Source organism: Sciurus carolinensis, chromosome 15 (assembly GCF_902686445.1).
Source record: "Sciurus carolinensis chromosome 15, mSciCar1.2, whole genome shotgun sequence".
Lineage (NCBI taxonomy): Eukaryota > Metazoa > Chordata > Mammalia > Rodentia > Sciuridae > Sciurus > Sciurus carolinensis.
The window spans coordinates 55,520,144-55,642,039 of NC_062227.1; the positions used below are offsets into that span (position 1 = coordinate 55,520,144).

At 37.6% G+C, this 121,896-nt stretch overlaps 1 protein-coding gene across 6 annotated transcripts; it reads right to left on the reverse strand.

Moving 5' to 3' along the window:
• Window positions 1-19,543: 19,543 nt before the first annotated feature.
• Smad2 (SMAD family member 2) lies at window positions 19,544-107,022 on the reverse strand. Of its 6 annotated transcripts, none has more exons than XM_047526264.1 (12): window positions 106,702-107,020; window positions 106,314-106,399; window positions 78,815-79,101; window positions 51,987-52,076; window positions 50,767-50,960; window positions 49,976-50,110; window positions 47,400-47,474; window positions 36,286-36,339; window positions 34,980-35,192; window positions 32,703-32,840; window positions 32,374-32,518; window positions 19,544-30,155 (listed from the first exon to the last, which is right to left on the reverse strand). In XM_047526264.1, the coding sequence occupies exons 3-12, from the start codon at window positions 79,048-79,050 to the stop codon at window positions 30,032-30,034; spliced, it is 1,404 nt and encodes a 467-aa protein (XP_047382220.1). In that variant the 5' UTR covers window positions 79,051-79,101; window positions 106,314-106,399; window positions 106,702-107,020; the 3' UTR covers window positions 19,544-30,031. The 6 variants fall into 6 exon arrangements, with proteins under 6 accessions (XP_047382220.1, XP_047382219.1, XP_047382224.1 ...); XM_047526263.1 differs by having other exon boundaries at window positions 106,652-107,020; XM_047526268.1 differs by lacking the exon at window positions 51,987-52,076 and having other exon boundaries at window positions 106,652-107,022.
• Window positions 107,023-121,896: the final 14,874 nt, after the last annotated feature.

Here is a 121,896-nt window from a genome sequence, read left to right on the forward strand (position 1 = left end):
ACTGAACTCAGGAACACATTCTCCTCAGGGCCATGAGCAAGGAAATGCATGTTCTTGATTATCTCTGGCAGCCATCTTATAACCATTAGGCAATGGAAACTCAGGATGAAGCTAGTGTTTCCTTCTTCTCTTCTTCCCCAGTTCAGGCTTCAGTAAATACACCTCAATTTCCTTTTGCCCCTTCTCCCTCTGTCCTGTACCTCAAAACCCCAGTGCCGGTTAAATCCAGAGTCCATCCTCAGGGCCGGGGTTGTGGCTCAGCGGTAGAGTGCTTGCCTAGCACATGTGAGGCACCGGGCTTGATCCTCAGCACCACATAAAAACAAATAAATAAAATAAATTATTGTGTTCATCTACAACTAAAATATATATATATTTATATACTTATATTTATATTTTATATATATACATATATATATATATATATATATATTTTTTTTTTTTTTTTTTTTTTTTTTAAGAGTCCACCCTCTCTGCTCCTGCACGCAGGCAGGGGCAGACAGCTGGAAGAAAGTGCACAGCTCACTGGCCTCAGTCGGCATGGGCTGTGCTGCCAGACCAGGTGCCCCCGGTCTCAGGGCTGGCCAGGCCAAAGGACGGTTTTCCCAGCAGACCATGTCAGTACAGCTTGTCTATGGCTCTGCACCCCATTATCTTCACTGCAGCACCCACGCTGATGGAGCAGCCTCCTCTGGGACGCGGCCAGTCTTGGGCAGAGGGGAAAGAACGTGGCAGGCACACCTTTTCTCCTAAAACTTCTGCTTAGAGGCGACGCCCCCCACTTCCCTTCGTATTTCACTGACCCACCCCAGCCCGGTGTCCTCAGGGTGGGAAGTAACTGTTTCCCCCAGAGAAGCCTGAATGTGTTCACAGAATTACAAGAGTTGACCCAACAGGCTTCCTGTCCCCTTCGAGGCATGGCACTGCCACCGGAGGGACTGGGGAGGCCTACAGCAACTTTCTCCATTTGCCTCGTCCACTCGATTCCCCAACTCCTGGGTGACTGTGCTGTGTCCCCTCCACTCTTCTCAAACTTCCAGCACCTCCTCCCCCATCTTCACTCTAGCCAAGTAATGACTGCCCTTCTGTCACTGAGGAAAATGGAGGCCACCCCAGGAGAATGGACACAGGCCGTCACCACCAAGTCTCCCAACCCAGCCACTAACCAGAGCAGGATGGCTGCCTTCCCTCCTCTCACAGTCCATGCCTCCAGCCCAAGACTGTACACTGGATCCATCTTCCCCTGCCCACTCCGGGTCTTCACTCCTGTCTCCTTGGCCTCCACTTTCCCTTCTCTGCTGGGTCTTCCTTAGAACCAAACCTACTGCCGCATGTCTCATCTTTAAAAACCCTCTTTGCCCACACCTTCCTCTCTAGCTGCACCTCATTTCTTTACCCCTGTAATGCCAAAACTCCTCCCAAACTCTGTGCTGTCTCAAATTCCTCTCAACTTCCACTATTTCTTGGTTTAAATCATTTGGGAATCGTGTCCTTCACCCACAGAACCTACCTCGAGGGCTGGGGAGATAGCTCAGCTGGTAGAGTGCTTGCCTTGCATGCACAAGGCCCTGGGTTTGATCCCCAGCACCAAACTACCTTGTGAGTCACCGATGAGCTCCATATTGTCAACCTGATGGTCCATCAGTTCTCATCTTTCCTACCCATGAGTAGCACCTGACAATCATTCTGTCCTTCCTGAAACCTGGTTTCAGGGACATCTGTCTCCCTTTGTTCTCCCATGTTTCGCTGGTCATTTCCACTCAACCTTCTTTCTAGTTTCAATTCATCTTTCTGACCCTATCTTTGGAGACTCCAAGGTTTAAAGTTTATGCCTCCTTCTATCCAAACTCACTCCCTACTGGTGCCTCACTCACAGCCCTGAGCATCACTTGCCTGTTGAGTCCAAACTTCCGTGTCCAGCCCCATCCGCTCCCCTCTACTTCCCATTTGTATGTCCAGGTGCTGAATCGACAGCTCCACTCCACACATTCAAAACCAAACTTGATTTTAACCCCAAACTACGCTCCATCCTCTGTCCCCCACCTGCTGTCCCCTGACTCAGTTATTGGCAGCTCCATAGTTCAGCTCATTCAAAACACTTGCCTTTCTGATTCGCCTCATGCGTGAGCCAGCCCCGCTTGCTCATCTGCACAGTGTGTCCCCAGTCCAACAGCTTCTCACCACTTCTCCTGCCGCCACCCTGGTGCAAAACCCCCGTTATTCTTTACCTTCCACTATCATCAACCTTCTAGTATTGCAAGGGTCCTTCTGCTGAGCTCCCTGCTTCTGTCCTTGCCCTCTCAAGGATGGAGTGATTCCTTAAAATTAATTTTAAATCAATGTTCTCCTCTTCTCCAATGTCCTCCAGAGGCTTGCCATTGCATGGTAAGAGCGTACTATGGCCTACACGTCTATGTGACCTGGCCTACCAATGTGACCTCTATGCAGTCTCCCATCATGCCTCATCTGTGGCACTCAGTCAGCCCAACATCCCACACTGAGGAAATCCCTCCCCAGGCCATGGCTCTCGCTCTTCCCTCAGTCTGGAATGTTCTCTTAGATAGATATCCACATGGCTGCTTCCACAGCCCCTACTCAAATGTCTGTTTATCAGAGAGATCTTCCTTAACTATTCTTTACAAAATAGACTCCTTACAATTTCTCTCACATTTTGTCTAAGTTGATATATTTTCATATTATGTATCACTGTGCATATACTTTTTGGTAAAGCCAAGAGGAACAATTTCTTATGGTTCATGGATATTGCTCCAGCCCCTACAGGAGCCCCTAACATGAATTAGTCCCCCAGTAAATATTTATTGAATGAAGAATGGAGATAGCAAAGCATGAAGATAGAAAGTGAGACACTCCTTTGGAACAGAGGGCCTGGGCTAACTTGGGACTTCCATTTTGTGAGACATTAGGCTTCCTATGTTAAATTGGGTTCCTGTCCTCTTTAGCCAAGGACATCTTAACAGGATTGTTACCATTTGGCCAATGGTCGGTGACAAAGACCATACAGGTACCAAGCAGGAGCTTCCTGTTAGGAAGTCCGCCCATGGATCATGGGGCTGAGGACCTGGTCTCTCCCCTGAGTTCCCATCTATCATGGTGGGGCACTGCCTCAGAGTTCACCGCTATGCTAACAGTGTACCACAAAACTCTGTGGTCACCCAGAGCTCTGGGCCCAAGGTAAGGAGCTTGGAAGGAAAGCAAAGGCCACACCAGACTCCTAAGAGCAGCACCCTGATCCCTGGCTCATTCTATTCCAGGGACCAGGTCAGTGACAGCCTCCCTCTGGAGAAAGATGGGAAAGAATCACAGCAGTCATGACCATAACCCCAGCATTTTACCATCAAATCCCCACCTGGGAGAGTGTAGGTTGTCTCCTAACATCAACTGTTCCTTGTTCCATTGTTGAACTTCTCCTAAACTCACTCTGGTTGGACTTTCTCTCCCATCGTCCACCAGCTAAGGTTCTGTCATGGTTGCTGACGACCTCCCAGTTGCTAAACCCAGTGGTGGTGTCTCAGCACTCATCTAACATGACCTACCAGCCTCGACAGTATTCAACAGGTTGACCATTTGCTTCCTCAAAACACCACACTCGCCTGGCCTCCCTACCTCAATGGCAGCTCAGTCTCCTTGACTGGTTCCTCCTCACCTTTCCAATCACTTGCTACAGGGAGATCCCAAGGCTCAGGCCCCAGGCCTCTTCTCTCTCCACCTGTAACCACTTCCTTGAAGATCTCACCCCTCCCAGGACTTCATATTTTCCCCCTTTCCGGTTCCAGTGCGTATCATCCCTTTCTACCAGCATTTCCTTTCAGCCTGTAGAACTTCCCTGACCATCTTTTGTTGTGTGGGTCTGCTGGCAACAGGCTCTCAGCTTTTGTGTGTCTGACAATGTCTTCACCTCACCTTCATTTTTGAAAGACATTTTGCAGAACATGGAATTCTGAGTTGACAGCATTTTGCTTTCTTGCTTTCAGCACTTCAATGATCCATTTTCACTGTTGAGTAACTTTCATTTTTTTGCTGAGGAGTTAGCTGACATTCTTGCTGGCATGCCCCACCCCTGCCCCACCCCTATGTAACATGTCCTTTTTTTCTCTTGTTTTTAAGATTCTTTCCTTTATCTTTGCTATGTTGGTTTCACAGTTTAACTATGTGTATATGGTTTTCTTTGCATTTATCCTGCTTAAGGTTTAGTGATATTCTTGGATCTGTGGATTGCTATTTTTTTTTTTTTGAGGAAAAATTTTGTGTTGGAAAATTTTGACTATTTCTTCAGATATTTTTTCTGTCTGATTTACTCTCTCCTCTTTCTAGAATTCCAGTCACACGTGGGTCATACTTCTTAATATAGGTCATGGAAGCTCTATCCATTTCTTGCAATGTTTTTTCCTCTGTGTTCTTCATTGGATGATGATTTCAAGTTCACTGATCCTTTCTTTTACTTGTATCCAGTCTATGGAATTTTTATTGAATATATTGCCTATTCCAATTCTAGAGTTGCCATTGGTTTCTTTTTTACAGTTTCCACATTTCTCCTGAAATTTTCTATATTTTTATTCATTAATAGATCATTCCTATTGATTCTTCAAAATATTTATCAAATTTGTTTTAAAGTCCTGTCTGCTAATTCCAACATTTGCATTACTTCTGTGCCTGCTTCTGCAGACTAATTTTTCTTTGACTATGGGTCACATAGTCCCTGTGGTTTGCATTTCTTGTAATTTTAGATTGTACATTAGACATTAGACAGTATGGAGGATTTGTTGTAAAGCCTCTAGATTCTGTTCTCTACCTCTAAGGAGGATGATTGGAGTAAGCTATGAAATACTGGCAGATCATCTTGAGGTTGAGATGGCTTGATTTTAGGTTCTATTATGGTGAGTCTTTTTCAATTCAATTCTTAATTCCGGGGACGTGTCCTTGTTTTCTCAAGTTTCAGTGAACAAAGTCTGAGGTCCTTCCAAGTCCTTCTACCTTGAAGTGATTTCAACTGCAGAGGGAAGCTAAAATCTCTGCTTGATTTTTTCAGCCTTCCAGCTGTTGATTTCCCATGGGCCACCTGGAGTTTAACCCCCATATGCACAGTGAAGGAGCCAGGCAGGGATACAAGGAGAGTTTAGGCAGAGATTTCATGACCCCATGTTCCATGACTCCTCCTTTCTTCTTCAATTTCCAGCTTCTCCTGGGGCCTCAGCACAGTAAGTACTGATGCACTCTCTGCTTCAGTCCCTGTATCACAGGGGCCAAGAGAATGCCCTCCAGGAAAAGGCTGCATAAACCTGGATCCCACCCAGGGTGACTCTTTCCTCTCAAGAGTTGAGCTTCCCCTAGTATGTCTGCTCTCAATCACTCTGTTGAGCCTCTAGAGTTTGCAATTATTAGCAGAAGAGTTTGTCTGATATAAGCTACTCTATGATTACCAGAAGTTGGAGTTTAATCTTTTGGCTTTAGATCCTATCTATAATCTCACAGCTCCCAAATTTATATCAGCCTCAATTTCCCTGACATCCAGACTTGCCTACTCAGCAATTCTAAGATTTCAAACAAGGATTTCAGACTATGTATTAACAGAAATAATGCCTCAATTATTTCTCTCACAAATTATTCCATTAGTCTTCCCATCCTAATGAATTATACCTCCACAGCAAATTTTGAGGGCATCCTTGATGTCCTCATTTCTTCCCATTCTACATACAATCCACCAGCAAATCCTTAAAGACATTTGGATAAAATTAAATGGCAGAAGAAAAGGGGTAGGAGAGGAAATGAGAAAAGATCAGTCATGAGCTGATAATTGTTGAAGTGGGTGATGACCATGCTCTCTGTTTTGATGTTTAAATTAAATTTCATGTAACATAATCCCTACCCTCATCCAAATCAATGTTATCTTGCCTGAATTATTGAATGGCATCCTTACTGATCACATGGTTTCTATCTTTGTCCTATATAGGTTATTCTCAATCTGGGTGTCAGGTTAAGGCAGTCATTTTAAAATTAAGTCATGTGGTGTGACTCTCAGTTCAAATCCCATGAATCATTTTCCAACTTATCTACTTAAAAATGACCTTGCCGGTGCAATGGTATATGCCTGTATTCCCAGCGGCTCAGGAGGCTGAGGCAGGAGGAAGTTGAGTTCAGAGCCAGCCTCAGCAACTTAGAGAGGGCCTAAGCCATTTAGCAAGACCCTGTCTCTAAATAAAAAATATTTTTAAAAAAAAGGGCTGGGAATGTGGCTTAGTGATTAAGTCTATAAGACTTATTGTTACATCTTTGCTTTTATCTTACTTATTCTCTACCCCATTATTCATAATTATTTTGTAGTGTAGGATGTCCCAGAATTTGGGCGTTTCTGATGTTTCATCAGGATTGGATTCAGGTTACTTATTTTGGCAGAGAACTCACTGAAGTGATTGACATGTGCCCAGGATTTCACATCAGCAGGCATGTGATCTTTGCTCATCCAATTGCTGGTGATATTAAAATTGATCACTTTGTACAGGAGGTTTCCAGCATGACTCTCTACTGTTAAAATTCCCTTTTCCCTCTTTCATAATAGATAAATTATGTGTGACATCTTGATCCCTGACTAACTTTCACCCGGGGATGATTCTTGCCTGAGTTGGTCTTGACTGTGGTGCTGCCTAATGCTAATTTCCCCATATTCATTGGTTGGGATTGCCCATAAGGAAGTGCTCTTTTCTCTTTAGGTGGAAACCGTTCTGGGGCTTGAGGTTAACTGAGGTCTGAGGGAAGGAGTTTTGGGCAGAGACTGAAACAATGTGAGAGAAGTGAACCATCAATGCTAAGATGGAGATGATAGGCAGAGGGACTGATAGATAACAAACCTCTGGAGATGGGACAAGACTGGTGTCTCCAAGGACAAAGAAGAAGGTCAGGGAGATCAGAGCCCAGCGAACCCAAGGAGAAGGGTGGGAGGTAAAGTCAGAGAGGTGGCTGGTCTACCTCTGATTTGCCTTTTTAAAAGATTAAATTCTCTTACCATTTTTACCCTCTCAGATTAAGTAGGGTGAACAAGTTTAGGATCACACTGGGTTAAAAAAAAAAAAGGCGTGTGGCAAAGAGGTATTTTTCGTAACTAGTGGTTGTATACATTGACACAAACTTTATGGAAGGCAATTCTGTAATAAGTCAAAATTGCAAACTTAATTAGGTCCAGCAAATCTACCCCTTAGAATTTGTCTTATTTGCCTAAGTGCAAAACGACATAAGTAAAATGTGACTCTTTGCAACATTATTTGTAGTAGTAAAATCCCGGCAGCAATACCAGAGTCTACCAGCAGGGGACTGATTAAATATATTACAGCTCATCCATACAGTGGAATATTATGCTGTTGGAAAAAGAAATGAGAGTGTTCTTTACTTACTAACATGGGATAATTTTCAGCAAATAGTAAATGAAAACATTAAGGTACAAACAATGGATTGAATGCACTATCATTTAAGGTGGGATAAATACACATACTTGCGTCTGTGGTCATGAACGACATCTTGGGAGGATATAAGGGAAACTGGTCATATTGATTATCTCTGAGAAAGAAGATAGATACCCTAATAGCCCCTGTTTTGGACTTTTTCAAATTCATACAAAATCAATTTATTTCATATTTAAAAGAAAGATGAAAATGACTTTTTCTTGGCATCTGTGTGGAAAGGGGCCTTTGGGGGCACACACAGCTGGTGGTGGCAGAGGGAGAGTTGCTGTGTCCTCCAGGACCATCCGAGCCTTTTCCTCCCTAGTGCCCCCTGAGTGTTACTACCTGAAAAAGAAACCACCTCCGGGAAATTGCCTGGGTGGCCCAGAGAGAAGGGTTTTGCCAGAGAAGGGTAGCTGGGTGGTGACCAGGGGGCAGGAGACACTGGGTTTCTGAGTCCCTACGAGGTGCAGATCCAGTGCTACTGAGTGCCTCCCACCTGCTGCCCCTCTTCCCAGCTGCTTCTCCCCGCTGCTGTGAGGCCGCAGGCAGCGGCAGCAGCACAGAGTCTGCAGCCTGGGGGGCTTTCCTCTCTTCAGCCGTCCTGCTTGCCTGCTGCCCCGCTCGGCCTGGGAACCCAGACATCCCAGCTCTGCCCGCTGAGATCTCCGCGCATGCTCACGCCCGTGCCTGAGCACACACAGCTAAGCGCTCTCGAGGACCTCCTCCATAGTGTCCTGACCAGCTGACCTCCCAGAGTGACCCTTCAGACCCAGCCTCGCTCTCACAGAGCCACTAACATCCTATCCCACAGATCAGGCTCAAAACATGCCTACGCGCTATCCCTGTTCCTTCGAGTCCTTTTGCTCATGGGTGTGATTATTAGTAACCATCCTGCAGCAGCCCACGGTGTCACAGCTCTGGGGAGCCGCAGACAGGCACAGGCATCAGCTGCACAGCACGGGTGCTCTGCACTCCCGCCACCACTGCCCCCGAGATGTCCAGAGCAGGGCCCGGGTCCTCTGAGCCCAGGCTGGTCCTGCCCCCTGTTCTTCAATTCTATCTACACCCGCATCCAAACTAAGAGATGAAGGAGCTGTTCTGCTCTGCCTCTGTGAACCAGAGACTTCAGAGGCACTCAGGACAACGATTGTGGAAATGACCGTCCCTTGGCAGGTGGTCTGGAATGTTGTTCTGCCTGGGACAGGCTTTCGCCTAATTCCAAGGTTACTGAATTCAATATCCCTCCCTCTGCCTGCAATGTCACAGGGCCAGCTCTTGTGGCTGGGGCCGGAGTCTGGGAGCTTTCTGTGTCATCTTGGGCTGGCTCAGGCGCTGACCCCACTGACTCCAGGGAGACCACGCACAACCATGAAGAAAAGTCAAGTGGACAGGTTCAGGGTCAGCAAGGAAGAAGCCTCAGACCTCAAGCTGGAAATAAGTCCCTGTGTGCTCACGGGGGTGTGGGCACTAGGCCCTAATGTTCAGTCCTTCATAGAGGCGGGCCGTAAAGTAACACAGGCAAATGCACATAATAAATGCCTTGTTGATAACGTATCATGTGTTTAATGAAACTCCACGATACGTTTAACGTTTTGTTCTGTATCAACAGTGCATGGTTCAGTGTTCTGTGCAAAGTGGCCCCAAACATGGCTCACTAAGGGACGGACCGCTTCCACACCTCCCTCTCCACACCTCTGGGCTGCGCTGCCTCAAATAATGTGCATTAATGAGCATTTCTGATTTTTACTGAATACACACCTGTCCTATAGTAAATCCCAGAGGACTTACTCACAAGAGGGCTCAATCTGAAAAAAATGAATTAATAAACAAATATTATCCACACTTTCAAACTTTAAGTCACTCTTTAGTTTGTGAAGTTCATTTGTAATCATTCTCTGTTGCTCCTGATGTTCTCCTCTCATCACCTATACCCAGAAAGAGAACCCAAGATTTACTATCAAGTGCCCTGAAGACATCAGGGCAAACTAAGGACCATACAGACATTGCTTCTTCCTCCTCTGTACGAAACCAGAGCCAGCTACCATCATCTCTCACCTGATTTCTTGGAAGGTCCAATAAATGACTTGGTGTTGGTTTGGTGACATGGGTCTTTAGCATGAGTAATTTATTCCACTTTGGTTTGTTCTTTTGTGTCCTGGAGTTGGGGCTCAGTCCAAAGCTATGGTCTCCCATAATTTTTATTTAACAGGTTTTAACATGGTACCTGGCACATTGGCTACACACCCAAGACTACCTACATAGTTTTCTGTGCTCAAAATATTGCTAAATGGGCTGGGGATATAGCTCAGTTGGTAAAGTACTTGCCTCCCAAGCACAAGGCCCTGGGCTCAATCCCCAGCACTGAAAAAAAAAAAAAAAAAAAAAAAAAAAAAAAAAATATATATATATATATATATATATTGCTAAACTTCTTTGTAAAGACAGATATCAGAGTTAATTTATGAATGACATAAGAAAACAATCTCATTGCTTCATTTTTACCTTTATTGCCAACATCAAATAGCACTTCACATGATAATTAATTGAGTAATTCAAGGTTGTTTCAAACAGTCTACCCACTGGTCTAGTAAGGGGTCAAAGGTGCCCACCTTGGGGCTCTGTTAACATTGTTAACAGCACCACTGGAGCAAGCCCAGGGCTCCGCAGGCACCTGTGTCAAGATGGAGGTCAACTGTGCTGTTATGGAAGCAGGCAGTCCCTGTACTCAGGGTCAGACTTTGAGTTTCTCCAGTTTGTTCCCTTCCCCTCCTCTCATTCAGTTCCTTACATGGCAGATGGCAGTTGGAGGTAAAGGAATGTTGGTTTTCCAGGCCAGAAGCAGGCAGAGTGAGGTAGAAGGTGGGTGGTAGTCTAGATTCCTCCATTCTGGAAACCGAGCTAAATGGAGGTTAAGGAAACCCTCAGGGGGACTGGAAAGTAGACTGGCCAGTATAGATGTGCATATTCAGGAAGAATGACATCTCCATCCCACCCCACCCTCTACCCAGCCACCTGAGGAGGACCCGGAACTGCAGAGAATGAAGCACTCTTGAGGCTGTGCCAGTTCTCCCAGAGTCCTCTTTCCTCCAGGTCAGAGCCCAAGAACGGGACAGTGACTCCAATCTTTTGAGAGCTTTGTTCGATGACAGCCAGTGCTCAGCCCTGTCTGCCTGTAATTCTCTTTGAATCTTCCAAGGTTTCCCCATTACTGAGCTTACCTGCCCTCTCCTTCCATGATGAGTAAGCCTTTTCTCACCACATACCTGTTACTGGGTGGAGACTGCTTTTTAATTCTCCAAACAAAAAGAACCAACTACCCACTTCCTTTTGACTCATGGTCTGGGACATACTTGGATGTGAAGTTGGGTGGACTTGCTAAGGAAACCTTTTAAAGAGAAGATAGAGTATGATTTGAATACATAATAGCTGTCTCCCCCATTTGAAAAGGCGTCCCAAAAAGGGCTGATGTGGTCTGTTTGCAAATGCTGGTAATTATGGAGTGGAAACACATATTCTTTCAGACATGAAGTCAGAGAGCTCTGCCATCCTGCTGCCCAGATCAGTTGATCTGAGCACAATCACGGAAGAGCCCTGGACAACACCACAGCCCAGGTAAACAGTCTGTGAAATGGCTTCACATCCTGAAAAGAAATCTCCTGGCCCAGGAATATTAAGAACCCAGAAAATTCTAAACTGTACACATGTGAGAACAGGTGTTCACCCACCAAGACATCTTCCCCTTCCAGAACTCCCAGGCTTTTCCCTTGCCCCTCCAGATTCTTTCCTACCCTTAACTCTTCCTCCCCCTCTTCCCTCCCACTGGGCTCCTTCTGCCCAGGCTATGCTCTCAAAGTCAAATGCTACCCACCCTCCCCGCCCACCTTGCCCACTCTAACTGCTTCTCTTGGGTCCTTTGTGCCACACAGACTGTTTTGAATCCTGTAATTCCATGTGGTCTTGTAATCTGCATTGGTTGCACCCACAACAGCACATCAAGATCCTCCCAGTAGAGAAGGCCTTTCTCCTACGGGGCACACAGTGCTTATCAGTGCTTAAAAAGGCTGACAGACCAACGGCCATATTTGGTATAGAAATGTAGTGTTCATGCACCAGCAAGAATAGCCAAGATCAAACCCTCACTCTTGCTTCACCTCTGAACTCAGCATCATTCTCCTTTCACCCTGGGCTGCAAATCTTGCTCTCCTTAGACCCAAACACTTCTGTGTTTATCTTGATGTCTAAGGACGGTGATTATTGACCTATATCTTGATGTCTAAGGACGGTGATTACTGACCTGCAGGTTGTTCTGCTGGAGTGAGCACTACCAGGCCTCAAGGGGAGGAGCTCCACGGGGTATCATCAGGACCATGCTGTAGTAACTACGGCTTCTCCTGAGACCATTCAGTCCCCAGGTGCAATGAAGAGGGCAAGAACTAGTTGCTGTCCACTTGGTTTCCAGGGATAGGGTGAGAGCCTCAGAGCTAATGGCCTCCCACATCAAAAGCTAAGGTTGCCTTGAAAGAAGCTAACTCAAATCCACAGCAGTGCCTTGGGCTCCTCAGCAACCACTGGACAACTGTGTGCTGGATTGAGTGGATTGGCCCCCAACCCCGTGTCCCCACCCACCTACCCACCTCACCTCAGCTACACACACACACACACACACACACACTCTCTCTCTCTCTCTCTCTCTCCAAAGCTCGTCGGAACCTTCAATCACAAAAGAAAAATAACAGTCGTAGATCAAGATGGAATCCTGTGGAAGGAAACAAAAACAAAAATAGAAACCAGCAGAGCGAGGTGAGGGAAGAATGTTTCAAGCATCCAAGCATTTTGAGATTTTGAGAAAAACAAATGAAAACTAAATAACAAATGAAAAATAAATCCTTTCTCAGGAAAGGAAGGCATTCCAAGAGAATCACTAGCAGGTCTTTTGAGCATCTGTCAGTGAATCAAGAAACATTTCTGGCGTGCTTACTAAGTGCAAGCCCTGGTGGAGATGGTGAAGCAGATGCAAAAATGTAGTGCACGAAACTTAAAAAGAAATGTGGGGCTGGGAGATAGCTCAGCTGGTAGAGTGCTTGCCTTGCAAGCACAAGGCCCTGAGTTCGATCCCCAGCACCGCAAAAAAAAAAAAAAAAAAAAAAAAAAAAAGAAATGGGGTTGGGGGTATAACTCAGTGGTACAGCACATGCTTAGCATGCACCAGGTCCCCCAAAAACATTTGAGAAAAAACGATTCTAATATCTGACCATCTGACCTCAAGGGGTTTGTCACCTACAGGGTGCTATTCAAATCTAAAGCACTTCTGGAGGTGCCACACCTAGGAAGCCTTCTTTCACGTGTCCATCACTGTCTCCCCAGAAGTCTCACGCATGTATCCCATGAACACCCAAGACCTTTCCCCAGCTGTTGTCACAGGAAGAGGTGACCATGGAAGACTTCACAGAGATCAAACTTAAACTGGATCTTGAACATGGGGGAATTTGAAATGCAGAGCAAAGAGCATCCCAAGGTTGGAAGGAGCTCTCAATTTATCAAGGGACTTAAGGGTATGACACCCCAATTACAGTGTGATGGATGCTGTCTCACCAGCATGAACAAATGACCTTGATGAGGAGAGGCACACAGTCCGGGCAGAATGGGAATGGTTCATGACAGAAGGCATAACTAATATGGGCTTTTGGGTTGAAGTTTTATCTCAGGTCCTCAGGAAAAGGACACTCAAGTTACTTATGACCAGGACAGGCAAAGGCCCTGAGGCCAAAGAGGGAGTCTGGAACAAGGGCAACTAGGCTGGGTCAACACTTTGACGGTATGAAAGCTATCGTTTTCCTTGTTTAAGCTCCCTTGCAAGCTTTCCAATAAAATTACACCATGGAGCTTGTAGTCACAGGGAAGGACAGGGTGTGTAATGGCACAGTCACTACTTCATTGTGCCCTTCAGAGCCTTTGCTTTATTACTTTGTATGATTAGCCTTTGGCATTGCAGGAAAAAATAAGCAGTTCTGTTTTTGCTGTGCTGGCAGACGTGCCCGACCTCGCGTGTGCTAGGCGAGCGCCCCACCACTGAGCCACATTCCCAACTCATAAGTTGTTTTTAAAGTCAGCCTTTGTTGACAAGGAAAAATGAGTTCTAAATTCTAAGAGCTCCAATCACCAGCCAACAGCCAAGCTTGGGTGATTGAACGTGAGTTTCCCTCTAAGCTGTAGAGAGGAGCCCTTCGTTAGTGAGATGGAGTGACCCCTAGTTACGGGGAGAGAGGCTCAGAGAGAATGACTAGGTCTAAACAACTGCAGTGGTGCCTTCCTCCCCTCTCACGGTCAAGTCTCAAGTACGTGTCCACGTGTGGACACGTGTAGCTGGTGAAAGGCCTGGGTGGGAAATAAGGCAGAACTTGCAGGCCAGAAATGCAAGTCTCAGAGCGTCAGGGTAGTCAACTTCTTGCCCAGGCAGTGCCTGGGGAAGGCCATGTCACTCAGAGAGAGCCTGCTTATGATCGAGGGGCATACTGGGTATGGTGTGGAAACTCTAGCTGGGGGAAGTACCTCCTAGTCTGAGAAAACACCGTAGGCCTCCCAAAGTTTGAGGAAGAAGTTAAGGACATCGCCAAGTTCCAACATCCTTCCGTCCCCATCCTCAATGCCAAGCCTTTTCACAGCCCTTAGAAAATGGAGGCTGCTCAAGCTGGAGACCTGAAGACCAAAGGCAATGACAGAGTTGTGGACAAGGGTAGGACACGCCTGCAGGTGAACAAGGGCTCCGCTTGCCTCCATGAGCAGATGCAGCAAGAACTGTGGTGCCCAACAGGACCAAAAAGAGGAGTACCAGCAGCAGAGCTGCCAAGAACCTGATCACACACCTTAGGGAACCTGCTTCCCTAAGGTAATGTACTTCTCCCTCCTGGAGCCACTAGATACCATCTTGGATAGGAAAATAGGAAGAGCCTTTTCAAAAGCTGAACATTGATTCAAAGATGTGGTTGGAAGCCTGAATCAGAAACATGTTATCTTTGGCAAGTTTAAAGCCATGACTTCTTCCAACACCGAGACAAGGTTCATGCAGAACTTTAAACCATTAATATGAAAGCAAGACAACTGACGCTTTTTCTTCACATTGTCCGAGTTTTGATGAATGAGGTGGCAAGAGGGAAGAACACCAGTGCCTGTGGCAGAGATGCCCACAGGGAATGTGGTCCCCGGTAGTGGTTTAAGTCCTGTGTGGTCACCACTCTAGATTTCTGAAAATGCAGAGCCCTGAGCTCCAATTCCAGAGCTGCTCAATTAGAAACCCACAGCTGGGCCAGGGGGCTCTACATTGTGACTCTAATTAGAGTTGGACATGACTTTCTCCAAGTTAGAGGAAAGGACAAGGGCAACAGTAGCAACTGGAGAGGTGACAGCAGTAAGGAGGGGTGGGACAGAATGGCCACATGGTTGGCATCAAGCAGTTTTAATGTGCTTAACTTCAACAGTGGAGATGGGTAGCGGTGATGGGGACCACAGGGAAGTCACCTGAACTTTGCTGTTATTTTTATAAAGGGGGAATGACTGAGCCTCGGTGGGATGCAGGAAGCTCCTAGATAGGCAGGAAGAATCCTAGGTAGGAGGCAGTGACAGAACTGAAAATCTGTGTAACTGACGGTTGGTTTTAAGCCTTGCACAAACAGCTAGGGCTCAGAGCACATGCCTGAACTGGCAGGAGACTTTCTCTCTGCCACGGGGCAATGCCATGATGGGGGTGGGGGGCTGGAGGATGGAGGTGTTGCAGTCACAGTGGAAATGGCAGGAGTCACCTAAGGGACAGAAAAGGCATGCTGCACCGGGGGCCTCTTAGGGACTGGAGATCAGATCAGTTTTCCTTGAAAATTATAGGTCCCCATTCCACATTCAGACAGTACTACCAAAAGGCTTTCTTCAGGGAGGGCGGTGGAAATGGGCCGAGATGGAAGGAAAAAAAAATTTAATAACTGTTCCTATGTATTGTTCAGGAGTTTTTATGAGAATGCTCTTATGTAATCGTGTAGCTTCTAAAAATACCGAAAACATACAATGACTACTCTAAAAATATTTTGGATAATATTTTTAAGAGGAAAATTTTAGAAGAGCCACTTTATGGCCTAATAGCTGTCTAAACAATTTATCAAAACATTGACAAGGAAGTGATCACAACTGTTTTAATGCAATATCACTAACAGATTAACTTGACATGTTGAATATATACATATCCAAAGAACTTTATTATATATGAACACTTATTGCTAGTTGATCAATAAAAATCTTTGGTTCACTGTACACTTTTATTTGGGGGTACTTATAGTGGACAAGATGTTTGGTTACATACCTACTAATTAAGTATACTCAATTCAGGGCATCTAAAAAATCACACATGAAAAATACGTCTGAAATTCTTATAATTTCAAACACTAAATTTAAATAGGTTATTACAGATTTTTTGTGTCCTCAACATAAATTAATTTCCTCCTATCCATTATGGCCAGCTGACTGGCCTACATTTTAGATTTTTATGATTTGTAATGACTTTCTCTGATTGTGCTGGGAGGGAAGCTTCAAACATTTTCAATTGAATATACAGATTTTTTAAAGATTTAAAAAACTGTATACCAGTGATTTTCTCTGGCTGTTGGAATCTAGGTTTTTTTGTTGTTGGTTCTTTTACATTTAACAAAAATGGGTATATTAGAAAGTTTGGAACCATAAAAAAAAAAAAAAAAAAAAAAAAGGTTTTAAAAAAGTCCCATCCAGTGGCTGCTGATAAAAGACCACAAAATATTTTTACAGGAATGTGATTGTCAAAAGTTGTACATCCATGCAAGAAGAGTGTGGGGCAGGGGAACCCATTTAAAACTACATTCAAGAACTGTCCTCAGTCCTCTGAAGTCTGCTAAAGGATGCTGGGTCAATGTGATTCCACATTGTAGTGCCACCAAGCAAGCACCTGGAAATTCTCACCAGAGTGAGTTCTTACCTACCTCCTCAGAAGCATTGTTTTGACTCTCCAGGCATTTATGTTACTGGTAATATAGAAACAGGATTCAGAATAATTGTGGACTTAAAAAAAATTCAGTGTCAGTTAAAACATATCTAGATCAAATCATTGGCTAAAACATTGTGGGTAAAGCTGCCTAAAACATGCCACACTTCTCCAAGTGGCTTGCAGAAGCAAAGCAGGCAGGTGGCAGCGTCTCTGCACTTGAAAAATCCCATAAAGATTTTGGAAGTGGCAAAATTGTGTTAATCGCTAAGAGGTTTCTGTGACTGATTTTTTCTACCTCCATTTATGAGGCGTAACCTAATTCTGCAGAGGCCAGGCTCAGAGGTCATAGGTCATTTAAACCCAGTGACAACAGCAGCCAGGAACAGCTGCACACATGATGGGGACCTTTCAACAGAAACACTCCCCTTTGTTGGGAATGTTACAATAGGTATCTACTCAATGCTCTATGAATACAACATGCTGAACCACATTAGCACTGGAAAGACCCAGCATGCAATCTTGGGTTTCTCACCTTCCTCTTTGCTGATGAACAGTAACCTGCCAACAAGAAGCAAGGGCATGGCAGATGGATTCACCTAAGGTGCCAACTTCTCATCCTCCTGGTGTCCTCCCCATTTGCTTAAATCTGGCACTCTCCACTGTGCCTAGCCATGAGGCTTTGCTTGCTGGTCAGCATGAAGCAAGCAATTTGAAAGGGACTGTGGGATCAGTCAGGGTCGTTGTTGCTCTTTGCCACCTCCATGAAAATACTGGGCTAGTGTGATGCAGGGCAAGAGGTCCCTGGAAATGCCGTCTCTCCAGTGCAGACGAACTCCCCAGTGAGCAGGCAAGACTAGAACCACCCTAGAGACGTCCAGCTGTAATCACTGACCTACCTTGGCAACTAAATATTGTCACAATAAACATTGACCTTTTTTTGTGGTTTTTTTGTGGTTTTTCTGCATTATTTTTGTGGCATTAGACAACTGTCCCAGTAGGTCTTAATTTGACATGTTTGAAATCCCTTTCGCAACTTTTCTGAGAGCATTTGTTAGTGAAGACCTCCCGCAGTCATCTGTCATTTTGCAGACTGCAGATCCAGTCATCCAATACTGAGCATCTCCTTTGTGCTGAAGGCTCGCAAGTACTCTTACTTTATCCTCTTAACCACCCTGAAAATTAACTTCCCCATTTTGGGGAATTTGAGGAAATGAGGTTCTTTGAAGCTGATTGATGAAATGGTTTATCCAAAGTCACAAATGGGCATAAGCAGGGTCCCAAGCGCCCAGACCTGAGTCCAAGTCCAATTGTATTTTCCATTACATCAGAAGCGATAACCAAGACTTAAAGCTAGCAGAATGTGATTCTGTCCACATCAATGAATAGTGAAAAAAGTTTGTTTAAAGAAGGCAATAGTTAGAGCACTATTTTATTCAAGCATTCTATCCTTATCATTCTTGTTTTACAGCTTTTGAAGTATTATTTTTCTCCTGCTGAGAAACAGCCACACAACAAGGAGACCAAGTCACAAGTCTGCTCCCCTACTTTCTAGTTTAAATGATTTTAAGTTCAAAATCCCATCTAGCCAATCATGGATTATATAAATTGTGAACCTAAAGACTATTCCTTGGTGGCAACATAGGTTAGAAAAAAAGCATACCCACTGTCACAACAGATAAGAATTGGAAGATGGTGGATACAAGCATTCGTGTTCAAGGATAATCTTTAAAGAATGAAAGCAAGCCAGATTCTTAGGTACCAAGTCCAAGTTTTAAGCCAAATTTAGGGTTTTTTTGGGCAAAAAAGTGGTGGTACTACCATCATGTGAAGTTTTTATTTAAAAAATTGTGCTGATACTACTTGAAAATCATTTATTACTTAATTGTCTTTGGTGTAAGACTAGGATGCATGAAATACTAGTGAACGTAGGTTAATGCAGTGGTAATGATTACGTGGTGAAACACCATCTCTTTTTTGAAAATTCAGTTCTTAAAAAGCATAGAAACAATTCAATATTCTAAGACAAGGGAGTTTTCTAAAGGTTTCTTTAATTGCAGGGGGTTCAGAGTAGACTAGAAAAATGGAAGACAGCAGTTGACATTTTGGCAAATAAAAATTGTGCGATATCTTACATAGATATTGTCAGAATCTCTGAACACCAAAGTTTGCCAAATCTAGCTACACTTTATTAACATATATTTGATTTTAAACATCTGGACACTGGAATAAAGGTCAGGAAATTAATGCTTTAGTAAAAAAGCTAAACGTTTACAGTGTAACACTTACCTGTGGTTTTCATTTTAGAATTCAAAAGAAAAAAAAATCTCCTTTGCCTCTTACTTCCTTTATGCACGAAGCTTATTGAGAAAATACTGCCTTTAACAACTTCAGAGCATATCAAGAAACCACAGTGCTTTGTAGCCCACTAATTCGGTTACAGATGAAAGCATTCAATTATCTCTATAAAATTCAACTCCTTAGAAAATGTGTTTGTGATTGACTAAGTATGTTCTTAAAATGTGGGTATACCACATTATTCAAGATCATGATTTAAAAGTTGGAATGAAGTAGTTTGTGGTTCTTGGGTAAAACAAAGACACTAATCTGCTTTTTAAATATAAAAGGGCAACCTAGACATTCTATGAAATACTTTATTCCAGATGGTAAATGAGGCTTGTTTAAATCTACATTTGTACCACCGCAGTCCAACCATATTTTAAAAATACAACCATGTAAAAGTGGGTAATCACTTATATTAAAATGTTATTTACGTGGCACTGGTGTGGTCAAATACTGCCAATAACAAGTCAATATAGACCTCCCATGCGAAGAACCTTAAGATTTAAAATCTGAGTAAGTGAACTGCCACTGTAGTTCTGGATGGGTGGTCTCAATACAGAATCCCTATTGGGCAGTTGCTGTAGCCTCTTGAGAGTCACTATCAGAGTAACAACTCTGCTTAAATTTTCAGGGGGTTCCCTAGATGAACAAACATCAGTTGTTGAAAAGGATGTTTCATTCACACACACACAGGATGCTGTAATATGCAGCACCTTCCCCACCCCACCCCGCCCCGCCCCAGCAGCTCATCCTTGCCTGGGTCATGGCCGGCATTCTCACCACTGCTGCCAACTTAGTGCTCAGCAGCCCAATGTCGTTGAAGACGGTGAAACCCAAGGTATACAGCAATCTATCGCTTTCACCTCTCACTATCTTAATTTATTATTCGTGGGCTTAACAGCAGCATCTGCTTGGCTTGTGGCCATCCGTTTTCTGTTCACCATATAAGGCGATAGCTCAGTAATGTCTGGTTTTCATGCACATTCAGCAAGAGTTGCTCCAAAACCTCATTTTGAGAGCTTCAGAAAGTCCTCTCCACTCTCCAAATTAAATGCATCCTTATCCTGGTACACTGCACTTACTTTGTCCATGTTCTTCCTGGACCATATCATTCAGAAACAACTTTTCCTTCCTCTGATCACATCTCTTCCCTGAACTACCTTTAAAACTCTGAATCTTATTACCACATAGCATTAAGAAAGGTAGAGGCGGCCAGTATTAAGCACTAAAGACACACTGTAAAAATTGGCAAATTACTTTCTCAAATTCCATTTATGCTATAACCAGTAAGGTCATGCAGCTTAGCCTGGAGCTCAGTAAGAGTCTACTTTTGGCTAACTCCTTAAGAAGCATATGCTGGGTCCACTGCTGAATTATCCTTGAACTTGTTCCTCTGACTCAATGTTCCCACCTTCTACTAATGTGGTTGATTTTAAGAATGTAACTATTACAAGTCTGTTCAGAGCAGCATGAAACTTTACAAAACTACCAGTTCAACTGATTCTACAAGTATTTCCATACCTATTCATTGCAGCAGTTTTCATTATGTGTATGACATTTTTATTTCATTTATTAAATTGTGAACTTATATAGTTTTCAGATTGGTCTCATTGTATATTTTGATGAAAAGGACAAGTAGGTCAAAAAGATGAACAAGTACATAGTGAAATATGCTTTTGAGCAGCGGAAGAACCAAGTCTTTACCCTAGTTCCTGGACATGACTGGTGTTTAAAACAATACTGGATTACATCAGTTTGCTACCAATATGCCTCCATTCTGCACCAAGGGCTTTCCATCTATCTAAAAGCAATTAGGGAAAAAAGGATCTACCTAGTGGGGAAACTGCTGAAGATAAACCTTAGTTGTTCCCTACTCTTCAGCTGCTTGATGAGCATGTCGGATCTAGGGACATTAGTCTCCCAGTGCAGATAGTCAGCATCCACACAGCATCGTCAGCAGACCTGCTCCCAGGTGAGGGGACAATAAACAAGAATCTCTAGGTGTCTGTCAACTGAAGGAATGTTGGAGCTCAGTGTTGAAAAGTGCCTTTTGGACTGTTTGTAGTTACCTATTGCAGCAATTTTGGAAGTAAGCCTGCTTACGTGTTCTCCAAAGAAAAAAACTGATGAAATTATGCCAGTCTCTGGGCTGCCCCATGCCAAACAGGAGTGTGTGCTTCAGCTTCTGAGGTCCCCCTTTTTAATGCACCCTAAAGCAAGTCTGTCTAAAATGATTTGAAGAAAGCAGCCTGCTAACCACAAAACCACTGATCCACCTAAAATCCAAGTTCTCCTAAGGTACGAAGAGATTCTAGCTGATCTAAAAAGTTTCCTGAGTTTTTCAGTTATAACTAGTTATGAGATTATGTCCACTGTTTTCCAATGGGGACTTTAAAAAACAGGGCTTGTTTTTTTAATGAGTATATTTTGGGAGTAAGCCTGAATTTCACTTTCTAATTTGTGTATACTGTAGATCTTGTCTATGAGAACAACCATTTGGCACAAGAAAGTTATGAAATGAACTAAAATGCCTAACTAGGATTGTGTGGTGTGTGCGGTGTGTTTGTTTATATAAACAGTGCCTATCTGAGAGGGGGATGGGACAGTCTTTTTGTGTTAACACCAAATTTAAAAAACAAAAAGATCCATTCTTAAGAGTCATACATATATCAAGTACATACAACAACTTTGTTTTCACATTTACCAAAATGTAATACCCTTTGTAAAAAGATCATTTTAAGCCAAAATCAATTAAAACATTAAAAATCAGTGTCATTACATGGTCAACAAACTCAAATGGCTTTCTTTTTAATGCTAGGATAACTGTCCACCTTTCAATGGCAACAGCACTGTTAACACAGGTAAAGAGTAAACAAGGTAAAAAAGTGAAAGCACACAAATATATAAAAATTGACCAGAAATCACAGGACATTTAAGCAATGTTTTCTTAAGCAGAACTGTTTTTTTAATACTTTAAATAGACTAAAATATTTGGTGTGGGAAGGGGAAGGAAATCAGTATTTCACAATTTAACTTGAAAACCAGATGTAATAAAGCCTCAGCTCATTGTTTAAAAAACAAAAACAAAACAAAACAAAAAAAAAAAACCACATCATTCTTCTAACCACCATAGGAGGAAAACTTACAAAGAACACATTTAAGTCTCCATCACAGTGCACAGAGGATGCAGCCAGAGGACTAGCAGAGAGGAGCAAGAGGAGTCCGCATCCTTCATACTGCACCATCTTGATGCCGCCTCGGAAAATCTCAGCTGACGTACTTGGTGTTTAGCTGGGAAGCACCTTAGGAGTAAGTAGGAGGACTGTCGACTGGAGAGCAGATGGTTCAGTCTACAATCAGGACACCCAATTCCTTCACCTGTTATTTGCTGATGGTGTTTAATAATTTCAATACAACAGTCACCAAGAATAAAATACCACATTCTGGTTTCTTGAGCAGGAGACCACAAGATGTAAGAGAGGTCAGAGCATCAAAGGTCATATTTTCCCTCTGAGAGAAATCCACAACCACGCTCAAGTTTTTGTTTACTGTGAAAAATTAAAATTTCACATTAAAATTTAACCCCCCCACCCAAAGACACATGATTTGTATTGAACACACACACACATTCTGAAGAACTTAGCTATCTAGTTGTCCATTCTATATTTCACTTAATAACCAATTACCATTTCTGGGTCACTGTTAAAGTCTCACCATGTTAGTGCTTTTAGCTATTATTGTTTTTGAATCTTAAGTTCTATCCACAGTAATAAATGACTGAAGGATATATATCTTAGTATCAGAAATGTTGACAGCCATGGGCAGCTGAATATGGTAGCAACCATGACCAGGTCAGGGAGTAAGGGTATATCACTGGAATACCTGAGATAGTCACCTCCTCCTGGGTCTCCCCTAGGTCTAGTACTGAGAAGTCCTGAGTCCTGCATCCAGGAAACCCCCCAGTCCAGGCATGTGAGGGCAGCTGGTCACCCTAAGGACACCACTTGCTCCTCTCCTCCCTTAGCATCACTAGGAAAAAGTTAAGAATGTCTCAGAGTATAAGGCTACTTTTAAGTACATCAACCCACAAAATGTTTTTAGCTCACTTGCTAATGGCTAGTTCCTCAAACTTGCTGAAAAGGTTAGAAGTCCAGAACTGCCTTACTTAAGGTGTGAAATATAAGAACATTTGTGAGTAACCAAATTTAGTGAGTTTATCAAAATTCACCCATGAAATCTGTTTCCAGACAAATGTTCCAAAGGTTCTTCTGGCTTTGTCCAGTTATATAGTATTTTACTGTATGTTTTCTAGATTTTTCAGAGCTAAGTGTATAATCCAGTTCTGTATGTCTTTTCATATTCTTTTTTTAGGTGAAAACATTCAATGCCAGCTATTGCCCACATTCTTGCTTTATAGATTGAAAAGAAGACTGCCAACTGGAGATATTTCCAAAAGCTCAGAATTATGTTACTTTTAACTGTGCTCTACCAGAAAGTCTGGCCCTGGGGGAAAACTGCAAAAAATATTCTCAGATATGAACATTTTTATTTTGCCGACAATGCTGTGACTGCAGTTCAAAGACTGCACAAGTGTTTTCAACTTCATCTCTAATGTTTTCCTTGTTTTACCCTCTTACATAAAATGTTTAGTGTCACAGCATCACTATCACTAGTCAAGACACACAAGTATTTATGCCTTAAAGTCAGGGTCAAAAAAGCAAACATGGAGCCTGAGGTAATATTGGCCTAAGAAATGCCCAATCAGGATTCTGCACTTTGCCAAGAAATATTTAATTAAAAATGCATGCGTGTTACTTACTTGCTACATATAATTATTTCTCCTGATTTAAAGTAGTCTGTGAGCATATGAGTTACATAGACCAACAAAATTACTACATTCTTAAGGCAATGACATAAATTTACAAGAAAAGTACCCTATTCTTTCTCACCAAATTTCTTTTCAGCTTGAAGAATCCAAGAATGTGAATAAGAAAGACAAACATCTCTTTCCCTAGGAAAAAGAAATTTTCACTGGAAGAACAAAGACTTTAGTAAGCCTCCTATTCCTACAGACAAATGCTAAGAACCAACTTTTTGCTTACAACACTGTGAAGGGCAGAACTTAATACAGAACTAGAAATATGGCAAGTTACCTAGTGACTAACATTGTAAAATAGCCAAAAGTTTAAAAGCCACAGGGAAAAAGGGAGAATAGTTGATTGTAAAATGGAAAATATATAATATTTAAGTATTTTTATAATTCTAAAACTTTACTTTTGTCCTTAAAAATCAATATATTATGGATCATTGTCTAATAACTTATCTTTAATTACAAATAGAAAGCAGTCCCTATTTCCCATCCCAAAGGAGCAAACTGGAAAGTTTAGAAAAGAATTCTTACTTTTCTGAAAGGCAGAACGTCATTTTTCTTGAAATTTTATTAAAAAAAACTCAAAGTCCTGTGTGTGGAGTTAATGAACCCTTGTCACCTCCATCATCAGTGGCATTACTCTTCCAAGGAATCTTTATATCTCAATAGTAAAATTTTGGTTCCATTCTGGACTTCATGGCAGCAAGTCAACTGACACTGATGTTAACATGGGTTAATATGCCCTGGCCAGGTCCCCCATGGGTCAGGGGTGGTCCCAAGGAGCCTTGGAAAATCCATTTCTATTGAATACAATGAAGAAAACAGGCCAGAACCACCTCAGCCATCACTAGATACAGGAGACCTTTACCTTGTAGTGATACTTTCCAGGTATTTTAAGCAGCAATCTTAAAGGGACAAGGGAACTAAGTGGGGAGCAACTTAACAAACACAACACTAGGTCAGTACATTCCAGAGACTACTGGACGTATAGTAACTTAGTGAAGGGGTATATGGCAAAGCTTTACCTAATGTTAATGAATTCTACTTATGATTGTTGTTAAGCTGCCTAAAAATGGCATGCTAAATGAGTTGCCAAATTAGGACTTTGGCAGGTATGGTGGTACAGGCCTGCAATACCAGCACCTCAGGAGACTGAGGCAGTAGAATTTCAAGTTCAAGGCTAGCTTCAGCAAGTTAGCAAGACCCTGTGTCAATACAAAAAAGGGTTGGGGACATAGCTCAGTAGTAAAGAGCCCTGGGGTTCAATCCTCAGTATTGCCTGCCTTCTGCCTCTAATTTTACTAATGAAAATTACACTCATGGTCTATCCATGAAAGGAAAATGTCTATAAGCAAGTTAAGAACTTTTTCCTGGGATCTGAGATTTAAATAATGGAATCACTTACCATTGCTAAAATGACCCCAACTGTTAGTTTTTCTATGAGTATATGTGTATTTAAATTTGTACACACATATTATATACTTTACCTCCTACTAAAAAGTGTGAGGCAGTTCTGCTATATGTAAAGATAACTATAACATCCAAGATACAACAGTTCCTACTCAAGAAATCACATGAACACTTGAGACAAGTTCTTATTATAAAGGCAGTCATGAGACTAGTATAGTTCACATTTCCTGGTTGTGAGGAATTGTACTGGAAGATATAATTTGTCCCTCAATTGTAGCACACAAAAGGGAGCCCAAAAACAATATTCATGAAAACTTGAAAGGAAGGTAGAGAAGGAGCTCAATAGCAGGATTCTCACCCTCCAGAGACTTCACGCCACTGTCATCCTGATTGTACTAAATACAACAATCCAGTGCTCTGGGACAGAAGGAGGCTGGTGTTATGGGGAATTTACTGGCTGCAAGTGGCAGAAAAGTTCATAATCTTAAAATAGAATCTGACAATTTGCTATTTGCCAGTCACAAGAGGAATTTAACTGGACAGAATTTCAGAGTCATTTGTAAGATTAAAGCAAGGTACTAGTTTCAACACTATAACATTCTTGGTAAAGAAATGAAAACACGGCATATGAAAGTGCCCTTCTTTTTTGGATAATAGTAAATTCAAAGGAGAGAGGATTCTGATTCTGCAGATAAAATACAACTGACAGGAGATAGGGCAATCAGCAAGTACCACTTGGATACATGTTGTCAGAGGGGAGGAAAAATAAAATTCAGTTGAGGATCATCAAGGATTTAGTAAAGTAAAGAAGACGAAGAAAATGAGCAATAATTTGATATATTTAAACATTAATGCTTAAGATCAGAGTTAAGAGGAAAGGTCCCTGGTTGCTCATGTCCACGAATTTCTGAGTTATCTAGAGATACTTTGGGGACTGGGGCTTAGTGGTAGAGTGCTTACCTACTGTGCAAAAAAGCCCTGGGTTGGATCCCCAGCACTGGGGGGTGCAGGCGGGAGATCCTTGGGGAGATGGCTCAGAAGGGGACAGCTTTTAAATCAAAGACTATATATAAAAGACAAATTTTAAGTACATGAAGATTGTCTTGTGTTACTTTATATTCATCAGACCAAGACGGTGCCTAATACAGAATAAATGCTCAAACTATTTAGTCATTTTTTTAAATGATAAGATTTTAAAGGTCTACATGGGCAGCTTTTGGAAGAGGTAGAAAAATCGACTGGGTATATACTTTCTTTTTTTGATTTCAACTAGCAAAATACTGATTGTTTTTCACTTTCAAAGTCTTAGTCTTACTGAAATTCACAACAAAAGTAAAAATAAAGTGAAATTTAAATAATTTTAACAAAGGAGAAAAGCTGAAGATGTTCAAAGATGGATCAAATTAATTGCATATGGTTTAAGGTAAAAATATAACTAGGTATTAAATAATTTGCAAATATTTACTTAGAATAGAGAGTGAGAGTACATAAATGGAATACTTTTAAAAAAAATCAGGCAGATTTTCTTCTGGCAAAGTGACAGGTCCTGAGAGCAACTACGCCCCACACACTAAGCCCAGCTTGAGGGCCAGGACCATATTCTAGTCATATTTTTATTATTCAACATCTGTCACAGTGGCTAGGTAAGCAACAGGTATCAATAAGTGTTCACTGAATGTATACCATAACATAAAGTCAGTGTAGCTGGCATGGTTCAGATCTTACCAGGAAAGCTCCTTTAAACAGGATGAAAGAACACAATTTAGTGGTATTCCAAAAGATCGGCCCAAATCCAGATTTATTTTCTAATTTGGGTATAAAGACTTCAAATTTTATTTTTAAAAAAGCAATCAAACTCTTTTCAAAAGAAATCTCAGGCAGAACTCCAATATAAGATGAGCTGCCACTGGTTGAACCAAAGTCAGTGGGAACAGCATCAGCCTCTACGCCCTAAGTCAGCCCCAGAGTGTCTTTGTGGAGCTGCTGGGAAAATCCCAACTCATTTTAGAACTGGGTTAGCAACATGGCCATCCAGTTCTCAGGTGTTACAGTGCAGATACCACCAGTACCATGGAGAACAAATTCTAAATAATATTGTTGATTAAATAAAGACAATTCAAAAGAGAGGAGATGCTATCATTTGGAATAAAATCCATCCCTTATAAGGAAAAAACAATGGAACAAAAATTAGGCCACAGTAGACAAAATATAATGCAAAATCAGTATCTCATTTAAAAAGCAAATGTGATCATTAAACATTCACACAAAAGAAATCACTGTGCTGAAGTCGACTGCTCAACAGTGTAAATGCTCAACGCAACAGGTGTCTTCAGAGTTCAGTCCCAGTTCCACATTGTACAGAAAAAATCCCACCTGAAATACACAGACGTGCTCCACTGTTGAAATGCCACAGTTGGCACTACTTCATTTAACACATGAACGCAAGCTCAACTGCCAGGACCTTCTACCACTTTCAAAGTTACTCTCTGCCTGCAGATCTGTTTCCTAACATTAGTACAAGTCCTTCAGGATGTAAATATTTCCACAAACGGCAGACACTCCACAGATTATCTCCAGCAGGTCTGACAGTGGTTAATAACTGGGACATTTACTCTAATCACAAGATGGGCAGAAGTAATAATTAGTGGGCAGAGGGAAGTCTGGAAATAAGAAGCAGGTCACTATGTTGGTGAAAAACTGCAAAGAAAGCATTGGTAAATTAAGTGGTGTTGACCTGGTGCAAACAAGATTTTTATAGTAAAGATCTGAGGAAGAAGATATAAGTGATAATGACGTAACTCAGTCTGTCACAAAGTAAGGCCACCTTCAACATAGTATAAACTGTAGAACCATTCTGATCTTCAAGTTTGGATTTGTGTAGAGGTTTCTGTGTAAAGAATTAACACCTAAGAGTGAGTCTCCTTTAAAATGAGCCTTTGCACTTGATGCTGCGCTCTTCACCTGGAGTGCTTATCTCCCTTGGTTCTTCACATGGCTGGGTCTTTCCAGGCCAGGTGTTAGCTTGAGCATTCACTTCCTTAGAGGCCTTCCTGACGTTCTACCTGAAGCATCGCATCTGTTATTCTCTAGCACAGTACCCTGTTTATCTCTTTCACAGACAGGATGATTACAGGTTAGAATACCTGCTGTCTCAGCAAAGGCAGAAACTGTAGCTGTCTTGTTCACCTTTACCCAAAGGCTAAGAAAGTTCCTGGCACAGAACAGGTGAACAATAAATATTTGTTGAATGAGTAAAAAAATTACTATACCAAATTTTACATGAACACATACATATACACAAATATATAGGAAAATGGGGGAGTATCCAATAGAAAACAACCAAATGCTGAAAGTATCGAAAATGATACTTGTACATACAGGTGAATATGGTTTCAAAGAACAAGTACCAAAGGTATCTATCTTCAAAAATATGAAAATTTACGAAAAAAGGATCAGGAGTGGTATTTTCCATTTCTGTTAAGATGCAAAGAAGAAGACATGTTTACACTGCAATGAGTCAACATTAGACATAATAATAACTTGCTGCAGAATGGACTACCAACAGAGCTGCTGGAATCTCCTCTTACTGCAGAGCATAAAATATGGTCAACCACATACCCAGGATTAGTTAAGAACAGCTCAGACCACAGGTAATTATAAGCTAAAAAACTTGCTAAACGGCTTCTCCCCCAGTTTTAAAAATTCTGAATTCTTAATTATGTAAAATAACATTCAATTTATAAATTGAATACAACATACTTTAAAAACAGATGGCCCTTATCTGCTGATTATACCTCAGCGTCACTTTTCTAGGTATTTTGCAGAAGCAATTACATTTACAAAAGGTCCGTCTCATAATACAATCTGGTAAGTCAAATGAAGCTACTCAAATCAAAGAGCAGAAGGCCTGCTGCTGAAATATTTTAAAATACCTTTAAAAAAGGGTATTTATATTTATAGATTGGCTTTAAAAAGGATAAATATACTGAAGTACTTCTAGCACATCCCTGAAAACAATTATACTGCCACTTGTGCATTCTTTATGAGATGGAAGGTTAAGTCAATAGACTGATAGGTTATACAAGTCAATTATTATCTGTTGAAATCTGGTTCTAAGACAAGGGAACTTCCTTTGCATGAACTTTACTGGACCCAGAATTAACTGGTGCCAGCAGTGTCAGCGCAATTAGAAAAGATGTCACGCTGCACCGTTTTGGTATCAGAACAAAAGTGGGATGAAGAAAAGAGGCCTGGAAAGATTTTCAATATGGTTTCCATAATAATGCAATTTAGCAGAAAATAAACAAACATAAAAAGAATGACTGTTAAGCCCCACTGAACACATTAAGATCAAGGATTTCAAAAGTTAATCCACTTTTCTTCCCCCAAGAGTTTATTTTTGGTAAAAGGCAGAAAAATTAGGTTTTCCACAAGGAAAATCTGCTTCTAGATGATAATTTGAAAATCTTGATATATATTATATATTAAAAAAGACACAAAAATAACGGAGAAGTGGGAATACAGATTAGGTATTGTAACTTTATAAAGGCTTGCCTAGATCAAGAAGCAGCACACACACACCTCATTTATGCAAACTAAAAATGTATATAAACAGCACAATACTGCGATACTGGGTCATGATACATTACCTGTACACATAACTACTACTGTTATTAATAAACCTTTGGGACACTCAGTCTTATGCCCAACAAGATACCAGTAAGTCTTTAAATCTTCTTTTCCCCCTTTACAGGAAGACACTTCTAGACACTAATTTTCCCATCTAATATTCAAATATAGGAAACAGATTCCACAAGGTGCTTTAAATGATGAGACCTCAAGTGCTGTTTTCTCTTGAATTTTTGGATAGCAAACAGTCCATCGGGACCATACACAAATACTATGACAGAAGAGTTGTTAACATTAAGTCTTTTGATGGGACTCAACTGGTGATGAACTTTATGACATGCTTGAGCAACGCACTGAAGGGGATCCCATCTGAGTTAATACTTTGTCCAACCACTGTAGAGGTCCATTCAGATGAAGTTCAATCCAGCAAGGAGTACTTGTTACTGTCTGCCTTCTGGTTGAAAGAATATAAGAAAATAATCATGAAATTAAAAGAACAGCATGGCTATATTTAGGTACATGCATTAAGAATTCAGAGGAATTAAAATGCTGTATTAGCCAGGTATGGAGGTGCACACTTGTAGTCCCAGGAGGTTAAAGTGGAGGGATCACTTGAACTCAGGACTTAAAGACCAACCTGGGCGACATAATGAGACCCTGTCCACCCCCCCCCCCCAAAATAGAACCCTGTATATACTAAAATCTAACTTCTCTTTTGGATATTTTTTGGATAATTCTGGATACGATTATTATTTTGAAAAGTAGATGATTTTCAAAGTACTACAATAAGTGTTTTCTTTTTGAGAGATTTAAAAAGTATTCTTTTCTCCTCAAATTAAAATTAGTATGATATTTGCAGGTAAATGGATGGAGCTGGAGAACATCATGCTAAGCAAAATAAGCCAATCCCCCAAAACTGAAAGCTGAATGTTTTCTCTGCTATGCGGATGCTAATTCACAATGGGGGGGGGCGGGGAAGAGGTAGGGAAAAATAGAGGTACTTTGCATGAGGTAGAGGGGTGAAGGGAGGGAAAGGAGGAAATGACAGAATGAATGGGACATTATTACCCTGTGTACATGTGATTTCACACCAGTGTGATTCTACATTATGTACAACCAGAAGGAGAAGTTATACTTCATTTATTATGATGTGTCAAAGTGTACTCTACTGTCATGTCTAACTAATTAGAACAAAAACAAAAAAAAATGTAGCATGGTGACTTCCCAGGAGAGAGGAGAACTAGGAAGGGCTGTCCCAGAGAAATATGATAACCCTATACATTAAATCAATCATAGACTAGAAGATACTCAAATATCAAACGGAATTTAAATGGAGCAGGGTTCAAATTTAAAGTATATATATATAAAAAAATAGATATTTTTCACCCTTTTTATTTTGAGACAGGGTCTTACTAAGTTGCTGAGGCTGGCTTTGAACTCTCAATCCTCCTGCCTCATTTTTAGCCACTGGAATTATAGACATGCACCACCGCAACCAGCATCAAACCAGAATTTTGATCCAAACAAAATTCTTAACACAAAATATTAAGACTTATTGTTCAACTTTCTCTGACAGAGTCAATGAACAACATCCCTTTTAGCAACATTACTCAGGTTTTGGCTTAAACAACAACACTAGTACTTCAACAAAAAGGCGTATTCCCTGGTAATCCCAAATTACTGAATGACATTCTGTCGCTTTCATGCACTGATTTTAGTTTTTATTCACTATATAGAGTAAGTCAACAAATCTGCTTTTGCTTCTTCAACATAACAGTCCTTCAACCACGAGAAAAGTCCATTATCAACTTTCATCTCCAAACTTTCAAATCAGATTCACTCAAAGTTGATTTGGTATTCTCATTCTGGAATATATGCTACTGAGAAAAGTATACAAACTATGCCTTTGAGCTTTCCAAAGTGGAACCTGAAAAAATTTTTAAATTTTATTGACTTCACTATAGAAAGGAAGGATGAAGGCAGTGTTTCTAGGCATCAGGGAAAACACACTGTCAATTCGTCATTCTAAAAAAGAAATATGCCTCATACTGTTTAAAACTATTTCCAAGGATGTGATTTCTGTAGCAGGTGGCATCAGTGTCCCACACTATACTCTAGCCAACTTCCAAATGCAGGTTTCTGAATTTCTATGCCTGAGAACTTCCATGCCATGCCTGTGGGCGCCAGGAAATGAACATCAGTTGACGGGGGGTAACTAATGAGGGGGACTACTTATTCAACTGGTCTCAACTAATTTGTCCAGTTTTATTTCTCTCTACTTTCTAAACTCCACACCAAACTGCTATTCTGCTGTCAGGATTATAGTTTTCCAACCTGCCCATCCCCATCTATTGAAATCCTATGCATCTTTTAGAACCTAGATCATGTGTCTTCTCTATCAAGAAGCTTTCCATTAGCCCCACACTTCTCCTTTTACAATATTTGACAGTCTATATTATGTTAAAATGCATGTCTGCACAGGTTTTAATCATATCTTCTATAATGCCAGCACAGTCATTTGCCATAGTTTTGGATCTAGAAGCCTCTTTCTTTCATTGTTTTATAAAAAGATCTGCTGACTCCACACCTCAATGAACTTAAGAAGATCCAAAATAATGGAATAAAAAATAATTACACTATAGAAATTTAGGAAAAAAATACATATTTCTTACCGATATTCTGCTCCCCATCCTTTCACAAAACTCATTCTTATGGTACACATTCTAGTTAACTGATAGACAGCTTCAAAACCCTGATTAACAGATTGAGCCAGAAGAGCAGCAAATTCCTGGTTGTTGAAGATCTTCAGGTTACAGCCTAGGATTGAGAAAAAGTAAACTTGTAAAAACTGTATTGTTCTTAGAAAACAATTTTAAAAGGGCAACGGGTTTTATTTAGAACATGGGCATGCAAAAGCATCTCCTGATTCCTAAAATTATTAGCAACTTCAAAAACTAAGCAAGTGGATGTGATAGGTTTATTTACATTGTTGAGTCCATACCTGGTGGAATTTTACACACTGTTGCAGGGTGCCAGCCGTATCTCTGATTACAATTGGGGCTCTGCACAAAGATTGCACTATCACTTAGGCACTCAGCAAAAACTTCCCCACCTATGTAATATAAGCGCACTCCTCTTCCTAAAACAAAATACATATGGGGTTAGTCTTACAACACTTAACTATTTCAGTGTGACTTTGGGAGAGTCTTCTTGGAAGAATTTTGAAATGATAAAAGGTATTCCATGACTTTGTTTACCTGAAGTCTAACTCTGAAATATACCACTGTATATTTTTTCAAGTATTTTTTAACAATAATTTTATTTTTAAAATAAGTATTTATAAAAAAGTATTTAAACTATGTAAAAAAAGTACAAGGATAATAAAACAGTTTCATACAAATTATGTATTATTTTGAAATCAGTAAAAATAACTGAATTAATTTCAAAGGAATTAACATGTTTGGACAAATATCTTTTTATTACTAATAGTATTTCCCTATAGATCCCATGAAGGTTAATAAAAGAGATTTTTTAAAAAATCTATGTATTATTGTGGCAACCAAATCTCCAAATATATAAGCAGAATTAGGTAAGAAAAAATTATACTGGCTATTTTAATAATTCTTTCTGAATTTGATCGAAGACACAGCTACTATGAAGGGATTTTTCAGATATAATTAAGGCAGAAAATCAACTGACTTTAAGAAAGGAAGATTATTTTTGTTATGCAGCAAGAAAACTAAGATAACCAACAAACCAGATTTAATAGACAAATGCAAAACTTCATATTTATTCCATTAAGAGACTATTCTATTAATAAGACTGGAATATTTGTGAAGCTGTCAATCATGTTTTCAGGAAAACAGGAAATCCAAAATGTAGGCTTTTCAGGCTATATTCTCTGATATACATGCATTCTCTGATCATATGATAAATTAGAAATCAAAAGTAAAAAGATGATCTAAAATTGAAGCAAATATTCTGTTGTGAGAAAATAAAAGGGTAGATGCAAATAAAGTATGGGTGGGCACTCAGAGGCCTTCCTCACCTGCAATGACACCTGGGTACTTTAACAAGAATATCCTAATTTATATGTCAAGCAAGATTTGCCACATGAAGTCAAGTAACAGAATGCCTAGGTACTGGTACTATCATTTTACAGTAATCACTATGGTAATCAGCATTATTTCTCAAAGGATGTAATGATTAAGTCAAAGAAAATAAAAGCAAACCATTATCAAAAGAAACTACCTTAAGATGATGAGAATGCTTCTCAATTATTAGTGGCTTTCAATTTTTTTTCACCTCATTATTAAAAAAAACCACTGAGGACCCTGGCAAAGGTTTTTGTATATGTGGAATATATTTGTGGAAATTTACCATGTTATGTTAAAAATGAGATTGTTAAAAGTACTTATTTAAAAATCAAAAAAGAATCGTTTAACTTATTAATGTAAACAATTTTTTTAATATAAAAAGAACTACATTTCCAAAGCAAAAAAAAAAAAAAAAAACATTTGAAGTGTGGCAACATTTCATAGTTTTGCAAATTTATTTAATAATAATATAAGAATAATAGGAGATGTAATAGGAGACATGGATTCTCATATCATATCTCATATCTTGCAAAACTGTACACCTTGAAGCCTCTGGGATACTGTACATTTCTGAGAGAATGAGAGTGAAAATAGCAAATAACATATCTTAGCACAATTATGAAATAGTTCCGACCTCACAAACCTACTGAAAGGGTTTCTAGTACTGCCAGACCCCCAGATCACATTTTAAGACACTCTGAATAATATTTTGAACTACATTAAATGACAGTTCTTGTCTTAGATATCTAGCTTCAGATTAATAGAAGATCTGGTTTAATATATGAAGTCATGGAAGGAGCAAAAACAAAACAAAACAAAACAACAAGAAAAACCCAGAAGATATATACTGGGGAAAAAAACAACATGATTTATAAAAATCATTACCTAAAAATCTGAACATAGCAATTTTATGACTGGCGGAGACTCAGAAAGTTACAATTATTTCAACACATGTTTAATGAAGGACTTCCTTGTATCAAGGTTGCCAAATAAAGAGGAAGTCAATGCAAAGAGTTTGCAGAATGAAGAATCAACCAAGACCAACAGAACTGAAGCATAGGAACTTAAACCAGTGGAGAGAAGGATGGAATTTTCACACTCGCGTTCTTGATAAAACCACACAAGGCCCATATGAGTACACAGCACTGATGTTTCACACAAGGAATATAAAACATACCTACCTATATGCCTTCTTGTCATTTCTACTGTAGCATTTCGGTTAACATTAGAGAGTAAACCTAAGCAGAACCTCTCTGAATTTGATGGGTCTGTAAAGCCATCTACAGTGAGTGAGGGCTGCGATGCGTGGAATGTCTCTCCAACCCTCTGGTTTAATTCATAATACGCTATTGAACACCAAAATGCAGGTTCTGAGTAAGTAACTGGCTGCAAATCTGGGGAGGGGGAAAGTAAAAGGAAGAAAATATTGTACAAACAATTCCAACACAGACTTCATCATTATCTTAACATGTTCTATGCCAGCACCACTAGTAACAGTAGTTACTAGTAGAAGGTAGAGGTAGAAGTGCTATCTCTTTTTGTTTCCATACCAGATTTCCCATTTTTCAAATTTCCTCCATCTTATGAGGTCACTTATATTAGTTTATTTATTTTATTAGTAGTTTTAGCTTAGTACCTGTTCAAACCTAGAACAACCACAGTCAGTAAGTCAATTTGCCATACCTAGTGCATTTCTAATAATGCACAACGGAAGTAACTTTTGATAGACTAAATAGAATAAAGCTGGTTCAACATTAAGGAGTCAACAGTCACAAGAAAATGTGTCATAATGAAAGGATACAAAATATGACTCTTTTTGACATTTGACTATTTTCACACAAGATTCTTGGCAAGTTATCCTTCTTACAATAGAAAACTTATGCAGCACATATGAGAAGCAGAAGGTAATAAAACAGAATATTCAAGTGGAAACAGAATATGCAGCCAAGAGACTACTTTTCACAAGAAAATGAGGATCACATGTACTTAACTTTGGTAATTTTGACTAAAACATATCACAAGAAATATTATGGGGGGGGGGGACCTGACAATTTTGTAGAATAAATTCCAAACATGTAGAAGCTGAAGAGCTTCAAGTGGCAAGGTAAAATGAGGGCCAAAAATAAATGACTTGTATAAATACACACATACACTCACTCATACATATCCTCCCATATGTTGTGTGTACACATCATACATGCTCCTATAGTAGGTGTTGCTATAAGATATATAAATCATAAACATATCCACAGAAATATATCCATAACAGGTTAAAAAATTTTCCATAAAGAACATTTCCATGAATAAAAGAATATTTCATGAAGTGTCAATACTGAGATACAGTATCAATTTTTTAAAGCATCTTTAAAATCACTTGTGTAACTATTTTGTTCATTGGTATTCTTTTCTTATACATATGAAAATTTTCAGAGTAAATTTTCCTTAAGTGATAAGTAAAAACAGCGGGGGAAAGGATCAGTAACTTACCCAAGCTATGATTAACAGGGGAGAGAGTAGTAGGAGACAGTTCTGCTGGAGAGCCTAAAACAAAAGGAGACAATTAAAAAATGGATGTTGAAGTATTCCTAGAACTGTTGATTCTGATCAAGTACTAAAACCCCAGTTGTATCTTATCACCAATAAGACACAGATAATTAAATCCCCAGAATTCAAAATATATTAACTATTTTATTTTAGTTTAATTTGGGAGCTTCAATATACAAAAGGTACAAATGCATATAAACAGTATAGGCTTATAACCTGGTTTCCCCTTCCAGAAGGCTCCACTATTGACCATTTGTATACATTTACAGAAATATTCTACGAGTCATATAAGCAAACATTTTTGTTCTGTGCCTCTTTTCATACACAAATAGCCTAGTTCTGCACTTCTAGACTACTCTCAGAAATTGTTCATGTTGGTGTTTCCTTGTTATTTACTTGTCTATTTACCTATCCATCAGCACTACAAAATTACATACACTCTTAGATTAATTGGATATTCAGGCTACTCTTGATTTTTTGCACATTTTGTATACTTCCAATCCTATTTTAAGTATACTCTTAATAGAAAAACTGCCATGTCAAAGGATTTGAACATTTTTAATTTTGATAAGATTTTGCTAAAATTATCATTCACAGAAGATATACCAAATTATTCCCAGTAAAAATACAATGGTGAGGAGAGACCATGGTGATACTGTTGATAAAACACACAACTCTTATTAATAACACTGAGGAGATTTATGCTTGTTTATATTTTATCTCCTTTGTATGACTAGTTTTTTTTCTTTTTGCTCATTTTTCTGTAGATACGGGTCATTTTTCTTACTGAGCTGTACAGGCTCTTCAAATTAGAGATATCAGTCTCTTCAAGGTAAGGTTTGCAAATATTTGGTCACCTGTTTTATGACTCAATTTTAATTCTGACCATGCAGCATTTAGAAAGTCCTTTTACATTTGATTTACCAATCATTTGGGTGTTTGTGCCACATTAATAAAAACAGTGATGACAGTGGATATTCTGGTCTTACTCTTAATTTTAAGGTACTGCTTCTAGTATATTCCTACTAAGCATGATACTAGCCTTGATGCTGAAGATAATTACTCAGGATTTTGGTATCCACAGCCTCAAGCAACACAGGTGTAGATTTATGCGAATGCCATGTTTGTAAGGTTCTGTGATCATTACTATGGCCATCTACAAGTTTTGTCATTTTCTATGCTCTTTAACAGTTTAAAAACTGTGTTGTATAATCCATTCTTAAAAAGTTTGGTAGAATTCCCTTATGAAACTCTGTAGTTAACAATTTTCTAGAGTTTACTCTGAGACATTTCTCTATTTCTCCCATGGAAGTTGACTTAAGATAGATTCTTGGAATCGGTTTTGTTAAATTATATTTTCTGAGGTAATTATCTGATTCTTCCTAAGTAAACAAGGTCTTCCTAAGTAAGCTAGGTCTAATCAAGAAAATAAGGGAACGAATATACAAAATAAGAAAAAGAATGAACAAACTAGACAATAGAGAAAAATAATCAGAATCATTGAAATGACATTACTCAATTTTATGTAACTAAATTTTAAAACACACTTATTGCAAATGCTAAATAATGCTACTATGATCATAAATACAGGATCAATTTTGTTTATGATCATCATTTCCTACATTTATTTATTTGGGGGGGGGGGAACAGGGGTGGGACCAGGGATTGAACTCAGGGGCACTCAATCACTGAGCCACTTCCCCAGTCCTATTTCGTATTTGATTTAGAGACAGGGTCTCACTGAGTTGCTTAGTGCCTTGCTTTTGCTGAAGCTGGCTTTAAACTTGCAATCCTCCTGCCTCAGCCTCCCGAGCCACTGGGATATAGGCATGTACCACCTTGCCTGGCTCATTCTCTACATTTAAGGAAAATTACCTCAAGAGCATGACAGCTCCCAAGCTTCAAATGTATAAGGGAGGTCAGGTGGCTTTATATGCAGCTCACTCTATCACAAATCATCACAACCACAACACAAAAGGGCAGATCACAAAGGTGAAATGGAAGTCTCCAGATAAACAGACACATCAGAAGAACAGATGATGACTGTATTTTGGAACCCAGAAGAGTCTTCCATAAGCTGTTCTTTATTATTCCTCAGTCTGAAAAATCTGCTGGCAAGTGACAACAGGTACAACTAAGAAAGGTCAAAATATATTTAGAACAATGAACTAAAGTTCAGTGCTGTTTCCTGAAGCAGATATACGATAAACAAACTATCAAAAATGGAGGAAATTGCTCAGTTATTCATATCTTTTAACTGTTTACTCTTCTATTAAATACTTATCAGAAATGACCAGTAGGGCCATACAGTTCATTAACTTGAACTAATTAAGAGTTTAGTCAGATTCTTCACAGAACTAGGAAAAGTGGTACTAAAATTCATATCGAAGAATAAAAGGCTCGGAACAGCCAAAGCAATACTGAGAAAGAAGAGCAATACTGCAGGACATAATACCTGATCTCGAATTATACTACAGAGCTATCGTAACAGACACACCATGATACTGGCATCAAAACAGACACAAAGACCAATGGAACAGAAGACACAGAGACGAACCCACACAGATACAGTTATCTGATATTCAACAAAGATGCCAAAAACATACACTGGAGAAACGATAGCCTTTTTAGCAAAAAAAGTGCTGGAAAAACTGGATATACATGTGTAGAAGAATAAAACTAGATCCCAACTTTCAACCTGCACAAAAGTCAACTCAAAGTAGATCAAAGACCTAGGAATTTGTAACTGCTAGAAGAAAATACAGGCTCAACTGTAACTGCAGATTCCTCTGTTTCTAAAAGTTTCTTCCATTTCGAATAGTTAGGGGTCTTCCATAAGACCGCTAACGCTCAAGAAATAAAACTAAGAATCAGTTTAAGAGTGTGAAAGGAGAACCCACAGAATGGGAAGTGTTAAGATTTGGATATGAGGTGTCCCCCAAAAGCTCACATGTGAGACAATGCAAGAAGTTTCAGAGGAGAAATGACTGGACTGTGAGAATCTTAACCTAATCAGTGAATTAATCCCTGGTGGGATTAACTGAGTGGTAGCTGGAGGCAGGTGGGTGTGGCTGGAGGAAGTGGTTAATTTGGGGAGTGGTTACGGGGCATATATTTTATATCTGGAGAGTGGAGTCTCTCTCTCTGCTTCCTAATCGCCATGATGTGAGTGGCTTCCCTCCACCACACTCTCCTGCCATGATGTTTCAGCTCACCTCAAGCTCAGAGGAATGGAGTCACCCTTCTATGAACTAAGACCTCAGAAAACATGAGCCTCCAAATAAACTTTTCCTCCTCTACAACTGTGCTGGTCAGATCTTTTAGTCATAGCAGCAAAAAAGTTGACTAAAACAGGAGGGAATCTCTGCCAGATACTCCTCTTGACAGGGAATTCGTATCCAGAATATATCAAGAACTCAAAAAACACCAAAAGAAGCAAATAATCCAATCAATAAATGGGCAAAAGAACCAAACAGACTTGTCTCAAAAGACCAAACAGAAATGGTCAACAAATAAATGAAAAAATGTTCAACATCCCTAACCATCAGGGAAATGTAAATCAAAACTACACTGAGATTTCATCTCGTTCCAGTCAGAATAGTAATAACCAAGAATACAACCAATAGCAAATGCTGGTGAGGATGTGGGGGGAAAGGGTACACTAATACATTGTTGGTAGGACTACAAATTAGTACAACCACTCTGGAAAATAGTGTGGAGATTTCTCAAAAGACAAGGAATTGCCACCATCTGACCCAGTTGTCCCACTCCTTGGTATTTATCCAAAAGCACTAAAATTAGCCTATGAGAGTGACACAGCTACATCAATGTTCACAGCACTTCAATTCACAGCAGAGAACTGATGGAACCAGCCTGGGTGCCCACCAACAGATGAAATGAATAAGAAAACATGGTTTATACACACAGTGGAGTTTTAACACGGCCATAAAGCATAACAAAATTACAGCATTTTCTAGTAAATGAAAGGAACTGGAGAACATCATACTAAGTGAAATAGGCCAGACTCAGAAAGTCAGAAGCTGAATGTTTTCTCTCATATGTGGAAGTTAGATGGAAATAAAAACACAAAGGGGGTAGGGATCCCATAAAAACAGAAGGTAGATCAGTGGAGCAAAGAAAGGAGATTGAGGTGAAGGGAGGAGTGATGGAAAGTAAAGGGAAGAACTGTGGAATGAAACTGATCAAATTATGCTATACACATAAATGAATATACTACAATGATTCCACCTCTATGTATATCTATAAAGAACCAATTTAAAAAAAAATAAACAGGGCTGGGGTTGTAGCTCAGTGGTAGTGTACTTGTCTAGCATGTAAGGCACTGGGTTTGATCCTCAGCACCACATAAATATAAATAAAGGTATAAAAAATAAAAAAATAATGATAATAAACAGAAGGAAGACCAGCAAAGGAAGGTGAACAAGAGGAAGGTGAAAGAGGAAGTACTGAGGATTTAAATGAAGCAAATGATAGTCCATGCATGTGTGAATATGTCAAAATGAAGTCCACTATTATATATATGTAACTCTAAGGCACTAACATAAAACAGACTTTAGTCAGATGTGACAAAAGTTAGATTCACAAATTACAAAAATAAATGTTCATTATAAAATTTTAAATTAATTTATTAGTTAACAGAAGCTATCAGAAAAATTTAAGATAAAGACAAGTGATGAATAATTAAAAAAATAGAAGTCGATTAGCCTTCTATTATTCATACATACATGTTGCTACTTTAATTTTGGCCTACCAACATACCTTAGAGGTATGAAAGTACTATATAGTCTATTTCAGCCTGTTTGAATCAGCAGTGCCTATGATTTACAACTAAAACAACTAGCAAAATCCTTGTGTATACTTTGGATACAAGTTCACATATATTTGTAGGATACATTTTTCAGAGACAAAATGTTGAAGATATTAATATAGTAAGTGCCCAAAGAGGTAGTCCTCATGGAATTACCCCTATTTTTTTTTTTTTTTTTCCTGTCCTCCCATACGAAGCCCTGGGACCTTTCATGGTCATGTTCACCTTCATGCAAGCCTAATTACCAAGGCGGCCTCAGTGACATAAGCCCCCCACTATTGAGGCCTTTGCATATAAGGTCATGTATGTGTATGTATCTTTGCACACAAGTTCACATATTTTTGTAGGATGCATTTTCAAAGAGGAAACTGCTAAAGAAATCTCTTGGTGTTTAGTCTCACCAAGAATTTATAAGCTAGTGTTTCACTGCACTGTCACTCCACATTGACAACCACTGATTTAACAAGTTTAAAGGAGGCATTCTTGTCAAAAAAAATTTTGGGGGGTTCTGGGAATTTAACCCAGGGGTGCTTTGCCATTAACATACATTTCCGATCTTTTAGTTTCTAATTTTGAGATAGAGTCTTGCTAAAGTTGCTTATGGCCTCCCTAAGTTGCTGAGGTTAGTGTCAAACTTGTAATCCTCCTGTCTCAGCCTCCTGAGTTGCTGGAATAGTAGGTGTGTGCCACCAAACCCAACTTTTATCAGTTTCTTATTTTTGGTTTCTATTATAAATATTACATATTCTTTTTAGTACATTTTTCTATTAACTACTATCTTTTCCCTCTTGATTTACAAGTTTTTAAATTTAGAAATCAGTTCTTAGAACTGTCATGCCTTTGTAAATGTTTCTTTCCCCCAGTCTTTGGATCTGGTTTGGTGTATCTTCAAGGTGACATCATTTTTGTTTTTTCTTACTCTTAATAAACAAACAATGCCCCCCTTTAAAAAAAAAAACAAAAAAACTTTTTTACTAGGGACCAAAAGCAGGGGTGCTTGATCACTGAGCTATACTTTTAGTCCTTTTTTATATGAAGACAGGGTCTTGCTAAGGTGTAGAGGCAAGTCTCAAACTGGCAATCTCCCTGCTCTGGCCTCCCAAATTGCTGGGATTACAGGAATGAGCCACCACACCTGCCAATACTTTATTTTTAAGTGTAATTTGAGATTCACAGCAAAAGTGAGTGGAAAATACAAAGAGATCCCACATACCTCTACAACCCCCCCCACAATCTTACTATCAGTATTCCCACACACTGGTACATTTATTACAATCAATGAACCTACACTGATACATCATTACCATCAAAGTTCCCAGTTTACATTAGCATTCAATCTTGGTGTTACCCTGTCCATGAGTTTTGACATGTATCCACCAACTGTAGTATCACATGAAATAGCTTCACTTCCCTAAACTGACTTCCTTATCGTTATGTATTTAAAATTCCCTTCTCTGTAACCCTTGAATTTTTTACTGCCTCCATAGTTTTGTCTTTTCCAGAATGTCATATAGTTGGAATCATATAATATATAGTCTTTGAGATTGACTACTCTCACATAACTATGCATTTAATGCTCCTCCAGGTCTTTTCAGGACTTGATAGCTCCTTTCTTCTTCACACTGAATACTACTACATCACCTGGATGTACCACAGAAGGTTTACCCATTCATTTGTAAGAACATCTTGGTTGCATCCAATTATAAATAAAGGATTAATAAAGCCAAGGTTGGTTTGTCACTAGAAAATCACTTTGTTGAATTTACCTAATATAGAATTAAGGAGTTGAGGGCTGGGCTGGAGCTCAGTGGTGGAGTGCTTGCTTGCTTATAGTATATGAAACCATGGGTTTTGCCCCACCACCACCAAAGATATGTAAATGAATGAATAGGAGTAAAACTGTATAACCCTCTTAATGGCTACAGAAAAAGAGCTGGAGAAAATTTAACAGTCATTAATAAAACATACACAAAACATAAGAATGGAAGGGAGCTTTTCAATTAGATAAAAAAGAAAACCTATAAAATATCCATAATTAACATCTCACTAAACAAAGAATTATAGAAGGTATTCCAGCAACAATGCAAAATGTCCATCCTTACCACTTCTAGTCAATAGTTTACTAGGTCTTAGATCTTACGTATTGGGGAAAAAAGAAGGAAAACTGTCCTTATGACATGGCTGTACATGTAGAAAATCTCAAGAATCTACAGAATTCTCAAACCAAAAGGTGAATTTAGCAATGATGTGGGAAAAGAAATCAATATACAAAACCCAAATATCTTTCTTTATCCTAGGAACAAACAATTGGAAAATTTTTATAATTAAAAATAATACATTTATAGTAGCACTAAAGTGTAGCAAGGAATGTATCTAATGGAAGATATTCATCTCCACTAAAATCTATAAAACATGGTAGAAAAATGGCATAACCAATAAGACCACTATCTTAAGTTCTTAAACTTGACCCCTCATTCTTGATGAATAGTCTTACTTTCAGATTTTATAGAGAAGATCCTAACCATGAATGTGAACTGCTTACATCTCTGGATCTCAATTCCTCATTTTTCTTCAAATATGTGTACAACCAACTGCTTCCCTTTCTTTAATGATTAAGTCCTCCTTTAACATTTTCTATAAATACTCTAAACAGTGCTTACTACAAGCTAGAACTGCTTAACAACTATTAACCTTATTAATACCCTATAAGTTAGGTATTCCTATTTTACAGATAAGCAAACAGTTCCTAGAGCTCAGTCTTACCATGCTATCCTGATTATATGATTTGTTAGAGAAGTGGTCTTCTAAGCAGGGTTCCACAAAATGACTAGCTTTCAAGAAATATTAGAACTTATTTTCTATTTTTTAAATTTCATCCTTTAATTGCTAAACTTTAATGCATGCTTTAAAAGGCTTAATACATTGTAAGTACCTATTTAATTTACAATTAACTATATGCATATAAGCCATTAGTGTATTCTCAAATCCTAGTTGCTCACTGTACTAGCTTCTTAGGGCTTGGTATTAACCAAGTACTACAAGCTGGGGGCTTTACAATAACAATTCTCTCACAGTTTTGGAGCAGTCTAAACTCAAGGTGCTGGCAGGGCAATGCTCTCAAAGGCTTTCAGGGGAAATCTGTTCCATGTCTTTCTTAAGCTTCTAGTTTCTTCAACAATCCTTGGTTGTTGTTTGGCTTCCAGCTGCTAACTTCAACTGGTACCCCCTTCTTACAGCATTCTTCCTGTGCATCTTTTCTTTTTTTATAAGGGCACCAGTCGTGTAGGATTAGGAGTTCAGCCTACTTCAGTATGACCTGACCTTAATTTGTTTAGACCTTATCAGTAAGATCAGATTCTGAGGTAGTGAAGGATAGAACTTTAACATCTTTTGGGAGACCCAATCCAACTCACTGACATATGCAGATTCAAAAACCTTTTAAACCTACATCTTTATATATCCAGGATCAAGCACAGTACATTTAGAAGATACAGACCTAGACTGTGAGCTATGGAATTTGTACCTTAGGATCTACTTATTTTTCTATATACTTGTTTGAACAAATTTTTAAAATTCATTATGACTTGGAAGGAAGCTGATTTCAGAATACTACAAAAGTTAATCATACTTTGAGATTTCTTATGACATCTGATATAATCTTTAAAGGTTTGAAATTTTTTAAAGTAGGGGGTGGGGGAGAGCAAAAAAGTGATTTATATAGCTCCTTGTTTTTCTGTTTGCCCTTTAAAAAATATTAATTTATTCTATCCCAGCAAGGTATGAAAATGAATTTAATTATGTCCTTCTATGAAAGGTATGAACCAGAGTTGAGCTGAAGTCAAATCTGATCTAAATTGAGACCTGTCTATTTCTTCTTTCTTTATTTCCCCAAGATGGGGCCTCGTTATGTTGCCCAGGCTGGCCTTTGACTCCTGGTGCACCCTCTCAGAACTGTCTTTTGTGCTGCCGCCCTGAGAGAAATTGTGGTGGGCAAAAGACTTAGTTAAATTACCTTTTTTGTATCTCATCCCATGAATGAGAGATTCACATCATTGTCACTACAGGATGTGATTGTAAATGTGTCATTCCTAAAGTCAGTAACAGTGCCCCATTGAAACAGATGAGAACTATTTGGGTGAGGTTCAGAGCTAGTTCCAACACTGAATTCACTTGAGATGAGTGGGCTTACTCTCCACTTTTTTTTTTTTTTTGAACCAGGGATTGAACCTAGAGGCACTTAACCACCAAGCCACATCCCCAGCCATTTTTAAACATTTTATTTAGAGGCAGGGTCTCACTGAGTTACTTAGGGCCTCACTGGTGAGGCTAGTTTTGAACTTGCAATCCTCCTGCCTCAGCCTTCTGAGCTGCTAGAATTACAGGCATGCACCACCAAGCCTGGCTCCATTTTAAAATTTTGACTCATTCACCACAGGCAGTTATCACACTCATCTAATCGTTCCTTCTGTGTTTCAGTTATACTGTCAAATATATGTGCACCAATTGGAGTCCCTGTGGCCTTTTTCTGTCTGGTTTCTTTCACTTACATGATGATTTCAAGGTATATACTTGTTGTAGCACTTCATGCTATACTAGCATCTCTATGGCTGAATTAACAGTCTATGTGTACAGACAAACCTCATTTATTACCCATTCATCATCTGATGGATATATGGGTTATTTACACTTTTAGAATATTATGAACAATGCTTACATGAATTTTCATGTATAAGTTTTGTGGTGGATTTGTTTAAATTTTCTTGGGTGTAGACCTAGGAGTGAAACTGCTGGGTTATACAGCAACTCATTTTATCTTTTAAAGGAGTAACAAAATATTCCAAAGTGGTTGAACCATTTTATATTCCTATCAGTTTATGAGGACTCCAGTTTTTCTATACCCTCACCCAATGATGATGAGATTATCTACTTTTCTTCCTGCTACTCCTAACAATCATAAAAATGATTAAATATAGCACATTTTTTACCTGAGTGTTCAAAAAAAGTAATGATTCAAACAACAGATTATAAAATCTTCCTTCCTCTGCCAATGTTACTCCATTTTAAAATAATTTAGGTTATTGTACCTGCAGAATACAGTAAGCCTAAGACATATAGAAAGGTTGATGGAGTTATTGTATTGAAGTGTCCAATCCTTAAAGTACAAGCAGGGTATAATGAACCCAACTGGACAATCACAATGATATTAAAGTAAATTCACTGGTTATCTGATAGGTCATACATTTAATTACATAACAACTGGTTTAAAACTTTGATGTATATAATATTTAATACATGTTAAAAACATTTTCTTCATCATGGTTTGGACATAATAGCTAAATACCAGAAATCTATCAAATTAGGTCACCTAGAAGGTATTCTGTGGAAATGGACTGTAATTCAGAACTCACAATTAAAAGAGTCTTGAAAAGCTGATCCTTATCCCTTATTCCCCAAATTCCTCCAAAATTTTTAAACTAATTAAAACAAAAGCATAGAATACTTAAAAAGAATATTCTTATATTTTCATTCTACCAAGAGAATCTGCACAATAGTTTATGCTAAATTTTTAACATAATACCTTTCATGTTTCAGGTACAGTTAAATCAAGATAGAAAATTCTTGTTTTTTGGCATGTTCCTCAACTTCTCTAAATTTAAGAGGGGTATCTCTTGTGGGTTTCAGACAATGAAAGGAATGTATAGTTATCCTTCTATATCTGCAGGAAACTGGTTTTAGGATAACAAAAAACTGGTTTTGTAGATAACAAAAAACACAGATTCCAAAGTCCCTTATATACAATGACATGATAAATGCTATATACATAGTTCTTATACTGTTTAGGGAATAACAACAAGGTAAAGTCTGGCCGGGGGTGGGGGTGGCACACACCTGTAATCCTAGGAGCTCAGGAGGCTGAGGCAGGAGGATCACAAGTTCCAAGCCAGCCTCAGCAAAAGCAAGAAACTAAGCAACTCAGCGAGACCCTATCTCTAAATAAAATATTAAAAAGGGTTGGGGATGTGGCTCAGTGGTCAAGGGTCCCTGAATTCAATCCCTGGGTACCCCCACCCCAAAAGTCTATAAATATGGATATAATCGCCTCCCCCCACTTCATTTTCAATCTGTGGTTGGTTGAATTCAGGGATGTAAAACCTGTGAATTCAGAGGATTGACTGTGTATCTGATTATTTAGCAATTTTGAAAGACTTTTTTTTTTTTTTTTTTTTACCTGTGTCCATACTTTGGTTCAATTGTTGATCACTTGTTTCTCCATCTTCACTAATATATCCAGGAGGTGGTGTTTCTATAAAATTTAGAACAAACTGAGTATAGTTGCAATGTAATCTCATCATATTTTCTACCATCTACCAAACTTAACCAATGAATCAACCCAAATAACAAATAATAAATGTATATAACATTATTACAAAAAACAACATTGGACACTAAGGGCTTATGCTTCAGGTTCTGATTCAAATCTTGGAAGTGAATCCTTAAAAACCTACTTGTAATACAATCTAGCTCTTTTGGCATACTTTCTTTGACATTATTATTTACCTGTCTGGCTCACTTTCATATGTACATAATCTGGGGCATGAGCCAGATGACTTGATCCTGAATCAGTAGGGTTCAAAGACATTAGTACCTACAATTTTTTTTTTGTTTTTAAACTAAAACATCATGGATGGGTACTTACAGACTACTGCATAAAACAGAGGCAAAATACTCCCTGAAAATAAATATGTGGATTCTAATGTGTAATTTCCAACATGTTTTCTGAACAAAATGTTTATATTTAGGAGGAATGTGAATAGCTGAATAAGCTTCATGCAAAATAAAAACAACTTTATCACTTGTAATTTTAAATAGGAAAAACAAAATCATAAGGTTTTCAAAAGTTTAACCTTTATGTTGCTGAACAGTGAAGCAACTGGAAAAAATGCAAACACATACCTAAAAAGGATTTTGTGATTATCCAAAGGGGGAGCAGTAAGATGTGGTTAAAGGTCTTCACTTCACTAACTCTTTACAATGTAGCTCAATAAGCTAACCACATAAGTTTAACAGAAAGTTTTGATCAAATTTTTCACTTAGTATCCCAAAATCTTAATACTGAAATTTTAAGAATAAAAATCTTCATATACTCAAACAATAAAGAACACAAAAATAAGAATTATGATTATGCATTACTTAAAGGTTAAAACTAATAAATGCTTTGCCAGTTTAACCGCCAGTGTCTTAAAGATCTAAGAAGTAAAACTGAACCTTAAGATACTTCATCAGTATTTCCTTACCTTTTTTCATTATTATTTATCTAATAAATGTTAATGAAGCTAGAAGCATTTTGGGGAAAATGTTAAGAATTTCTTATAGTACAATAAAAAGTAATTCTTTGACTGTTATCACTTGGAATCGGACAAAGTCTCACTGTCCAGAAAAGTCAATAGGTATAATTCACTTCTGATTTTCTACTTTATAGACTGTTGACATCTATAGAATTAAAGTAATAAAGAACAACAACAACAACAAAGAAAAGGTCAAACATCCTCACATGTGAAGGTCACTACAGTTTTGATTAACATCCTTACAAATAACTTCTCGGTATGTATCTTACAAGACGGTATGCTTACGACTAAATTGCCACATCAAAGACTTAAAATGCCTCCCTTCCCTCTATCACCTGCAAAGCTAAAGTTTATGAAAGGTAGACTGAATTCTTCTACCTAGGAGAAGTCCTGTTTTATAGTTCCACCATTCCCTTCCCATCCTACTCAGTCGTACTGTGCCCCACCCTTTCCTCTTACCTCCTAATTTCTCAAAAAGCAGATTTGCCAGCAACCAAAAAAGCACTGTTAAATCCCTTTTTGTAATAAAACAATAATCAAGAAATGTACATTAAAACAAATCATTTCCCATCTATAAAACTACCTTTTAACGAAAGTTTTTTCCTTTCTTTTTACAACTGTCTTCAATTAATAAGGACTCTTTCCATGATAAAATACACTAAAGAAACATTTTTTAGTGTTCGTGGGTTAAGTTCCTTACATATTTTCACAGTTGTATAAAATAAAAATAAAGGATGGATTAGAGGAATATTTAAAAAAGAAAAAAAAATGATGAAAATTCCAGCATGTAGCTTAATCCTCATTCTACTATCTTATCTTCGGTTTCTGCTAGGGGAAAAACAAAGGGAAACACACACAAAAGGAACAGGGTAGTAGTTTTCTCCTTTAAAACAAACAAACCAACCCGTAAAAACTAAAAGGGCAAATACTATACTGTGAAATAGTAAGAGATCACCAAAGAGACCCAACAAGAGAAAAAGTGGAATTTGAGAACTTAGTTCAGTTTTTTTCATTTCATCATTACTGAGGCCCACAAGAGACATAATCCAAACAGGAGGTTAGAAAAGTCACGTTTACCTCAAAGATTATCAAATTATTTAAGAAAAAGTGGTTATTTGGTAAATTTTTAATTACATCTGTTTCAGGAATACTTTTTTCCTGAAACATTTATTTACATTCTGCATTCCTCTCAGTTTCAGCAACTAAGAAAAACTTACTAAGATCTTTGCTTTGCTTTGATGAAAGTCCCCTCAAAAGAAAATTAAATACAAAGTAGAACTTCTCTCCAAACAAAACTAAGCTTATAACATTCTGCAAAATAATCACTTGTCAAATCAAGACTTTAATATCCAAAACCCAAGAGCATTTTTAAAGTGAAACTGTAATTTACTAATATCTGAATGCTTATGGTGAATTTTTTATCTATTTAAGTTTAAGGAGATTCAGAAAGTAAAAATACCTGGGATATAATTACTCTGTGGCTCAATTCCTGCTGGGAAGTTAGTGTTTTCTGGAATGGAGTGGGTATAATCATCCAGAGGCGGTAATTCTGTTAGAATCTCAGTGTGCCGTGGCACTAATACCGGAGGCAAAACTGCAAGAGTTAAAGAAACCTGAGTTAATGGTAAGAAGCAAAAGCATCGGCATGGGTGGCCTTATTAAAAGTTCTCATAAAGGATAAGGAGGCAGTTTAACTTTCAAAAGTTAGGGTCTACCTATTTAGTGTTAGTGACTAAGAAATTGACAAATCCAAGCGTGGCTTTAACTTATCATTTTGGCCACCATTTAAATTTCTAATTTCACATTTACTACATACTTTGGGGCACCACATGACCCTGGTAACATTAAATCAGCATAAAAGTTCATAAACCTCCACTGAAAAAGCTGATTAAAAACAGTGTCATTAAAAGTACTTCCAAAAAAAGTAAAATGCTTGAAAACAGATAATGCAGCACAGAGGTGCAGAGATACATCAGTTCACTCTAATCAGATGGCAAATCTGTGGATTTCCTGAATGAGCACTTTGATGTCAGATAGTGTAACATTCCAAGAAACTGGCAGATCTAATGTGTTTTCTATAAAAATTGAAAAAATAAGAAAATTTTTTTTTAGTTACTGATATGTAACATGCTAAATTTCAGATAACTCATTAGACTTTTACCCTAAAACGTCCCTGGTCACAAGAGTACTTAAATAAACTGAAGTTCAGACATTTATTTCAAAACCAGGAAAACCCTGTAATTTTCCTACCTGGTGTCTCAACTCTCTGATAGTGGTAAGGATTTACACATACTTCATCCTTTTTTAGATTAAACGCATATTCGCAGTTTTCAACTGCCTTGAGTTCATGATGACTGTGAAGATCAGGCCAGCGCCATAACCGGCAATAGATAACGTGTGGCAACCCTTTTCGATGTGAAACCTGAAGACGGCCATCAAGAGATCTGTCGGGAAGCAAGGGGAAAAGAAAGGAGGGAACTTTAAAAACAAACTAACAAAAAATTGGTGTAGGTAAATAGGCTAATTAATGCACTAAGAGCATAACGGAATGACAGCCAGTTAGTTTTAGTGCGAACCAGGAAGAAAAGTGTACTCTGTGATGGATCTGACAAAGTCTAAACAGCAGCACTAGCAGATGTTTCCTAACAATATGCCACGTCAATGACTCAAATGCCAAAGAAAGGCTAACCATGTGGGGGTATCGATCTTTTAAAAGAATATCATGTGGTTATACTTGGAAAGCTTTTCATCAACATCTATCTTTAATAAGTCAAACTCTTATTTAAAGATGCTTTAAAGGGCATTAATTCTGTAGGTAACAATAGTCACAAAAAGGAAGAATGACAAATATCAATAATGATGTGACAGTAACTTATTCAGACTAATGTAACTCATTATTCAGTTTTGTCTACTTTGATAACTGAGGCATGTTTATATAGCTCACACATAAATGCAGATGGTGATGAATATGAGATGAAATGGAAAATACCGATAATACTTAAAAAAGAAAATGAGGTGATTTTAAAACGATAACATAAAAACAAGTTAGCCTACTGTTAATTGTGATGTAAGGGGTTCATTCAATAACTATGTATTAGTATAATGATGAGATTTAGATGGTAACAAGAATTTAGCAAAAACTGGTTATGTATATGCTTAAAAATTAGGCCAACAACATATTAATTTAATCTTGAACTAAAATGAGTATATAGTTATCAAAGTTCTTATTCTTTAGGGGATACAATAATTTAAAGGAGATTCAAAACTAGAATTGCATTGATCAAAACATTAGCTGAAACATTTAATAAATTTCTAATACTGGCAAGCAGATGATATTTTAAATGCTATGCCTTATTTTACATGAAGGAAACATCCTAAGCAAAATTATACTAAGCAACCCAGAAGAGGTCTTCCAAAACACCCCCCCTCCCACAAGATCTCTAAGATTCCATAGAGGGCAGAATATTCACCTGGTTTGTTCAGAGAAGCTGTAAAGGCCTGTTGTATCCCACTGATCTATCGTATTTGGTGTACTCAGTCCCCAAATTTCAGAGCAAGTGCTGTGCATAAATTGAAAAACAAAAAATTGATGTGAACATGGAAGCATGGTTATTCAAAATACCATGATGTAAAACATGGAGAATGTACAGAATACTTCCTTCACCCAGAAAATATATATTGCTTCACTTTTCACAGACATGTAGTAGTGTTCGTTACTATATTTTCTATATGAAGGAAGCCAATAAAATGGAACATGTGACTTCAGATAAGTTATGATTATGTTTTTAAAATGTGAACACCAATGCTCTCTAGTTTAATGACATCACACCTATAACACATCCTTCCCAATTTCCTTTACTCAAAACAAAAGATCTAATACCTATGCACTAACCTTACTAAAAGTGCTTCGTTTTATCAGATCTTTTGGAAAAAAGGTTTACCTAAAAATAGACATTGATTATTTTTAATATACTGATATTGGCAAAATATTGTTTTTTTTTTAAATAGGGAAAATTCCAATTAAAATAGATACATATCCAAAGTTATGATTTTTCAGGTTATTTGAACACAATAAACACAGTTTAAATGAAAATTATTACTGCTCTCATCACTATAAAAAAGGATGAAGTATATTTTGAAGTCATTCTAACACAGTATACAACCTTAAATTTTTTTTTTCATATTTCTTTCTATAACATGGGCAGCCCAGAGATAATTCTTCCTATTTTCCCTGTCATTACTGAGCTGTGGGAGAAAAGAAAAGTTTAAAAAGAAGTTTTGGCATCAAACATTTGACTGCCAGTATCTCTTAGGTTCTCATTTGTACTTTTTAAACTAGTCTTAAGGTAATTTCTGAAATTTTTAATTCTATTTCTAAAATACAAAATTATCAAAATTTCAAGAAGGTGGAAGGTACATTTCAAAGCATTTAAAAATAAATCATACAACTGATTAAATCCCAAATTAATACACTGCTAGTAAACTTCAAAGTGCATCAATAGTGTGATGTGCTGATACTCTACAGTAAGAAAACACAGCTGCAGGAAAGTGCCATGCCCAGCTCCCTATACTACTCAACAATATATAAAGGGATGGAGAGGCATGTTAAGAAATTTTTCTGCACTGCCTTGAGACAGTTTAGATTCTCTTGCTTTTTTGATAGGATATAAGTTACCAAAAACATACCAATTTTAAAACCACGGTATAAATGGTTCCTTTATTTAAAAGGTATTTATCAAATATCTACTAGAAATATACAGCGCGGTATAGTGTAAGTCACAACAGAATCACCTAAATTCTAGTCTTGTGACTAAATTTAAGGAATGAATAGTATACAGCAGATTCTTCTTACTTTGGAAATAATTCAAGGAAAATGATTAACAACAGTGTAGATCGAAGGCTATTCTGTTATTATGATGCTAAAAAGAATACTTCACTCAAGTTACTCTGGAACTGACATGAGAGCAAGAATCTAAGAGCATGAAAAATTTATGCTGTGCTTTACTTAAGTCTTGAAAGGAATCAAAAAATAACTAGTAGTTGTTAAGAACATGCACTCAATCTAAAAGCTGACAAACTCAGACTCCAGGTCTAACTCAGCCACTTTCAGACTGTCAGCAGAGGGTATATTTAATGTTTTAACATTTATTATATTACACCCTTCACAAAATTGAAGGTATATTTAAAAATACTAAATCTGTGTTTGGCTAGTTAGTAAAAATCTGTTTCTTTGTATCAGGTAAATTTTTCAACAAGATTCCAATTTATAACAAAATCCAATAGAACAAAATATGTATAAAGCTTTAAATTATGGAAGTGTCAAAATTATGTAATGGAATATAATAAACAAAAAAGTACACTGAGCAAAGAGAAAAATACACATATCCCTAGACAAGATAGTTATCAAAGGGTTATAAATTCTAACAAATTTATACATTTGATGCAAACTCAATGAAACTATCAATTCAAGATCCAGACAATATCATTCCAAAAAAACAAACCAAAATAAATGAAACTGAACAGGAGCACTGAGAAAGAATAGAGACTAGCCCTACCAGATTCTAAAACTTCTCAATAATAAAAGAAGTATCAATTAGTAAAAGAATACACAAAACAGTAAAGGTTCTCCTTCCAATAATGGTAGAGTAGCCTTAATTAGGCTAACTTTTCTTCAGATAACAAAAACTCTGAACCAAGTAACTATTTGAAAACTACTTCTCTTTTCTGGAGAAAGACAAGAAACAGACAAAATTTGAAGAGACAGGACATCAACTTATGGAAGACAAAAACTGCAACAGATGAGAACTGCACTCCTGGGACTTGTTCTAAGGGTACTTGTCAGTTGGGAGTTAAGACAGGGGAGCTAGAACTTGAGAAAAACACGGAGTTTTACTATTAAGAAAGAACTCACAGGGAGAAAAACATCAAACTGTGAATTGCCCTAAACCATATATATAGACAGACAGACAGATAGATAGATAGATAGATAGATTGATTGATTGACTGATTGATTATGGGGCTGTGCTAAAACCAGCACTTGGAAAACTGAAAAAACTGAAATTTCAGGTGTTGCCTACATCAGAGGAAAACCACTTGGATTCTGAGATCACTTCAAACTACTTGTCAGAACAAAATCAACATTCTTCAAAGAGAACAGAATTCAGAGTCTACAATGTTTCACCTCAAATATTCAGTAATGGTTGTCATGGTTTGGATCTAGAATGTCCTCCAAAGTCTCATGTGTTCAGAGGTGGAAAAGTAATTGGATCATGAGAACTCTGACTTCATCAATGGATTAATCCATTAATGGCTGAATGGACTACTGGGGGGAGGGAGAATAGGACCTAGTTGGAAGAAGTAGGTCACTGGGGCATGCCCTGGATGAGTTTCTCTCCTCACTCCAAACCCCTCCCTCGCTCCCTGCCTGCCCTCACTAGGCCCTTCTGCCTTGATATTCTGACACCTCAGTCCCAGAATGCTAGAGCAGGATGACCAGATTAAAATCTTGAGCCAAAATAAATCTTTCCTCCGCTAATTGGTTCTTATTGGATATTTTGATCACAACAATGAAAAACTAACACAACGACCCAAACAAACTACACATGAAGAAATAGAAGAATGTCACTTCTAGTCAAAATTAAAAAGTCAACAGAAGCAGACCACAAGATGAACTAGTAGATAAGGACTTTAAAGAAATTATAATAAGTATGTTCATGGACTCCCTACTCCCTCATTCTCCTTTTAATACCTAGTCACCTCTGTGTAAATCAGATTGGGAATCTCAGTACAATAGAAACTATAAAAATAAATCAAATAGAAATACTAGAACTGGGTATTACAAAATGAGAAATAAGAAAATTAACCTCATGATGAGAGAAAACAAATAATCTGAAGTGCTAAAAATTACCTAAAAAGAACTGAAATAAAACTGGGTAGCAAAACGAAGTTTCAGTAACAAGCACAGTTTCAGAAAAAGGTCAAGGTCAGAAAAAAATTTTTGAAAAAATAGCCAGAAAAAAATGGCTGAAACATTTTCACTGTTAATAAAAACACTAAATTTATATATCCAAGTGGCTCAATGAATACCAAGAAGTTTAAAAAGAAATCATACTTAGGTACACCATTTATCAAACTGCTAAATACAAAACTGTCGAAGTAGTGACAAATGCAAAAGCTCAGAAAAAAATAACTCCATTCAAACCCCTCCCACTAAGAGATTTGACCAAACTCTAGCATGGTTCCTAGCAGCCATTGTCCTTGGGGCAATCCAGATCCCCTTTGAGTTCCTGTCAGTAAAGGATCAAGGCCGCCAAGAAAACCTGGTGCTTGTTCCATCCAACACCTGATGACAGGCAACCAGCCTCCCCTTCTTAAGAGCATTTACGCTGTAAATTCTTCCTATCTCTTTGAGAGAGATTTTATCTCCTACAAATCAGTACAGTTATTCCTCATGGACCCGAAAGCCATTCCTTCAAAATGTAATGATCAAGAAGTACTCTGCCAATCTAAATTCAATAAATGTTACTTAGAAATTACCTAATAAGAACGAAAATAAGTCTGATTAGCAAAATGAACAGTCTCAGTAACAGATGAGCCTAACCATATTCTCGGTGAACGGCCCTCTTATTATCTTTTATAATTTTTCATTTCCCTCACTCTGCCCAAGTCCCAGCTCACTGCACCCTCCCCACTCTCTACTTTTTCCTCCAATGCCTAAGTCACCTCTGTAAATCAGCACTGGACTCAATCCTTCCCCTACTGTAGTGGTTACTGAATAAAATCCATTTTGCTGCCTTTAAATCATGTCTGCTTTATCTTTAGCTAAAAACACCAAGGCAGAACAGTGCATTACACGTAGAGGCATAAATACCAACTATTTATCATCAGAAATAATGGAAGTTAGGAGACAATGGAACAGCCACACAAAATTAAAAGGGAAGAACAAGAACAAAAACAAAAACAAACAAACCTCTCAACCTAGAAGTTCATAATGGACAAGAGTATTCTTAAAAGAAGTCAGAGCAAATAGTGTTCAGACGAACAAAAACTGAGAACTTGTTTCCATCAGTCTGCAAAAGAGAAACACTAAAGGAAAATTCTTCAGGATGAAGAGAAATGACAACTGATGGAAACTCAGTATCATGGGGAAAAAATTAGAAGAATTGTTAAGTATTAAGTATATAGGTAAATATGAGAGGTGATATCCTTTTCTCTTAATTTCTATAAAAGGGAGATGACAACTTACAGCAAAAATAATACCTGAAAAAGTTGGTGAATAATAACTCAAAAGTATGTTTTCTAACAGTATAGTTACTTTTTTTTTTTTTTTGGTGGTACTGGGGATCGAATTCAGGGCCTTGTGCTTGCAAGGCAAGTACTCTACCAGCTGAGCTATCTCCCCAGCCCTATAGTTACTTTTAATACCTCCTGTAGCCTGAGTGCAATCAATAGATGTTAAATGTAACTATACTGTTACAAATAGGACTCATACTGTAATCCAAAAAAAAAAAAAAAAAAAAATTTAAAAGCCAGAGATATTAATTAAGAGTCACATTAGAAATTAAAATGAAATATTAAAAAGTAACTCCCAAAAAGGAAAGAAAGGGAAAACAATAGACAATAATAGAAATAATAACACTTCAAGACTATTACAAGAGATAAAAATACATTTCATAAGAAAGTCAATCCATCAGAAGATATCTAAAAACAGAGTTTCAAAACAGATGAAGGCTGGGATGATGTAATTCAGTGGAAAGAGTGCCTGCCCAGTGTGAGAAAAGCCCTGGGTTCCATCGTCAGTTTTGTGGAAAAAAAGATGTCAAAAATGCATGGAGAAAAAACTGATAGATTAGAAGATATGAACAAATCGGCAACCAGAATAATCTCAGTAAGTCTGATGGACCACACACACACACACACACACACACACACACACGCGCGCGCGCGCAAAACCGGATATATCTTAGAAGAGATGTACAATATTATCAACACCCTTGATCTAACTGATGTTTATAGAAGCCTCAGTAAATGCACATGAAATATTAAAAACATACACACCACATGATGGGGCCATAAAAATGTCAACAAATTTTAGAATCAACAACACACAAGTAAGCTCTAAAAATAAGAAATCACAGGAAAAAATTAGAAAATAAAAGATAAGCACTCTACAGTATAAAAAACTAAGGGGCATTGAAGCTAAAATAGTCCTTAAAGGGAAATTTACAGCTTAAATATTTATATTAAAAAGAAATACACTGGGGGCTGGGGTTGTGGCTCAGTGGTACAGTGCTTGCCTAGCATGCATGAGGTCCTGGGTTCGATCCTCAGCACCACATAAAAATAAAATAAAGGTATTATGTTCACCTACAACTAAAACAAAATATTTTAAAAAAAAAATACGTTGGGCTGGGATGCAGCTCAGTGGTGCAGCAGAACACATGCTAGCATGTTAGGTCCTGCATTGAACACTCAAAATTAGAAAAAAAAATTCAAATTAACAATTTCATTAATACTAATCTGATGGTACTTACAGTATAATAAGACAAGAGAAAGTAAAGACAAAAAATAATAGAAAGGGAAGGAATGTAACTGATTTTGGGGGGTGGGGGCAAGGACATCTGTTTCCACAGAAAATATTAAAAAAAAAAAAAAAAAAGGAATCTATGAAGTAAGTTCTAGAACTCTAGTGAATTCAGCAATACTGTAGGATATAAGGGCAATTTACAAAAATCTACTGTTTCCGCTACACTAGTAATAAATTACTTGAACTTTTGAAATTACAAATGTCAAAACATAAAATACCTAGAAAGAAGGTTCAGCACAAGATCTGTATGACCTATACATTAAGAACTAAAAATTTTGCTAAAAGGTATTTTTTAAACTAGGATTATAAAGATACACTATATACACAGATCAATATTAAGATATCTACTTGCCCTAATGATTAAGATCTCTGATTCTGATCTATTACAGTCATGATTCTAGCCAAGTGTTTTTATAAAATTAACAAACAAATCTAAAATGTATACGGAAATGTAAAGGATCTTGAATAACAAACCAATGTTGAAAAGGAATTACTGATACACTGCTGAATCTCAGAAATAATCTGTTGATCAAGAGAAGCTGAACACTAAAGACTAAATAATGAATGATTCCACTGACATGAAATTCTCCAAGGGGCAAAACATTGAAAATGAAAGAAGAGAAAAACAAACACCGGTTAACCGCTGGGATAGAGTATGAAAGAATTTTCTGGGTAACTGAAAAGTTCTATGATATACTGGCATATGCAATGTCAAACCTAATTCAACCAAACACCTGATCTATGTACTTTACCATATGAAAATTGTACCACAGGGAGATGGACATGAAATAATTCAAAGAAGTGAAAAAAAACGGAATAGAAAGTACTAACAACATTAAATAAATTACATAGTAATTTAACGCATGATAAAGAAAGTTCCCTATGAATTAATATGGAAAGGTCTCTAAAATATATTAAGCCAAGCACAGAATAGTATGTATAAGATGCTATGTTCCAGGTTCATTAAAAAAAAGACAGGTTAAAAAGATCTTCAAGTATTTGCTTATACAAGCATAAAGAGACACACGCATGATGAACAGTAGTTACATGGGGTGGGAAAGAAGGGAAGATATTTCAATTTATGTTTGAATGTGAATATATTGCCTTTTACTAAAGTTAAACAAAACAATACATAGGCTCAGTGGTCTGTAATCCCAGCACTAGGGAAGCTGGAGGCAGGAGGATCACACATTTGAAGCTGGTCAGGGCAACTTAGTAAGACTCTATCCCAAAATGAAATTAAAAGGGCTGAGAATGTGTAATTCAGTAGTAGAGCACTTGTCAAACATGTTCAAGGCTCTAGGTTCAAAAGGAGGGAAGAGGAGGAAGAAAGGAAGGAAACAGTGCTGCAGAAATAAATACAAGGCAGTAACCTTTATAAAATATGCTTCTAACCTTAGATAACCAAGCATGTTAATTCCTATTCTACATCATTTCAAGCTCACCATGTCCTATTACTTGAAAAGACAAGTAATAATAACATGCCAGCCTAAGTCCTGATGATCCTTTCTGACACAACGTCCTCTATCTAACATGGGCTTTCAGTATTGATTTTCTTCCACATGTACATACATCAAATGCCTTTGCCTGGCTACCTTTTGACTTCATTAGTAATTCTTTAATATGCCTTGCAAACTAATCAATTTTTAAGACTTTGTTTGAAGGGCTTAAAACAGGAAGTTTTAACCTCCCACTCTTCCTTCAAAATTGGTTCTGTACAACCATCGTGTATTTCCACGCAAGACTCTTTACTTCCCAAAGGTCCTTGTATACATATCCTGCAAACAAAGTATTTGGTAACTCAATGTATTTTCATAGCACAAAAACTGGATTACAATATTTCTAGTCATACTAAAACCATAACATTTGAAATTTATTGGATCTCTCAGATTTTCAGTTGGTTAATAGTTGTAACTTCCATTATGGCTAATTCTTAAAAAAAAAATACTAAAAGAAAAGAGTGCAGGAAAATTTTAGAAGTAACACTGATTAAATAACTATAAAAAAGTCTTTTATACAGTCAATAACTTACAATAAATCTAAGCTGCTATCTATTTTAAAACATTATTTTGTGTAACACTTAAACAGTCACTTCCAATTTTATTTACAGGAGGTACCTCAAAAGTGGAAAAATGCACATCTAAGAATCAACAAAACATTTAATAACAATTATCTTTGTAAGTTAGCTATTACATATCAAGCAGTGTTTAAGACTAAACAGATGATGGGTCTCACTTCTACAAGCTATGTAAAAGAAGTACATTTCATTCAGCAAATTGTTAGAATTTTGGTGGCTACATAATTAAATATAAATTAGTCTTTTGATATGCATAAATTCATACTACATTGTGTTTATACATTTAAACAATAGTAAGGGAAGCCCAAAAGAAATGTCTGTACAGTGCTCAAAATGCAAAAAGCATGAATCTGTACAACAGCAAGCTATTTACAAGTACTACAGATAGAGTAGAACTGAAAATGTTAAGCTAATAAAAGTACCTGCTTGTGAAATCAACAATATATCCTTAAAAAAAAAAAAAAAGGTTAAATATTTGTTTTATGATGCTGGGGATTGGAAAGTTTATTTTACCAATGATAGCAATATCCTAAATATATCAGCTCAATATTTCCTAATTATTTAATTAACCTCAGGACACAGGTAAAACTCAAGTACTTATAAGTATGTAAAAATTGATCTCATAAATTCTGCCTGATCAAAATTTTATGTATACCAATGCAATTAACATAGACTATTACAATGTCAAAATAAGATGTAATATACCATTAATCATTACAATGATGTCCCTGCTTCAATATATAGACAAATAACCAAGCATACCTATGTTAGTCTCCCACACAAAGTCCCACAGTTCTTTGTGTAGAGTACAATTTCTCAAAGGCAGATTATTCCCTATTAATTATGTAACTTTCCTGCTTAAATACCATGCCTGAATAAAAAAGATGTGAAGAAGAGAGATGGGACAGCTATTAATAGTCCAAGGATACTAATTACCAATGTTATTTGCTGGCATACAAAATATTAGCTGAGCACTGGATTAAACCAAATCACCTGGCAATAAACCTAAAGGAAATCCTTTATCAAACTTCCCTAGTAAGCACACTTACAATGAATATCAGTAAAATTAACACATTAAAACTTCCTTCATCTAAAATTAAAATCTTTGAAAACTGAAAATGTAAAATCTGTTGTACAATATTAAAAGTTTATCTAAGAAATCATACTTTATACACCTATCTAAATTGCCATTTTGCAGTTTGGGCCAATCAGTCAGAGACTGTGACTGTGTTAATTAATATGCTTTTACATTAAGGACATGTATATTTATTCACAAACTTGTTATTGGGAAATAAAAGAGAAGTAACAGAAACTAAGTTCAAGAAAACACTGAATATGGACAAAAGAAGGTATATTTCACAGAATCTGATAAACCTTTGCAGTTTTACTGCTCTTGTCCATGTGTATTTACTGCACCAAACAACCTAAGTCAAAAGTAATAAACCTCATTGTTAAACTAATTTATTATTTTTCAAGACCTTCTTGCCTAAAAATGTTTCTTCTACAAACCAAAAAATAAGAATCTAGGTTGCCCCTATGGAAAAATTAAAGCATGCTGCACACTGAGAAAAACTAAAGGGTATAAATCAGCAGAATGACATCAACAACAAAAACTTCACTTAAGTTTCCAGCTCTGAAGACTGGTATATTCATGCAATATGGACTTCAAAACAATCCGTAACTAACAACACATACATAATTACTCCTATTTACAACAGAACAATCCTTTATTTTTATATATTATTAGCAAGGTTAAAGCTTATATTTTAAATAGCTCAAGGATGAAAAGATGATCATTTTATAAAAAGAAGCCTCCGCATGTGCACACGTTGTGTCTGTCTGCATGCGCCATCATCACCACCAATTGAAATGGTGTATGGAAAACAGGAAAACTCCTAACTCCATTGCTTTTTACCTTCCCCTCCACCAAGAAAGGTGACTTAGGAATAACCTTGTCCTTGATAAAGTAGCAAAGGATACAAGTGAACAACTAAATTTTCATTCACTGAAGAAAACCTGCCCCAAAGTTGCCCATATTTATTTAAGCATTTGATAAAAACTAGTATTATTCAAAGTAATTTACACAACATATCTAATTTATAGTCATTATCAACCTGGTAACAAGAATTAACATTATCAGTGCCCCCTGCCAAAAAAAAAAAAAAAGAAAGAAACCTGAGCAATTAAATAACTCAAACATCACAGAGTTAATGTAGTAAGAGCCAGGACTGCTCTCTACTATTTCTCCCTCACTTAAAAAGTCTAAGTTCTTTAGGGTGCACTCCTACAGAATGAAGGTTTAAATCATGGTTTCAAACTTCTATAACAGTAGAAATGTTTTCTTAAGAAATGTTAAATATTCTTGAAAGATACAAAATACATTAAAGTATCTATGTTTTAGTATTATCTACTTATCTTGTCATTGAAAACAATGTGATTGTTTTGATTAAACCAACGTTTTTAATTGATGGTTAATAACAAATAGTCTGTTATTTGCTTCAGAATCCACTTTTTTCCCTGTTTCTGTTTGCAAGATGTAGACAATTCTGATTGTGAAACAAGTACCTGCAAATGCTATTTTAAATGCAACTTAAAAGTTGCTGTTTTGCAAATACTAATAATTATGTCTTGAAAACTTGGGATATTATTGAACAAAAATAACGAGAAATGTAAAAGCAAGGTGGTAGGAAATTCGTTTCAAACAGTTGAATCACCACCAACAGCTAGCATGCTTTACATTCCTTCACAACTAAGGCATAATTTAGCAGTAATTAAATCTGGAGACAGTCAATAGGGTTCTTAACTAGCTTAAACCTTCACTCTGTTTATAAAGTTTTCCATCTTTATCCTTCAGTAATATTAAACAGTCATTCAAAAATAAACTCCATCACCAAATGTGCATCCTAGGACGTCAGGGTTTCACCCCAAGTTCCAAAACATAATGGAGCAGACCTAGATTCCAAGTACCTGAGCAGTACTTGGTTTTTGACAGAGCTCACCACAATGCTATGGCACCTTCTTACATAATTTTAAAAGAAAACACACAAAATGGAATTTTAAAGAATATGCAAAGCTGAATCTCCCTACTCAACAATAACACAATGAAAAAAGTTCAAATCTATGTTCAGAGATATCGGAAGTACCTTTATTCCAATGTCTTCAATATTCACGAAACAAGAACTCCTATGGAAGAATTTTAACAACCCATTCTATCATGAAACACCAAGCAAAGCCCTATAGAGCTGATTTCTTTTGCGGTATTGGGGATTGAACCCAGGGCCTTGTGCTTGCAAGGCAAACATTCTACCAACTGAGCTATATTCCCCAGCTCCTATAGAGCTGATTTCTAAGATTCAAGCAAACATTTCAGGGGGGAAAAACTCAAGAAAAGTTCCAACCCTCTCAAATTATTTATGTCAACTTCCTGGATACCTCAGTAAAACAAGCATCCCAAACCCATTTTTTGCAATTCAAAACTTTTCAAACGTAAGTTAAAAGCACACATACATATTCATTAGCTAGATTCTACAATTAATATTTGTCTTATTTACTCTACCATACATCTATTCATCTAATTTCCCTTCTATATATCCACCAATCTTATTCTTGAAACATTAAAAACAACACTGTAGACATTTCAAAGTGCCTATTAACTACAGTTCATTGTTCACCTGAGGTATATTTTACAGTGTGAAACACAAACCTTATCTTTTAAAAATTTTATCCAATATATAAATTGTGTAACTCTCAATCCTGTTAAGATCATCACCACCCAAGCCCTTTTCAATCAACTGCATCCATTCACATATCCCCAGAAGTAATCACCTGATTTTTTACGATAGGCTTAACACCTTGTAGAATGTCACATACATGGAAATATATACTATATATTCTCTGGGCCTGTTTGACTCAACATGGTGTTTGAGATTCAACCATGCTAATGTATATAACAGCAGTTTATTCTTTTTAGTGCAGGATTATCATTACATGAACAGACCACAGTTTGTTTAGTCACTCTTTAATTGATGGACATCTACCCTGTTGCCAGGCTGTAACTACTGTGAATAAATTTATTATAAATAATCAAGTAAGTACATGTCTTCTTGTGGACATATGCTTTCATTTCTCTTGGGTAAACATCTATATTCTAAGTAACATTCTTGAGACACTAGGTAGAAGAATGTTTACTTTTACAATAAGCTACCAGATCTTTCTCCAGGGTGGTAGCACTATTTTATATTTCCTCCCTCAATATGTTAAGAACTCCCAGTTTCTCTATGTCTCACCAACATTGGATGTAATCAGATTCTAGGAGTTGTTCAGTGTTATTTCCATGTGGTTTCAATTTTGCATTTTCCTTATGGCCAATGCTACTGCACACTTCTCCATCTCCTTACTGAACTTCTGTATATGTTTCTTTGCGAAGTTCCCAAATCTTTTGTTAATTTTTAAAATTGGGCTATTTACCTTCTCACTATTTAATTACTGAAATCCCTTATAAACTTTAGACATAGTCCTCTTTCAGGTATTACAATTATTTTCTACCACTCTGACTTGTCTATCCATTTTTTAACTATCTTTTGACAAGATGCTTTTAATACTAATGAAGTCTAACTTACCAACTTCTCTCATAGTTACTGCTTTCAATATCCTTAAAAAACAAAACTATTTACTCCCAAGTCACAAATATATTCCCCTGTATTTTCTCATGAAACTTTATAGTTGTAGCTTCTGCATGAGAACTGATCCATTTGGAATTAATTCTTTTGACTGGTGGAGACAGGAACATTCCTTATGGACACCCACCTAATCTAGAACTCTTTGTTCAAAACTTTCCCTACATCTCTCGAAAAACATCAAATACCCATATGAATTTTGTCTATTTTATGTCATGTATCTATTTTTTTTAATGCCAGTATCACACTGTGTATCTTGAAGTCAGATATTTAAGCATTCTAACCTACTGAGTTTTCCAACTCACAAAAATTATGTATCATTTTGCCAATTTGTTGTCTGATTGTTTCAACATGTGGCTGTATCATGATTGGTCTCCACTGACCTCCTCATGAGAAAGGATCACATTTTCTTTTCTCTTTGTATGTTGAGTAACTTAGGATTGTGTGTTGGACCCTGTGAATTTTGTGATAAAGATTAGGGCTTTTGTTTCATTCTTCCAGTAAGTGTTAATTTATAGCTTAAAAACAATTGGCTTGTAGAACTCAAATTGCAAACTTGTCTTCGAGTAATTCAAACCAGTTTTTTCGAATCAGCCTTAGCAGGGCTATCCTAAGTTTACTTCATATGTATGAGTCTAGGGATCAGCCAGTATTTCCAGCAAAGTTTCTAAGTAAAATCTGGGGCTCTCCTTCTGTAGCTCTCTCCCTGCTGAAATTCTCTCCTTGTTCAGCAGCTGGGGTTGTCCCAAACTCTGACCTCTGGTCCTTCAGGCCAGAATGTCAGTGGGTTTTGTATTGGACTTTCAGTTACCAGTTATACTTTGGATAAAAGCTACAAAAACAAAACCCACTCACACCATCCCCTTCTTCCAGTCGTCAAAACCCCTCTAAAATATGCTATTTTTGTTTCTTTGGTACCTTATGCCTTTTAAATTTAGTGCAGTTTGTTATTTGAGTGTGTGTTTGGGGAGAAGTTGCCTATCTATACAAAACATCAGAACTCCCTCTTCATTTTGTCTTAAATTTCTTTTAGCAAGGTTTTGGAATTTCGTGTAGAGATTCTGAGTCTTTAAAAAAAGATGTATTCCTAGATATTTAACCATATTAATGCTACTATTCATAGAAATGTTTTCTCAGTATCGTTTCCATTTGTTTGCTAGTACTAATAAAAATATTGACTTTTAGACATGTAACCTATAAAGTATGGTCTTTTTAAATTTACTCATTTGCTTTAGTGGTTGTATTAGATTCCTTAGGATTTCTTACATAAATGATCATGTCATCTACAAACAGAATTTTCATACATTCTTTTTTTTTAATCTTTTTTTAGTTGTAGGTGCACACCTTTATTTTTATTTATTTATTTTTATGTGGTGCTGAGGATCAAACCCAGTACAGACAAGCACTACCACACCAGGAGATGTGCCTGTTTATCTACCTGGAGCGAAGCAAATCTTTTTATTATTATTATTATTATTATTTGCAGTGTTAGGGATTGAACCCAGGACCTTATGTACACTAAGCAAATGTTCTACCTCTGAGCTATGATCCCAGTCCCTCAAATGTTTGAATCTACCAGTAAAAATGCTTGGGCCTAAAATTTTCTTTGTGGGAAAGACTGATTAATAATTCACTTCTTCAACTCTTATAGGGCTATATAGATTTTCTACTTCTTCTTGCATCCACTGGTTTAATCTAAATTTTAATATTCATTATAAGTACTCATCAAATTTCATAATGTGAAGATATTTATAATAATAACCTGTCATCCTTTCATTGTCTGTAGGACCCAGCATGAAAACCCTTCCTTCATTGCCGATACAGGTCATTTGTGCTTGAGGGCTCTTTTGTTTTCTTTTTCTTGATCTACCTACTTGGGTTTATCTTCCCAAAGAAGAATCTTTTGACTTTGTTAATTATCCCTATTGTCTCTTATCTGTTCACTGATTTTTGCTGTTATTTTTGTTATTTCTTCCTGCTACTTTTCACTTTACCTTTTTTTCCCAAAGTTACTTAAATGAAATCTTAGGCAATTTTTTTTTCTTTCCAAGTATAATTTTTAAAGATGAAATTCATGTTCATCAAATGTTTTAGCTGCATCCCACATATCTGATGTTTTATTTTCATTATCATTTGTTTTGAAATATACTCTAATTTCCCCCATTTTTTCCTAAATAAACCATGAGTTAAACAATTGTATTATTTTCCAACTTTTTTACAGATGTCTTACTGACATTAATTTCTAATTTCATTCTACTGTTGGCAGAGAACACACTCAGTGCATTCTGATCTAATATTTGAGATTTGGGCCTCACAAAGTCTTTCTTGGTGAGTTTACCATGAACACTTAAAAAGATGTGTTGGCTTAGTGTTCCATAAATATCAAATGAATTGCTAACAATGTAAATTAGAACTTCTATGTCTGTATTAAATTTTTTTTTTTTTTTGGTCTAATTGAACTCTCCAACTTGAATGTGGATTTGAGATTGTATCCCATTAACTGTATCAAGTTTTGCTGCATGTATTTTGAAGGTCTTTATTAAGTAGATACACATCTATGACGATGACTTTCTAAGTCAGCATTTTAGAGATGTCATTCTACAATCTTCTGGCTTCACTGCTTTTGATGAGGCCATATGCCATTCATTTCATTGATCCCCTATATGTTACATGCCATTCTGGCTGCTTTAAGATTTTCTCTTCATTAACTTGACTATGATATACTTGTGTGATTTTCATTTTATTTACCCAGCTTGAGTTTAACAAGGAATCTTACTGTATTTTTGATATATGACTGCTGATAGATTTCATATCATACTAATCATTCCCTCTTCTCCTGCCTCACATTTGGGCAAGCTGATAAGAAAAAGAAGGCATTACCTCTGGTGCTGGTGGAGTTTCAAACCGTCAAGTCTTGGCACATTTACAAGTGCAGGAAAATAACCCCAGCCTCCAGTCCCATTCCCTAATTAACCTCAAACCCCAAGCCAGTCTCCTATTACTGTTCTCTCAATTCATTTTTGGAACAACTTGGGAACCTGTCCTGCTCTTCCCAGAAAGCCTTAATATGTGATTAATGAACCTTTTCTGAGCTTTCAGTGCATGTGTGGATGGCAACTTCAGTCTCCCATCAAAATCAAATCTTAGGTGGGAGGGAGGGTTCCTTCCCACCAACAGTTCACATTTACTAAGCACTTACAATGTCCACGGCATAGTACTAGGCCCTTACACATATCAAATCACTTACTCTACCAAAAATCCCATGAATCAGGCATTCTAATCCCCATTTGATACATGGGGTTCTGGTACTGGAAGCACAGAGATAAAGTAACACGTCTAAGGTCATAAAGCTAGCAAGAAGCAGGAACAGAGGCTGTATTCATTAGTACTAATTGTGTTCTATGCTTTATGTAGCTCCTATAAAGAAAAAGCAAATATAAACACAGCAAGTAAAAACTAAAAACTGATATCGGTCTAGTATACCAGATATGTAAAACATTTATGAAATGTGCTTAATTATAAAAACTAAAGATTTCACTGTGAAAGGTATCATCTCATAAAAGAAAATTTCTTTGGACAAGTTAGTGGGTGGCACCTATTCCAAATTAAAACAGGGGCAGAAAACATAACTTCCATAGTCAAAGTCCTCTTATTCCTCTTTGGTTTGGACATAGCCCTTCACAGAAGCAGGATGGGTGGACAGGGGATTACTGGAGAAAGTTTTCCCGGTAATTTTTCACCTCTACCTTCAAGTGTTATGTTGAAAACATTACCTGAGATCCTACTAAATATTTCTATAAACTCCGAAAAATAACAAATATCAACCATGAACATAAAATATTCCCAGCCATTGAAAAAATTAAAATATCAATTCTAAAAGTGGTTGGTTTGAATATTTTGACTTGCCAAAAATAGAAGCTTTTTACTTAAAGAAAGAGCCACCACTAAAAAGGAACCAACGACATTTATTTAATAATATAGTAATTCAGCTTGTGGAATTTCTAAACTTATTTTCATAAATATATTTTAACAATTAAGAAATAGCATCTTAAATGACATAAGAAATCCTGATAGAAATGCACAAAAATCTGGAATATACATCAAAAGACAAGGACTGTAAAACAGAATGGGATCCTATGAAATTCAAGGGGTTTTTTGTTGTTGTTTTTTGGGTTTTTCTGAGGTGATGGGATATGAACCCAGGGCCTCATATATGCTAAACAAGTACCCTACCAATGAATTACATCACCAGTCCTTCAACATTTTAAGTCATACATTATTGTAAATCTTGAATTTGGTTGTAAAGAAATAATTTTATGACAATTTTTTTTTAATTAGCACTCCATAAAATAAAAACCAATTTATATTTGTATAGTGCCTTGAAGTAAACAAAGTGCTTTTACATTAAAAGTTAAATTACATAGGTAATGTACACAGACTAACATATTACATGAGCAAAATCCCTTTGAAATTACTTAAATCATAAATCTCTGTTCAGTATCCAACTCTAGACTTTCATATCAACGGAAAAATAAACTTCCTGCACAATCCCTGCTTCCCATCGGTCTAGCAAACTAGAGATAAATTTTATCCTCTTACATACATATAAAGTCATAAAGATAAACAAAACTCTAAAAGAAAAAAGGCTGGGGTGGGACATTTAATCAGAAATCTTACATATTTCAGATCTAATTTAAGCATTATTAATAAGCAAAGCTTCCTAAAAGCCTCAAGATGACTATTTCATGGGTGCTTCCCCTAATAATCCAAAGGCAGAGCTAAAAGTCAGGTTGAATTTTGAGAATAAAGACTAAGCTAATACTTTCAGGGGGGAAAATGATAGCAATGGGAGAAAATTCTAGTTAAAAATAGTCATAATAAAATAGTCTCTTTGAAAATAAACCACCACTGGATAACTTAACAGGTAATTGTGGTCAAACAGTGTCTGGATTAAGTAAAAAAAGTTTTTGTTTTATAAAATGGTATAGCTTTCAGACAGATGCACATCACATTACTCCATTCTCTTAATATATTCTCCCTGTCCCCAGCAATCACTAAATCTGAAATCCTAAATTTTCAAAAGGAGTATGTAGACAACACATGAAGCAAGCTGGGACTGAAGCATTCTCTCCACTGCCCCATATCACTGCTTTCCAACAAGCTCTCAACAAACTGCTTTTCTCCTTTCTGCATAAAAATCTTAAAAATATCAAGGTTTTTCCATTCATGTCTAGATATATGTATTTATGATAAATCTCTCTTCGGAAATTAAAAATTCAGTTTAATATAAGTCAAAGCTTTATTGTTTCATTTACTTTCACTCATTCCACTCCACTTCCCCTAGGTGTTAAAAAGGCCCCACCAGATTCTGGCTTAGCAGGAAGAGGGGGGCGTCTGATATGACAAGAACATGGTGATGGGGTCCGTGGAGTTAAAAAGATCCAGATAATGATTCCCTCCAGTTTGCTCCAGATGCAGTAACTTCTCAGGTCGCTCTGCCTGGATCAATATGACCTGCAAATCAGGTTGGGCCTCTTGAGCCTCTCAAGACAATACAACTATCATACTAAAGTCTATTCAATCCATGCAATAATTCATCTTTAACCCATCAACACTGGTAAGGCAAACCTTTCCCATCATGCCTTTTTTCATTTTACTGATATAAGGCTCCAGCTAGTTCTTTTGCTTTTTAAGATAGAAGTCAGAGAGTCTATACAAAACCTCTCAAGCCTCATCAAACATGAGTCAAACTGGGTTATCTCCTGTAGACTGTCCAATTGGATGAAGGAAAAGGGAAATGCCATAATACACTACTCTCTTCAAGGAAGTTCTCACTATAGGATCCTCCTCCTATTCTTGTTTTCACATTTTATTTACATAGTCTAAATATGAGTGATGGATTTAACTGCAGCAATGCTTGTCTCAGGAAATCCTTTCTGCAAGTCCTGAGGAATCACCATTCCTTTTGAAATTAAGTTACAAGTAACCTCAGATTTGGAGTCTCTGAATAAATACCAGGATGACTTCCCATTTTAATATTGTGTATACAGTTCTACTGCCAGATTAAGCAGGTCACAACCGGCCAAAGTTCCTTTCCAACACAGATAGAAAAGAAGAAGAAAAAAAAACGTGTATGAAGACAATCAAAAACTATCCAATGAAAGAACAGTTTCTAGATAAACTAAAAACTGCCTACATTTTCTACCGTACAGTCATTTGCAGATTCTAGGTACACGCTAAGAATCACAATAGGTCTGGGAAAGAAACCCTACTGAGGAAAAGAACATGGTAGAGCTACTGACAATCACATGAGTCTCTTCCCCTTCAAGATGTTTATCAAAGCTAAGGCTGAAAAGTCAAACTCAAACTGTAAAAGGGTATTAGTAAATTTCCCAGTGTCTGAAGGATTAGGCGTTAACCTGCCAGAATTTCAATCCAAAGCCAATGACAGCACTGTTTGCAGAAGAGGCAAAAGCCAGTGCTAGACTCAGTCAAATTAAAATGGTAACCCAGCCTCACCCCAATTCAATTCCTGATTAGATTAAGGCGATCATTCTATCTACCTGACATAGGTAGTCAGATAGTCTTGCAAAAGCATCATTTGCAGCATGTATCATTCTTTTATATGTGAATTTTATATACCATATGCAACATATAGCACTCAAACAACATTTGAAGAGGTAGCAAAATATAATTGATAATCAAAAGAAGGAACCAAGAATAATACAAGTAGACCAAAAGATAATTCAGATTAGAGTTGGCACACAGACTAAATAGTAACTATCATAAATATACTAAAGACAATTCAGTAGACAAAATGCAGAATTAATAGCGATCTAGAATCTGTATCAGAAACTAAGACTGAAAAAAAAAATCTGAAATTAAGGACTTATTAGGTGAATTTAACAGTACACTGGATAAAGCACAAAGAATCAATACACTCAAAGACAGATCAACAGACAAATGTGTGAACCGTAAACTTAAAAGTAGGTCAACAGAAAATATCCAAATTTAAAGAGGGAAAAAGAAAAAGAATTCAAAGAATAGACCAAAAGAGACATTTTAATTTTAGGCCAAAAACAAGAGAAGATTTAAAGTAAGATTATAGGATATCCCAAACTAATATTTAACTATTATGTCACCTCTCTATAGTCCATGTGTGTACTACTTCAGGGGCCATGGATGCTGTTACAATCACCTATGCTGTCAGTGGCCCATGTCAGATCACATGGGCCTGGAAGTACTCCACTAGGAGAAGGGCAGGAGTAAACAGCATGGTTAAATGTTGTCCAGAATATAGTCAGTCACATAGGAATGGTGTGGGCAAGTTGCAATGGTCCCAGTCAAGGATGGAAAAAGATTGAAGACACTGAGAAAACAAAAAAATGTTTGTGACTCTTAGATTATCTTTCCTAAAGCCAGGACATTAAATTAATGGAACAAGAAAAGAAAAGATCAGGTGTTTGTATCAGGTGTTCAAAATTAGAAAGACTGTTTAATTTGGGTATGAATCAGTAATTTTATAAAAGAACAAAGGTCATACAGCAGGTAGGTGTTTTTGCCAATAAGGTGAATGATAAATATGTTCCATGAAAGAATGTAACATATACACAAAAAAGGTTTTGAATACCAGGGGGGTCCTGGAACAGAAGCCCCCTCAAAGAACCTAATAACTATAAATGTAGACACCACATAAAGGTCAAGGGTCTCATAAAGTGACTATCAAAGTGTGTTTCACAGGACTCTTGACCTGATCAGAAGCGGTCTCATAACTTACAAACAGTGTATAGGACAAATTGGATGCCAAGGTAATAAAAGGTACTTATTACTCAAACCTCAAAGTTCTGATTAGCATTTATGAAAAGTTTCATTGTTCTGACTTCATAAGTAAGTGTTCTATATTTGAATAAACTCAATTAAGCATAACACAATGCTGCCTGGAAGAAACTTTTTCTAAAGCAATGTAGACAATACAATTTAATGCCTATGAGTTAACATGCACTCTCTTGGAAAAATGAAAGGAAAATGAAGACATGAAATATGTGCGACTATTTCAAATAGATTCTATTCGTGGCAACAGTGCTTTATAGCTTATAAATGTGATTTACATTATTTCAACAGGCCTAAAAAGTAGTACTATGAAAGTACTCACATAACAGCATTGCCTTTTACACATGAGGAAATAGTAAAGAGTACAATCACATCCCCAGAATCTACTCATCAGTACTGAGGAAGCTGACTCAAGGCAGATTATCAAATTTCAGATTCCAAGCTCCCTCAATCATAATGCTCCACATATGTATATTTATACACACACACACACACACACACACACACACACCTAGGTATGAATGAGAGGGAGACAGAACAAACCTCTTTTGAAAATGAAAAGGCACTAGTTTAAGAGGAATTGAAGAATATCATAGTTTATGTTCAAAAGGAATTCTCTATTTTTATTCAGACACATAAAAGGGTACAAATACAAAGGTCAGAAATAAAAGTTGACAATCTGCATAAAGTTACTTTATGCAGTTTTAAAGTTTAGGAGATGCAAAACAACACTCAAGTGTCAATGACAGCATTAAAAAGAATCATCCTAGAAGGGCACACAAGACATCAGTAATAAAGCTAGCTAGCTATCACTGAGGAGAAAAAAACTAGGTGGCAAGAAAACAGGGGTTTTTCTACTATGTCTTCTGTGGTTGATTTTTCAATCATGTACACACACCATTTTATGTTTTTAAGTAAATACTTTCTGAAGACAAAAATAAACGTTTTTTTAAAATACTAAGAAAATGGACAGAATTGTCCTTTAACAGAGAAATTGACTTCAAAGAATACAAGAAGTAAAAAGCTGTATCTTAAGTTGATAAAATCAAAATGCCTCAATTCTACATATACATTTAATTGTGCTGGCATAAAAATAAGACGTGCTTTTATATATAAATATTAGGAAAAATTACAGGATATCACTTCTTTAAGTCATCCATAAATAATCACTATTAACAATTTGGTATATTTCTCACTCAAGTTCCATGATTAAGAGTAACATTTTTAGATGAATCTTTACCAAACTAAGAAAATTCCTATTTCTTATTTTCCTATTATTTAACATGAATAATGAATCAAAGTTTTTTAGATTCAAGATTAAGTTTTTCTTAAATATAAATATATTTAAGATACCTTAAATTATGGTACCTTATATTAATAGATTTCTTACAGCTAAATCATCTTTGAATACCTGCAATAAACTTCACCTAGTTATGTTTTTGGTTTTTTTTCCATAAACCACTAAATTGTAGTTTCTGACATTTATAACTTTTGCATCTATTTGTATATGTGAGATTGGTAGAAATTTTTCTTTCACTGTTGTTAACTATGGTACAAAATGAATTGGGCTAAGTTTTCTTTATTATGAGAGTTAAGGAAACTAAGGGTTAGGACTGGGTAGGGAGGTTTTTTGGTAATAATTTGCTACTATTACAATACTGAAAGAATATCAAAAATCACTAACCTATATGTCTGATTCCTAAAGATAAAAGATAAAACGTGTGATTACATGGTCAAAGCAACACCTTAAGAAAGCCCCTGTAACAATGTTTATGAGAATGATCAATTCTGTATTCCTACAATATACAATAATTATAAAACTGCATTTAGACCCCACAGTAACTTGCTTTAAATTTTTGTACAACTCCATCCCCAACAAGTTTTGATTTTGCTGTATTGTAACTAATATGTATTGAAAGTCATTTTTTTCTTAAGTCTGATTCTTTACTAAATTATCAATTGCCATTCTGATTTTATAACTAAACTGTCTCCCTTTTCCTCAGTCTTAAAAATATTGAAATGGAAAAGCTTCATGAAACCTTATGTTATTGAGCCCATTGCAGCTTACCAGGCTAAGTTCTACCACTGAATAACTTTGTGTCACCAAACACAATGGCAGGAAGGAAGCAGTCGTGATATATATCTAACTACAGCTTCCAACCGGTAGAGGCAGCAAGAGTAATTAGGTGAGGGGAGTGGGAGGGGTATAAAGTTAGAGCAGAAAAATCCTGCTCTAACTTTAATCCTACCCTAAATGAGTGGGGCGGAGGACACATGGGAGAAAACCTCCAAGTCAACAAAACAAGTATTTTAGCTGAAAAACACCTTGTTATTTTTAAAATTCATTAACTGATTTGTGTTCTTCATCAACTGAATGTATTTTTAGGTTTTTACAATTTGAAGGCATTTTATTATCACCTTGCAATTTTTTTTTTTCCTCCAGTGCTGGGGATTGAACCCAGGGCCTTGTGCCTTGCAAGCACTCTACCAACTGAGCTATATCCCTGCCCCATCACCTTGCTATTTTAAGTAAATGAGCTTCATCAAATCCATTTCTGGGGCTGGGGATATAGCTCAGTTGGGAGAGTGCCTGCCTCGAAAGTACAAGGCCCTGGGTTCAACCCCCAGCACCACAAAAAAAAAAAAAAAAAAAAAAAAAAAAAAAAAAAAGCCATTTCTGTTATCCAATAATTTTATTTAAACCTTTTTGGATTTATCCATAAAACACCTTTTCCCCTCCCACTATCCATCCTTTTACATTCTACATATGTAAGAGTTGAGTGAATGTCATCTAAAATGTATTATGTTTAAGGATATTTAGTGGTTAAGGAACAAGTAGTAACTAACTGTTCTATTAAAAAGTTGTAAGATACGGCATCTAACTATGGGCAAGAAGCAGGGGAAAGCAGTGCTAGTGATTGAAGGAAGGGTATCCCACACGCCAGGCAAGCGCTCTACTACTGAGTTCCATCCTCAGGCCATTTAATTTATTTTGACACAAGGTCTAAGTTGCCTAGGCTGACTTGGAACTTGTGATTCTCTTGCCTTGGCATCCCAAGAAGCAAGGATTACAGACATGAGCCACCAAACCTTAGGGGAAGCTAACATTTTTTGACAGACAACAATCAACACTAACAAATCTGCATTTAAAAAACACCAACAAAGTGAAATAGGTCAAATCCAAAAAACCAAAGGCTGAATGTTTTCTCTGATAAGTGCATGATGATTCTATTGAGGTTACAGGGGTGAGGAGGGGAGAGAAGAATGAAGGAACTTTGGATGGTGTACAGGAAAATGGGGCAGGAGGGGGTGGGGGACAGAAAGATAGTAGAATGAAACAAACAGTATTACCCTATGTATATGTATGATTACATGAATGGTGTGAATCTACAACCACAGAAATGAAAAGCTGTACCCCATATGTGTACAATGAATCAAAATGCAGTCTGCAAAAATAAAATTTTAATGAAAAAAAGAAATGAATACTAAAAAAAATTCAGCAAAATGTGGTAATTTGAAAAATAAAAAAAAAATAAAAAACACCAACGCAAAGGAGATAAACAAACTTTTAAATTTCAAGAAACGTTTGGTAATGAACAATTGTCACTTTACTTTCATTAACCAGATAAAAAGCTAAGGAACAAAAAGTTTAATGATGAAGAAGCTATAAAAATGTGAGGAGAAATCCCCAGAGCTATAAAAAGGAAATAAAATAAGAAAACTTAATGAACCTAGTGTGACTTCCACAGTGTAAACATATCTGTAGTCACTTGTAACCAACAGGCCACTACCTGCTGTATCTCCGTGGAAAGATCTCTACTCTCCAGCTCCTCTGTGAACTGCCTCACTGCAATGGCAATGCGAGCCTTAGATGAAGATGTGCAAAACCATACTCCCAACTTCCTCTGATGGGTTGATAATCCACTAACTGGTCTCTCTCTATCACCTCCCCTTATGACAGACTCACAATTCATTTTTTCACACAGTCAGATGCTTTATTAAAATTAATCTGACTTCTGGACTTTCTGGACCCAAGATTCCAATGACTCCACCCTTACCAATTCAGCTCAGGTAGCATGGCACAGTCCACTGTGGTTCCTAACTATCTTTTAGTCTTCTCTGCCATCTGCTGCCCCTCACTGACACCCTATTGACACCTGCTTGCTGAGAAACTTTCACCAGCCCCCCCTAATTCTGCCTTTATAACATCTAAATTGAACTCAGGCACAATACTCCCCAGAAAGCAAGCTTCCCAAGCCTCCTCTGTATATAGCTCCCTGAGCATTCTTCTTTTATGATATCTACCACACCTCAGATTTCTTTTTTAAAGTTTATTTCCCTTACTAGAAAGCAAACAATTCAAGAGCAAACTTGAGTTTGGTGAAGAAAATCGTACCAGCCATGCAGTGGGCATTTAATACATGTGAATGGTGAATTACCACCACCTCCACAATAAAAAATTAGCAAATACAGCTTGATTCATTCTTAGTCAATTCACCAACAAGTCTGTCAGCTCGACTTTCAAATCACCTGCTAAATCCATGCATTTAGTGGAAGTGCAGCCTCTCCACCATCACCCTGTCTGCTTCCATTCACCTCACTACACACACCCCATCCCCAGCATTTATCTCCAGGGATCAGTGATTTCAGTTAGATGGAAATTACTGGAATTCTTAAAAAAATAAATAAAATAAAAAATAAAAGTAAAGATTAAAATTCATTACGAAATACTTAGTTGCCTCCTCCATTTAGACCAACATACAAACTCCCAAAGCGCCCTACCAGTGCCCTATATGATGACACTATTTCCAAGTTTTGCACTCCGCCTCCTTTTAAAATCTTTAATACAAGAAGCTACTTCCCACCAGAGAGTCTTTACTCAGGCTCTTTCCTCTGCCTAGAAGAGTTCCTCAGGGAGCTGTTGTTCCTCAGAGCTCAGCTCAAGCACCACAATCCAGCCAATGCAGCTTTATCATCCCTCAGGCATTCTCTATCATATCACTGCACATACTGTCTTCTTTGCACTCATTACCATCTCAAATTATATTAATTCCTTCACTTGTTTAGTGTGTGTATCTATCCCTTAGGAGGGCAAGAACTGTGTTTTGTTCATTACTGTATCCCCAGTGTGTGGAAACAGTGCCTTGCATCCAGCAGACTCTCCATAAGCATTTGTAAAATACAAGAATAAGCCAAGAACAATGACTTATTTAAGATATACATGAAACAAGAAAGATAGAAAAAAATGGATAGTTAGTCAACCAAACAAGGCAGGAAATAGTCTACTGTGAGCATCTGCAAGCAGACAGGCTGGTGTTACTGAGATCTATTATCTACAAGCATCAGGAGTATATTTCTTAAAGCTCACTGGAAGCAAGTCAAGTAGAACAGTTTTGCACACTATATGCTCACACACGACACTGAAAACAATCATTTTTGAGAATTTTATATTTCTGACACAAAAAAAACTATAAAGTACACGAACATTTTAAAACCACATGCCACTTAAAAAAAAACTTCTAACAGTGGTACTTATCTGTAAATGATTAAATTTACACTCAAAACCTCAACCTGTTAAGTAATAGGTTTTTCCAGTATAAAAGAGGTCTTCAAGACAGTCTCACTACTACATACAACATTTAAGAAGCTGCCTCATATACTATTCTTTCTTGGCAGGAATGTTGCAACTCAAGCAAAAACTATATAAAATTCATTAAAAAGTCAGCAGCCTCCTTTAACTCCTTACTGACTGAAGTTTTGATCAGGGAGGAGAAAATTGTCAGTTACTACTTGCTAGAAAAAGAGCTTTGAATCTTTATTCAAGTATCCAACCACAGAAATGAGGATAACACACAAATTTAGACAATGAAAACTTTCTACATTTATTAATCTTATATCTTGTGTAACTAAACCTCACTGTTCAAGAAAACAACTTGTAAATTAAAAAAAAAAGACTTAACTGTAAAAATAAAATATGACAGGTTAAAAACAGTCATATTTTAATAAACACTATTTATAGGTGACTTGACAAAATTCAGTAACTTGAACAAAAATTCAGTAACTTTCCTTCAGGTTCCATAAGCAGTATTCAACAAAATACCATCAAACTTCAGATCTAGCAACACTTACCTTGGTATTGTAACACATTTAGTATTACAATTTTGAGTGGTGATAGCTTTCTCAAGCTCATCTAATCGTCCTGTTTTCTTTAGCTTCTTCACCAGACTTTTCACTGCTTTCTCACACCACTTTTCTTCCTGTCCATTCTGCTCTCCTCCTCCTGCTCCTCCAGACCCACCAGCAGATTTCTTCCATCCCAGCAGTCTCTTCACCACTGGCGGAGTGAAAGGCAAGATGGACGACATACTCTTACCCAAGGCAGCTCCACACTAGGGAAATAGTCTTGTGAATCTACCCTAGAAAAAGATATTGAAAGGATAATTTCAAGACCAACTTTAAAGTTAAATAATGATCACGATGTATTTTAGAACGTAAACTACAAAATGAGATTAAAATTTAAATTATTACTTTTACCACAGACTCAAGTTTTCTTCACCGCCCATGAAAACGTTGTTCTTATTAATTTAAATGAATTGTGGTGACAAACCCTTCTAAAAACAAGACAATGTTACAAGGACTCAAGTCTTGGGCAAATGTAATTTTGCAAGTAAAATTAACAATACTTTTAACAATTTTATCACTATTACCACCACTTTATTCATAACTCTTAATGTCAATTATTAAAACATTTTCACAAAAAACAGGAATCTTTTCACTTTTATGATTTCAATCTGTTCTTAAAGGATTTAACAAAATATATAAAAAATGTACAACCCCGCTTTCCCCAAAGTTTTAATTTTCAGAAATATTATAAAGAAAAACCTAAAAATATATAGAAAAATGGATCATGAAATGCATGTGAAATAAATCAAGAGAAGAAAGAAAGGTAGTCTATAGAGAAAAGGCCCTTGATAAAACCTTTACTTCAGTCTGTCTATTTTTTTTATTGGATTTTTTATAAATGACAGTCTATATTGATATATTTACACGAGCATGGAATATATCTTATTCTAATTAAGATCCCATTCTTATGAATACACACAATGGTGAGATTCACTGTAGTATATTCATATATATATACATAGGAGAGTTGTGTCACATTCATTCCACTGTCTTTCTTATTCCTAACACCCCTCCCTTCCCTTCATTTCCCTTTGTCAAATCCAGAGAACTTCTATTCTCCCCCTACCCCTTATTGTGAGTTAGCATCTGCATATCAGAACATTTGGTTTGGTTTTCTGGGGACTGACTTATTTCACTTAGCATGATAGTCTCCAGTTCCTTCCATTTACCTGCGAATGACATAATTTCATTATTTATGACTGAGTAATATTCCAATGTGTATATATACCACATTTTCTTTACTCGTTCATCTGTTGAAGGGCACCTAGGTTGATTCCATAGTTTAGCTACTGTGAACTGAGCTGCTATAAACATTGATGTGGCTCTGTCACTGTAGTATGCTGATTTTAACTCCTTTGAATAGACACTGAGGAGTGGTATAACTGGGTCAAATGGTGGTTCTGATCCTAGTTTTTTGAGGAATCTCCATCCTACTGCTTTCCAAAGTGACTGCACTAATTTGCAGTTCCACCAACAATGTATGAGCATACCTTTCACTCACAACCTCACCAACATTTATTGTTATGTATATTCTTTAAAACCAACTTCCTTAACAAGGATCCTAAAGTGAAAGAATAAAAAACCAATAAATGGAATGGTATTAAACTAAAAAGTTTCATCACAACAAAGAAAACAATCGAGTGAAGAAAGAGCCTACAGAATGGGGTAAATCCTTGCCACCCATACACCTCGGTCTCTTCTTTTTTTTAACATGTATTTTTCATTTTTATCAAGTAACAATGTGCATAGTGATTAAAGTCAAGTAGTTTGACTTCACAAATATAGTTCCTCTTCACATCAAAGTACAATTCTTTAAAATCTTTTCTTTCATTCTACTTTTGATATTTATACTCAAGTAACAGGCTTAAAACAGTAACCCTTTAAACGTCAAGTTTAGGTATTATTTATTGATTTTCCTGTAAAAAATAAGAATTTAGTTCCCTTACAGTACTTACTTTCTTCTATCATGAAAACAATTATCTTCCAAACATAAATAATCATGTATATAATATTGTTACTTGATAAGATTAGCACTAAACTACTATTTAAGCATGTTTCTTTTCACACTTTCTGTATTCTCCAGAATTAACTCATTTTGTTTTTATGCACCTACCACAAATTCTTTCCACTGTCTACCAGTCCCTGAAACTTTCCAGTCATAATGCAGCAAAAATGCATAGCTCTCTTTTATTCATAGAGCTTTCCCACTTAAGGCCCTGGATCCTCTCACTCCAAACTGAGCTGACAGTCCTCTGACCTGTAGTATTACTGTTGTTCTAGGACCTTCCTTCACCTCTCTCAGGGATGAAAATCCCCTCCCTTCTTTTATTTTTTAAACCAGGAATTGAACCCACGGGCACTTAACCACTAAGCCACTCCCCCACCCCTTTTATTACTTTTTTTATTTGAGATAGGGTCTCCTTAAGTTACTTAGGGCTTAAATCACTGAGGATGGCTTTGAACTTGTGATCCTCCTGCCTCAGCCTCCCAGGTCGCTAGGATTAGAGACACGCATCACCACAGCCAGTTTGAAGCTTTTTATTTTTTTAAAAGATATTAATAGACCTTTATTTTATTCATTTATTTATATGCAGTGCTGAGAATCAAACTCAGTGCCTCACACGTGCTCAGCAAGTGCTCTACCACTGAGCCCCAGTTCCAGCCCCAAAGTTCCTATTTCTTAATACTTCATCTTCATCTTTCTTGGTTCACCGACTATACTTTTTCAATTGAGTATGTCATTCCTGAGAAAGGTGTATGGAAGTTAAATTAATGTACAAGTCTCTAAGAAGACTATGTTGGAAATCATTTTTATACATAATAGAATTTACTTTTTCAAACAGCATTGCTCCTCCACTTACTAAAATGATTAAAATGTGGTTCTATCATAATTGTCTTAAACAAAAAAAGCAAATCCCAGACACCACCATTTCACCTCTGTATAATTCAGTACCCATCTATTAAGAATATAGTTTCTTTCCTAATAACTATCATAGCCTGAAATCATCTGACCCCAAATTTGCCTGTTTCAAAACCTCTTCATTTTACAGTTGGTTAGAGTCAAAATCCAAAACAAAGTCCACAAAGTACTAAACCACAGGGAGAAGAATGAATAATAATTTTAAAATCCCTCTTCTTGGGATGGTCAAAGAACAGTGAAGACGACTACCATGATTAAAGTACACAGGCCAACTCAGGAGAAACTGTAATGAGAATTATAGGTGCATAAAGAAACAACTCAACTTCTTATTTCTTTTCTGAGACAGCATCTCAATGTTACCCAGGCTGGTCTCAAACTCCTGGGCCCAAGTAATCCTCCTGACTCAGCCTCCCAAGCTGCTGTGACAAAAGATATGAACCACCACACCCAGTGAATACTTAACTTTTGCCACAGGCATCAGAAAATGTTTCCCTGATGAAACACATCTGAGCTTCCTTTAAGGCTGCTTGCCATTTAGTCATTCCTTACACTCAGCAATTTTTATTTTGCACATCTGTTATGCCTGTAGTTAATTACCTGCTTGTTCCCAAATCCACTGTGTTTTTCACCTACACTTTTGAGCTTTGGGCTGAGAAGAATGAGAAGTCCTTTATAGCAAAGGATTAGTGTAGCAAGGAGAGGGGAGGAAGGTGAAACTTCTAAGGGCAGAGATCAACCTTCAGAGAATGATAATAAACAAAAGAATGGATATTGGAAAAATAAAATTTACCTGATGTGGAAGATAAAGTTATGAACTGCAGATTCCTGCTTGAACAAGTAGGTGAATGAAAATACAACTGAGCAAAATACAAAATACTGGAAGAACATTAAATGTTATTTTACTTAAGTTAAATTTGGTGTACCTATGAAACTTCCAAATAGATACTGCCTAATAAGCAAGTGGAAACAAAGATCTGAAGCTCTAACAGCTAAGTGGTAATATAGGGAGAGAGAGTCCAGGGAAGTCATGCTCACAGGGAAAAATCATATGTATAAAGGAGTTACCAAAGAGATGGTAGAAGTTATAAGCAATCGGAGAGAAAGGTGTCCCAAGTGCAAAAGACAATTCAGCTAACACATCAGGATCACACAACTCTTCAGTACCAATGCTAGGATTTGAATCCAATAGCATGATGTCAGAGGGCAAGTTCTTAACTACAATGACATTCTGCACTGTTCATAATATGGAGCTAATGTGGAGACCTTAAAGGAACCACCATGAATTGAGGTCCTTGCAATATCAACAAGGCCTGCTGCCCCTAACAATAAGTCCATTAGGATCAGAATGATGCACTAGCCCCAACGCTGTTTTCAGCTAAATTATCCACAAATTTAAAATCTGTTCGGTATTCGCCACCTATAAGACAACTCAGAGTAGCCACCTTTCAAAGGACTCAAAAGCAACTTCAGGACAGTATCACCCTACTATCCACTGGTTAAGTCCTGACTATTTGGTATTCCTGCTTTACTCTTCCTATCCCATTTTACTGATATAAAATTGTTCACAAATTCCTTGCATTAATAAGTAACTATAGGATCTGTAGAAATGTATAATTTTTCATTCCTAATATTTGTAAATTTTGTTCTCTCCCCCTACTTCTTCCCTTTTTAATAACATTGCTAGGTTATTATCAATTCCACTAATATTTTCAGAGAATGCTTTTTCGCTTTGTTATTTATGGTAAGATTATTTTCTATGCATTAATTTCTGCTCATGTTCATTATTCCTTTACTTCTACAGTTTTTAGGTTTGTTGTGTCCATAAGTTTTTTTTTTTTGTTTGTTTTTTTTTTTGTTTTTTGTGCTACTGGGGATTGAACCCAGGGCCTTGTGCTTACAAGGTAAGCACTCTACCAACTGAGCTATCTCCCCAGCCCTTCTATAAGCTTTAAGAAAGTGCTTTCTTTTCTAATGTATAAATTTAAGGCTACATATTTCATTCTAGTATTACATACTTTATTCAAAGAACACACTCAATTATTAAAATCCAATGAAACTTGTTGAGGCTTTTTTATGATCCACGATTATGGTAAATTCTGGTACATAGTCCACGTACAAGGGGAAAGAATACTAATTCCTTCATTAACTGTTTCAGTATTCTACGTATGACAATTACATCACGTCTGTTAACATCTTCTATGTACCTGCTTGTTGTAACAACTTTTGAAAAATATACTCAAAATTCCCACAAATACATCATTGTTTATGTGTCTAGTTCTCCTTTCAATGCAGTCAAAAATACTTTGGTTTATAGAAGTTCAAACTGTTACCAATAACAGATTTCGAATTTTGAGAACTCTCTGGTTTATCAAATCCCTAATAAAACAAAACGTGATTCTCTTTTTACAACTATTGTTTATTGTATTAAAGCTTTTGCCTAATTAGTATAACTACAGCTTCTTTCAGTTGGCATTTCGATGGTTTTATCTTTTCCTAGTACTTTCTCTTAACCTTTCTGAGTACTTACATTTAAGATGTGTCTCTTATAAAAAGCAAAAGCTGGGGTATTACTTATTTAAGTCTGATAATTTTTGCCATTTACTTGGAATATTTACTGTATTTGCATTTAAGTTAAGTTCTAATTTGATAATATGTTTAATGATGCATTTTTCCATTTGGTCTTCTTTTGAATTTGTCAAAATTGTTCATATTATTCAATCTCTATTCTTATTACACATTCTTCTTTTAGTGGTTACCCTAGATATTTCCTTATTCATTCTTCACTTATTACAATCTCACACATATATTTTTACTATTTCCTCCATAATGCTAGAATCATAGAATACTGCTATGTTATAGTATTGTTATGAACTACACTACCACCTCTGGTTGGCTTCTGTTATTGGGTGAGGCTCTGCAGAACTCTTATTTGAAAGAACAGCAGGTCCTTATTTTCTTACCACCTAGATAAAAAGGTTTTTGTTTCAGAAGTTCGGTCTCTTAGTCTAAACAATTTCAGAATCTGACAGACATTTAGAGGGGGAAGAAAGTGGTGGGTATAATGAAAATCATTCACCCCTTCCTCAAGGGTTTCCAATTCTCACCTATGTTCCCAAGGTCCCTCCCCTAGTGAATCTTTAGCTCAAGGTCACAGGACTAAAAGAAATCTCAATTGTATTTTCTGAGATTCTGATTAATCTTTTCTGCCCAGCTGAACTATGGAAGTCAGCAAATATATTGAGGGTGTTTTCCCTCTGTGTTTAAAGGTCCTTCACATTTCCAATTTACCCCAAGTTCCAGCCCAAAGGCGCCCTCCATTCTGTGTCCATAAAAAAAAAAAATGTCCCACAGTCATCTGCAGATCTCTCAGCTCCCTCCTGAAAGGTACCCCCTGGTACAGAATTTTACTTACTTTAGTCATTTTTATTTTCAGTTTTTTACCTTTAAATACTTTTTGTAAATTACATGGCTTTTCTAGTTGTTTTATTAGGAATCTTGAACTACAAAGAATTATTGCATCCTAGAAAATTTTCCCTAATTCTATTTCAATGGTAAATTTTCCACAATGAGGAATCTACAAGTTCAAATAATTTAATGTGCATGGTTTTATCTTTTACTTTGAAATTAAAGTCACTTACTTCTAGAAGACAATGCTGGAGAATTAGATTTTAAAACCAAACTCTTAAGAAATACTACAGAAGACTAGAGTGAAAAAACAGAAATTGTATCAGGTACATAGCATCAGACTGTGTTTCACTTCTCTGATGAAGATGTAAAGAAAATCACAACAGACTGTTGCTTTCATCCTAACAACCAAAAATCAGACTAATATGCTACAAAATCTTGGTTTCTCTGAACCATTAAACAGCTAAGAAGGCAAAGTAACCTGAACAGAACTAAATTCCAGGAAGCACAATGCCTTGACAGAAGAGAGGTCCACGAATAGTCTTTCCTGGCAGACAGACTAAAAAGAGGAATAACCTTGCCACAGAGTAAAGAACAACCAGTCTACATTACAATGAATTTCAACAGCAACACGCTGACACGTTAGAATTCCAAGATCTCAAAGAGTAAACTGCATCCACCCATTCATTCCCACAGGCCTTCACTAAGTGCTTGCCAAAGTATGCCAAAGGGTGGAGAGCAGGGCTAGAAAGCTGCAGGAGATCCCTTTAAAATATTAAGGTCCCAAAAAATGCAAGGAATCTGCTGTCTGGAGAAGGGAGAAGAGAGAAAAATCAATCCAAGAGACTCCTGACATTCAGATGCCAAAGGCTGGGGTGGGACAGTAGAGAAGGGAGAAAAACTTCATCCAGATACCCTAGATATTGAACTGCCAAGGGTAGGGAAGGACAAGACTATGCAAACCCTTGGGAAGGTTTGCTTGTGGAAAAACATCTCACTAGTCATGAAAGCCTACTTGAGAATGACAGAGCAACAGACAGCTAGACTATAAAGCAGACGAATCTCCCATGGTCCAGAAAGTTGGTGGCTCACAAATTGAGTGACCAAAACAAAAAAAGGTTTAAAAATCAACATGGACAGCAAACCTAGCAGAAAACAAAGTCTTCTCCAGTTCTCAAAACACTTGAACTAAAGCTAACTAAAGCTGCAACAAAGGCCAGAACCAGTTCAACTACACACCTTATTACCTGAGCCTCATGTTTTAACAGACTGACCTAGGAAATACCTAGAGATAAGTATTTATTTCAGTCTCTACTGTTTTTATATAAATGTTCAGCATTCGATCAAAAATTACAAGATACAGGACGTAGTAAACATAGTCAAAAAATTAAATTATTAATACACTTAGATCAGAGAAGGTCCAGATGTGGGAATTATCAGACACAGACTTCAAAATAACTATAATAAAAGCACTAGAAGATTTGATGGAAGTGATAGACAACATGCATAATGAAAGAGAATTTCATCACAGACATTAAAGCTATAATATATGATCACAGGGAAATATTAGAAATGAAAAATTACAGCATCAGAAATTAAAGATTTAATTAAATAGTTTTAACTTCTGAAAGAAATGAGCAGAGAACTTGAAGACAGGAAAAATTAGGGTATTTAAGTTGAAGCACAAAAAGAGAAAAAAATGGGAAAAACTGAGAACATCAGGATAAAATGTCAACTGGGGGGCTGGGGTTGTGGCTCAGTGGTAGAGCACTTGCCTAGCATGTGTGAAGCACTGGGTTCAGTCCTCGGAACCACATATAAATAAATGAATGAAATAAAGGTTTAAAGGTTCATCAACATCTAAAAAATGTCAACTGGGTTTAAGTGACCATTCTTCTCAATTTGAGATATGGATTTAATGTAATCCTTATCAAAATTCCAATAATGTTTAAGAAATTGATAAAATACATAAGTTTTGAAAACAATCTAGAATAACCAAATCCATCTTAAAAAAGGGAAAGGAAACTGGAAGACCTATACCACCACATTATCAAGACTTACTACAAAGCCTTAGTAATTAGGAGTATAAAGTGGACATAAGATAGAAGGATAAATTATAAGAACAGAAGTCCAAAACAGTCTGTGTGTGTGTGTGTATGTAGTCAACTCGTTCTTCATTAAGAAAATAAGTCAGTCTGCCTCTCAACAATTTTTTCAATAACATGTAAAATAATAAGCCTCAACCACTTTCTCATGCCATCATTAAGAAAAGGTAATTTAAAAAAATTTTTTTTTTTTTTCCAGTACTGGAGATTGAACTCAGAGGTGTTCCACCACTGAGCTTCATCCCCAATCCTTTTATTTTTATTTTCTGAGACAGGGTCTCATTAAGTTGCTCAGGGTCTCACTAAATTGCTAAGGCTGGCCTCAAAATTTGCAATCCTCCAGCCTCAGCCTCCCAAGCAGTAGGCACTACAAGTATGCACCACCATGCCCATCTAGGAAAATGCAAATTAAAACCACAATGCAGGGGCTGGGGCTGAAGCTCAGTGGCAGAGTGCCTTCCTAGCACATGTGAGGCACTGGGTTCAATCCTCAGCAGCACCACATAAAAAAAAAATGTGAACGTTTAAAACACAAACACAAACATACCACACACACACACATACACACACACACAAATGCAATACTATTTCACACAATCTAGAATGGTTTAAAATTTTTCTGATACTATCTAATGTTAGTGAGGATGTGGACTATTTACTATCCTGCTGCTACTATAACAAATTATCAAAAACCCAGTACCTTAATACAACACAAGTGTGCCGAAATTATAGTCTCAAAGAACTAAAGTCAAGGGGTCAGCAGGTTGGTTCCTTATGGAAGGTCTGATTGGAAAGTTCACTCCCTGCTCTTTTCAGCATGAGCGGCTGCCTGCATTTATTGACCTGTGTTCCCTTCTATACTTCTGTCATCAAATTTCCCTCTACCCCCTTCTAATAAGGATACCTGTGATTGCCCTTAGGACCTACCCAGATAATCTCCAGACCTCAAGATCCTTAGTAACATTCACAGGTTCTGGGAGCTAGGGCCTGGATATCTTTGGGCACTATTATTCAGCCTACCACATGGAACAACTAGAAGACTTGTTTGGGGCCAGCCTCAGCAACTAAGTGAGGCCAGAAGCAACTTAGCAAGACCCTGACTCAAAATAAAAAATAAAAAGGGCTGGAGATGTGGCTCAGTGGTTAAGTGCCCCTGGGTTTAATCCCTGGTACCCAAAAAAGGAATGTTTAAAGTGACCCAAACAAGAAACAGGCAAAACAGCAAGCAAACAGGAAAAAAAAAAAAAAAAAAATTGGTATATTCATACAAATGAATTCTGCTCAGGAACAAAATTAATGAGCTACTTATATACTATAAAACATTAATGAATCTCAAAAATATGCTAACCATGATATATCTTTATATCATGACTTAACAGGCAAAACTAATCCAATGAAGAAGTCAAAATGACTGTCTCAAAGGCACTGGGGAAGGGATTGAAAATGTGTGAACACAGGCACAAAGTACCTTTCTGATGGAACCTTTCTGGAGTGGTAACGGTGTCCTCTACCTTGTTTTGATTAAGTTATTAAAACTCAGAGATTTCAACATTTCAGGTTTGTGCATTTCATCAGATATAAATTACAATTTGAAAAATAAAAAAGGTATCTAGACAAATAAATTAAGTCCCTAAATAAAGTTAAATAGACTACTTAATTTCTCAAAACCTTCAATATGCCAATGCACCCCATGAAAGGGGAGGAGGCTGAAATTTTCTCAAAGATAATAAGCCTAGCCAAACACAATACACATACCTGTAATCCCAGTGGCTCAAAAGTCTGAGGCAGGAGTCGAAGTTCAAAACCAGCCTCAGCAACTTAGAGACCTCAGTGGTTAAGTGTCCCTGGGTTCTTTTGGGGAAAAAAAAAAAAAAAACCTTGTAAGCCTAGAGGCATCAGCCCACAACGTGCAGGTAGGCTCTGCAAACACATGGAGGCAAATTTTTGTTGAGAGAAGGATACTGTTTTGAGGGCAAAACCTGAGAAACTAAATGACAACGAAGAGTAAACTTAATTGAACCACTGCCAGTGTAGTTTCTCTAAGAGTTACGCATTTATTTAAAAAGAAATGTTAAGTATGCTATCAAAAAGACTGAACTCTCAAAAGACCATTCTCAAAGTCTTTCAACAGAAGATACTAGGTCTTGGAATAATTTGCTAGAAATTAATGGTCACTATCTAATAATAATCATATTCATTCCCCTCCAGAAGGAAAAATAATCAATAGGTCCTTCAGTTCAATTCAGGAGAAACCCCTCCGAAGGTTTCCCCAAAGAGGTAACATTATGCCCAGTTTCATCAACTTGGCTGCAGGTCCTGTTTTCAGGACATAAGAAATACACATAACAATCCTGCACTGACAACACTGAGAATTCTGCTATAGTTTAGACTCTGAAAATGTAAAAACTTCAAGAAATACAGCAGAAATGGGGAAAGTAAGGTTTGTTCAGTTAGGGAATGTTAAGTCAATTAAAGGAGCAACAATGAAAAACTGACAGGAGCCTGTTAAAGCAGTCTAATGGTAGACCTATTACCAAGTACACAAATAAGCACTTCAGTACATAGAGTTCAACTTGACAAAATAAAGCAACACCCAACTCCTTGTGAAAGGTACACCTAGATACCTCTGGCCCCTGCTGAATTTCTACTCAATGCCACAAAGTAACCTCTAAGAAAGCCAATAATACACCACCATGTGACAGTCCTATCCTAGCACAGAGATCATGACTAATTCAACCTTTGGAAGAGAGAAGAATCACAAAAGTTACAGCACAGCGGCAAGTCTGAAAAGAAAGATAACACACCAGGCAGAAAGTGCCACATATTTTCTAAAGACAGTAAACATTTTAGGAGCTACAAAAATGTTTAGGTTGTCACTAAAACTGAGTACAGGAAGCACTGTGTTAGGAGACAAGGGGAGAGTAAGGCCAGTCCAGATTTAAATGCCAAAGACAGAAGTGAGTGCTCTTGACAGGAACATTATTCAGTTATTTCAGAGATAATTCACATTATCTTACTGACCAAATGGATGTAGCAGTTTAGGGAGAAGGACTCAAGGCATGTGATGCAGCTACCTATTATAACTGAACAATATAGAATGGGACATTAGTCACCATCTGGACCATGGAGAGAGGAGCAAACCTAAAAAAGGCAAAGGTTCTGGGGTTAGTTTCATACATGCTTTTATCTAGGTGGTTGTGTCCATCCCATGGCTAGAAGGCAGCATGAACTACAGTAGACTCAGGAGAAAACTAGTCAGTGCAAAGAGTGTGCCCAAGTCAGACAGAGGCAACTGAATCTTGAAGACAAGTAGAGCAGTCAGTCCCAGGGCTTGGTTTCTCAAACTGTTCTGGCCTATTCCGGCTCAGTGTCAACTTTATACTTAGAATTGATCCTCTTGGGAAGCTAGTGTGAGAGATCTCTGCTCCTTGTGAAAATCTGATAGCAAAATATAAAAAGAATCCACCTACAAGTGCCTATATTTTTGGTTCAATTATTCCAGTCACAAGAATTTAGCCTAACGAAATGAATAAAAATCAATTTTTTGTGTGATTGACAAAAACGAAGGGACTCCCAGCATCAGAATCTAATTTCTGATACACTTTATTAGAAGAAACAATTCTTAGAAGTCGAGACACACTCTAAGGAATCAAAATCTTCTATTAAACCTTTAAACTTTTTCTTCATGGAAATGAAAAAAGTTTAAGCTTAGACCCGCCACTTACATGTGATTTCAGTGTACATGTCTTAACCATATCAGTTATAACCAATTTGGAACTAAGTGAACACTTAGTTTAGAGCCTTAAATTTTCCTATCTTAGTAACAATGACTGGCTGACATCCAAATTCTCTCTGGACAATTTATAAATTATGTCATAAAATAATTTGTCATTAAAGCTGATAATATATTTCAACTGGCTGAACATTTATTTTAAAAAGTAAGTATATTTTGCCAGTGCTTAAAATGTAAATAGACTTAATGTAGGTTGACAAGGAAGAGTGAGCAATATGTTCCAAGTTGAAAAATGGAATAAGAAAATTAGATTTATATTAAATTGTTGCATAAATGTAAATGAGTCATTAACAGAAGATAGTTTGCCTTCAATAGTGTAGCAGCAAATTCTCTGAAGTTAACTTATTTTTCAACATCTGCAGTAACTAAAAACTAAGTTCAGATGCTAACTGTTTCTACTTCCAGCAATAAATGATACTTATATAATGCAGGTTTCAAAAGAACAGGAAGACTTTAATCTTTACTGCTGAATCAGAAAGCTTATCAAATGACACCTTAGTAAAAGTGGAATTCTCAGATTACTCACTGGAAAGTTTCAATTAGGTAAGAAGTCTGATTATCCTGAAATTCTAGTAAATAAAGCCTTTGAGTTATTAAAAACTTTTTAATAGTTTCATAAATAGTATTCACTTCATGTTTTATTAAACAGTTCTTATTCTTTGCAGTCTTCAACTGTGGTACTTTTGATATAAACCTTATCACTGAATATGTATTAGAAAAACTCCAAATTCTTAGAATGATTTTCATTTTCTGATGTCTTGAATTTATATTTTAAATCTTTTATGTTACCACTTTGATTTTAAATAGGAAAGAAATTCCATACTGCCCCCCAATATAGCTGGAAACATTTATTGCTCAAGTCTGAAGGTCCAGTAAGCATAAACTCACTGAATCAACCAAGCACCAAATGGGATAGGTACTATTCTTGACAAAGAATCTGAGGCACAAAGGATACTGACTTTATATACAGAATTCACTCTAGATACTATTTTTCATGTGTATGTTTCCAAAATATACAAAATTTGGTTTTAAGGAATAAAATGGTGACCTAATCCAATTCTGTAAGAATAGCCTATTTTATTAGTGCTGTTAACAAAGGTTACTTGGAATAATGTATGCCATTCCTATTACTTATCAAGTCCCTATTAAATAAAGGTCTGATTGTGAGTTTTCTGTTCTGTTCATTGATGTATTCACACTTAACACCAATATCACACGATTAATTAGTACTGCTTTCTGGTTAGTCTTGAAATATGTCAGGGTGAACCCCTTTCTCATTTTTAAAAAAATGTTATTGTTGGTTATTTTAAGTTAGCAAGTTAAGTTCCACAAAAAAGCCTACAGAATTTTCATTGGAAGTGCAATTAATCTGTATTAATTTGTGGAGAACTAAAATATTTGTGACATCTAATGTTTCTATCACAAGAAAGTGATGTGTCCATTTATTTTGGACTTAATATCAATTAGTCATATAACTTTCTCCATGAAGTTCTCACACATCTGGTTAAACCTATTTCTCCAGGAACCTTTGTTTGTACTATGAATGAGAGGTTTATTAAAATAAATTAAGGGGCTGAAGGCGTAGATCAGTGGTAGAACATTTGTTCAGCATTCTCAAGGTCCTGAGTTCAATTCCCAGCATCCAAAATAAATTATCAGGTATTTCAATACTGCAAAAAAAGTATTATATGGAATATACCTGATGTTCCTCCCAGCTGTCAAATCTTAGCATTTGTGGTAGTTCATCAGATGTCACAAGTAAAGACACAGTAAGTACCGTATGTACGTATACCTTTCTGATTCCATTTACCTCCTGCTTACTTCTCAGAGATGACCACTATCGTGGATGCCATGGTTAACATTTTGCTACACAGTATATTCAAACAGTATTTGCACACTCTAAGTTTAAATGAACATTTAATAACGTTCATGTCAATTTGTGCTCTCTTCACTCGGTATTATAACAATCCATGCTGTTATCTATATAATCCTAAATCCTAGTGATACATTTTAGCTGACATATAGCATTCCATTGTATGACTATGTCACAGACCACTGTCCCTTCTCCTCTTGATGACTATTTAGACTTCCAGTTTTCCACTTTCACAAGCTATCAAGGACGGTCTTGTAAATAGTTTTAAACACTACATGAAAGCTGTCCTAATGCAGAAACTTTCCAATCTCTTATCCAAAAAAGAGACCCATAATGAGAAATGTGTTTTACACAGCAACCTAGTATATGTATATACACACACCCCCTAAAAAATGTATTCTGGTATTTCTCTAAACTAAAAGTCTTGGAACCATTACTGAATAGCAAATCAATGCAGTGGACCCTGAGACATATCAAAAAAAAATAAAGCAAAAAAATACAAAGTAGGCCTTTTTTGGGGACAGGGGAGGGGGAGGAGGAGGGGTGGAGCAGTGGGCTGGGACAGGGTTTCCCTATGTTGCCCAGGCTGCACTCGAAACTTCTGAGCTCAAATAATACTCCCACCTCAACCTAAGTAGCTGAACTACAGGCATGTGCCACCACACCCAGGTAAAAAAGAAAGAAAGACTTTAATTCAGTTTTTGTCACATGCAAAATATATTTCCCACTCTGGGTGTGTCAAAAAGTGAAAGAGCAGGTGTAGTAGAGTACACCTATAATCCCAGAGGCTTAAGAGGTGAAGGCAGGAAGAGCACTGAGTTCAAAGTCAGTCTCAGCAACTCAGTGAGAGAGACCCTGCCTCTAAAATACAAAAAGGGCTGTGCATGTACTGCTGGGTTCAATCCCTGGGAAAGAAAGAAGGAGAGAGAGACAGAGAGACAGAGACAGAGACAGAGACAGAGACAGAGAGAGAGAGAGAGAGAGAGAGAGAGAACCACTGCATTATTACATATATTGAGGAGTAGAAATGCCTCAAAACAGGACATGATCATGTACAATTTGCCAAGTACTGCCGAAAAGGTTGTACAAATTATCACTCCCCTCCAAGAAACTCACCTGAGCTCCTATTTAACCCATTGTCACCAATCCTTGACATTATCTAATCCCTCTGATTTTAACCAATGGGATGGGTACAATGCAGAGGGGTTGCTGATATATGCATATGTTGATATATGGACTGCTAAGAAGTTTGAAAATATTTTCAGTTACTGACTTTTCAGGATTCTATTCCTATAAGCCATTTGTTCACATTTAGCATCTTTTCCCTTCAATCACAGCAACTATTTGTATATTCTAGATGCTAATCTTCAGCACTTATACATGCTATCTGAAATTCTAGTCAGCAAGTGACTTTTGATGGCCTTTTTTATACTTTCCCTTAATGTGCTGAAATTTATTATTTTTATCTTACATGATGTTAAGAACATTTGTATCTTCATAAAAATCCTTTCACATGCTGTGATAGTCTACAAGTCACAGACTAACATTTTGCTTTTTCACCTTTAGTTATCTAACCCACTTGGGAATTTATTTTCATCTATAGTGTGAGGTAGCTATCTTATCCCCAATATCTATAACGAGATGCATCACCACATGGATTGAAACTTTCCCCTATTAATTTATGGTGCTACTTGTGTTTGAGTTCTTTTGTTTGCTTCTATTTGTCTGTATATGAGGCAGATACCATCATGTCTTAACCACTAAGGCTATATACTACATCCTGATATCTGACAACCAAATTCCCTTTCACCTGCTGGGATTTTAATTGGAATGACAATGAATTTATAAATAAGTGGAGGAAAAGTGACATCTTTATGACACTGTCCTCCCATAAACACAAGCATCTTTTCTAATGATATGAATTACATGAGTCTTAAAATTTTCTCCATTAAGGTCCCATACATGTTGTGGTTTTCTTCCAAGAATTTTCTAGTTTGTATTGCCACTTTAAATCACATACATTTCAAATTTAAATTTTATCTGTTGCTTATACACAAATGCATTGATTTGTACAGCGGCTTTTTAAAAATTAATTTCATGAGGTATAACTTACATAATATAAAATGCAAAGATGTTAAGTATGCAGTTTGATGAATTCTGACGAATATTTCTATCTAGATAACCACCATTCCAATCAAGACACAGATTATTCCCATCATCCTAGAAAGTCCCCTTGCATCTCTTTTCAACCCACCCTCCCTACCCATGTAACTACTGATACCGTTTTTAACACATCTTAATTTTACCTGTTCTAGAAATTCACAAGTGGAATTCCATCATATGCATTCTTATGTTTTCTTAACACCCTTTAATACATTTTTTTTTTTTTTTTTTTTTTTGGCGGCGCTGGGGATTGAACCCAGGGTCTTAGTGCTTTTGAGGCAAGCACTCTACCAACTGAGCTAAATCCCCAGCCCTAACACATATTTTAAAATTTTTTTTCTAGTTTTCTAAGAATTTTTGTCACCAACAAATGCTGTTTTATCATATGCATTTCTTCTCCATTGTCCATCAAGATTATCATATAGTCTTCTTACGTGTTAATGTGATAATTTCATTCACAGGTTTTCTGTTTAATCATCCTTATCTTCATGAGACAAAACCTAATTAGTCATGGCATTTTTGAGTTAACGCTAACATTTAGCTACAATTTTCACTGCCATGTTCATCAGTGAGATGTGACCTCTATGCACCCATGAGACCTATGTACCCGAGACTATCTGCTTGGGGAATCAAGATTATGGTAGCCTTGCAAAATGGCTTTTTTCCTATTATTTTCTATAACATTTTCTATAAGATTGTAATGAATAAATCCTCATGTTTGACAGTTCTCACCCATCTGGAGTTTTCAATTAGTGTTTGGTGTTTTGTCTGGGGATATTTTAGTATATTTCTAACAAAGAATTTAAGTTCTTAAACCACACATAATCAAGTTTTTCTTTTTTTTCTTTGGGGCGGGGGTAGCCAGGGGCATTCAATCATTGAACCACATCTCCAGTCCTATTTTTGTATTTTATTTAGAGACAGGGTCTCACTGAATGGCTTAGCGCCTCACTTTTGCTGAGGCTGGCTTTGAACTCTCAATCCTCCTACCTCAGCCTCCTGAGTCACTGGGATTACAGGCGTGTGCCAGGGGTGTTTTTAATTCTTAATGAAATATTATTTTGCTAGAAACTGTGTTTCCAAATTGAAAGAAATTTAAAGTTGTACCCAATATTCTTGATTTGTCTGTAAGAATACTTCTTTTCATTTGTCAACCTTGGCAAACCTTGAGTTTTCAACTTAGCACTTCTAGTTATCTATTATGTTTTATTAACTGCTTTTAACACTATTATTTCCTTCCTTTCCTAACTCATGACATTCTAAACTTTTCTCTAAGTCATCATATAGCTAGCTCATTAATTTTCAGTTATTTACTAACAAAATACTTAAGGTCCTAAGTTTCTCATATAGGCAACTATAACTTCATCCCAAAGTCCTTTTTTTCTTATTGTTGTTGTTGTTTTTGTAGTGCTGGGGACTGAACTCAAGGTCTTGTATATGCTAGGCAGACACTCCACCATTGAGTTACATCTCCAGCCCTATACCAATTTTGATGGGTATAACATTTTACCATTGTTTTAAATATTTTTTCTTTTCATCAAGTTGTTCCTCATCCCATACACACACACAAGCACACACACGTGTGTGTGTGTGTATTTTACTGCAACTATGGATTTGGGAATTGTTATTGTTATCCTCCTATTACATAACTAACTTAACTGCACTGGTATCCAAGGATGTAATTTGTAAGGTACAGAATCTGTCAACATTTGAAGTATCCAGCACATACTCAATTTTTGTAAAATTCTATGAGTACTTAAAAGAATATATCTTCTCAACTACTGGATGGCTGCTAACTGTGTACAGTCCTGTATACCTTGTTTTGTTTTTGTTTTGGATGTAGGGGATTGAATCCAGAACCTCACAGACTCTGAGCTACACTCCCAGTCCCAGGTAATTTTTTCTAACCTGTCTTTTCTTAATTTACTAGGAGGTATGTTACAATTTCCTACAATGATTTGTATATTTATATCCTTAAAATTTTGCCAATTTGACCTTATAGATCACACCTAGTGTATCTTTTCCATTTCTTTAACTATGCCATTATACTCTTAGGTAATGGAGCATCTCTGATTCAAAAATCCAAAATGCTCCAATCTTTCTAGTGCCAATGGGATACCACACACAAAATATTCCACACCTGACCTCAAGTTTGGTCATAATCAAAATGCAACCACATTGAAAATGCTGTATAAAATTAATTTCAGGCTATGTGTATATGGCATATATGAAATATACATGAATTTTGTACTTAGACTTGGGTTTCATGCCCAAGATACCTACATATATAACATTCCAAGCTCCGTAAGAAATCTCATATACTACTGGTTCGAAGCACTTCAGATAAAGGATATCCAATCTGTACTAATAAAAAGCATTTAATTCAATTAATTTAGTAAATTTCATCTAAAATTTACATATAATTTTATAATTACATAATTATATATGGGATTTATGAAGATACCTGCTTATTTTCTATCTTACCTTGTGTTTTCTAATTCCTATGCATCTTTTTTCTTCTTCCCTACCTTATAATCAAATTTTTCTCACTTCTATCCCCTCACCCTCACTGATGTGGAATTATACATTCTATTTTAATTCTTCAGAAGGTTACTCATAATTTTCTTAATGGAAAACCCAAACTTAACTGTGGGTTGTAGGTGAAGATATCAGCCTATTAAAAAACCATGATAATAAATCAAATAAATAAAAGTCATAATAAAGGAACCAGGTGGAAGGTAAAACAGTAACCCTGGACTGGGAGGTTGCCTACTCTCATTAGACCCAGGTATTCTAGAGGCGGGGGTGGGAAGTTGAGCTCACAAGCTCAAGACCAGACTGGGCAGCCCAGCAAGAACCACACAGTAAAGAAATTTTAAAAAGAAAACTATATCCTAAAGATAAGAAAAGAGGCAAGGAGAAAACTAAACAAAATTCAGGTACCTGGAAAATAAATGAATAAAACAAATGAGAGAATACTAACTCCTCTAGACTAGCTGTTGGGAAAGCTGAGAAACATCCTGATTGACAAAATCCTCAGAAGATTTTAACTGAAAAAAACCAGTTATAAGAGAACTAAGTCAAGAGGGAGAGGAGATAAAATGGGCAAAACTGATTAAGAGCTATTTGAAAAGGAATTATATCCTTAGATCTACTCCCCCACTCTCTTGCGGTAACTGCCCCTTGGGTAATGTTTAACCTCTGCAGAAGGTAAAAACAGCATCCCTGTACTAGGAGGTTACCTGGTTATCATTAGGAAGAAAAACAGTGAAAGAGTATAAGCATACTATACACTAATGACTCCCAACTCCTTTCTTCTGCTGGGTTCTGGTTCCCAAATACCAGTAGCCAGACCTCTACGTACTTAGTCAGAACAAGACTCTTTTCTAGGGTACCTGAGCAACCCCGGAAAAATAATATAGATACTAATATTGAGAGTTTACCAACAAACAGCCCACTCAGATCCCACTACAGTGAAAATGAAAGAAGACAGTCTCACCCACAGTTCCTGCTTAGTTTTTAGATCCCTAGCTCCTAGTTACAGATTCACTTATCTGAGGAAAAATGACAGACAAAAACAGAAAAACCAACTTCAAGAAAATAGAATATGGAAAGGGGGAAATTTTTTCTTTAATCATCAATACATAAGAGCAAGACAGAGCAACACTGAAACAAGAGGAGGATGCCGAAGGAGCATTATAAAATAAAGAACAGCTCTTAGGAAGATTGATAGCTCTTGACAGCAGAAATAGTGCCATTAAAAAAAGGGGGGCAATATAAGAGAAGATTGAGTACAGAAAATCCCCCAGAAAGTAGAAAAGAAAAATGAAAAGCAGTAAATAAATGTGAAGAAAACTGGAGGACCAGTTTTGGAGATCCAGTACCCAAATAGGAGTTCCAAAAAGATATCAGAGATAATGGAGAGTAGGGGAGTCAAAGAAATTGAAAAAAACATCCTGAAGAGAAAGACAGGAGTTTCCAAATGAAAAGGGCCCATTAAGTCTCTGGTACAAGGGAGGAAAACCTACCTACCTCAAGGCTTGCAGCAGTGAAACCTCAGAAAGCTGAGGATAAAGGCAGAACCTGAAGTTTCCAGGGAGAAAAAATAGGTCATATAGAAAAAAATCAGAATGGCTTTGGTTTTCTCAACAGTTAACACTGTAAGTTAAGTCAACACAACAATGTCTTCATAATTCTGGGAAGAAAAAAAAAGTTACTTCTACACTAAACTTCTATGACCCAGTTAGGGTCAAATAAAGTCATTTTCAAACATGTAATTTCCAAATATTTAACCCCACACTCTCTCAAAGACAAAGCACCAAAACGACAAGCAGAAATGTTTCACAAAGTTGAAGTCAAAAACGGAAAACATAAAAAGCAAACACAAATACCTTTTAAAAGATATAGAGGGAAGTTTCAAATATCTTCAAGTTGTAGAAAAGTAACAAAATATTCCCCAAATACCTACAGGAATTTTTATTTCAGAAAAAAATCACAATTAAATGCTTCAGTCAACATAAAATACATGAAATATGATGGTGTTGCCTCACAGAACACCTACAGTCTCCCCGCATAAAGTTACTGTATTAGATAGTTGGCAATCTATGTTGAAACACATGAAGATAAAAAGCATCAGTGAAGACCTGACATTTCACAACTATTAGTCAAAGAAATCACAGGTAACCAGGACAATAAGCAGCATTAAAAAATCACCACATAAAATCCAATTTTTAACAAGCAGATTTCTCAATTCTCACTGTAACTATGTTCTTTTCAAAGTTGTAAGTTAGTAAGGAAAAGACACTGCCAACTGGAAAACTAAGTCATTTAAACAAAAGCAAACAGAAAACATTCATGTGCTCAACTTTATGACTGTCCAAACCTAATATGAGTTTGGATTTAACCACAGAAGCAAGTCATTAGTTCAGACTACCTGTTCTATGCTCAAGTTACACTTCTTTCACCTTTAATAAGTTAAGTTGAATCTGTAGCTCTATAATCAGCTTGTCAACATACAACTTACATATTGGTTTATCATTCCTAGATTATGAACAATCACCCATCACAAGACTACACAGGCCCAGACTCAAATCAGCAGAAGTATTAAGCACTCCAATGGCCCTTTGAACTCCCGGTCATCTTGCCTCTCTAAAAGCAGATCTGGCACCCTCATCAAATCATGCGGGTTAGGTCCTCAGGCTGTAAAAGTTTCATTAAGTCTAGAGTAGCACTGGCCAATAGAATTTTGTACACAATGATGGAAATGTCCTTTAACTGTGCTATCCAATACAGCACCCATCAAAACTTAATAAAATTTAACATTCAGTTCCTGAGTCATGGTAGCTGCATTTCAAGTGTGAAATAACCACATGTGGCTAGTAGCACCCGATGAGATATAGCAGACTTCTCTAAGGCCTAATGCTCCCCAGTGGTGCTTCAACGAGAAAACGCGGAGCTACTGTAACTGCCCATTCCCCCTCCCCAAAAAATCTTTAAGTCCTCCTACAAAAAAAGTTTTACTTTTTATCTTTTTTATATTTTGCAAGTCTGCATAGTATTTCTCTTCAGGTTTTCTGGTTGCTGCTGTATAAGCAGATGTGCATGTGCTTAAAAAAAATATGAAAATTACTGCTTTAGAGCAGAAGTAGCCAATGCACGAACTTCAAGCCATAGCTAAACCCTGCTGATACTAAAACTTTTTTTTTTTTTTTTTTTTAAAGAAAGCTTAATTGGCCAGTTAACATGAACAAGGGAAAAGGCTTGGGCACAGCTTTCACTGTACCATTCATAGGCTGATATGGTGGACTACAAATTAGATTCACCACTCCACATCATGAAATGAAAGATGTGTTTAAGATGGAATCCTTTCTTAATATTTACAAGATCTTAAGTATTAATTCTTTAGAGAATTTTAGGCAGTATCTGCATATGAAAAATGAAGTTCACTTTTAAGCAAACTATGAGATCACAGACTTACTATGCTACTTCCTCCAAGAGTCTTCTTTGACTTAAAAGACTCAAGGTAATGAACACATGGGCATCCAATGGTTCCTCAAAATTATTCTTCCTTACTAACTGAATATGTTAAACCTGACACTACCCTCTTTTTTCCAAAAAGGAAGGATGGTAAGTACTGTAGATTATTCAAAGAAATCCATGTTTACAGATGCAAACTAGACAAAAGTCTATACTCACTTTCCATTGCTCTACAGTACTGAGGCCAATATAATTCCAGATTTTGAAAAATTACAGATGGGGAAGAATTAGTAGAACTTCACAGTAAATTCACAAATTTTAATAAGAATGAAACACGTCAGGATTTGTTTTCTTAAGAGTACAAAGACATATCTAAATTACCAAGCACCTGTCTTAAGAGTGTGGCTCAGTTTTAACTAAGCAGAATCACCCACACTTCAGAATGTGAGCCAAGAAGGAAAGTCACAGAAGTACCCTAATATTAGACTAGCTAATGTGACCAAACTAGAGGCAGTGTCTAAATCCACCTGGCTTGGCAAAATTATATTCTCTCTACATCATATTGCTTAACTGAAGTTGAAAGCTACCTTTGAGATGTAAATCTACAATCAACGCTGAAAAATATTCTAACTGAATACTCATAATTACACCAACATCATATACAACCACAAGAACGAGAAGTTATATTCTATGTACGTATATGTCAAAATACACTCTACTGTCATGAATTTTTAAAGATAGTTCTTTCTATATTATAAAACAATAATACCAATCTGGAGAAATAATCAAAATTGATCAGTGATAAGCAATACTGTGCATTCTTCAATGGAAAAGGTTGGGTTGCTTCTGTACTACTACTAAAAATAAATCCTATTTTTTTAATAGCCAAGGCTACCTATTCCAAGGTCACCAGTAATTATTTCATAGAGTAGATGAGTTAGAAAATAATTCTGAGGTAGGAAAAAGGAGGATCCAAATAAATTATCAAAGCTAATAATGGGCAGAAGACACATACAAGAGGCAAGAAATCCTCAACATAAACTCTGGCCAACTGTCCCAACTTACTCTACCCTGGAAATCTCTGGCACACTCTATCTAAAAGTGCAAGTGAAAAGCGTTACATGACACTGCTGCACACTGACAAAAAGAACAATTTACTCTGAAGAAAAGGTGGTGGCACAGGGTGCTGTACCACTAAGGTCACCCTTCTACTACTGGCCAGCATAAAGACTTTTCAGTCTGGAACCATGGCTCTCTAAATGGCAAAACAAATGTGAAACATCTTGGTTAAAGTAGGTACCGTGGATCTTTCATGAAAAAAGTCCTTTGCTATAGTACAATGCTCTATCCCCTTAAGAACTTTAATCATCCTGAATAACAACCTGCAGTATATTATGCAGATTACTGCACTCTTAAAAAGATTTTCCCAAACATGATATAAGCTAATTGATGAACATTCATTACTAGACTTTCAGGTCTGGTCCTGCACTGAATAGCCCCAGACATGCTAGTCAAGCTTTGAATATTTTTGTGTCTTGCAGATTACCTCTATTATCCTCACCCGGCTGTTATCTTTTCTTGTTGGTGGTGGTTTTTTTCCTTATAATAGGCAGAAGGCTAACATTTCTCCATTCTCCTATCTACTCCCCACCACACCCCTGTCAAAATCTCCCACACAACCCATAATCTACTTGTTTCTAATCTGTGGGTTTAGAAGCCAGATAAACTTTGCTTGTTAGAAACATTTTAAGTAAATGCCAACAGGTTCTGACTAAAGATCTCAAAGGCTCTCCTATAATTTAATGTATAAACTGGGACAGTGGGCTACCCCAGGCCTTTGCTACTCAGTGTCTGCTTCTCAACAGCCTTTTACAATAGGTCAAGGATGAGAGTGTAGGCAAATCATTTAGATTATAAAAAGTCTAAATTACTAAAACCCACAATTTGGGCTTTAATTGTGGCTCAGTGGTAAAGCGCTTGCCTAGAATGTGTGAAGCACTGGGTTTGATTGTCAGCACCGAATACAAATAAAGCTTCATCAACAACTAATAAAAATTAAAAAAATTTTTTTTAAAAACCCACAACTAGAAGACAGCAAGAGAAGGGATTATTTGGAAAGGTCCTTATGTGTCAGGCAATGTTCTAGGTACTATAACCATGAATACTAAACCCTCATAATAACCATAAGAGGAAGGCATTATTACCTCCACTTTTAGTCAGAAAACCAAAACTCAGGAGTTAAGTAGTTTACCCAATATTGTAACCAAGAAGCCAAATATTACCCTAGGTTTCAAAATCCAAGGTCTTTCCAATACTTCAGATCCCTACCCAATTATTCTTGATTTAATTATTTTTACATGTTACTCCTGATCCTTTCACTGAAATCTGACTAAATGAAGTTTGCTTTCTTACCTTTACCACTTTCTTTAACTAAAGGGCAATGGTTAACCAAACAGAGGCTATTATCAAACATAGCTCCACCAGTGTACAAACACCATTCTTAAAGATTGGCCATATCTTCGGTTTGTATAGACTGCAAAAATGGTGACAAGTGTCCCCCAACACTGATTGTTCCCAGTGACACTGAGTTGACATTTCAGATCTTACCCAGTGCTGTCCTGTACATATGACAGAAAGCAGTACATCTTAGGAATTGGCCCAATAAGGAATTACTGCATTCTTCCCCAATTTGTACACTAATACAATTAATTTTCTTATGCTAAACACGGGGGACTAAAGCAAGAGACATGCGAAGTTTCCACTTTCCTAATTCCAGTAAGAACAGAGGTGTACTTGTTTAGTGTCAGAAGCTTTATTACTTAGTCCAGGGCCTGACAGAGAAAAAGTTGTTCACTGAATAAATGCTACTTGTCCAACAACTACAAATTACTTGTTAAATAAATGCATAATCTCTCCTGAACTGGTTTTGAAATCCTTAAAATTTCACATTTTCTAACATACGTGCAATACTTAGTGGAAAGCATCTTTCCCCTTACAGAAAAAAGGGCCTTTATAAAAAAAATTAAAAAAAAACTCTTCTTCCATCAAAAGACAAAGAATCTAAAAAGACATGCCCCTCTCCACCCTCTAAAAATGATCTTGTCCCAAGAGTATGACTGCCAGACTCCACTAAACACAGCCTTCCTATACATTACAAAAACACCCGTATAAAAATGCTGCTACAAAACAAAGCTTTTGGAGTTCTAAAGCACAATAGCAACAAAATAAAAAGCAAACAATAAGGAAAACTTTTACACCTAAAATTTAAAACTGACAATATTTGCAAAACATTAAAATTCAAAAGGTCTCTAACCAGCGGTTTATGCAGCTAAAAATCTGTTTCACTTACAGCTTAAAAAAGCTTCAAATTCAATGTGAAGTAATAAGATTATGGCAACATCATTCTAACATTTACAATATGAAAGTGTAAAGGGCACCTCTTGCTCTTTTGAGTAGAAACCTTTGTTTCCATTAGAATTACTGAAATACACTAAACCATCCCCACTATTCCTACTTCTGAGTTAAAATACATACTACACCTGACAAGCCACAATCACACAATTACCCTTCAGTCTTGTAAGTCTATCTCTTCACAAACCTTACAGGTTGTAAAGAGTTAAATACAAGTAAGTTACAACCTTGATAAAACAAATTTTGTTGAAGATAGGCAATGTTAAATCACTTTAGGTGTAGCTACAAAGTACAAAAACCAAGCTGTAAGAGCAATTTCTTTAAGTGGGTATTTCTAACCACTTACATCAATTAAACTTGGCCAATGAATTTCCCTAAACTCAATTAAATCTGTAAGATTTTAACTTAAGAATTTATGTGGGCACTTTAGAAGAGCCCAAAGAAGTGAACTATTTACTTATATTTACCACTACCACAGCTAAATTATAGCAAAAACTAAGGAACTTTAAAAATAAAATCAGTGCTACTTTCTGAATTTGAACATTTGATAAATGATCTTGAGAGTAAATTCTTTAAATATTCTGTATCATTTTTAAAACAAATGAAAAATTCCTCAAACTATGACACTTTCAGGAAATCCATTTTACATTCCTCCCATCTCTTACTTTTGCTTTACTAACCCTCACATCAAAAACTTTCACACTTCATTTAACTGCTGGACAAGTCTTTAAGAAGGAAACTTCTAAAAGGGAGATCAAAGGTAAAATAACAGCAAATATGTGTTCAACATAACAGCCAGTTTATGCTCATATTAGAAAGCTTTCTTTGAGTCTATCAGTGGTATAGATTCAATTCATATGAAGTCAGAACATAAAAAGGAATTTTGGAAATCAATACACATTTCAGGAACCCCTTTTGAAAAGATAAAATTACTCCGCCTAAGTTTGCAATTGTTTTACAATCGTCGTTTTAAAGTTTAAAACACCACAATTTAGGACATTCCAAACTGTTAGCAAACAAGACATTACTGATAAAAAAACGCTGCTTCCAAATTCATTTTACCTGGCTTTTTAAAATAAAGCTCTGATTGACAACCAAATAAGTAGCACTTAGCTTTTATGTCAAAATGAGTAACAAAACCAAACTAGGTGTTGTTTTTCTTTTGTTTAAGGATCAGAAGAAAACCATGACCACCAAAGGTTAAGTAAAAGACAAAAAGTACCTGACCCAAGGGCAGTATTCCTCACAAGAGAACAAAATAATTCAAGCTGCAATTTTGAGAACCAAGTTTGAAATTGGTGAAATCAATCAGCGTGCTTTCTAAAGGCATGTGATGAAAAACTAATAGGCTGCACCCACCGAGCAACTTTCGCAAGTACATTGAGGATGATCCCGGCAGTGTCAGCCGTGAGCGTGTTTATGTGAGGGTACACAAACTATTCAGAACCCACGACCATTACGGTTAACAAAGGTTACAGGACGGGGGTGGGGGGAGTGGAGCAAAGTATCACACGCTCCCAACTCGGCTACCCAACTCCTGCAACAAGAGCTCTAGCCCTTCGGCTTTGGAAATCAGAACCACAAAGTGCCGAGCGTGAGAGCCGCGCAGGGGAAGGGAAAAGGGCGACCCGCCCGGCCGGGCTAGGCGGGGGCGCAGAGCCCCTTCCCCGGCGCCGACCCCGGCCCGCGCGCCCACGGCTCCGCCACACCCAGCCCCCACCCGCCGTGGCCATGTGACACGCCGGCCGCGGCCGCACACAAACACGCCCCTGCGAGGCCCGCGGGCGCCCAGGCTTTACCTGCACCGTGGCGCCAGGTCCCGCCCCGTCAGATCCGGGGGGCCCGGGACCTTTTGTTCCTTCCTCTTCCGATGGGATGGAGGGGGCTGGGAGGGGAAGAGGGGAATGGGCGATTGAAGGCGGAACTGACAACACTCCCGGCCGCAGAGCCCCCGCCCCCCCGGCCCGTGCCCGGCGGGCGGCCCCAGCGCGCAGGGAAAAGAGGGAGGGCGGGCGCACAGGGAAGGGGCCCGGCCGCCGCCCGCGGAGGAGGGGGTGGGGACGCCCGCCGCCCCTCCTCCCCTCAGGCGCGCGCCCGCCGCTCCTCCCGGCGGCCGCGCCCTCGCCAGCCGGCCCACCTCCGCTTCCGCTCTCTGCCTCGCCTGCCGGCCGGCCGCAGCGCACCCACCTCCGGGCGGCTCGCTCGGCGCTCGCGGGCTGCAGGCTCGCTGCTCCTCCGCCGCCGCGGCCGCGCGGTAGACCCGCCTCCCACCCCGGGCCGCGAGCCCCGCCGATTCGCCGGCGCAGCCCCGGGGCTGGCACCCTGCCGCCCGCTGATTGGCGCCCCCAGCCGCCCGTTAGGGCGCGAAGCACGCCGGCCGAGCGCCGCGCGTAGCGCGCACGGAAGACGGAGGGAGCGGAGGAGGGAAGGAAGGAGGCCGAGCGCCGCGGGAAGGGCCGGGGGCCGAGCGGCGCGCGGGGAGTCGCGGGCCACCGCCTCCCCACCTCCTTTTGCCTTCGGCCCGCCCCGCCTCCCAGCCGGACTGGCGGCGCCAGCAACCAATCAGCGCACAGGGAGCTCGGGGTGTGAGCCGCGCGTCGGGGGCCTCGAATCGGAAGGGAGACGTAGCTCGCTGATTGGTCCCGCCTCCCCCGTCGAACGTGAGGCGAGGCGAGGCGAGGCGCGGCCGCTCGGGGTGGGACGCCGGCGGTTTCGCTTGAGTTGGTCTCCGGCGCGCTCCCACAGAGGCTCTGGAGAGAGGCGGGGACTGCCGCGCTGGGACCGCGTCGCCCCGCGACCGCCTGACCCCGAGCCCCTTACGGCCATCAGCGCCATTGGGTGGGGCCACCGCCTCGTCTGCTTTCCGTGGTGAAGCGGGGCGTGAACACGTGCTTAGCCCCGGGGGAGACCCCACGCTTGCTTGGACGACAGGACGCGCCTGGGGCAGAAAGGGCTCCTGGGAAGCTCCCGTGTGCGGCCCCAGATGGGCGCGCCCTTTGCAAATGAATGGGCGGGACCCTCGTGCGGGAGACGGGGGCGGGGCCAGGTTGTAAATAAGCCGAGACCAGGGTAGGGGAGATGCCAGATATTTTTCTTCAACCTGAATCTTGGTACCCCCACCGGTAAAAGTGATGTTAATAATGCATGCCCCAGGGGCTGGAGTTGCGGCTCAGTGGTAGTGTTTGCCTGGCTTTTGTGAGGCCCTGGGTTTAGTACTCAGCACTACATATAAATAAATAAAAGATCCATTGACAACTAAATAAAATAAAATAATGCATGCTCTAAAGTGGGAGCATTGTGAAGTCTAAAAGATGAGCACCTTGCAGTATGTTGCCTAATTGCTTATCTTCCCAAACACTTCTTTCCACTGTTCAGGGGGTGTTCCTAGGCCCCAACTTCATATGTTTGCCCTACAGGAGGCAGCAAGGCCTGAAACTTACAGCTGCGCAAGGGGGTGTAACCACTCAGTGGTAACATTGTTGCTTTTTTAAAAGTTAGGAACACCGTAGCCCCTGCTGACAGAAGATTGAGCCCAACTAATATCAGTATTAATCACCTACTGCGTAAAGCAGGGAGCACGGCAGAACTTAAGTTGAAAAGAAACAGGTCTCACACAGGTAGTTGGTGGCTCAGAACAACCTGCAGAACAGTTTTCTTAGCTGCCCATTCAGCACTCATTCCTAGGTACATACTTGATAAACTGACTGGGAGATTCCAGTTAAGTCGGAAAGTGCCATGGGCTTACAAATCTGTAATCAGAAAGTACCAAATGAGTATTCAAAGCCATAAGAGTTTTTGAAGTGTACTCAATTCTTCTCAGATGTGAAGATATTCCAGAGGAGGGTGCCTTCAGATAGACGTTGAAAAAATATGTGGCCATCTCCTGAGCTACAGATTTCCCAGATGTTCTTTCAAAATTTTCATTTCCACTGTGTCTCTTCAAACACAGAAGTACTACTCCTGGGAAGGTTGTGATGAAGAGCATGAACCCTGGACATAAGCCAGTTGTAGTTTTGAATGGAGCTCTGTTTCAGATCTTTGGCCAAGTAGAACTCACTTGCAATGATATTGACTTAAATATGGTTGTATAATGATGAAATAAAATAATGTGAAAATTAATAGCCCAGGGCTTTGAAATTAAAGAACATCAACATCATTAACTTTTCTCCTTTTCTGTTGCATACAGACATGCCAGGATGAACCCACTCAGCAGATATTTTCCTTCAAAAATTTTCTTTCAGGGTAGTTTCTTTTGTCAGTTTAGAGGCAGGCCTAATAATCCTTTTTAAAAATAATTTGTAATAGGGTCCCAGGAAGCTAAAGGGTAGAACTGTGTCACCTCTAGTGCCTTCTGTTTTTACCTTCCAAAGCCACTGAGGAGAACTATCTAGGGCCAGGTTTATTTAACTTAGAACTAGGAAACTGGTTCAGGCTTTATGTCCTTTTTTTGGTGCTGTTAAGTCAACAACTTTAATATGAAATGGACTGTTAAAAACCACCTGAGTCACACAAATATTTCCCCCTGTGGCCACTATGTGAATTTAGGTGTCTATCTTATTGGTAGGAATGAAAACAAAAGCTAAATGAGACTCCAGAAGAATCAGCTCCTGGAATGAGAATTGAGTACTTTGGGGTACATTCATTCGGTGTGTAATATGCCTGACGTCTAACTTAGACCGTCTCTCAAAAGTGTCAGATTTTGAGTCTATAACTTCCATGTAGGAAACCTTCCAAGATCTTGAGAATTAAAGAAAGGAAGAGGGGCAGTTTGGCTACTAATGTACTCCCCAAAGGGCATAGAAATGGGAGCATGACTACTGTCCCTCAGCTAGAATACATCTAACCCAAAGTGGGTCAAGACAGAAACTGAAGGCACATAGAGCAGGGATTGCCATGGCAACAATCAGCTTGGAAATCCACAAGAGTACCTGAAGATCTATCAGTAGGTCCCTATTGTATAAATTATATTGAGTGAGTCTGGTTTTTACATGGATAGACAACAAATTTAACCCTTTATTATTCATGCCACTGAAAAATCAATAAGCCTAAATCAAGTCAGAATCCACTTAAAGGTAGTTAAATGCACTAGAAAGACATAAAAATGGTAATGCTGGTTGCTTCTGGGAAGAGCCTGAGGGTCATGAGTAGAAAACTTAAATTTCATCTTTAGCTCTTCTATAGTTTGGCTTAAAAAAAAAAAAATCACGTGTTGATTTTTCAAAAGACAACTCATACATCTCCTCGTAAATCTGTAAATCCCTGCCTGGTTACCCCAGCCCAAATCTGTATCACTCACCTATGAATTTTTTCTAAAATGATACTCTAACCATGACTTTGCTTTGATCATTTTTGACCCATTAGTTTAGTCCTGAGCAGTTTCTTAACTTCTTGTGTGCATAGTTTGTCTCCACATTTAGATTGTAAATTCTTGAAGGCCAAGAACACCTTATTCTCAGTTGCCTTTTTACACCCTTACCAAAACACTAAGTAACTGAAGAAAGGTAAATTACAGCATTTGTACCACAGGGAGCGGGAAATGGCATGTGAGTCACAGGTCTGCAAGTATTCTGCACATTTCCACCTCATTCTTTCAGTTTGTTATTGGCCTCAATACAGCCATTGGGTCTCCATGCTCTGTTTGCTTATCCTGGTGGGTCTGAGTTGCACTGGGCATTATTTCTTCTTAGAGAAAGATTCAGTTATTTGCAACTGAAAGGACAATGATCATGTTTACCTAAGTAAACATAAAGAACAACTTATGCAGTTATTTTTACTGTAAATGACAATGAAGAAATTCAACACCAGCTGGACTTATCTATCAATACAATGAAATTTCAAGTTTTTATGACTTTTTGTAGAGATTGTGTACACATGCATGCACGCACACACACACACAGTCCTTACATGTAAGCTTTGCTAAAAATAGTATTTAACATCTGATGGGAAGGCTGGAGACAAGAATAAGACATGTACAAGAAGAAACATTAAATCCAACATGTGTTCATTTGATATCTGTTATGTGCCTACCATAAAAGTATTGGTTGATCAAAGTGGAAAACTCATTCTTTGGCCAAAGTCAATCAAGAAAATGAGACATACAGGTAGGATTTTTTTTTCAGAATTAAAAAGGACTGAAAGGGAAGTTACTCCAGGTGAAAGAAAACTATATGGTAAAGCAAGTTATATTATTATTCTCCAAGCATCTATTGTAGTACTTCTTGTCTATACATTTAAAGGCATAAATGATCATTGGTAAATTGATCATTGGATAACTAATCCATTGATTGTTTATGTATTACTTGGAAAATGTGCAATTCCAATGTATTGAGTACTCCCATAATGACATTTAGATGTTATCTGAGAGCTACATATTTTGGAAAAAGACTTAACAAGGGCCAATGTCTAAACCCTGAAAGAACAGTATACAAACTGTTTAAAGTTCTGTTGTGAGGGAAGATAATATGGTAGTCACATATCAACAATAGGGTCTTATGCCTTGATAATAATCGCCTGTGTGTTATATTGACTGAGCGAGGCTGCTGCTAGGCAGAATAAGTGTATGAAGGTCTAATACTCTTGGAAATTTTCAAGCATATTAGCATAATTGCTCTGATGAAGACTGAAGAGCTTATTTAACATAACTGATTACAGTAGACAATAGATGCATAATCAGTGTCCTAATGATTGAATTAATGAGCCCCAATTGTTTGTCCTTACTCTAAACAGTCCTTAGCTATGAAAAAGGCCTTGCTGAAGTAGTCTGACAATTGTGTTAGCTGAGGAGTGGCCAGGATATAATTAATGGTGGGAGAGAGTAAATTACTACTGGGTCTTAAAGACCTCAGTGGTTGGGTTTCAAGGAACAAATTGTACCAGTGCATAGAGGTTTCTTATCAGCTCCTTGCCTTCATGTAATCATGGAGCTTGATACAATATTGTCTTACAGTTTTGGAAATAGAGCCCCAGGCTTCCCCAAAGTCCTATGACCTCATATTGCCTGGGATTATGAACATAAGATCTTTTTCTGCTCTGGCACTGTCCACTAACTCTGTCCACTAACTCATCTCCTGTCACTCATCTACATCCAACTATCCTGAACTTTTGCCATTTTTCAGTCTCCCAGTTCCTTTTACTGTTATGCCTATGTCCCACCAGCTATTTCACAGTGAAAACAGAGGCAAATTTCCTCCTCATTTGTAAACCTCTAATGATAGATAAGTGACTCTGTTTTCAGATATATCCTTCCAGCCACTTCTGTGAAAGACTTGCTCCTCCTTCTGGAGAAGGTTTTTTCCTCTGTTCCTTTGACCCTCCCCCTAGTGTATATTAGCATCCCCCCAACACACACATGTACCAACACACTATCAATTCACATTCTAAAATTTTTTTTCAAAACTCTTTATCACTATCTGGAATCATCATCATCTGAATAAATCAGATTTGTTTTATTTACTGCATACATATATATTTATATATATGTATATATATACATACCATGTACACACACACACACACACACACACATAATTTTTCACTCCCCACGAAATGTAAGCTCTGCAAGAGCAGGAAATATGTCTGTTGTGTTCACCACCTTAATTCGAGCATACATGGTGACATTCAAAACTTGTTTTTTAATGGATGGGTAATTTTTACCCAGGTTCACCCAGAGTGCATCACAACTGAACTGATCATTTCTTTCTCTTTTCCTATCTGGGTGTGTCTTAGCCTGTTTCCATAGAAAACAGCTTGGGTCAAGGATTAATTGCTGGTGTCTTGTTTAGGAGGTTTAAGTCCAAGGCAGCATTAGAAAAAGAAAAGAAGGCAGAATGGGGGACCATGCATAGTGGTACACTGTTTCAGGGGAAGCTCCAGGACAAGCCCTGAAGAAATACAGCCTGCCTGTGGGCAGGTACACGCACATGGCCATACAGGACATCTCCAGGTAGGTAGTATGGAGAAATCACGTCTTGGAACAGTGTAGAGGAAAGAATGTTATCATCATGTCTGCAATCTCCTTTTGGTCGAAGTTCATCCTACAGAGTTAAGTTTCCCTCATTTTCCATTGTGTTATCCATATTCTTTCATAACCACTCAGAAAACCAGGCCCTCTGCCCTGGAGTCCAGAATGGATGAAGAGGAAACTGTGGGCATGTGAATGGTTGACCTCAAGCAGTCGAAACAAAAGGGACTTAAGTCCCATGGTGGTCAGTGACACAGAGCAAGAGGTCAAGAGCCCAGAAAATCTGAGAAGACACATAAACTGAGCCTGATATAGTGTCACTGTTACTAAAGCAAAGGTAGAAACAATTTGTTTTATTCACTGCATGATCCCCAGCATTCACCACGATAAGCACTAATTAAATTTTTGGTCGCATGCATGCATACATAAATGACATCCCCAACTACCCAATCTACTTAAATAGAAACGTTGGAGTCATCCTCTTCCTTTGTCCTTAATTCCTATATAATAAAATAAGGGCAAAATTCCTTTTAGCCCTACCTCCCTAGTATATCACAGATTGGATGCCTCCTTTCTAAGCTCACTGAAGTGATTTAGACCAACATCTTTCGTTTGAATTATTGCTATAGCTCCTTGTCTTCCTAACAGTAGTCTTGCTCCCCTCCAATTTATTCTCCCTACTGCCAGAAATTTCTTTTCTTTAATAGCATATTTTCCAAATGCATATCTGATATCACTACCATAATTAAGTTAATCATTTTCCCTTTTTTTCCCAGGGTAAAACCAAAACCCTTTAGCCATAATCTAAAAGATCTGTCTCAGGCCACTCTGTAGTTTCACGTCTCAGTATCTTCCACCTTGCTCCTCATACCCCAGCCAGATTGAACTCCGGACAATTTTCCTACCAAAAGCTGTAATTTATTTCCCTCGTGCCTATTCTATGGTCTTGGTTCAGCTGGAATGCCTTTGTACCTGACCAACTTCTTCAAACCATGCAAAACCATGTTTGCACATTGCACCATTCAACTGCTGATCATATGAACGTATGCACATACACATATGTTCAGTATTCGTTGTAACAGGCAATATACTCAGTTCTGAGCAACAGAGGAAAGGAAATTGAGGTTGACTGACTTCAGCAGAAAGGGAATTTGTAGAAAGGATATTGGATGTTTGACACAATTGCTGGGAGGCTGTAGAAACAGACACAGACAACAAGCAAGAACAAAGAGGGCTGGGTACCCCCACCCCGGGGAACAACCCAAACACAGTACAACCTGCAGGGGGAGAGAGCCACCCCCGTTCCACACAGACACCACGGCTTACACTTCTGATTCTGTGACACTGTACGCACACCACCCACTTCTCACACTAACAGCACTGTGGTTCCTGGAACCAAGATGTCACTGCAGTGTCTGTTATTGTCACCAGAATGGATTCTCCATCAAACCTACTGTGCATTCCTTGAGCTCCCACATTGGAACCTGGGGCAGGTCCATTAGGCTGACTAAGTTTACCATGTGTCCCTTGCTCATCTTTACAAGCAGGCTGGGAAAGAATTTCTGGCTTCTCTATTATAATTGGGACCTGCTTCTCTCCAGTAGTCATTAGGGAAATCTCCAAAGGAAGAGGTCAGGTGCTAGGCAACCCCCAAATAATAAATGTCCACCATGTTCTCAAATGATTCAACAAATAAATTGGGCATCTACCCATACAAGGTTGTCTTTGGGGCACTAGAGATACGAAAATGAATAAAATGATGGCTTCATTCCCACTGGAATTGGTATAGTCAGAAAATAACAAATGTCAGCAAGAAGAAGATGAAGAAATTGGGACCATCATATGCTAATGATGGGAATGTAGAATGGAATAGTCACTTTGAGAAAAAAAATTTGTCAGTTCCTCAAAATACTAAGCAGTGACCATATAATCTAGCAACTGACTTCTAGTTTTACACCCAAGAGAAATGGACATACAAAAGCTTGTGCACATATGTGCACAGCAACATTAGTCCTAAGAGCCGAAAAGTGGAAACACCCCAAATGTGCACCAGTGATTGAATGGACAAGCAGAAGTGGCAATCCATATGATGGAACGTGAATCATCCGTGAGAAGGAGTTAAGCACTGAGCCATGCTCCCATAGGGATGATCTCAAACCATCATGCAGACTGCAGGAAGCCAGACACACAAGGCCACACGCTATGCCACTCTGATTATATGTAACATCCCAAACACACAAATCAAGAACGACAGGAAGTAGATGAGTAGTTGGCAAGGTCTGGGAGAAGAGGGATGCAGGATTGGGGGCAACTACTCATGGGTTCAGTTTTTCTTTCTAGGACAATGAAAGTCTTTTAAAGTTAAATGGTGGTGATGATTTCACAGCTTTGTGAATGTAGTAGAAACCACTGAATTGTATGCTTTAAATAAGCGAGTTGTGTAGTATATGAATTACATCTCAAAGCTGTTTATAAAATGAATATTAATTTTTTGCAGTACTAGGTAAACATGCTTTTTAATAATGGTTTCATTTCTCCGCAGAGCTGACATGCTTATGGGATAGCCAAGAGTTAACAAGGAAAAAATGAGACTTCATGACTTCAGAAGAGGTCCCCTTCTCTCGTTTTTTGTTTTTTTTTTTTTTTTTTTTTTTTTTGCCTTTTAAAAATTCTTTTCCGGAACACTAAGATCCTTGAGCTAGGATCTATGTCTTTAAACTCGGGGTCACCAGAGATAGATGCAGTGCCTGGCATACAGAAAGCTTATAATAGTTATTTGTTGAAGGGTGACTAAATGAGAAAGTCAGAACTGGATGCTGGTGTCCTAAACCCCACTTCAGATGCCTTCCAACTATACCCACCTGCACCGGTGCCATAAGCAAAGATTCCCCACATGAGACAGTAGCCAGAGAGATGTCTACACTAATCACAGTTGTATTTTCTATCAGTTTCCAGATACAGGTTGACGTTTCAACTGTAAATGTAATCCTACTGTTTCTGTCTTAATTGTGCTATGTCCCTCAAATAAACTTTCCACTGGTCTCATGTACAGCTTTCTCCCTTGAGTTCCTCACACAGCATGGTCAGCTTCACTGGCCTCTTTATCATCTTGTAATGGTGACCTCTCAGTCATCGGTGGTCAATACTGACCAGGGCTTCCTGGTCTTGCAAACACAATTTCAAAGGCCCATATTGTAGAGAGACAGTTTTTCACTGACTGGGAAGCACATTATGAGTAAAAATTATACAGAAAATTATTTTTCTCACAGCCTACGAGGGTTTAATTTTGCAACAAATGTTCTTTACAACTTTTTAAAAATAACTTTATTGAGATATAATTCACATACCATAAAATTTAATCATTAAAACTATACAATTCGCTGATTTTCAGTATATTCACAAAGCTCAATGACCATCACCACAATCTAATTTCAGAACATTTTCATCAGTCCCAAAATAAACCCCATACTGTTAGCATTCCTTCCTCTACCTGAGTCAATGATGGATCTACTTCTCTGTTTTTATACAGTTGCACATTCTGAATGTTTTATATAGGTGAAGTCATATAGTTTGTGGTCTTTTGTGAAAAGTTTTTTTCGCTTAGCATATTTTTGAAGTTCATCCATGTTGTAACATGTTTCAGTACTTCATTACTTTTCACAGTCAAGTAATATTTTCTAATATGGACTTACCATATTGTGCTTATTCATACCGTCAGTTAATGGGCATTTGAGTTGTTTCCACTTTTTGCTTCTGATGAAAAATGCTACTCGGAGCATTCATGTTTGTTTCTCTCCTGCTTTTAAAGTCATAACTTTGTTCTAAAATTTCTTCTATCTTGATGCTCTAGGTTGCAACTCAAGTTTTTACAAAATTCCGCCAGGCTTTTTACAACAGATTCCTAGTGGATGGTGACATCATAAGGTTTACCTGGCAAATACATAGACTTACTGCTATTGTAATTGCTTGCCCAATATTTAAAATATTTCAGTGAATTAACGAAACAATTGTCTCCCTAATGACATTTTGTGACATTAGTCTTCTATTCTGAGAGAGGAGACAGCTCACCTGATCTTGGTGGTCAGGGCAAGTGAGTGTAGTTAAGAGGATGCTGCTAAGACTTAGCCAGGCAAAAAGCCAAGAAAGCAAAGGAAAACACATGCGCAAAGGCCTGGCTGAGAATGTCTGGATGAGAGGAGGGAGAAAGGAAAGGAGAGTGGGGAGGGGCACGAGGGGGCTGAGCAGAGCAGAGCAGCCATGTTGTTAAGGGCTTTGAAGGTCAAGCTGAGGAAAAGATTTCTGTCCGAAAGGGAAAGATGAAAACTTCTCCAGAATTAAACATTCACTGAATGCGTGACCCTCTAAAAACAAAACAAACACAAAATGTACAATTTAAAAGGAACTCATGAATTACTCCTTTCTAGTCTTGGCATTAGAAGCAAATATGTTTCTCTTTTCATCAAAATCTTCAAACTTGGTATTGACTTGCAAAGATCATGTTTAAAATTATTTAATTTTATTATTTAACAAATATAGGTTTAGCCCCTTCTATGTGCAAGAGATCACTCTGATCTCTGAGACTACACAATCTCTCACAATGCTGGATTTCTCACTTGCAGGCATGAAGCAGTAAATCAGGTGAGATGAGAAGAAAGAAAAAATACAACAATATTTTAGGTATTGTACCCATTTAGTGAATTATTTTTTTTGAAGAATGGGTACTATAAAATAATCCAGAGTAGAAGTACTAGTGTCTCTCATTAGCAAAATTATAGTTAATACTATACATATATACTTATATACTTCTATATATACTTTGGGGTGTGTGTGTGTGTGTGTGTGTGTGTGTGTGCGTGTGTGTGGTGCTGGGGATCAAAGTGAGGGCCTTGCATATGCTAGGCAAGCACTCTACCACTGAGGTACATCCCAGCTCTTAATATTATATTTTTTAAGAGCTTTATACCAAGGGATCTCCAACTAAGAAGGCTTTTCATTATTTTTTGTTTTGGAAATCTGGAAATTTCTGCTCTAATTCAGGGAAAAACTCTTGAGTATAAAAAATAAGCATTTATTTAACGTGACAATCAGAATACCATCCTATTGGCCAAGAAGAATATAAAGGAGTGGTAGATATCGCTCCTCCTCTGGATGAACTTCCAGTTCAGTTGGGAACACGAGGTGGAGTGCAGGAGGTCCAGGAGAGGAAGAGAGGCGACATGCATTGTTTGAGATACTCAGGGCTCACTTTATCTCATTTAATCGTCCTATAATCCCATAAAGAAGATATATTTCTCATAAACAATAGGAGTTCCAATAGAGGTCAAATGAACCTGCCCGATCAACAAGCCACAGCAGACATTTCTGATTGAAATGAAAACAAGGAAATAGACACCAACTGTGGACACATTGGTAACCACCCAGTTCATCTGAGCAGGACTGGGATGGATTCTCCTGCGGCTGATCTTTGGAGGTCTTTCTTGTGTAACCATCCATTCTTTGGGTCTGGTGAAAGTGACTTGGAGCATCTAAGACCTGGGGCATCTTCACTCATGTGTCTGGTAGGTGATGCTGACTGTTGTAAGGTTTTTGTAAAGGGGAACAGAAATTGAGAAATAGGACAGACCAGTCAAGGAAGATGCAGGCTTAAGGGAAGATTTGAACAAGATGGAACACATGACACTTTTGTCATGTGTGATCTACTAGAAAGGGGGAAATGACAGTATAAGAGCAAGAGAAGATAATGGTGAGAATGATGTCCTTGAGATAGTGAGAGGAGAAGGGACCCAGTGCACAGTCCAGGGTCTAACCTAAGATGGGCGCACACATGGGTCACCTACTGGCTGCTTTCTCAATGAGGGCAAAAATTGGCAAAAATTTTCCTCCTCTGTGTATACAGCATAGATACACATGTGGCACATGAATAGGGATTCAGTGTATCTATGGCATTCAATTCTCAGGGGGGCAGTTAAGAAGAAGATATCTATCAAGACTCCAAGGGTCAATAATGGAAAAAATTTGCAAAACACTGATCTATGTTCATTCAAGAGAGGCAGAGAGTGTCTGAGTAAGTCAGCAGATGTTTAGATGTGCCAGAATCATGAGGAAGCTCTCTTTTTTCCCCACAATTTTTATTGGTGCATTACAGTTGTACATAATGATGGGATTTGTCATTACATGTTCATACATGCACACACTATAACAATATAATTTGGCCAATAGCGCTCCCTGGCACTTTCTCCCTGCCTCCCACCTCTGAAAGCTGTCTTCTGGCAACATCTATTTCCTCAGGGAAATAAGGAGCAAGAAGAATCAAATACAGAAGGAGAAAGGGAGTTTTGCAGATTTCACAGGCAATGAGGAAAGTTTGAAATCAATGTCTTATGGGATAAGGTCAGGAATTAACTGAAGACTCACTAGATGTTGGTGGACATTTTAATTTGAGATTGACCAGCACGTATGTGGACTTTTCTCCAATCACGTTTAGCTGCTCAGATTAGGCAGAGATTGGGTTCAACAGGATTAGGACGTTACTAGGGACTACAGTGGATGGAGATATGGGCAAGGGTGTAAACAAAAGTGAGTATAATAGTCATCAGTGCCCCATCCTGTCTCAGTGTCCTCCATACCAGTACAGGTGGTCAGTTCTTTATACCCAGCACCTGCAGTTGTCCATCTGCTGGTCTTCTTGATGGCCTGTGTTCAGGACAGGACGGAAGTGCTGGGAGGTTAATGCCCCCAGCACTTCAGCCAATTGTAGATGGGATACCCTGAGAGGTGTTCTGTTCGCCTGATAAACTCAATGCCCTGTGCTCACTTCCTTCTCATCCCTGTGGGACTCCCCTATGCCCCATCTATACTTCCTGGGATCACCTCTTGGATCAACAATTGTATTCAAATCTTTGTTTCAGGGTCAGCTTCCGAGGGAATCAAACTAGGACAATAAAGAACCAAAGTGTTTAAGCCAGGTAGGGACAGAATGAAGAGCATGACAAGGTAAGAGTGGAAAGTGGTAGAATCTATGCATCAGAGGTCCCAGTAAGGTCAAAGAAGGCTGGGGTTAGGGTGCTGGAAATAGTCATCACAGTGGAACATTTGAAATTGGGATCATGCAATTACTGTTGAAGACAAAGGGTAGGGGACGACTATAAGTGTGTGTGACTTGGGAAGATGGAGGGTAAGGTCATTGCAGGCAAGGGGTCAAGGGGCTGAGAGGCCAAAAGCAGAGCAAAATCACCTTTAGAAGAGTGATCAGTACCCGCCCCCAAGCATTGCTATAACTCCATCCTTTGAAGAAGTGCTCTTTTTCTCCTTGGTCATGAGACCGTAAAGCCATAGCTACTTATGGCAGCTGCCACACCGAGAGAAAGAAGGAGTTAAAGCAACACAAAGACAGGAGCAGAGGTAAGATGGACAGAGGATCCGCTGGTGTTAGCATCCATCCACATGGAATGTTAGAATCTCAACTTCCACATCTCCCCCTTCTCTATAATTATTGAGTTTGGTTTCAGACTCAATAATATTGGTAAAATGTTTACTTTTGTTTTGCTTAAACTGGTTTGAGTTGAGTTCCTGTCATTTATAGCAACAATAAAAACAAAAGGACTAATAAAGGAAGTTTGCCTCTCACTTCAGGCTGGCTAAAATGGTTTTTTGTTTGTTTTTTCTTGTGACACTAGGTATTGAACCCTGGGTCTCACATACGCTAGGCAAGTGCTCTACCACTGAGCTGCATCCCCAGCCCTCAGAGTGTTCTGATACAAGGTTCTGATGTGGACCTCTAGAGAAGAAGAAGTTTTGTGAGGTTTAAAGACCACCTGGCTGAGACTCAACTGAGTTGGTCTCAATTCTGCCATTTGCTGGCTGAGTGGGCATTGTGTGTTGGGTCTTCATTAGGAGAACCCGTAAGAGTCAGCCTTACTGACTTATCCTATAGCAGAGTTATGGAAGGCCTCATTGACCTAACCTCCCAGCATCCTCTACTGAGAACATGCTATTGGTGCACCTAGTAGAAATTCATTTCAGAATTTGTTGCCAGAAACACTTTCTTTCTCTTAAGGAAGTAGCAAGGGTTTTCTTTATGGAAAAAGAGAACTACATATCAAATTGTGTTTATTCAGTTTGGCTATCTGGGAGTTAGGAGGCAAATATAGAACCCAACACATGGGACATTATCATTTGCATATGTGAATATGGAATTTTATGTTTCCTTTCAGCTCTTAGTATTTTAATACCTTGTTTATATTTGACTATATTATTATGTATTATGTAAAAACTCCTCAAATCATTTATGAAATAAAGGACATATTAATAAATAAAAATAGACATTGGTATTTAACCTGAGGAATATCCCTTTTCCTCTCTGGGTGATACATTACTATAAAATTTTGGAGTTAAATTTTCCAGAGGACATGGTAAATTATGCAAACCATGTCAATGATAGATGATGATAAAAAGAAAACAAAAATAACACAACTGGGTTCAGAAACAAGATTTAAAAAAAAAAAAAGCAGAAACAAAAAACTCCGTGACCCCAAACAAAACAGAAACATCGAAAAGAAAATCCCACGGAAGCCCTGGCTTGCTGGGCTTCTGGTCCACAGGCAACATCTGCAGTTAGGAGTTTAGCTCCTGAAAAATAAGGAGACAACTGGATCCCACGTTGGGTGAGGTTTTAAAGCCAGGAACACTTACCTGGATGTGAAAGGAAGCTGAAAAAATGACTTGTGTGTGAGCTTGCAGCTTTGATAGAGGCAGGTGGGAAGCTTGGAGGCAGGGAACAAACATTTCAACCAGGAACTGCAACCAAGTGCCCACAGAGCTGGCACCCGCATCTGAAGCATCCTCAGCATCTTTGAAGGGCAGTAACCACACCCTCACGGATAGAAGGCCTGGTTCCAGGGCGAGGTTGGGGAAAGCTAACAAGAAACTCTCACAAGCCTATTGTACTTCAAAGAGAGACAGAAATAAGCTCCCTCTCAAAATGAGCTTACAAATTAAAATTATTGTAAGACGTTTGAAGTTCGCTAGTGCTCACATAGACCACAATCCAAGTCATCCATTAAAATATGAAATTTCTCCATTGGAAAAAAACTTAGAGATTATTCTGAAAAAGAATAAAACCTGTTTAATGTGCTAAATTCACTTAAGAAAAACATTTTTTAAAAGCACACAGGCATAGATAAGAATTATATGTATGACAACATTTTTTATTAGAAATTTAGAAATAAAAATGTAAGTTTTGAAATTCAAGACAGAATTCTGCTACTGGGGATTGAATTTCACTACTGAACTATATCCCCAGTCGACAGGGTCTCACTGAATTGCTGCAGCTGGCCTCAAACTTGCGATCCTCTTAACTCAGCCCCCTGAGTTGCTGGGATTACAGGTGTGCACCACCATGCCTGGCTGAAATTGAATTCTTA

What these genes read in the sequence shown, in the direction of transcription:
- Smad2 (XM_047526266.1), bottom strand. Translation starts at nt 79,050, where the DNA reads ATGTCGTCCATCTTGCCTTTCACTCCGCCAGTGGTGAAGAGACTGCTG. An exon ending in CCCTGTTAATCATAGCTTGG is followed by an intron (nt 35,193 to 36,285) that starts GTAAGTTACTGA and finishes CCCCCTCCCCAG; the next exon opens with ATTTGCAGCCAGTTACTTAC. An exon ending in AGTGTGTAAAATTCCACCAG is followed by an intron (nt 32,519 to 32,702) that starts GTATGGACTCAA and finishes TCTCAATCCTAG; the next exon opens with GCTGTAACCTGAAGATCTTC.